The sequence below is a fragment of the Oreochromis aureus genome, linkage group 10 (genome assembly GCF_013358895.1).
Source record: "Oreochromis aureus strain Israel breed Guangdong linkage group 10, ZZ_aureus, whole genome shotgun sequence".
In the NCBI taxonomy this organism is placed as follows: domain Eukaryota; kingdom Metazoa; phylum Chordata; class Actinopteri; order Cichliformes; family Cichlidae; genus Oreochromis; species Oreochromis aureus.
Window position 1 is genome coordinate 14463750 of NC_052951.1, and position 108700 is coordinate 14572449.

Sequence of the window (108700 nt, forward strand, 5' to 3'; positions counted from 1 at the left end):
AAACTTTCATTAAAAGTGGTTGTTTTGGGGGTTTTTTTAATCTTTGCAAACAATGACTAATGGACAGCATTCTTGGCTTGAATATCTGGTGGCTACATCAGAACCCCGAAAAATTGGCTGTTGCTCTCAGAGGCTAAGTCAGCAGATTAGCTGAAGGATTGCCAGACAGAATAAACAGAGACAGAGTGAGAGGGTTTTTTTAAGAGGGTAAACAAAACACACACACACACACACACACACACACACACACACACACACACACACACACACTCAAACTTTAAAAGACTCAGGTGTACAAGTTATGCAGTTTTATTGTTTCATTGACTGTACCACACAACCTTGACATCAAAAAAAGAGGAAAAAAAAAAAGATGTCCCTCATTTTATAAGTGAACATTGCAGTAATGTTAAATACCCCGTTACAAAATCTCACTCCTCATATAGGAAAATTTAAAAAACAAAACAAAAAAACAATAAGCAAAAAGTACAGCCACACAGCTCAAAAACATGAAAAGCTGGATTATTTGGCAGCAACTGTCTAACTTGCCAGGATTTGATCCACTGGGAGTGACAGATGAGTGCATTTGGCACTGTCATTGGTCCACAACAGGTCGCAGTGAGCCTCCTGCCAGGTGGCAGAGGGAGACATACATTGCATTATGACAAATAAACAACTCTACACTATTCCCAGGGAGGAGACAGCAAGATAAAGGAGGCCCCTACTGTGCCTTCTTTCACACCCTTATGCCCCCCCATGCCCATTCTTTTGTTCAAGAAGACAGAAATAAGGAGGAAAAACAGAACCAGGCATGTGTGCACACCAGCGAATGTAAACTGTCTTATAAGCAATCAAAAGAAAAGGCAACTTGTCAGTAAATATCGTGTGCGCGGGCTTTGTGAATTAGGGTAAAAACTTTTAGAAAAATAGCACATTTTTTCATGCTTGTACGAAGTGAAAAGCATCAGTAACAAGTAAATTCATGTGAAAATATGTGCGCCATCATTTTCCTGGCAAAATGTTTAAAAACTTTCAAATGCAATCCACTTCTTTGGAATTCTTTTGACTTAAAGAGTGTTTACAGTACTGCAGCATCAAAAAAAATAATAACAATAAAAGAAAACCATTACATTCAAGCATTTCCATCACTGTGCATTCAGAGTGACAGCAACAATGCAAACATTACCACTTCTAAACCACCTTTGGAGTCCATCCCATTAAGCCTCTGAATGAGGCATCACAGTAGGTAATCTGAATCACAGGGATGCATGAAGCTTGGGCGGGTGCCTTTTCACCAGTGTACGGATTACCTGACAGTAGGTGTGCTCGTTTGACGCAAGTGGCTAGGTTTTGAGGGAAGGGGTGGCTTAATCCCACGGGAAGGGGTCTGCGCGGGGTTTATAGCGCTATCGACGCTGAAGGTTTTCATCAGCTGAGCCACACGGCCACGCCCTGCGCAGATTGGTGCACTCCCTGACGTCCTAGGCTCCTCTGAGCTAGCCTTTTGAAGCTTTTCTGATTCGCCGATATCTGGAAGAAAAAACAAAAAACAAAACAACACACAACAGTTTACGTTTTGCCTTTAAAACCACAGCAACATGATCTCTTTAGTTCCCTAATGCTTACAAAGCTTTGTTAAAGGAGAGGTGATGCAACACGGTGGTAAACATGCCACATGTTCCAGGTATCAAGTTTAGGATGAAAAAATATATTATATAGAGAGGGATGTTTGTGTGTCTCTGCACAGTTTTCAGTTAGATAGAGGGCTTAAATGCTTTGCAAATCACTTATTTATGATTTTATGTTCAGTAGCCGTTGGCCAAGCAGGAATCAACCACTACCCTTCCCGCAATGCCATGTTAGCTCGCTCTTCACCCTTTTCTGCCTTTTTTTTCTCCTTTTCATTCGCTTTCCTTTATCCCGCTACGGCTGAGCAGAGGTCATCCTCAGTGGAAGTGTAGTAGGGACACAGCTGGGTGTAGTTTGTGCTTTTGTGTGCGTGCGTGTGTTGCCGAGGTACTGTGTTTGGAAGAGGGTGTAATTGAGGGAGGAATGGAGGGAACAGGAGTAACGAACGAAGGGGAGGGAGGGCCGCAGGGACGGCAACGGAGAGCAGACAGACGCTGCTCAGACACCAGAAGGCTTGAGGAGCCACATATTTTTAGCGTCATCCCCGGGGGACAGAGATATGTGAGAGCACCCGTGTGCGTGACTACAGACACACACAAACGTGCGCACACGCAGAAAATAGAGTGAAAACACACACAGGCGTGCACAGAGTTTCTAACAGCTGAATTTCAAAAGACACGCACATTCTCACGTTACGTTCAGGTCCGTGCATGCTCTCGCACACATAAACACGAATGCAGACCGCAGACCCCCACCCCACCCACTGCACATGGATTCAGTCACGCATGCGGCCATCGCTGACTAACGCCACGGCATAGTGCACACACACACACACACACACACACACACACACACACACACACACACACACACACACACACACACACACACACACACACACACACACACACACACACACACACACACACACACACACACAGAGGTGAGGTACAGCCAAAACCACATGGGCACTCCTGAGGCCAGGAAACCTTTAAAGCTCTTGATGTCTTGCAGGCATGAAAGGGAGAGACCTAAAGTAGCCTTTAAGGTTGTGTTATTGTTTATTGCTGTTTACTCTCCTTTCGCTCCTCTTTCTCATTCTCTCGTGCACCTCTCCCCGTGGCTCCAACACCTCCCCTCTACCTTCCTTTTGCCCTGCCTTCCTCTGCCCCCTGACCCATAGTTCCTGTGTTAATGTCCTCTCGCTGCGTTTCGTGGGCTTGCCTCTGATTGTCTCGTTGTGTTGTGTGGTCACCACGGAAACCTTGGATAGGCTCCAGCAATTGAGGCTGACACACATTCAGGCACGCACCGAACACACACAGATGCACAGAAACACAGACGCGGGTACGCACACACACTCATGGCCAGAGAGTTTTTTGAGCTCAGAGCCTTCCTGCAGGTCTGGAGTGGAATGCTTAATAGAGACGGAGAGATAGAAAGAGCAGGAGAGGGAGGATTGGTGTATGGGCAGGGACTAAATGAAACTCTCCTCAGCAGCTGCACCCCGAGCTCTGTCCGTCCGCCGAAACAAGTCATTAAAGCTACCTGCGAAAACACCTATTTAAATTAAAGAGAACCTCTGCATCGAATTGTTGAGATTGATTAATCTCCCAATCGAGCATTCAAGATGCCACCCATCACGTCCCGGGGCAGCTCGTAAATGTACAGAGAGGACAAAGAAGAAGGGCGGGAAGGAGTGTCAATGATAAGGCTAGCACAAAAATTAAAGACTAATCTATCTCTTTAAAGATGTCCACATGTCTCGCAGAGAAAGAGGAGGGGTGTGTGGGTGGAGGACTTGGGTGGGAGGTGGGGGGCAGAAGTGGGGCAGAGGGCAGAATTCCCCAGCAGCACGTCTGTGGACTGAAGGGTGGGGAGGAGGAGAGGTGTGGGTGCGCGTGTGTGTGTGTGTGTGTGTGTGTGTGTGTGTGTGTGTGTGTGTGTGTGTGTGTGTGTGTGTGTGTGTGTGTGTGTGTGTGTGTGTGTGTGTGTAAGCGTTGGGGCAAGCTCCTGCATGGGGGCTGGGGCCCCTGTCACTTATCAGCTCTGGCTGAGCGTCGCCCAGGGCTAGAGTCGGAAAGCAGCGCTGGAATGCGTGTCCTTCCCTCTGAAGGTGAAGCCAGAGGAGAGCGGACGGAGACACAGGGAAGAGTTATAAACACAAAAACACGCGTGCATGTATTAGCTGCAGAAGACTTTGATGTTCTTGAAACTATCCTCAAATCAAATGGGCCATCTCAACATATATAGATTTATTTCTTGCACCAGGTCTGCCATCCTACCTTCATTATCTGAAGTATTAACAGTTTTTATAACTTTAACTAAGAAATAAAAATCTCAAGATTCAGGATTTATTTTGGCTGCCAAAATGGGCCCAGCACTTAAGAGGAGAAAACCCACGCGATCACAGGGTGAAGCTCCACACAGAAGGACAGGTCCAAACCCAGGAACCTCTTTCTGTGAGGCAACAGTGCTATCCACTGAGCTCCCACAGGTTTCACGTTTTGTGCAGAGTCCCAGTTAACAGTAAGGCTCATTTTCAAATTTACAGGCTTTCAGTGATCATGTTTTCAAGCATGAGAACTGATTTTTTTTTTTCTCCACGCAGATGTTACACCTGTTTGTTTCCAAAAAAGTCTGTTTCCTGCCAAAAGAAACTGAAGAGAAAACTGGTGAGAAATATGGATTTTTCTCACCACCATTAATTACCAGATTATTTGTTATAAATACATCAACACTGTGAAAAATACCAGGGTTTAATTGCCATTTTATTTGTTCACTCGCAATTTCTGCCAAGAAGGTTTTGTGGTTGGTTTGGTTTCATTGTTTCTCTGTTTATTAGCAGGATTACTCAAACATTTTAGCAGAGGTGGGACTTGGTCCAAAATTTAATGCCATATCTTCACAGATACCATCCAGCCACGACTTCTGAGAGACAAGCTGGAGCTATCGGGAGTGGACCACCACTTCTGCTTGCTTTCTTCTTTCTTTCTCAACATGTGATCCAGGTGATCGATATATGTATTTTTTGTCTGCTTATTCTGTTGGTTTTTGGTTTTTTGCCCTTTTTCCCCGTCCCTCTTCCCCGCTGTTTTTCTTTCCCTCTTTCTTTCTCCCCTTTCTTTCCCCCAGTCAAGTCTGTCCCGTATTCAGCAAGTGAAAATAAAATAAACAATAAAAGGTGAATCAAATGGACCATTACGGCAAGGCTGGGATGGTCCATTTGGTAAAGTAAATCCGTTGGGCATCTTTCTTTGCCTTTAGACAATAATTCTGATGGCAAAAGAACCAAACGGGACAGGTAAAAAAAAATAAAATAAAATAAAAAAAATAAAAATAAAAAAAAGGGAGTGGACCACCACATGTCCCAGTGGATACTGGACTACCTCACAGAGGTAGGGGGAGGGTTAATGTCTTACGTTTGTTTTCAAGAAAATATCACAAACTGATCTGGATTCATATCCTCCTGGATCCAGGAACTCAATCCATGTATAGCAAGGCTTTCCTTTGCTTTTGTCGAGATATACGGACTTGGAGACTCTTGTTCTTTCCCAACCTCTTACCTGACTAATGTAAACCCTTTAATCTTTTTAAACCATTTAAAATTTATCAAACATGGGATAACAGCATCCTGTCAATATCCAGACTTTTAAATTGGATTTCGTCTTATCCTCCTGGGTTAGCCTAAACCATACTGGCTTGTCATGACATCCAATCTACCTGTGTATAACATTTACAGCATGAATGCTCCAGTGTTAGATTTCAGAGTTTTATGTTCCTCGTTGTAGCTGTAAATCCAAATTTATACTGTCACTAATGCAGAGTTAGTTATTCTTCGGGAAAGTGAGGCGTGAGCCACGTTAACTGCTCAGGATGCATGAACCCTCGTCATTACCCACATTCAAATGAAAACAGCTGAGGCATGAGCCTCATCTTTGTTGGCCGCCTCCTCCTGTTGGAACAAGCTTCCTGCCATTGTCAAGGACAGACACTGTGTCAGTATTTTTGCTCCGGAGTCAAACACATTTATTCAGTACTGTGTTCAACCCACCTCAACTCCCACCACACCAGCTGTTCTTTTGGGTTTCCTTTCCCTTTCTTCCCTCCACATTTTGCTCTTATTCAATGTCGTGCTAGCGCCCAGTGAGCATAGACGTAGCCACTAATCTAACCACTAAAGTGGGTGAAGACGCACATGCCGCCATACTTTTAAAATACATCTTTGCATCCAGATCCACATTTAACTAAAAAACAAACAAGAAAAAAAACAAACACACTTTGTCTTTTTGCGACATTCTCATGAGTGTGTCAGCCCATGTGTATGGGTTTGACTGCCAAAAACCTGTAATGAACTTCAATGTTTACAATAATCAGAAAAAGGGGGCGGGGTGCTGGGGCAAGAAATATTTTCAGGATTGTCCCCCCTCCCCATTTTTTATGAAATGCTAAAAACATGTGGGTAAACCAATAGACAGTCACGCAGCTATGAGTCAGTTCCTGTTAAGGTGCTGGGAACTTGCTTTTGTTGTATAGCTTTCTGAAGTAAACTGACACTGTCGACATCTGCCTGGTATAAACTTAAGCTGCCCCAATAAAACTGCTGCAATCACCGTTGAAAGGAAAAATGTGATTTTATTTAGGTTTCTTTGTTTCTTCCAAATTTAAAAAATGGTTCTGGAGGAAGCCAGCCTCCAAGTTCATTTTGCAGTGAGCATGTGGTGTAGGGAGAGCATGTTTCCAGCAGAGGGACCTTTATGGAGATGAGATTTTCTGCTCAACTGGACTTTTCTTTCCCTACAGTATCACTGATTTCCACTGGATGGTGCTAACTTCACCCTTACAATGACCATTTTTATACTTAACTGGGTCACTGTGTGGTAGATGAGCTTCCAACAGGTATATTAGATATTACAACGATAACTCGAGCAAGATTGAAACAAGAAATTGGTTCATCTCTACAACATAAAAAACCTATTTAACACTGCCACAAAAGGAAAGTTGCATGAGAGGAACAGAGCCCATAAAAGACTAAAAGAGAAACAAAATCACTGATACATTACCCTGACAGGAAGACCTCATCTCAGCCCAGATTGAAACAAAATTAATATAATATACAATACTGTGCAAAAGTCTCGTTTCACACCTTATTTCGTTCCATGTTGGTTTCAACAAGCCAGACTTCTCCATGCTTTCTGAAGGTCTTTCAAAGCTTTTATTTGAATGCTGAATTTGAATAATTCGCTGAACCCATTTCCCCTTTTCCTAGGAAAATATAAAGAAATAACGAGTGATTCAAGACTTTTACACAGTATTGCAGCTTTGAAGAACAACCTTTGCCAAGATTGACACAGAAGGATAGATAAGGCATCATTTACAAAACCCTTTGTTTTAATTTTTTGACTGGTATCCTTTGTTTTCTTTATTACTAAATTACCACTTAACAAAGGCATATTTTTACACTTTTACCCACATTTATGTTGCCTCCATGAAACAACACAGAAGAACACATGGAGTGAAGTTGAGTTTGGAGTAGTCATCTAGGGAATTAATATTTTAGTTTTACTGCTGGCAGATAATTCGCCTTCACATTTTTCCTTGACCTCATGATATTTTCCATCAAGGTCAAAAAAAAAAATTTTTTTTCTTCTTTTTTTGTATTTGCTCACAAACTTAGCAAGAAGCTCTGAAGAAAAGACTGGAGAATAAAGGATCTGGAGAGGAAGGGCTAGGGAGAGGATGGAATGAGAGGCAAAAAAAATGAGAGGAGAGAAGAGCAGAGCAAACACCCCTGCTGGCCACCAATTTCCATCAGGAAATTGGTTTTCACATTTAGATTTTTTTTTGGGGGGGAAGGGGGGATTGGACCCTCAAATCCAGCAGATTTGGTCCCACCAAATGTCGACTGCATTGCCACGGCTGTTGACTAATTAATTGTTGACAGAAACTGATCACAATAGAGAAGCTATCAAAAGAGCAGGTGTGCACGAGCAACATGGTACAAGGGGACAAATCCCAGTCGCATACGTTTTTTTTTTTTTTTCCTTTTTTCCCCCTCTAGGCAGGCCTCTTTTACTCTGCCAGTCCATAAAGATTCCAGGGGGCTGAGGCACTATTTGGCGAGCACATTGGGTTTCAGGAAATAAATCCTTCTTCCTTGCTGCAGCACAGAGAAATTTATCTAGTATGAACTTTGTTCAGACTGGTTCTGCTCAGCTCTCCAAAGCTATTATTACTCTTAGAGAAAAAGCCGCGGCTGGCTCAGAGAGCGGTGGTGATTGTCACGTAAGGCAGTAACCATGTTGTGAACTCAATTTTAAACCCATGTGTTTAAACCTGGGTCCAGGCTTTCCGCAACATATGAAACTTAGCCAGAAATAAGAATCATGCACTTCTCACAAATCTTGATTAGTTTTGTTTATCCACGGTGACACTGATCATAATCAATATGGCTGCTTTTGCTTATTGGATTACAGGAAAACAGAAAAAAAAAAAAAAAAAAAAAAAAAACACACACACAAAAAAAGGTAGAAGGGGTCTAAAGCCTCTCCCACCTGATACTGGGAAAGATGGATGGTACACCATACAGTTTTCCCAGTACATCACAGAGGTTAAAACAATACCATGTCATCAATTCACTCCAACCTTAGATCTGACATGGACTTTTATCTCAGAGTTAAATTCACTCACCTTTACCACCCGGTGACTCCTGCGACTTCTGGGGTTCTTTTGAGTGCAGGCTCCCTTTGGTTGATGACGTCATGCCAGAGTCTATTTTGACAGCGCTGCCGGGAGAAGAGTATGGCACGGTGGTAGCCAGCCTCGGATTTGTGGGGCCAGGTCTCGTGTTGACATAGTCTGGTGCCGCATTTGCAGAAGCCAGTCTCGTCTTGACAGCGTTAGCTCTCATGGGAGGCCTGGAGCAGATGGAGGGCTGGGGAACTGACTTCTCCTCGGATGCATTGGCTGACTTCAACTCGAGCTGCAGAGTGAGGAGTGACAAAAGAGAAGCGGGGAGTGCGATCGGTGTTGACAGCTAATTCACATACAGTGGAATTACTGTCATGTTTGATTAAATCATTGGATAAATGATTCACTAAATTAGAATCCTCCAGTGACAACATGGTGCCGTAATGAAACATGCAGAACTATGACCACTGATTAAGAGTTTAAGGATGTTTGGAGAGAAAATTATAAGGTGACTAGAAAATCAAGCAGCCTTGCTAATCTTGCCTCCTGATCTTACGCCTTCTTAATCAACAATCTCACTCTCTCCTCCTCCCTCACGACGACTCCTTCGCTCTCTAAATCAACTGGAGAAAAGCTGCAGCGGCGTTAGCAACAGCCACTGCTACATCACCAAAGCGCCCCCGTTTCCTTTCTCCTCCAGGAACAAATCATTCAATCTATAAACAAGGCATTCAACCAAATTATGAATCCTATAAAGAAAGGCTTATGCTGTGAATTCTTGGCTGTCACACTTGCCAAACCTCCTAAGGTGTGAATGCTTTCTTGCCACGTGCACATGGGGTGGGCCAAAGATGTGCTGGGGCCTGTAATGGAGAGAGGCTGGTATGGATATAAGATGTGAGGGAGAGAAATTTCTGTCTGTGGCGAAGAGGAGGGGAAAAAAGAAGAAGAAGAAGAAAAAAAAAAAAAAAAAAACGGAACAGAGGAGAGCTCACGCGCCCAAACCTCAGGAGACTATCCCACAATCCCATCCATCTGCGACTGACGCATTCTCTATCTCTGGCGTTTTAATTCCCTGATCAAGTTCATCAACCATCTGTTCTAGGGCAGTCCAGAAATCCTGCCTTGCCTCTGTGATTCAGCTGTTCTTGCAAAGCGTGTCACCTGCGCACACACACACACACACACGCACCCACGCACACACACACTTGTATGCACATAAACACAGAAGAAGAAAGCAAGGGGATATAGCAAGCCTACTCCCCAAACGACACAAGGCTGGAGCGGCGATGGAGCTAGTGGGAGGACAGGACAGTTCAGCTGTTCCCCGGAGAGAGAACTGTGAGGGGCGCGGCAGCTTAGACAAGCGGGAGCACAGAGAAGGAGAATGCCGGGAGAAAGATGATCTGCAGAGAGGCTGGGAGCGAGGGGACAGCTGGCCCCAACCACCATTTCCTGTGACTCAGAGGGTGGGACTGCCACAAAAAGTCATATAGGCACTCTGTGGTGGCGGTGCTTCAAAGAGCTAAAGATTTTACTGCACATCGTATAAAGCACCTTGCTGAAACAAGTCTTTTAAAAAGTGTTTTTCTGCGCAGTTATGCAAACACTTCTTTACTTCAAAATATTTCAAAAAGCTAGAATGAGATCAAAACATCTACAATGACTTTAATTCACAGATACCTTTGCAGTTGCTGTAGGCGGTGAATGCTCGCTCACTGACACCTGTGGGTTTAACAAAGACATTACATGAGTGATCCGGGCAATGATGCAGTGTGAGAGCACACAGCTCTGTTAGTTCAGGCAGTTACGCCAACTCACCGGCAGAGGGAGTAAAGTGCTCGTCTCCTCACATTTCCCCTGCTGTTAGAGAAAGAGACATGGTAGTTAGTACTGATGGCGACACGTCATCTTCCTCAACTTTTAGAGTTCACTGCTTGGAATGAGCTCTTAAGTCTATAATTAAAGGAGTTTAAGAAATAGAGATGAGATAAAATACTTAATCATGTGAATATATTTCAGATTAAAAGTTGCTTTAAAAAAAACCCCAAACATATCTGTGCAGTGGTTTTGTTTCTGTAGGAAAAACAATGATGGGCTCTTATTTCCACTGAATGAGCAGCAAGCAGCTTTAGAGAAACATCATGGTCAGGCCAGATGAGACCATGTACGCTGGCTCGCTGTGGCTCAGTGTGTGCATGGTTGCCATGACAACACAGCAAATCTCTTTTTGAGATAGCAAAAAAAAAAAAAAAAAAAAAAGGAGGCACCCAGCAGCACCCCTAAGACACGCTCGTAGGCACACACACCAAAACTAATACACTGCTGCGCGCGCACACACACACACACACACACACACACACACACACACACACACACACACACACACACACACACACACACACACACACACACACACACACACACACACACACACACACACACACACACACACACACACACACACACACACACACACACACACACACACACACACACACACACACACACACACACACACACACACCTAAAATATCACCAGGCCAGAAATCATCAGCACATTATTTTGACACAGAAACAGGGCAGCGATTGATTTTCACCAGCTATGCTCAAGAACCTAATGGAAAGTTTCCACAAACTGCTCTGTGGGTATGAGAAGAGAAAATGACTCCACCACAGTGTTGAGATTGAGATGGACATAACGAGTTGAATGGATAAGAGATAAAGAGCACCGTGAAACTTTATTTTATGTCGATCTGAAAGGCCACTCCATCTCAGTCATTTTTTATTATATATGATGTTTTAATCAACTTTAACATATTTATTAGGTGTATGTTTTTATCTAAATCAAGAGGCGATAGCAGTGTTTGATATAAAAAAAAATTATGACTTTTTTTCTCTCCAACCAAAATGATTTGATTTCTAAGGATCACAGACAGCTACACACACCTTTAGATTCAGGGAGACGCCGGGTTGCGTTTTAGAAAGGAGGTTCTCTCTCTCAGTCTTGACAGGTTCCGTGTTTTTTCTGTCCTTCAGTATAGTTTGATGGCTGGAAAACAAACAGAATGTGTCACGTATAAAACCCAACCAAATCTCCTTAAATGACAATCTGTTAGCAACAAATGCACACAAAAAAAAGAAAAACAAAACTGAAACACAGATTCTTCTATGTTACGCGTTGTTCTCTGCCTTTAATCTTTATTTTAAAAAAAAAACCCATCACTGTCTGTTTTGTATTACAAATGTGTGTTACCTCGTGTTGTTCTGCAGGCTCGGAGTCTTCTTCTCTCCAAATCCCGAGCAGATGAATTTGGAGCTCAGCTCATCCACCTCCCCAATCACAACAACCGCCACGTCCCCATCCCGGCCGAGCTGCCAGCTGACACTCTTATTGTTGGCTGTTAAAAACACAAACACACTTAAACATTACAAGTCAACTAGCTACTGAAACAAAACTGAAAGTGCTTTTGAATTTCCCTCAGTGACCCTGTCAAAAAAAAAAAATTATGGTTTAAAAAAAACAAACAAAAGCATATAAATGTGAAGGTGGGATATGCCTACAAATCTTATAAGGCTATATCAAAATAACACAACAGAATACATGATAAAATATTGAATAGACTATTTAGAAGGACTATTTTGAAAGCCCACCCCTGATTTTTAAAACGATTACTCTGAAATATTTTATTAACATTGATAACTAGTGATCGACATAAGCATACTTTCACCCTCACATAACAACTTGTAGTGCTGGTTAAAGACATTCTTAATCACAGTCCCGTCTTGGTGAGAATAATTTATAAATGATGACTTATTCATTTATTTATTGATTTATTATATTCACTCTGCTGTTTTGCTTTCTAGATGGGGTCAGCGGCTTCCAACCAAATATAATATACGCCTGAAAAAAAAAAGTCTAAATAAAGGTGATCGTGTTGTATGGTAACGCGGCTCACTTAAAAGATCACTAGTGAAAGTTACTTGTTATTATCTTGCGGCTTCTGACCTATCGCTTTGTCTTTCCTTTTACTCACTGATTTTACTGCAGCTTTCTGTTATTGCAGTGATCACAACATTTAACAAACCTGTAGCGTTTCCTTGGGATGGAGATACATATTTGTGTGTGTGTGTGTGTGTGTGTGTGTGTGTGTGTGTGTGTGTGTGTGTGTGTGTGTGTGTGTGTGTGTGTGTGTGTGTAAATGACAAGTCTTTCTCACACGATAAAAGGTTATTAAGCTGCAAATGCTTACTTTTGTTTTAGAACTGATGCTTTTCATCCTATACACGAGCTCTTTAGGCAACATTATAAAATTCAGGTTGCCTTCTTAAAGACCTCATAGTTCATAGAGCCTGGTTCTGCTGGAGGTCTCTTCCTGTTAAGAGGGTTCTTCTTCCCCACCATCGGCAAGCGCGTGCTCATAGTGGATAGTCTCATTTTAGGCCCTCTCTTTCTCTCTAATATTGTCTAAATTACAGTACAGTACAAGACTTGTCGGTGAACTGGTGTTATATAACTAAAGCTGGACTGAAACGCACATTATTCTCATACTCATCAACCCACTCAGTAATCCTTTATGCCCTGGGGCTGTCTTGTTATCCTGGGGTCGAGACTGCTATCAGAATATAAATGATATTCGTCACAGGCTAAATGTGATCACTCAAAACAACTTTGTATTGATTTGCAGTCACCCATCTGTGTAAGGGGAAAACATGGACCCACAGTGAGCCAACAAAGACACTGGATTTAATCACAGTAGATGTCAAGAGTTGGGTTTTTCCTTTAATTTGTCATCTGTCCATATGTCACTTCCTTGTAACTATGTTTGGAGCACTGAGAAGTTACTTTCATGGTGAACTGGTTTTGCCAGCCAACCCTGTGGATCACATTCCAGCGAGGCATACCAGCATGACGCAGCCGTCAGAACATACCTCTAAATACGTTTCCAACAAAAACTGACAGCAAAAGCCACAAAACAATCGTCAGACGCACATGACACGAAGCCTGTCATCTGAGCACAAGGATGCTACATTTTATGTGATGACAGAATGAACAGGAGGCATTTCCACTGTCGTCAGCAACAATGTGTTGCACTTTCTCATAAGCAGAATATATCTGTCTTCGAAATAACAATCTGTTGCTGAAGAACAAGATCAGGGATTCTAATCACAGTTTTTCCCGCCTCGTGTAAATGTCACCAGTCTAAGTACAACATAAACAAAGGGCAACAACAACGTAAAGAAATAGGGCAGCATACAGTCAAAGTCAGCACATAAACACTCATTACCATGAGGACAACCTCGTGGTAACCACAAAAGCACTTCCAGAAACAAAATTGTACTTAGAAAAGTAAAAAAAAATAGCAATGTCTTTAGTTTTAGTCTCTCTCAGTCTGATGTCAGAACAAACAGCCCGATAAGGCACTGCTGTGTGTGTATTATTTTGGACTAGGATTTAAATGTGACTGTGAGTCATGTGTTTGTATTGTTGTATTGTGTTAATGTACTTCTGTGAGGTTCTTTAATCCTCCAGTTTGACAAGTGCGCTCCTTGTCATAATAAGACATTTCAAAAGTGCCACCAAACCTAATTAGACCTACGACAACAACAAAATCAAAACGAGCACAGCCTGCACTGGAAACTAACCAAAACTAACCTGAATCGACAGGCAAAACCGGAAAACTAAAGAAAAACAAAAACTAATGGAAAACACAAAGTACAGGAGCAACTGCTGAGCAGGATAGGAGCTTCATTTTGTTGCTAAAAAACCCATTTGGCATTTCAGCTCTCCCACAAGGCCATCCAGAGAAAAATCAAAGTCTCCCTTTGTTTTTCAAACACATACATTTCCTGCTAACTTCCCCTTTCAGACTTTGCTAATTGTTTAAAGGCCTTAGTCTTGACTCATGTCCTATTTTTACACAGAAATATCAACTATCCACCATTTCCTCTACACGCAAGAAGAAAATAAAAAGCTGTGTTTGTGGAGAAGAGTTGTAACCATGTGTTCTCAACCTACAGCCTCCTAGAGATGGCTGCACTGGTCATTAAGACACAGTGCATTGTTCTCTCGCTCTGTACTACAGTTGATAGAAAGTGCTTTGATTAACCAAGACCAGACAGAACACATCACTGTGTCAATCATCAACCGGCTTTAAGTCATGCTGTGATATCACTGTGGTTTAAGTAACTGCTGCACTCATCCAAATAAATTAACTTTGCCCCTGTTGTTTGGATTAAGGTGATAGAGCAATTTGTTATGTTCATATTGTTACGCAACGCCCTTCTTCCAGAAGTCCTTAATACAAAAGACGTACAAGAGAAAATGCAGACACGCAAGATTTTGTCAAACCAGTTTCACGACAGGCTTGCAGCTTCCTGAGTTTCTGCTTGTTTTGTTTTTCCCATGCATACTCTCACCACCTAGGTTGAGCAAAAGAATTTACCAAATATGGGGAAAAAGACAGTATTTGTTATCATATCTCATGTCAGCACCTGATAAACACATGTACTCTTCGTTTAACTTCGTAAATTTCCCTACAGGGGCGTTATTGTGCCATCTCCTCCTGTCCTGTGGATGTTTTCTTCTGACATTTATTTGTCATCAAACACAGAATTCCAGATATGAGCAACATCTGGGACCTCACATTGCAATGTTTCAATTGGAAATAAAATGATCTAATTTAGAGTTTCTGTCTGTGTGAATGAGGCTCAGAAGACAAGGAAATTAGACCATACGGTCAAACTCTTTTCACCTTGTGGAGGGTGAAGCATTTAATAAAAAGTGCAATTATAACAGATATTTAAATAAAGATCTGCAATAGTTTAGGACGAGCTGTAGAAAAACAAAACAAAACAACCCCCAAAAAAACAAAACAAAACTTATTTTGATGCTCACTTCATGTTTTGACAAACAGCTGTTCAGGTAATTGGGAGCATGCAAACTCCAGCAGCTTATGATATCTGTCACAGCCAACGTACACATGCTTCAGTGGTTCCCTTATCAAGCTTTGTAACGCTCTATCGGATAATTCTCAGCACACTACTCATATATCTCGACTCCAAGGACTCCAAAAGCGCTTGCTCAGAAGAAAACAGATGGCTTCCTGTGGAACCTTTGTGAAAACGTGACAGTCGGAGTGCCTGAAAAACCTGAAGCTGCACCCTGCAGCTTCAGATTTGAGATAAACAGGAAGAGGGAAGGTTAAAAAAGGTGAGGTGGCGGCTGTGGTGGTGATGGATCAGTGTGGTTACCTTTTCTTGGCTTTGCTCTCTTGGACTCTGCGTCGCCCCCCTCTCTCTCCAGTTTCTCCTCCCGCTCTTTCCAGCGCCGCACCTGCTCTTGGCGCATTTTCAGGAACAGTGTCTTTTTCTGCTCTTCGTTAAGGGCTTCCAGCACCTCAGGGTCAATGTACATGTCCTTTAAGATCTGCTGCAGCATGTTGGCAGCCGAAGGGTTGGTGCGTTAACCTGGTACCACTTGGCAAGCAGTTGAAGCTTGCTTCTCGTAGTGTACAGTGTGTAAGGATGATTTATGGTCTCATGTCAGCAGAGGACTTTTGTAGCTTCTTCTTTGTCCCTATAGTCACTCTTGAACTCATGAATTAAGGCTCTTGCTCTTTCTACACATGCTTTTGTACAAGCTGTACTATCTCACACATACAAACTCTGTCTGTCTGTCTGTCTGTCTTTCTCTCTCGCTCTCACACACACACACACACTCACAAATCCTGCTTCCTTTCTATATTGTGCTCAGTTTCCCCATCAAGATGTCAGATTTCTTTGGAGGTCATCTTTGGCACAATCTATGAGAAAAACAAAACAAAACACACAGTAAAGATCATCTTGCATGATTTTCAAAGCTGCAGCGTCTTACATATTTTCTTAAGAAACTTCTTTTCTTATTTCCTAGAAATATCTGTTTAAGGCAGTTGTCTTGTCCTTCCCTGCATGAATACGGAAGAGCCCAAAGCCAATTTCAACACTTTACAGAAAGTCTGCTACCCAGAATGGGAGGAGATTCCAAAGGAATGGGACTGCTTCTGACATCAGTGTCCCACCCTGCTCCTTCCTCTCCCCAAAACCATGTTCGTTTCTCTCTAAAACTCTCACAAGATAGCGGCCCCCCGCCTTTTTTTTTTTTTTTTTTTTTAAACATGGCCAGTGTCTGGTAATGAGGGATAAAAATCTGGGTCATAGCACTGGACAGCGAGAGCCAGGTTGTCTAACAAGAGGATTGAAATGGACTCCTCCAGTCACAGTGGGTAGTTAAACAATGGCTACCACATAGGCAGCACTTGGAGGGAAAGAAAGCTCGTCTCAGACTGAAAACTATCACACTGGTGGAATACAGATTGGTGTCTGCTAAACACACCGCAGGGTGCAGAGAAGGAAACCAAAGAAAACAGGGGGGAGGGGGTGAAGTGGAGAAAATGAGTGCTACAAAACAAAAAGGGAGTTGCAAGAGAAGGTTAGAATTTGCTGAAGTACTCACAGTGGGATGTAGACAGCCGCTCCACAGCAGAGTATGCTAACTGAGCTGAGGGAGTCACAGCGCCTGTGGGTCCTCCTCGTCTTTGTGTGTATGACTGAGCTGATGACATCACAGCATTCCATAATCTCTTTACCTCCCTCTCCCTTCCTCTCTCTCCCTCTCTGACAGCCTCTCTCTCTCTCTCTCACACACACACACACACACACACTAAGGCTACATTTAAGGCCACATTTCAACTTCCTGAGTTGCTCTCAGGAAGTTGAACTCTCACTTTAAATATGCTAGAAAGAAAGGCATGCGTTCATGTTCATAACACACGTATTTTACATATCTTCAAAACATTTTCGCTTACACATATAATTCTACACAAACAATATTAAAAAAATGCAACAAAGAAAAAATAGCTCCCTTCCTCCTGTATTTTCTTCCCTTTTAACGACGCCTTTTAATTAAGAAATGCTATTTGCTAACGTTTGCGTTTAGCATTACCCAAAACTTTAGCACAGCTTCTAGCATTATGTGAAACAACCGATGTGCCTTCTAGCATTTATGCAAGTAACTGTTTGCTGTTCAATTTACCATGTCTGTTGATAGTTTGCACATTCAAGCCAAAGGAAATTTTCTCAGCTAAGCCTGTCCTCCTCTGCTTATGAGCCACTCATTTTTAGGTAAAGAGCGGCCTCTAGTGGTTAAAGCAATTACTGTGATTTTAAAAAAAGAAAAGGAGCCTGCCATGGATTACGTCACCACCCAAGCCAGTGCTCAACTACCTCAGACTACAGCACTAAATGAAAGCTGGATAAAAACTGGTGCTTGTGCACACTGACCGCATGGCTCCATAAATTTCAACTGCAAAACAGCGTAAATATACAATGCATGCAGACACCTGCACCTAAAAGGTAACGACGGGCAGGATGCTTTTGTAGCAAGCCATTTGTTATAGTCAGCGGTGACAAAGTGCTCATGTGATAATGGTCATGTTTCAAAATTAATAAAATGTAATTTCTTTCATAGATTCAAAGTGTGGCACCTTGGATCAGACTAAACACCATCAGAACACTTTACAATGTGTTTTATGTTTAATAAGGGAATTTTTGTTTGATTAAATGGGGTTTATCCTTGTTTGGATGCTTTAGTCATGCTGTGACAACAGAGACCAGTTCTCTGTGTAGATTCTGGGATGAGGAGCAAAGTCGGAGTGTAAGCTGGCATCTGGGCTGGAGTCCATCTCGGTATAGCACATCCACTTCAGTTCTTTCACCCTCCATCCCATCCGGCAGGCTGGGACTATCAACTAACAACAAAGCACAAACATACATATGTCCTGGAGAAATACCATTTGGACATGTCTAGAGAATGGACCTCCCAGCTCGTTATGCTGCATTTACTCTTATGTGGGTTCTGCTGATAGGAGGAGACTGGTTGAAGCAATACAAATGTACTCCATGTGGATGGCCCAGAAATAAATCTGCCTCTATGCTCCATGATTTAGGACCTAGAAGCAACCCAAAGGGTGCTGCTGATATTACTTGGCCAATTTTCAGAATTTACATAATGATAATTAACATTTTCTATGTCATTTCATTTTATTAACAGAATTAAACCAAGACTTCAACTTGTTACAGGGAATCAGTTTTACTTATAAATAGCTATAAACTCAAGAATACTGAGACGCATCCTAAAAACATTTGGAAGCAACTTTAAGCTTTTCTTTAACTTTGATTTTTAGCTTAAATCCGACACCAAACGTATTAAAAAAGAAAAAAAAAATAAGAAAGAAAAACAATCATTACAAAAATTTAACTTAAAACATGTGCAGGTTCTGTTGGGTCACGATCAATAAAGTCTTATTTTTTTTAGTTTTTAGATTAACAGAAAAACTCACAGAAGAGCAATTGTTGCATACAGATGATCACAAATTGCATAGTCGGGATAGTCAGAGAACAAAGTAACGCTTTATTTTACAGCCTGGTTTTACACATACAGTACTATTGTAGAAATCTCTAAGAAGACATGAGTCATCAGGTACTCGCCATTGCAAAATTTGCATTTTATAGGCTGTAAAATTAAGCTTTAGCAATTAGTATCATTGCAAATGTATAATCAGACATTGTAGACAACACTACATAAAAATTAAACAGACTTTTCAGTGATTTCCCCCACCCCCATCCCACAACAAGAAATGAAACATGAAAAACACATACATTTTGAATGTAGATTTTTTCCCCCTCATGGGTAAATTAAATTTATTCTTTTTTTATAATTTGTCAAATGTACATAAATTATATTGAATGCATCAAAAACCAAATGAGCAAATCAAATAACCTCATTTTTTAAATAAAAAGAGGTAACAGAAAAGAGAACAACATTCTTTGTTGAGATCATTTTTAAACAAGTATTGGTCAGGCATTTCATTAACCTGGGAAAGCAAAGTGCTACACACAACAACCACTGAAGACAGTTCACCATACACCTTAATGAGGATTGGACTGAAGCACCTTTTCTTAGCTTAAAGCTAAAATGGAGATTCCAGGGATTTTTTTTCTTCTTTTTAAATTTTCCTTTTCACAAAAAAAAAAAAAGAAAGAAAAAAACAAAACAAAGAAACAAAAAAAAACTCCATTGTATGTTTACAGTCTACCTTGAACAAACCATTAACCAAGTTTACCCTTTTCCTTGAGAGGGGCATACTTGCAGGGACAATGTTCGATTTCAAGTTAAAGTACGTACGTGAACTGCTTGACTCAACAGGCTGCTAAGACCTTGGTTTACTATATTTTCCTCCAGGATGGAGCTTTGTGTGCAAATAAAGGCGTACAATTCCTTCATGAGAAATAAACATGGAATTCAGCCATATGCTTTCAAATAGTAATCATATATTTAATTGATATACATATATTGCCACCATTGGCACATATGATATTGCACACAGTGATGAAATGTTGCACAGAAAGAAAAAAAAGATATTTTTGTGGGCAAAAACATTCCAAAATTACAAATAATGTGGAATAATGCTGAAAAGGTAAAACTACATAAAAACAAAAAAAACAAACAAACAAAAGAAAAAAAAACACAAAACAAAACAAGACATGCTTGCTACTCCCCATTAATTGAGCAACTTACAACTTACACATAACTAACCCAAGCCATAAAACGAGCATTTTAAGGGGTGGGGTGGGGCTTTCCCGTAACAATTGATACCATTTCAGGCCACTACTGATGTTCCCAATCAGCCCCTGCTCTCCCTGCTAATGCACATGGCTGGTGAAGAGCCATCTCTTCTGCATCATCTTGCATCTAGGTGACCACCCCCTTCCATGTTTACATGTAGGCCGATACCTGGATGGCTAGGGAATGGGGATGGCAATAAAGTCGAGGGGAGGGAAGCTGAAAGGTAGCAGAAAAAAGTTAAGAATTCTGCTCCTATTTTTCTAAAGAGTTTGTAACAAACCCTTTTAGCACCACGAGTCGTGCGCTAGCACACAAGGGGGCTGAGACACAAGAAATAGAAGAAAGAGGAGATTTGAAAAAAGAAATAGAAGAAGAAGAAGAAGAAGAAAACAAAAAGAAGCCATAACTGCGATCCAAAGCACCAGGCCAGCGTGTAAGCATGCGGAGTGTGTAAGGCACCAGGTTGTTTATATGCTGAAGAGGATGCTCCCAATCAGGTATCATTTAGGCTATACCAAAGGCTCCAAAAATAGGTGGTCAAGGACAGTCTAGTTTGCTGGTTTCCAGTCAATCTAAACATGGGAGCAATCATTTAATTCAATGCTGAGGTAAATCTGACATTATCTGATTGTTGCCAGTTTCTCTGGAGTTTACTGACAGAGTTTATAAAACTGCTATCACACATCTATGAGATGCGACTGAACTGGATTAGAACCAGTTGTTTTCCGTGTGGCAGCCCAAATATTTACAATTAGACCAGAACAGAATCTCATCACCCCAGGTGGGTATTTGGGCTTACAAATCTAAAGCAGAGCTATGAGAATGTATCCAAAGTAGCCCCACACTGAACTTCACACCCTCAGATCTTAAAACGCAAGAAAGGAATGTGCACATCCAATGACATAACAGACATTCACCAACAGGTGAACCAGGCCGTCTTCACCTCGGCTAAGCCAGGCAAGCGCCTCAGTGGCCCTCCTCATAGTGTGATGGTGACATTTCGATTACTGTTCACAAGGTCGCTGCTTTTACAATCATGCTTTGAAACAACTTCCACTAGAACTACACCGAGCCTTTTGGATGGTAATCCCCCCCCCCAGTCCTCGAACTTGAGATTCATACAACATAGGCAGATAAAGATACGTATGGAAGGGTCTTTGAGCCAATATTTTGGGAGACCAACGAAATCGTAGTGCAGATAAACATGCAGCAACAGCACTCCTTGGCACCATTTAGACTTTTATGACTAAACAAGATCACAAAAAGTTTGTTTCATATGTACTAACCGATTGCGCTCTTCTGGTTTTTACCATGCCAATCAACACAGTATATTCAGGGTCTTTTGCCTTGTTAAATAATCTGCAGTTCAGGCCATTTGCTACATGTTGTCTCTGCATTTCCTCTATCAAATACACATTTAGTACCTTTAAACTGAACACATTGCATTAACAACGAGACACAAAGGTAGTCTATTATATATCCATCTGCATGGCAACAATTTCAACTGAAACAAAAGTTACAATATTAATATATCTTTGAATGCCTCTGGCAAATGTCAAGATCCAATGACCAGTTCCTTATATGCAATGCATATTGCACAATAAATAGAGCACTTATTTCATTTCATGAAAATGCCTACACGTTCCTTTGTTTTGTTTTTTTTAATATATATATATATACTGCATGAAATCTTATCAGTTTCCGAAGCAGGCCTAGCCCTCATATGATTTATGTGTAAACACCTCTCTACTCACAGGTAAAGGTAAATAGGATGGCAAGTACATGTGACAACCTTTTACAAAGTTTTGGAATTTTGGTTTAAAAATTAAAACATCTGATTTGTGCTGAAGTCATTTAACTCACATGAGAAGGAAACTTTTTTTTGTCTCTCCTTTGAACTCGGCAATAATTCAATTTGAACATTGCAAACACTTTTTTTTCCTCTCCTCTTTACAATAGCTTTGACTGGTACAAAAGTTTTCTGTTAATAAGGGAAATAAACAGTTCAATATCGTTTGTCAAGTAGGAAACAATGTTCAAATATAATGTTATTACTTTGTTTAGCAGCCTGTTACTGTATTAATGGTGGTTAAGTGGGGTAACATCCAGCGATGAGTGACAACATGTCATAACTGTCAGGTCGTGGAGGTTTCTTATATTGTGGGTGATGCTCCCTTGGTTAAACCAATACAGTTAAATCTTTAGATTTCTTTCATTATACAGTAGAGTGTTTTCTTTTTAATTATAATTCTCTTGTTATTTTCATTACTCTGGCATGTTTTTTTCCTCGCTCTTTTTTTCTTTTTTTGTTTGCTGTCTATATCAATCCTCGTCTCCATCGTCCTGCTGCATCTCCTCTTGTTGCTGCAGCTCGCATGCCCTTTTCTCCCGCTGTTTCTCCTGGATCTTCTTCATCTCCTCGGCATATTTACAGAAAGTATTCCCAAATTTGGACCACACTTTGTAGGGCACTGTAATTGAGTTGCGGTACGTTGGCTTCACCTCGCTTACCCTCATAAACACACCGTACTTATTGGATCCGACGTCGAAGAAAAACCGTTTGTTGTCCACAGTCAACGATGACCCTTCGGGCAACTCTGCAGGTTCGTCCTCTACACCATAATCGTCAATAAGTTTAGCCAAAGCGTCACGAAACTCAATAAGTCCCTGGGCAGGCAGAGCAATCGTCTGGCCTTGCGTGAATCCCAAACCGGGCCCCCGGTTAACGGTCTGTCGAATCCTCAGAAACCGTCCCCGCTGGTTCTCTTTCAGATCCATATAGTATTTCCGATTTTCTCGGACCAAGAACTCGCTTTTGAGGGCTCGCCTGGGCTCGTCTTGTACCATCCCCGGGTTGCTCGGACCCAGCTGGGCATAATGTTCGATGAAGTCCCCCAAGTAGTCACGGAACTCAACCGCCACGGACATGGAGAGAGTGAGGCGGCTCTTGTTTCCACCGGCCCCGACTTCTGCTATCTTTAAGAAGCGGCCTTTCGCGTTCTGCTTAACGTCCAAATAGAAACGTTTGTTTTGGATGTCAACCCTCTTCGACGCCAGCTCTTGGGTCTCATGCTGGAGCCCGGAGGCCGAGCCCGCCCCTCCTGTCGCTAGGTGCACGGAACCGAAGCCTGGGCCCGTAGCTGCTCCTCCCTGCTCACTTCCACTGTCTCTGTCCGCCATGATGCTGCCTGCCTGCCTGCCTTCTCCCTCTGTCTGCTGCACAGCCACAGCGAGCCGGAGCTCTCGCGAGATCTACACAAAAGTATAAAAAATAAAACGAGAAGGGCGCTTAACGCAGAGCGATTGCCATGTGTTTTAATGTTCTTTATGCCACACCGCACGACTAATGTCATAAGCTGTCAATAACATTGAAAGCGAAACCTACGGTTGTTGGAGGAAATGCGTCTACCAGCCCACTTAAGTTTCGTTTCGTCTGTACAGCTCCCGAAAAGCCAGGTGCTTTTCCAACCTGGAAAGACCCAAGCTTGCCCTCAAGTTTTTATCGAAGAAAATAGCCTTCTAAAGCATCACCGACTTCACATCACAAGTGTATCTGTTTACGTGTGATGTGCTAACGAGTTTACAGATCACCGTTTGTGGTCAAAGAGTTGAAGAATAAAAAATAAATAAATCTTGATTTACAAGTCACAAGAAAATCGGTCTTTACATATTATTTAACAGGACCGCATTAGCAGCAATACAAATAATAGCGGGTCTGATAAAACGAATAGCCTGTAAACAATAATTAGTTTTCACTCTAGGCGCCAGTCAATTCCACATAATTTATAATACATTTTACCTTTTATACATTGTATTGGACTTTATCATCTCTAGGCTACTAAACACTGATATCAGCATCAGAATTAGAAATTATTTTAAAAGAAGTTTAGTTTAAAATATATGCTATGCATAGCTAATAATACAAATAAAAAATATATATATATTAATTTGTCGTTTCCGATTCCCGTTTTATTTTATGAATGAGCGGGTTTGTTCTATAACACCAAATCATGTCAGAAAGGGAGAGAGAGCCGCCATGTTAACTGTGTCGGAATAATATGAGCAGAGGTAGGTCTCAAAACATTGTTTCAGCAACTCAGCTAAGTTTCCCCACCGTGGAGGCTACTTACCTCTGCTTAGATAAAAGACTGAACAACTAGGCTAGTTTTAATACCACCAGTCGTTCCTCAGTTTGAAATCTGTCAAGGTGCAAAATTTTTTACAAAGGTTACATTTTTTTTAATGTAGCAAAACATCCAATGAGCGTGCTCGGTATGCCTATGGGACATGCAAAACAGCTGCCAACATCAAGGCTAACACACACAGAAGGCGTGAAAGTGCAGCAACCCCTCCTGCGGCTTACGTTCATGAAAGAAAGGTGCTGTTTCTAAACTCTGACTTTGTGGCGACTATTTCTAAGGTAATCTTACCCACTGGTTCACGCCTTAAGATAAAATTGTGTCACCCAGGTGTCCAAGCAAGGTCTGAACGCGGTCTCAGCGCAGCGCCCTGCAGCTCGCAGGCCTGCCTCATTAGTACTCGGGCCTCCTTCTCTTCAGCTGTTCAGCGGCGGCATTGTCTGCGCCGGGTCAAAGCTCTTTCTTTCATTTGATTTTTTCTTAGTTGCGCAAATATGAAATATGATGGGCAGACCTGGGCTAAGATAGTCCAGCCCATCTGGGCCTACACAGATTATTACTGACTAGACCATATAGATGACGATCTACTGAGGTTCGAGTAGAGCATAAAAATAAGCAGTAATAAATCCCCAAATAAATAAATAGTAAAACTATCTTAACTTAAATTCTGCACAAAAAATAAAATACAATAATCAATGCTAAAGATACTTTTTTTTTTACGAAGGATCTTTTTTTTTAGTCTTACTTCCGATTTACCTGGAAAACGATTTTTTTTTTAAAAGAGTGCCAAGACCTTTCACTCGAGGCATCTATAGGCCTGTATAGGGTATCTATATTTTTAATTTGGCATAAATCTTCAGCCTTTCTTCCGCCTTTTCTAATTCCAGCATAAAATATCTGACGCTTTTTCATATTTACCTCAAACTACTTTAGATTGCCTCCAAATCATTTTTACGACCAAAGATAAACAGCGCAAATAGTTTTTATATTAAAAATCGCTTAAATGGTGATTCCAGAGTTTTATTCAAGTGCACTACAAAGAGTTAGGATAATTACAAGAAAATAAAATTTAGTATTCAGTCAGGCACAGTGAGACAGCTGTCCTAGGCCTCGTCTATGTGATTACACTGCAGAAAGCACAGAATTTAAAACATAATTTTTTCCCCCCGCCGCTCATTCTTGCAGACTCGTTTATGTGTCGCCGCCGAGTCCAAATAAGGGAAAATGGTAAGAGGTTTAACTGTGGGTATCCTTTAGGCACTATTCGTTCTTCACTTCACAAACAAGACGGAGCAGTGAACCTCAAACTTTTATTTAGAATAGAAAATATCAACTGCATCGATGGAAAGGTTGAGATTGTATATGTGACTAATTTACCTCTCAAAGTTGACATTTCTTCTGTACCTTTCCACAAGACTGTTAGAAGGCCTGACTGAAGCCAGTCATACAAACAAACTCAACGTAGAAACTTAAAAATAAAGTAAAATAAAATAAAAATAAACATGTATGCATCTTGACTTACAGATACTACTTGATTTATCGGGCGTTAAATATTAAAGCAGTAATTTGAAATGTTTTACATTTAAAATGCTGTATGCATTCTGTATGTTTATAGTAATCATTTCAAATGCTTATTGTTTAAAAAAAAAATTCCGTGCTGTGAAAAAAATATTGGGTAATTGAAAAAGTTACAAATATAATTTATTTAAACAAATAATGAATAATAAAATGTGAAGCGGGAGGACGTTGAAATATCCTGAAGATGCTAAGAGAGAAGTCGCATTGAAGAAAATTATTCCCCCTAAAATTCCCTGAAAAACAATTTAGGTCGCTCTTCTACTCTGTCCATCACTAGTGTAAATCAGAGCTGCAGGTGAGGAGACAGAAGCATGTGGGCCTTAAGAGGAAACAATACTCTTGACTAATTTTCTCCTTCTTTTAAACGTTCTCTTAATCTTTATCCACCTTTTATATTTTTTATACACATAAACATTCAAATATGACCTATTCTGCGTCTCAAAGGGTGATTCGCTCCCCAGTAATTCCCACTTTGATTAAAAAATAAATGAATAAATTGTGATTAAAAACCTACCAACTGCGCGAGGCTTAAACCAATGAAAATTTTAAAGTCTAAACGTGTAACGTGTATCACTGTGATGTTCAGCGTGAAGTTGGCCTGTTGGTTTTCTATGCAAAAAAAATCAAGTAAGTTTGTCCGCACCTGCTCACAGTGAACCTCTCTCATTATTTCATTACCACTCCCCAAGAAACTCTGAGTACAAGCTTGTATTCTTTACATTAATTATTTCTGCTGAAGAGAAGTCAACTCTATGCTGTCTTTTTAAAAGAAAAATGATGTGCCCTTTCTTTTTATTATTTTTTCTAAATAGATGAGTGCAATAAACACCGCTGTGGATGCACGCGAAATGGGTAAGTCATTCCTATTGCACTGAATGAATGAACAGCACTGCAAACTTACAGGCCTCGTTTGTGTATAATGTGTCGGATTTAAAATGGCCTTACCTCTCTGGGCCTCAGATTGCAATGGAACCACTCATTTAGAATTTCATCAGACTTTCTAATCAAAGCGTTTACTGTGACAAGCTCATCTTTGTCTGAACAAAGTTACACATAAACACTATACACGCATCTATATACGCAGATTTATGAAGACCCACTAGAATGATGAATAACTTATCAGTTAAGCCATAAATTCATCATCAGTAGGTACTTGGCCAATTTTCTTTCTGACCATTTTAAATTATGGACGTGGATCATACATGCAGGTCTTTTTCGGATCCCGAGACCGCATCCAACGCAGTTTTCAGCCTCAGAAGGTGTTGTCGCAGTTGGTAAAAGACAGCCGCTGTGATCACCTCCCAAAGTTTCTCCCTACATCCCAGCATAGGAAAGCGGTGGCATCGCTCCAAATGCAGCTCCATTTTTTTTTAAATTTTTTGTTTTTTGTATCAGATCAGACAGATCGGTCGTACAGTGAAGTATTCATGCTTCTGTAAACTCTCCTAAGCAATGTCATATGCTTGGCTGCACGTCAGGACACTTACAGCACAGCAACAATCCGAATGACTTGTAAATAAAGCGTCATTCCACCGAGCGAGACTCCATAACCTACCTTTACCCCGCTCAGTCTGCAGGCGCAGCGCCTTAAAACCTCGACGGCCTGCCGCAGATGGCGAGACGAGGCAAAAGACACATGTGAATGCGCTCGGACTCCTGCGTGACAGCGACACGGACTGCTCCTGCTTGCTTCACAAGATGGACAAGAAACGGCGAGTCGTGGCACGAAGAGCGACACACGCACAATTCAACGCCGCTGCACGTTGCATGATGTCAACACGCAAATGTTGGAAACTCGGTTCAAGGGCGCCACTTCTCGGCGACACTGGGGAATTACAGTATTGTCTTTTTGACCGTAACAGGTATAGGGCAGCATTTCTGGGAACTGTAATGCAGGGTAGCGTCTAAAGAAGTGAAATCCGTACATAGTTTTTGCGTTAATGTTGTGAACTTGTGTGTCCCACTTTGCCAGTGGCAAAATGAATGAATGAATGAATGATCTCCAAAAGTTGATTCTGTTCATCTGGACGTAGCGTTTTCATTGGGAGAAACGTTTAATCACTCTAATTATTGGTTTTCCTATCAAAAATATATTCAAAAACATATGACCCCTGTATCAAAGTCCTATATCCTGGCTCTTTGAGCTGCCACTGAAAAACTAAAGTAACTATTTATAGTAATTCCCAGCCAAGAATTGATAAAGTAACTCTGATCTTAAAGGGGAAATCACTACTATTACCTATTATGTGATTGCTCCTTAAATGCTTGTTCCACCAATTCCTACATCATCGCATTCTGTATCGTGCTGTTTAAAAAGCGCATTCTCACTTATTGGTGCTGACAGGAGGACTTTAGTCCACACAGCAACGTCTTGTCTATTGTGAGCGTGTTTGACATTAACACTCTATAGGCCTAATTCAAATTTCAGCACCACGGAGAGCAGCCAGGTCTGTTTCAAGCTGGCAGGTGGTGCACTTAAATGAAAACACAAATAACTCCATTGTGTTGTTTTAAGTTACAGTATCGTTTTGAGAGTCTTTGGCTTCCTGGTTTTAGATTGATTTATTATAGAATTTATACCCTGACCTTTTTACCTTTTAAAGGATATTTCACTTAATCTTGTGCACCTTTCATTTTGAGCCAAATTCAAATCTAGCACCCTGCTTTGTCGCTTGTTTGATGAACATCAGCAGTTATGTAAAGTATGTTACTGACTCCCAACTACTCTCTGGTCAGCAGATGTCGCTCTTTGTGATGCGGTTACTTTAACATCATGTATCCGCATTCAGGCTAAAACCAAACCATTATAAATTTGAACTTTAGTTATATTAGGTATGACGATAATCAGTATTCCTATGTTAATTTGTGTAGTTATGTAACGTGACGTTTGTCAAAGTGCTCTGTCAGAACTACCTTAAATGAACACGTTTAACTATGTATTTTTTTTTTTTTTTTAAAACACTTTAACAATTTTCCTCCTTGTAGAGTAAAATAGTTCTTCTGTGGTTTGGAGCCCGGTGTTGCAGCTCTATAGATTTAATGCGGTCCTCATTCAACAGCGTTTTCTTCTTCTTCTTCTCCTTCTTTTTCTTTCTTCTTCGTCTTTTTTTTTTCTTTAGAGGCAGAGCAGTGAATGTGACCTGAATGCAGGGCATGACTTAATGGGATGAGACGCAAAACTCATTCAAAACAGTCTCTTGAAGACTCCGAAATGCTTTCGCAGCCTTAGTCATCGCAGCCATATGATTTCTCTGGCCTCAGCGGTTTCCGTGTGAACCTGTTTCGGTTTTTGGAGCGATGCCTTGGCTACAGTGAGATGCGATTTTGAGGAGGGACAGTCATGGATTTTGGATTTCGTTTGTTTCGTTATAACGTGAGGTCGCCACCGATAAAAGACCATGGAGTGATCGGCATACAGTAGCGAGGTTTGGGGAGTGAGGAGAACGACCCTTCGGTGCGTCGGTTGCCCGTGTCAGAGCTCCAGTTCTGCGTTTTTTTCTGTTGACGGAGCCTCTTGGCAATCGGCATTATTTTCTGTCCGTCTGTGGCTCGTAGGGGAGGCGGAGAGAGAGCCGCGGTGGAAGGCGGCGTATTAGCGCTATAGCTGCCGAGCAGAAATAATTGTTTTATTGTAATTTTTAATTTTTTTAATTTTTCTTTTCTTTTCTTTTCTTTCCTTTTTTTTTTTTTTTTTTTGAAGGGGTGGGGGGAATGAAACGTGGCTTTTGTTTTGCGAGCGGACTACCAAACTTGTGGTTCACTGCAGCATTTTGCGTCTTTTCTCTCCGCTGCAGATGATACAGAAAACCATCATAGCGGTACCCCACCACTGCAATTTTTGGGCAAAGATAAGAGTGGCGTCGTCTTGCAGTTAAGGCTACTATGGCAGCATAGGAAGCATCTTCTGGAGAGAGTGAAACCGCCGATTCCTTGCTTAGCATGTCTACGATGCCTTATTATTAGTAGAAAGCAGTGACTGGATTTGAAACCCAGCGTCATCCCGCGGTTCCAGAGCTACTGTTTACCCACTGAAAATCACCCGAAAAAGCAGCGGATCCCGATGGCATGGACACTTATGCAAGGTCTGCCGCGCTGTCGTGCTACTGGAGCCTACTTGCTGTCTCTTCATTCAACCCAGCTCCATCGCCATCGCCCCGCAGCCGAGAGAGCCCTGCCGCAACGCGACCAGCGACCACCGAGCCAAAGCAGGCGGCATGAGGCTTGATTCAGTACATTTATCCATGCTGGTCATCGGGGTCTCATTCGCCTGCTACTCCCCGAGTTTGAATTCCCTGCAGGACCAGGCTTACAAATCCGCCGTGGTGATCGAAGGCAAGGTGCAGTCTACGCCTGTGAACGTCTCTGCGGAGCCGTACCGTGTGAATGTCAAAGTGCTGGATGTTTGGCCCCTAAACAGCGGGGGTCTGGAGCGAGAACAGCTCGTCACCGTGGGGGAATTTGGATCTGAGGCTCCGTGCACCAAAGTGAAGAAAAACCATAAGTACATTTTTTTCATGGACCCCACTGACGAGCCCTTGGTTTTTAAGGCATCGTTCGCGCCTCTTGACACCAGTGGAAAGAACCTAAAAAAGGATGTTGGAAGGATCTTGTGTGAGGACTGCGGTAAGTCAATGTAGCCCTATTGTGGAATACCGGTGAAGTCCAACCCGGAAGAATCAACGTTGTGTTAACAGCCCCGGGCTTGGGGCTTTTGGTAACAGGCACTCTGGTGAATTGTGGTTATTATGGCCACAGCATGGCTTGGAGTCACTGGGTACCAGATAGGTGCCTAAGGGGCGTCTATGCAGCAATTTTCGACAACTCTCGCAGGCTCCCATAGCCCACATGATCAATCAAACTCTCTTTCTCTCTCCCATTCTCCCTGAACTGCAATAGACAAGCGCCTCGCACTGTTGCTAGTGAGGAATTGCAGTTTATGTGTACTTTACTATCTGCAGCCAGGAAAGCTGCTTTATTCTTTGACATTTCAGACACATTGTAATGCACGTTTTACTTGTCGTTAGTCATACAATCATTGCAGTTTTCCAAATATCCTCGTGGCTTCTTTTATGAAACGTCAAACGCTTACATTTAAAGGAGCGAGCACAATTTCAGGACCAGGGACAGCGGCCTGTATCACCGGTATCACGTGTTGAAAATCACGCTGCCCTAGGCAAATTGGCTCCTAGGCTATATTTAGGCTACCGCCCTGCTTTAATGCTTTAATACCACACTTTGGCGTAGCAGCAACAGAGCTGTCTGCAGAAAGACATGCTCACATGCTAAGGGCTAGCAGTGTGCTGTAGCTGAATCCTGAAACGTGATGCTGTGATTGAAAATGTCGAATTAACAACTTTCCCACGTCACACTAAAGCATTTTCCTTTTCTTGTTGGTAGTTTAAGAAATAACTTTGGTCTGTAGATGTTGTCCTTAGAGAGTAACTTTAAAACAATATCCAGTATATGTTTGCAGTGAGGCATCATGACCCTGTTAATCACCATTGAGAAAATCAGGTTTATTGACAGCAGATATTTCAAAGGAAATAGCTTTGCTCTTTTCTTCTTTTGTTAGATTATTTTCTTGAGGATGTGGAAATTACGGAGTACAAAAAATAAAGGAAACTGTGGTGCAACAGGCTGCGCTCAAATCCTGAATTATTGTACATATGTAGATGGACACAGATTTTTGCTTTTTCACTTGATTTGCATAAGCAATGCTGTTTTCAGTGCCATTTACTAGGCTAAAATGAGCCCCTACTACTTTAATTATAAAGTAGTGCAAGTGTCTGTAAAGTGAAATTAAAGGCAACATAGTTCCTTCATTGTGTCTAGGCTATGGTGTTTGCTACTCAGCTGTAAAATCTTACTTGCCTGTCTTCCACACTTCTTCCACAATGTTTAGGACACACATTTGCACTTCCATTGAAGCACTGTGGCCTAAAATATGATGTGTGTCCTGTACTGCTGCTGTCTTAAATCCACTTAGTCTGTACTCATGAGACACAAATTCTCCCCTCTCCTCTTGATTGTGCCACTCTCACTGTGGCTTTTAAACTCATCATCTTGTTAGAGAGGTAACAGAAAATGGACCCTATTCCCTTTTGGATTCCCCGAACAGCCCAAACAGCCCTTGTCAACTTTTCTGGCACTTATCAAAGCTTGTCAGTGATGTGATCAAACTGGCACGGCCACCTATTGTGTCACTTTGAGTTACCACACCCAGTTCCCGGGCCTTTTATTTACTTCAAAGAACCCATCAAAGTATGTGATTATACAAGGATATTGAAGATGATGGACTTCCTATTAACAGATCTCCTCAGAGTTTCTTTTCTGACCCCCCTCTCTCCTCCCCATCTATTGCTTGTCATGCAAACAGTAACAATATCCTCGTGACACTTTCAGTTCCTTCCTTTGTTCAGCACTAACCAAAGATCAGCAACTTTATGGTGACTTTTTTTTTGTCATTTAACTATCTCTTAATATATGTTCATGTTTTTTTGGCTTAAAAAATCTTGTCTAGGCCCAGAGACTGATTCCAGGTCTTCTTAGCACACCCCCAAAACTTGCCTTTAATCCTTCTTTTGGCACCGTACAGATGCTGTCTAGTGTGTTAAACATATATACTGTGCAACTCTCAAAATTATGCGGTTGTGTGACTTCCACTTCCTATGAGCTGCCTTAAACTCAGGCTACCTACAGCAGTTAACACAGGGGTTAAAGTGGGCTGGAGCAAACCCGGAACTGCACCTTTAGTAAAAGAGTAAATCTGATAGGCAGAATAATTACCATTGAGTACGTTTATTTTTTTCTACCTGTACTTGCTTACTTATAGCCAAAAGGATGGAGTAATAAGAAAATAATGGCATGATATCCCACAAGCTCATTGTGGGATTTCGTGTCACATCCCCTTGTCCGTCTCACCCTACTGAGTGTTAATGGTGCAGATGTAAATGAAGCTGCTGTGGTGGAAATTTTGCATCTAGCTCACTCCTCTTCAAAAGAGGAGTGAGCATAAATGTTGTTTATACTTTTGCTCATAAATAGTTTTTAGTGGGCAGTAATTTTAAATGTATAGAATCTTGTTTCTGCCACTAAAAAAAATGCTTCTTTCAATTCATCCATTCTCTTCTGCTTATCCAATTTTAGGGTTGCCAATGACAGCTGTTGTAGGGCGAGAGGCAGGGTACACGCTGGACAGATCGCCAGTCTATCACAGGGCCAACACATTGACACAGACAACCATTCACACTCACATTCAGACCTATGGGCAATTTAGAAATGCCAATTAACGTAACCCTACTAACATGTCTTTGGACTGTGGGAGGAAGCCAGAGGAATGGGAGAGTACCCACGCAAACATAAGGAGAACATGGAAACTCCATGCAGAGTTGTTACCTCTTGTTGTGAGGTAACAACGCTAACCACTATACCACCAAATAAAAATAACAACACTAAAATAAAAACAAACCAAAAAAAGCAAATTTCTTTGCCATCAATAAATCAGAACTTTAGGTTTTTATCTTAAAATGTAAAGTTATTATATCTCAAGAAACCCCAAATTTGGAGATATTTAACTTGAAGTTTTGGATTAATGGATGGATGGATGTCATTTTTTTTCAGTGGCAAAACAGGCTTCTGTACATTTTGAAATTATTTCCCACTTAAAAATAAGTGGAAACAAGCTTCATAAATTCAACAAATATGATCACACACAAACTGTTTATATGCAGTTTGTATTGCAGTGTGTCATGCTAGCTAAATATACAGTTGCTGCATATTTACAATAGAGAAATGTGTTAGGCAAAGGAGGGAGATGAAAAATAATTTTAGTTAAAGTTAACCGGTTATTTGCTGAGCAGACATTTGATAAACTGGAACTTTAAAGTTTACTTGTAATGCCTTAACTTTGGAGGTTTTAATCAGACATGCATGACATGCTATAGTTGTGTTTTTTCATATTGTGAAACATCTTGCAAAGGAAATGAAAGCATCATAATTTTGTGGTACTGTATTCAAAGTTTGCAATGAAATACTAGGTACTTCAGTACAGTTAGATACAGGCTGGTTAGCTGGCAGTACTGTGGTGAAGTTTACAGTCATGTGCTATGTTGGACAGGTGCAGAGCAGATTGTGGTATTTATGGTCAATGTAAGTTTACTTCAAGGGTAGCAGATCTTAATGCAAAAGTAAGCTGATGATGCCGATAACTTCACTCAGTGGAATTTACCTTTTATCTTAACTTTATATCATCTAGTGGTTTCAGATCAGGGATGATAGCTCATATTACATCTGTGTCTATCTTGTTGAAAGTTAAGTGGCAAAAATCCACAAAGAGCAGGGACTCTCGCAGCAGCAACAGACCACAGCCTATACACAAAGGAAAATTTTACTGGATCTCACAATGCAAAATATAATTGCTTATTTCAAAGTGGTTCTTATGCCCACGCTGCACTGCTACACCCGTTTCCTCACCTGCAAAATCCCACTTTAACTCCCTGTTAACACCTGCACTATGGCTGCAGGGCTCAGTCAGCTGGGTGCTCTGGGTTTCTGTCAGAGCAGAGATGAAATCAACAACAATTACACTTCTTATGCTACAGGTTACAGAAAGCATGCACAAACACAGGTTCATGTTAGCTATGAAAATGCTGCCCTCGCACTGGTTGTCCATGTCTCAGCTAGATTATAGTTTATCTGGCTGAATCAGTAGCATTATCTGTGACATTACTGTATATAAAAAATGTATACAGTCATCTAGCAGACATAAACATCTCACTCAAGTATACATTTCAGTATCATTGCATGACAGCCAGTATTCCCTTGGAGTTTAGTGCTGCTCTGCAACAGGTCACTGTTGATGCTATCACTTTTAAAAAGGAAGTTCGCTTAATATACAAAGCAGGCACAAGCATGTCAGATATACTCGTATTCCAGAATAAGGAAATCTACACAGTGGACCATAGTCACTATTAGTGCATCATAAGGCCCAGTGACCAATTCCTCAGTACACAATTTGTGTTTATCTCTCTTTAAGCTTGTTGAACACATGTCAGTTGGCTTGGCGGGCAAGTACTGAAGCAGGAGGCAGACTGCTCTACACAAACACACACACATATTGTCATCCATTTGTCTATTCAGAACCTTTTTCAGAGATCACATCTCAGGATTGTTTCATTATTGTATGTATTTATTTATTTATTTTAGCCCAAATCAAAAGCATGCAGACTGAAAAAAATGTGGTAGGTGCCCCCCCTTTGCGTGTGCATGTGTGTGGGTGTATTCAGGCTGGTGGGAGCACTGTATGAGTAAAATGCAGTACAAATCAGTGCAATGCCTATGACAAAAAGCTCCCACTTTAAAAGCTGTACATTGTACTGCAAAATGCATCAAACATGCAAATCACTGTCACTTGTGTGTATTTATGTAGTGCTCATTCTGGCCATTTAGTTTTTTTGAGCTAGATCAATGTAAACCTGTTGCAGTGAATGCACACCCTGTTACTAATCTGTCACTGCAAAGTCCAACTGTATGCAGGTCACAGCTGCTGCATTGAGGTGGTAGACAGGCAGAATTTTGCCTGCAAGCTATATCTTTCTGTGAATTGGAAGAGGTCCTTAGAAGAGCCAGACATAGAACAAGAATGACAGCTGCTGATGGCTACTGGGCTCTGCTTCTACCCCACAATTTAGTCTTGTGGCAGCATTAATCAGCATGCATCTACAGGTTGGTCATTACACCCCAATGACACTCTCAGGGGCCATTTAGCAAACAGTTGTGACAAAGGTGCTCATTTACTGTATTTCACCAGCAAAAATTATTGCCATGCAAAGGATGTGTGCTTGTTTAGGTCACAAATGACTGAAGCGTTTTCGATGGTCAGTGTTGTGGCCTTCCAACTGAACGTGACTGAGATTACACTTTATATTATGCGATTGTGTGAGGATTGTTTTCTATGTTCACATGATGGTCATTTATGAAGAATTTCTGCCCCATTCAATCTCATCTTGGCTACTTTACAGTGACAAGATTGCTTGATGTATAGTCACAAGATCTGTGGGAAAAAAAGGCATGACCATTTTCAGTAATTGGGTGCCCATTTTCTTGTCCATTAGGTACTTTCTCACAATCACTCAGACTTGTGCTCCACGTTTCTAGAGACAGATTTTTAAAAGCTATTATTGTGACAGGGTAAGCATTTAGGATATCTATCTTTTGTGTCTCCATAAGTCACACTGCCCCAGTAACAGAGCAGCTGTCATGGCAGAGTTGAAGTTTTCTGATTTGGGTCATGGTTGTACCTGTTTGTACAGCAGAGCTATTGCAAGTGAGCAAGCGGTGTGCTTCGAGCCTTTCCTCTATACTCCTAAAATTTCAAATCAGATTCTTCTCAGGTGGCGTTTTGTAATTGTTGCTCTTCTGCGTTACATAATGAGCTCTACAGAGCCATGATATGAAAAAAAGAAAGAACAGTCATAACAGAAATAAGAGTTATGACTGTTCCATGATTTAGAACCTCAATACGCTTACTGTACAATACTGTGCAGAAGTCTTGAGCCACTTATCATTTCTTTATATTTTGCTGGGAAAATGGGAAATGTGTGCCGCGACTTTCTGAAATATGTGGAAACGCGTATGGAAATACAGTACATAAGGCAAAAACAGAGTGTACATTTATAAGGCGCTTGAAAGTCAGTATTTGGTATGGCCACCTTTATTCTTCAACACAGCATGAACTCTCTTAGACAAACTTCCTTGTATTCTCTTTAAGGATTATTCAGGAGTAGTTCTCCAGACTTCTTTAAGGATATTCAGAGTTTTTCTTTGGATGCTGGTTGCTTCTTGTTCTGCTCTCTCAAGATAATCCCACACTTATTCAATAATGTTTAGCTTCTGGTTCGAAGGAGGCCATTCAATGACTGATGGTGTTCTTCTGTGTGGTTTTCTATGCAGATATGCTTTTAATGCACTGACAGTGTGTTGGGGGTGTTTGTCATGCTAAAATTGAAGCTATTGCCAATTAGATGCTTTCTGTATTGCATATTTCCATATTGCATGGTGGATCTGATGATACTTTTCTGTTTTTTGGCAAGCTCTCCTCTCTGTACCTCTCTCCAGTCTGCCTCTGTACACGTTGATGGATTTTCGGTCCAGTTCTTGTGTAATTTGGCATACCTTAGTATTTTCTCCTTGTTTTCCCATCCTTAAGAATAGCTTCTTGACACGCCCCTTCCACTGAGACCAATGATGAGGCTCCAGTGAAGAGTATAGAAATATGCTGAAAGGTTAGTTTGTAGACCTGCCACTTTTTATTGTCCTCTCCTTGTCCAGGTTCCTCAAATTTGTTTAAGGACACACTGCATACCATACCAAGTTTTCAACTAATAGATCTTTGAAAATCACCTTGTTAGTGGAAAAATACTAGCTTGTGTCTGTAAAGATATACCAACTGGAGCATTTTTCACAGATTGACGTAAAGAAATGAAAATGTGTTTTTGCAACAGGATGGTAGTAACAAAGTGCAATGCAAAGGTGCAATTGGTTCTTTGCTAAGCCGTCCGTTATGTGCAGACACAACACTGGTTGAGTTAGGTGTATCCTTGAATGAGTCACATGTCAGTGTTAAGTGGCTTAACAAACAATAAACATTCCACTGAAAATGGTCAGGTACAAGGACTGGACTGAAAATGAGTGAAAAAGCAGCCAATGTCCAAAGAAAAACTATTGTTCAAGGCCACATAAAAGTGGTGGCTTAAGATTCTTGCACACTAATATTTGTATATATATATTCGGTATATGAAAGATAAATTATCTATCAGCTGCAAACACAATATTTGATTTACAAATTATATTAATATCAGTAATTTAGAACGGGCACCGATTGGTAGCAGGTACTTGAGAAATAAGATTCAGGTTTTCAGCTTGCTTAATGGTTCTTGCTGGTTAGACAACAAATGCTAGAGAATGTCATGTACCTAACGGATTTCAAACCGTATTAAGGTTATTAAGGTTAAGCACCGTTTGTGATGCAAGAAAAGCTCTGGACAAAGCACAAAATGGAGTTATCACTTCCTAATTCTTCCCAAACCACAAAATGCTGACAGTTTACTGATGTGCAGTTTAACATATCCAGTGTCAGAGATACTTGCTATAGTTTAAATGTCTGTTAACATAAGCTTTTGATTTCACACACACACCAAAGCAATGCTCTGGACGATTATAAATTTCCATGTAATACAGAATTATGTCTGGGCTCATGGAGAATAATGGGCTTACTCTAAGTTCAGCTGGATAAGAACTATGAAAACAAGTCTGCAATGCCATGCAGTTTAAAGCTTTCAATTTTATATCTGGTTTATTATTTGCTTCCATAAGTCCAAACTGCTTAAGTGAGAGTTTAAAAGTGTTTCGTAAGATCACGAGACTGGGGAAATAACAGCCTGCACAATGCCATATTGGTAGATATGATAGTAGACAAACATGATAGACTGCCTGCTTGTTCAGTTTCTCGCTTAAACATGATTAAGGAAAATATGAATGTGATATCATTGGCAAAAATGTGGATTTAAAAAAAAAATTGCAGTAATTTAATAGCTATGTCTGCTTTTATTTGTATTCACGTATTTGTAATTTTATGGAAAAGGGTTTTTTGTAATTAGATCAATACTTATGCTTTTTAGCGTGCATGCACCTTCTGCTGCAGGTAAACTGCACCTTTCCACCAGCTTTTATCAAACATTGCATTGCAAGTCTCTGATAAACAGGTCAATATTTTCTGTGTATAATTAGAGAAACAGTCATGTTTTATCCAGAGCAGTTACCTTAACTGTAAAACCACAGATCTTTGTGTCATGGCTGTTATACTGCAACAGCTTGCAAACAGCTGGCTGAAATCTACCATCAGACAGAGAAGCAGATTTGGATTGGTTAGTGGTGTGAATGCAGATTAGTCTTACAGTCGGAACCTAATCTCGCAAACAATAATCTCCATTAATCTCCGGCCTGCTTGAATTCACAAACTGCGATGAAGGCTGCGTTTGAAATGGCAAAACTATTTAGAGCAGGACACGAGGATAGTCTGTCTGATACTTTCTGCAACAGGTGGAAACCCTGTCACAGAAAGGGTTTCCACCTGTGTTTTATATACTTAACAGTCAGAAATATCCAGTGTCAGTTCTGTTACAGTTTTATTATATTTTAAAACTGTGCTAATGAATTGGTACAAAAAAGTTTACTGGTCCTTCTAAAGCAACAGGGACAAAAAAGAGGATATGGTTAGAAGTTGCAGCAAAATGTGGACCAGCACATGAAATCAGCTCTCACTCAACATATCTCTATCACACAAGAATGTTGCATAACCCCAAACCCTATTGCCCCAATTTTGCCCGCTGGCTGCTGCCAGGAAGCTCTGAAGGAAGACAAAAAGATAAAAATAATATTTAAAAAAAATAATAATAAAAACGCTATCAGAATATAAAAGGAGAAAAAAAAGTCACCCTTGCCTCCACACAACCCAGATTTGTGTTCTGATAAAATGATCCAGGTTCAGTCTAAATACTTAATTTATTCTTCAACTTTATTAGATCTCATGACATACCTCAGAGGAAAACATCCACGTCCATGTTATCAGCTATTCAGTTAAACAGCTCATTCAGCCTGGAAGACACTATTGTTTTTTATAAACCTCCCTGTAAAACACTAGCACTGGATTTAATGTACAGTGTCAGTGCCAAAGGACATTTTAAAGGATGGTTGAACCTTTAATTCTAGTTTATCAGTGAGGCATTGTAACATGGCATGGAAGCCTCCTGCACCTGATGCATTGCCTTTCGATACGAAGAACCTTCCACTAATATGCCCCATTTCCTTCTCTTTACCTGTTTTACAGTACAGCGGGATCTCATGGGCCTTGACGTCTCAGACACTACAGTGTAGTGCTGGACTGTGACTATGTAGTGGACCGAGCTGGGCTTTTAGATTAGCTTGCAGCCCCACCAACCACTGCCAAGATTTATAGAAGTCAAATCTATTTATTCTTTAACACATTTAAAAATGACAAGGGATAACCAAAGTGCTGTACAACTAAAAGCAGTATAACCGAGCTGGGAAGACAAACAATAACTCAGTCACATTTAGGTGTTTTATTCTGCTTCTCGAAACTACCGGAAGCATCTGATCAGCTGACTTTAAAGACATATCAGGAATATAGTTAAAAGTTCAAAAACGTAAAAGGATTCTAATCCGTTTAAATCCATTTATTTAAAAAAAACAACCAATAAAATCTTAAAATCAATTCTGTAACCGGGCATCAGTGTAAAGAAGCCAAAAACAGGGGAAATATGGTCTCATTTACGTGTGCCTGTCAGCAGTCGAGCTGCTGCATTCTGAACAAGTTGTAGACAACAAAGCAGAGCCTGGCTGATTACAAAATAAAGGCTGTTGCAATAATCAAGCCTGGATGAAATGAAGGCAGGAATTACTTTCTCGAAGTCAGCAGATGAGAGAACGTTCTTAATCTTCGCGAGGGCTCTCATCTGGAAGAAATTGGTTTTAACAATTTATTTCTTTATTAAATGACGCTGCCATCAAAGATCACCTCCATTTTTTTTGTTTTGTTTTGTTTTGCTTTGTTTTTATTTTTGCAAAGGCTGTTTTGGAATTTTCCAAAGGGCCAAGGTCACCTTTAAATGAGGAATGTGAGTCACCCAGCCCCCCCACCCCGCCCCCTTTTTTTGGGGTTCATTCAGGTTCAAAAAGTAAGCACGTCATCTTGACCTCACTATTGTAAATCTTTTGGTAAAGCTTCCCATTTCCATTTAATCACCTTAAGCGATGGCGTCATTAACAGATTAAATATTATTGTCTGTGGCATTTATGGAGACTCCTTCCACCCAAACAGGGAAACAAACAATCCTCAATCCATCCATCTTTACAACCGCTTATCCGATTCAGGGTCAGTTCAAGGCACCCTAACGCAGGGCTAATATATGATTCCTATTATATTTTTGTATGGTAGTCTTTGCTGTGTTTTTCTGTGATTTTCAGTCACTACTTTCTTCTTTCCTATTGTACAATACAGCTGAAGCTTCAGGGCCCCAAAGTCACAAGTACTGTAGTACTGCAGTGGTAGTGGAGATCACAATATTTGACTATGTCCACTAAATAGTCACAGTGTTCAGTGCACTATTTATTAGACTAAAAGCTGGGCCCACAGCCTAGTCCCCCCCAAAAAAAGCAGCAACAGGGCAAAAAAATTTAGCAAAGGTTAAGCAGTGTATCTCAACCTCACTGTTCTCTCACTAAATCTTTTGTTAAAGCTTCCCATTTCTGTTTAATCACCTTAAGTGATGGCGTCATAAACAGATTAATTATTACTGTCTTTGGCATTTATTGAGAAATGGAATAAAAGCCATGGATCTCTTCAGTACCAGACACTGAGCAGTTTCTTAGCTGAAAATAATGCAGTGTGGACTAATCATCCAACCTTGTAAAAGAATTGTGCTAATAATGCACATAGCACGATTTGAACAGCATTCTTTGAGCATCCAGACAGCCAGCTATTCTCCTAACTGCTTATTCTTTTCAGGGTCAGTTCGGGACAGTATATCACAGGACTAATATATTATTTCTATTGTATATTTGTGTGACGGTGATTTGCAGTCCTTACTTTCATTTACAGTTTCTCTTCATGTGTTCTGTTTCACTTTATGTGTCTTTCCTCTGTGTGTGTGTTTTGGAACTGGGAAGATGTGCTTAGTTTCTTTAAACGACGACAACACAATGAAAATCTGCTCGAAAAGTTTTTTTTATATTGTTGGGATGTGTCAGTTCATTCATAAACAGATGTCCTAAACCTCTTAGAGCCACATCAAAGGATCTGCATTTAAAAAAATATATATCTACTGACTACATCGTCAGTAATAAACCTGACGAGTTAAAAGTTTGTAGGTTGGTATTTGTTTGTGATTCCTTTGTGGCATCTTTTAAGTGTAAATTAAGAATATGCATTAGAAAAAATTAAGTAGGTCAATATTTATAAAACGGCCAGTGGCTTATTCTTTGGACTACCTTGAGAGATGGTATAAGAGGGGAACTTTGATAAGCATAGGGAAACTGTAAACAGCTTTAGGTGTTATCATATTTTTATAAATAAGTTTTATAAATTTTTAGTTTTTATAAATTCAGTTATTTTTGCTGAATACCTAAAATTGCTGGCCAGCAGTTTAGTAACAAAATGTGTATATAACACTTGCTGGGAAAATTTTAGATAAAAAAAGAAGAAATCAAAGAACATCTGGCACTAAAGAGAACATTAGTCTAACACAAATGTTGGAAATACTGTAGTTCTTCGACTTTGGCCTCTTTAACTACAGTTTACACCCTGCAAGTGGATTTTTTAGCAGTTAAACAGAGTTTTTCAACCCACTGAAGAATGTTGCCTTCACCACAATGAGGCAGTATATGATCAGGATCAGGACGAGGAAGCGGGAGAAACACCAAAAAGTTGAAAGGGATGAGTCCGTTGGGAATGTCCCAGCAGTTGTTAGGCTCCTTGCCTCTACAGCTGGAGCAGTGTCAGCAGCACTCAAATGGCCACAATCGCTGTACAGTCCGGAAGATATCAACAGCACAACAACTGTGAAACTCACAGCCATTTGGATTTTACTTTGATGACAAAGGCAATCTGTTTTTCCTGTCGTTGGAACTATGCTGTTACTTCTGCAGTCAGCTATAGGCGGATGTTTTTCTGTGACTAAACTAACTGCAATGGAGTCCCTCAGGGAGAGACAATCATGTGCAGTGTTAGGCTGGACAAAAAGATGCCCTCTTGTAATTCTGCGCAGACAGTTGTGTAGAAAAACATACCCCTGAATGCCCTGGGGTGGATATTCCTAAAATACAAAGAATCGACTCTTTCAAATACTACAGTATTACTACAGGAATACTTCAGAGCTAGCACTGAATAACATAAGACTTGTACTGAAATTTAAAAAGAAAAAAACTTACTGTAGATGAATTACTAAGAAACAAACACAAAATTGCCAATGAAATGGAAAAACACACACACAAAAAGGACACATACCTGGTTTGCAGTGCACGTTTCCACACCTTATACCCCTATTTAGTGTGTTTACGTTGGCCTGATCTTTATGACTTGTATCCTCCTGCTTTGTGAAGGCAGTTTAAGTTTACTCAGCCTTTTGAATTATTCAGTAATTTGCAGCTATCTTGGGCTGCAATACGCTTCCTTCACAGGCTGCAGCTAGTGCATGTATTTAAATATTTAAAACTTTTTTTTCTTTATATTGTGCACGCCATGAAAGGCTATTGCCAAAAATAACCTCTTAAACTCATTTGGTATTATCATTAAATAAGAAATCAGTAAATAAAAAGAGACAAGATCATATCTTTAAACGTGAAGTGCTGTGGGTTACCACCCCTTGTTTCTCTCAAAAAATGTGAAATAGGTGCAGAATTTATTGAAACATATGCAAGCGCACACAGAAATGCAGCATATAAGGCAAAACAGAATTTGCACAATTCTAACAAGGCTGAATATGAGTATTTGACATGACCACATTTATTCTTCAACACAGCCTGAACCCCTTAGGGAAGCTTCCTTGTAGTTCCTTTAAGTAGTCTTCAGGAGTAGTTCTCCAGGCTTCTTGAAGGACATGCAAAGCTCTTCTTTGGATGTTATCTGTTTTGGAGTTTCTTTCTGTTCACTTTCAAGACAATCCTACACTGCTTCAAAAATATTGAAATCCTGGATCTAGGGGGGCCAATCCATGACTGATACGAGTTTTTACTGAACTGGCAGTGTGTTTTGGCTCCAAACCATGATGGAGCCTCTACCATGGTTTATAGATGGCTGTAGATACTCACTGTTTTAGCTCCCTCCTGACCGCCTCAGTACATATTGATGATTGGAAACACAAATTTCAAATATGGATTAATACCTCTTGCCAGATTTTTGGTCCAGTTGTGTAATTTGGCATACCTCAGCCATTTCTCCTTGAGACTGTTTTTTCGACAGCTACCCTTCCACTGAGACCATTTCTAACGAGACATCATTGAACAGTAGATGGATCAGCTGAAGGGACCGATGCATCTCTCGGGTCCTATGTCACCTTCTTTCCTAAGCACGTTACATTCAGACACTCGTCATCTGTTGTGTATCATTTTTTAGGCCTCCCACTTCTTCTTTTGTTCTCTACTTTGCTCAAATCTTGTAAGGACACGCACGTTTTCAGCTAATAGCTCTTTGGGAATCACTTTGTTAGTGCAAAAATCCAGTTTTATGCCTGTCAAACTGTGTTATTTTTGGAATGTTTCATAGATTAAAGTAAAGAAATGAGAACAAATGATGTGTTTTTCAGACAGGCTGTTAGTAACAAAGTGCCTAACTTGTCTGTTACGTGTCAACGCAACACTGGTTCATCCCTTGAGTTATGTGCCTTTTGCATGCTTGAATGAGTCACAGGTCAGTGTTAAGTGGCTTAACAAACAATAAACATTCCTCTGAAAATGGTCAGGTACAAGGACTGGGCTGAAAATGAGTGAAAAAGCAGCCAATGTCCAAAGAAAAACTTTGAAAGACCTTCAGAAAGTCTGGAGAACTATTGCTCAAGACCACTTTTAAAGACAAATAAGAAAGTCTGGCTCCTTGGAAGTTAAATATAGAGAAATGAGGAATGAGTAAAGACTTTTGCACATGCATAAATGTAAAACAAACATGATTTTTTTTTAACTTATGCTGTATTTCAGTATGAAAAAGATTAGATTGCAGACTAGTCTTTTTGTCTGGAGCAAAGAACAACAGAACATTAGAAGTTAATTATTCATTGACACTAAAAAAAACAATGTGGCCCATCTGCATTAATGGCATTGTGTATGGCATGTTATAAAATGAGTGTAAATCAATGTTGGAAATCTGCACTGCATACAGTTTAGCCATCATTCCAACTAAACTGGGGGAAATAATTCTGGGCTATTAACTTTGTTATATACAGATTTTGCGTTCTTTACATCGATCAACAGGTTAATCATATCACATACTAATTAATCTCACTTTGGATTAATACATGTGAACGGCATAACTCACAAACTACTCAGGTAACCTCTTTTTTTTTTTTTTTTTGATCGGAAGCCTTGTGAAGCTTCTTGGGTTGCCCCAATACTAAACTGGTTACTCTTTTCCCTGCGTCTGATACTTGTTGTTTCTGCAGCCTGACAGAACACTAGATTCACTTTTGGTTGATAACTCTTATGAGCAGAATAATTGCTTAAAGCTGGAGGCCTGTGGTTATGATTGTGCTCACACAAATTACTCTTGAGATCAACACTGTTTTGGCATGTTGCAGAAGTAGTCTACTATTGCTCAGTCCAAGGAGGAAGGGCATAGCTGGCAGGCACACATTTCGCTTGTCGATCTTCGTAGCTGCGGGCGTATCATGGAAGAAAACACATTCCATAAACATTCCATAAACTGGTTTATAGACGAGAATAGAGCTCCTCAATCACAAGGTATAAAAGGTTTGTGTAAACAGCTTAACGTCTTCAGCGGCATCTTTAGCTTTGGCTCTAGCTTCGGTTACTGTAGAGCGCCACACAAGTTTTTAAGTATAAATACATGTGCACTGTGTTTGTAATGTCAATGACACTGTGGTGGAAAACAGGAGTTAATACAGTCTTACTTAATCCCTAAAATAAAACACAAACACTATAATCAAAACACAAATGCAACACTCGCTGTTCCGTTGGAAATTATGACTCGATGTACCCATAGCTGTGTAGCTTGTTTTGGCTGGAGAAGGAGAGGAACAGTATCAACTGACGGTGTAAAATGTCAAGAAAGTGCCAAGTCTTTGGAAGAATTATAGCACAGCTTATTATTGCTTCTTATTATTGGGCAACAGTAAGAAGCAGGTTGCATTAAGCAGTGGCAAACATGACTTCATTTGTGATTTGTGTATTTTAGTATTCACAGCCTTAATTTGATTTATTGCAGCAGCATTTTTTTTTAAACCGACTCGTCAGTTAACCATTTGTAGCTCTGGGCGATTCTTCGTTACAGTGTCACCTCAACAAATTGTCCGGTAGATTCACAGGAAACAACGTGGCAGTAAAGAACAGTACGGATGATAACCTTTCACTGAGGCTCTCTCTCTCTCTCTCTCTCTCTTTGGCCTTCAATTACTATAGGCCCCGGGCTACTGCTTCACTCTCATCAAGCATCAGTTTCTTGTAGTCTGCTGGTTTTATCAGTAGATTCGGGCAGGTTTTATTTAGTCACTACTTCATGACAGACGTACCTTCTTTTTAGGTCATGTCACGGTAGTAAAATTTGTTCAGTCACTGAGAACAGAGTGTTGCTTAGAACGTGGAGCACATTACTCTCAGAGTAGTTTATTTGTTTTGTTAATTTGGATATCTCACATTTCAGTCCACCTTCTTAAAAGGTACATACAGAAATAGTTCATCCTTTCCTCATCTGAATCTGAACACTTACTGTTTTTTTTTGTTGTTTTTTTTATGGGGAATGCATGCAGATTGAGGAAAAAAGACATTCCCAGCTCGATGTTGTTGCTTGCCAGTGCTTGTGCGTGTTATCCTTTTGGATAATTGGCTGAATTTCTCTAAATACATTTGCTATAATTCTGAGTCTGCAAGCATATGCACGCTTTCCTACGTCAGCTGGTTGTAGGATGGCTAGTTTCAAAACTTGCCTGCATTTGCACCGTGATTCAAGCATGAACACTGACATGCAGCCTCTGTAAAATTTAATAGACTGAAATAAACATTTGTCCGAAAACTGTGTAATATGACAGCCAATTGTGCATTTTAGCATAGAAAGCTGATCGTGTCCATGACAGGAACTTCAACCAAAAACAAACAAACAACAAAAAAAAAATGATAGGGAACAAAAGGACCATGGGAAGGGCAACGGTGTTTGTGTGCAGCGTGCCGAAGTGTTGAAAAGAGGGGCTGCTGGCACTCCTGCTGGGCGCCTCCCGGTGTGTTTAAGGGACGTGTCCGGCCATGTTCACCCCACACACACAGTACATATCCTGAGAGAAGGTTTGTTTCCTCAGGTATGTTGTAGGTGTGGATTGATGTGTGTCTTAACATGAAACAACTTTACACAGAATGGAATGGCTTGTTAGCGGTGTTTGGAAGTGGACCAAGATAAAATCCTGTCTCCCTCGACAGGGGTCTCCAACCTTAGGACAGAGGTTTACTTTACCACAGAACTAACAAAAATATGCATCATTTGCAGATTGGAGATAAATTGCCTAATTCTGTGGTCTATGACTGAATGTAATACCGAGGAGGAGCTGATAGAAGATTATGACGCTGTTGACTCACCCAGGAATAACGTGTCAACAACTCAACCGTTGTATTCCTCGGTATTTACAGTATATATACGGATATTTCATTCTTAATCATCAAACCATAAGATGACTAGATACTTGACGCCCACGCTCAAAGCAATCCTTGTGTGCCGTCCGAGAACTGGTCTACAAACTGTGACGCCATCAAGTTGTAAACTGTGGACATTTTCCAGTGGAATGATTTGGGAAGTATGACGTAGGATAGTAATCCCCCCCCAACCCCGAAGGTGTTTCAGAAAATTTAGGCAATCATTAAAAATTTCTGAAATTCTAAAAAGGTAAAAAGCAAGAACGTCTGTGTGTGATTACTCCTGCGTGTGTGATGCATGCCAGGGTGTGTGTTTTCGTAGTTGGCTGTTCCTCTGTCCTTTAGCCTTGCTTGCTTCTGACCTTCCACCAGTGCTCCTGCTCATTATTATGTTGCTCTAATCTGGAGGGGACAGGACTGGGTGCAGAAGTGTATTTATCTTCCTGCACAAATAGGACCTCTTTCCGTCTGGTCGTTGCTCAGCTTGTTGTTGAAAGATAGCGAGCAGTGTAGAGCAAGCTTCAGTGTGTGTGTGTGTGTGTGTGCAGAGGGAAACTGAGATGTGTCCCAGCTGGCCCACAGACCAGCACACTACCATCACCTCGCTGCAGCAAATGCAGACAAAAGAGGAAATATCTCCCTTGTGATACTGATACCCCTTAACTCTGGGGGTGTTTTACCCTAAATGAGAACGCAGCATTCCTCACAGAGGTCTGTTGTACTTGTAAAAGCCAGTAAGATCAGTGTTACAGAAAGTCCCTGCAGTGTGAGTCCCGTAGCCTTGTTTCCGCTTTTTCCCCATCACATCTGTTGGGATGTGTACTTTTACTACACATTGTCTAGGCATGTTTCTTTTCATTCCCTTGTTGTCTTCATGACATTAGGCTTAGAAGCGAGGAGTTATCATACTGCAAATGGCCATGGGCCAGGAAACCACTGTAGGAAAGCCAGCAATGCAAAACAACACAAAACGTACCTTGAAAAATATCACGGTAGATGACTTCTCTGTGTGCCCTGTTAAAACTGTGAAAGATCATTCTGGTTAAAATACTGGGTAATTATTTGACCTTAGTTTTGCACTGCAGTCAGTGAAACTCTGACCCTGTCTCCAGTGTCTTAGCACTTCATTTTTATCCATCTAAACCATAGCATGATATTATTATTATTACTTGGCTTTTTGAGCAATAATAAATACTCTTGGCTGAAATTCAACTATTAGAATTTAAGCTAAAGCTTTGGTACCGCACCTCCATCACTAAGCTGGTGGTGGCTTGCCTTGAGCTTGAGCTTTAGCTAGCTTTGACCTCCTTCTTAGTGCCGGGGTTGTCAGTCGCTGCTGTGCTCGGCATTGGATTTAACTGCTTGTAGAGAGTTAGAGAGAGAGGGGGGTTTTTTTCTGTGTGTGTGTGTGTGTGTGTGTGTGTGCCTTTGCAGTCGTCTTGTCGCTTTGAGATGACCCAACCACAGCCTTGGCTTCCTGTCAGCTACATCTGGCTTGCCAGAGCTCAGTGTGAGGCCATACTGGCACCATCAGCTGGGCCAGCTCTCTTGCCCACTTATCAAATTCACTCAATTTGAGACCACCTTGGTCTGGGCTTACAGTATGCCGCCAAAGCATGATCTAAGCTTACACATGCGTAGTGGCCTGTTTTCCAGGAAAAGCCTAGATTGGTGAAAAACAAACAAAGAGATAAGACAGAGTTTCGATAAGCCCAAGCTCAGCCACGAGGCAAAAAACAGAATTGCAAATGACTTGACCAAGGAGCTCTATTCAGTGTGTGTGAAACACTTCACAGTGTCCTCATTGTGACATGTTTGTGCTTCTCTAAAAGCACATTCTGGAGATAAAGAAAAGTGCAGAGCACAAAAGGAATTTGATTTGATGTGAAGAATGCAAAGCAGAGAACGGATGAGCGTATGTTTTTGAAGGGGGGGGGCGGTTGCTGATAAGAAAACAACCTTCCCGTGTTTTCCCATGTGCACATTTACATTTGGGTCTTAAACCATGTATGAAAACGTCATTGGTGGATTCACTTAAAAAAAAATTTCAGATATGTTTACATATCCGCAGTGTAAGTGTAAGTCAGTCATGGAAATTTGGGGGTATTGGTGTTATTATTGTGTTGTTATAGAACAGATTGGTATACTATTAATAGCTCTATATGCATTTCATAACTCCAGGTAAGATGGGGAAATTTTTTTTTGTCAGTTTAAGAGCGAAAATGTGCGCAATGGAAAAACCCCACTATCTTGTGATTCAGATGTGGCAAATTAAAGGTCCGTTTTAGTAAACTACATGCAAGTGGTTTGTATTTACTACACTACGAGTGGAAAAAGGTCAATTTGAAATGCATCAGTGACCCACGTGCATCTTTTATTTACATGCGGATGCACCTGTGTGTTTGCATGCGTATGCGTACGAGCGTGTTTGAGGGGGTCTGTTTGTATTTGAGTGTGACAGTGTATACTTTGTCAGCCTGAGGACACTTAGATTGAGTGTGTGTTGTTCTCTCTGGCGAGAGCGCACATATGTGTTTGCGTGAAGACCTCGTTCTATGTGGGTGTGTGTTTGATAAACTGTGAGAGCATGTGGGAGACTGTTTGTCTATTCATCTGGGTGAGAGCAGGAGAGATAGAGCAGAATGAGGAGGTGGAAGAGCAGATCTGCTTCCAGCCTCTATCTTCAAGTCAATCTGCTCCGTCACACAAACCTCTTTATGTCTCCTTTGGCAGAAGGGAGGGAGACGGGCAGAGAGAGAGAGAGAGCGAGACAGACAAAGAGACTCAGAAAATAAATATGTTTAAATGGTGGATGAATACAAGAGAGGGAGAGAGATTCAATCAGGCAACCTTAAGAAGATAGAGCGGATTTTTTTGTTTAAGAGGATCAAAGTCAGCTACTCAGACGGCATCTGTCATTTAAAATATTTGTTCTATTTTAATCTTAGCAATGAGAAATTCTTATCCAACTGAAAGGATGTGGATAGCGAACGTGAAATTCGACGACTTTGATATTTATTTTCATCATCAGGCAGCAGAAAATTGTTTTACAGAGTTTGCCAGTTTAGCCCCACTGGAAGTCGAGAGGCAATTGACATCCTCTACAGCTTTCTGTACAGTTTCCTGCACACACATGCAACACATTCAGTGCACACACAATTTTTGTCTCTCTCTTGCTCTCAAGCACACATAACCCCACACTTCATCACATTACCATGAGCAAGGCCAAAAAACAAACCCAAAAAAAAAAAAAGGAATCAGTTTTCAGTTGTGAAACAAAGGAAAAGCACACACAACAGTACTTCTGTGCGAGTAGGTGTTTGTCTGCCTGCAGTACAGGCATTGAGAGCAAAACGTAACATAAATCAAAATCTGCTTAATGGTAGGTCTGACACTAATGTATGGCTGCCATTCTCTCTCCTCTTCCGTTCTGGCGGCCGTCCAGATTAGGAAGACAGTCGGTTAGAGTTGGGAGGCACAGAGATCAAATCTGGTGGCAGGGTTGGACTGTTATTGCAGTATCATGCCCCACCGGCTGATGAGCTGCTGTGCTCGTCTCTTGTTCCTCTCAGCCGCAATCAAACCTGTCACAGTGTGAGTCAGTGTGGCCGTAAGTGGGGAAGATGCCTCTTGCCATTAAATCAATCAGTTATCAGACACATCAGTCACATTTTGTCCACTGTGGAGCCACATCTAAAGCTGTGAGAGGCGTTGGTGATGTCACGTGTCTGTCAGAGCGAGCTAGTGACGGATGGAGACTGGTACAGAGCGGGAGAACTGAACAAACTGGGAGGCTAAGGAGCTGAAATCTCATTTTCTCAGTGGCCTTGAGAGTGGAGCATGCTCAGTGCTGATGTTTGTCATCTCTCCCTCTCTGAGATGCTACTGCAGTGCTTCCCAGCAGGCTTGGCACAGGCTTACTCGTGGACATCTCTCTTATGGAGCGATACAGTGGCCAGGCTGCAGCTGCTCGGAAGATGCTTCCCTCTGCGTTTCTTTGTTTCGCGGTGTTGCTCCGTCCCCCCACGCCCTCTTATCTTACCTGTCTTTCAATTCAGCCTCCCTCACTCTTCCTCCCATTGTATTTCTCGCACATTATCTCCTACTTTCTCACTAGCATCCTCTCTGCTTTTGCTCTCTCCTGGTCTCTCATCCTCTCTCCGCCCCTCCACATCCCTCTCTCACATACTCTAGTTGCTACCTTTAAGACTGCGGTTGCCATGGTGACAGCTATGTGCTGCAGAAACGTCAAAGAGCTGAATCCACACAGGATCACTTCCTTGTTTTAACACTTATGTTCTTTGCTGTTGTTTCCCTCTGGTTTCTGGCAGCTCCCCTTAAATACCACACGGACATGCTTGATTTGAATGCATCCAACCATTTTGCCATGCTGTAAATGAGGCAGCAGAAGCAACTTGTGGCCTCTTTTCTGTGATCCGGATCCCAGCTGTTGCTGAGCACACTCATTAGTAACACTCAGATTTGGAATCTCCGTTGACCTTGGCGCAGCTGACCTTGAGAAAACAGCCCCTTTCTTGGAACTCCAGATGTCACCGACATTGATTTGTGTCACGTCTCCACTCCACTCAGCACCTCGCAAGGTGACATTATTCGACGGCGTGTCGACCCTCCTCGGCTTTTGCTGGCCATACGTTGTCCGCTTGTGCAGGCATTTATAGCACATGTACATGAGCAAACAGCGGCTGTCAAATTTATGCAGACAAATCTGGGTTTGCTGCAAACTCTTTGGTTACTACCACACAGCATGTCTTTATTTCAGGCACAATGTGTTTTTTATTCCAGCAGCACAGCTCAGCGTGTGGTCAGCTGAGGAACAGATGCCTTGTTAAAAAGGTGAATGCAGCAGGTGGGGCTGTTTTCTGTCATCTGTTGAAAGGCACGTTAGTTTCACTAACAAATTCCCTCTTTCATGGTTTTTTTTTTTTTTTAACCCCGTCTTTCCCTTCTCTTCCTCCATTACTGCTGTTTTTTTTCCATGCTTTCTATTTATTCTAGCTCTTTTTTACTTCTGCTTCTAGTAGAAGGTTTTGTCCTCTTTCTTCTCCCCCGTGCCCTTGCCTCACCTCTGTCAATCAAAAATATAGATGTTTGTTAAAAGCAGGCACTTTGCCTTGCTTTAAGTCCTGAGTATACACTTTCCCCCCCCAAGAAAAAAAAAAAAAAAGATAATGGCTGTTTAAAGCCATTATGTCTAAAGAGATAAACTCTTGTGCCTTTGAAAGGGCTTTTTTAAGGAGTATCAGCGTGATGATGTGCAGGTATGCTGCTGTTAGGAGGTTGGAGCTCAGCTCCATCATGCAGGGAAGCTATCTCCCCTTTTCTGGGAGAAGCAAAGAAGGGGTTAGGAGACAACCAGAGATGGGATCTATGAAGCATTTATGGGTAGGACATATATCTATGGAGGATCTATGTATGAACTTATAGGGGTTGGCTCCTTTTTTCTTTTTTTTTCTTAAAGTTTTGCCACTCCCACACTGGTCCATTGTGCCTCTCCACCTACAGACCCTGATCCAATGACGGCCCACGGCCGCTGAAAAACAGCAGATGCTTTAGAGTAGTGTAGAGAAAAAGAAAAGAAAAAGAAGAGATCTACATGTTCATGACCGTATTTGAGTTTGGGTGTGTAAAATGTGAGCTTATTTCAGACTTACTCCACAAGGTCATATACAAAACGCTAGACCTTGTTCAGGGCTTAGGTTTTGGACTTAAAAACATCATTTTCTCACAGTGTGTTGTCTACTGTTGTCTACCTCCCCTCACTTTCATGTGTATGCTCATGCAGTTCTTGCATATTTTATGTAACCGTCCCAATGGGAGGCACTTGTGGCAAGCAGGCGATTGTAAAACTCATTCGTTTGCATCCACGCTCTACGCTGCAGATTTTAGCACGCGTTAAAAGAAATGTTTACAGAACATAAAGGTACATGTTGCTGTTCAAGATCAACATCATACAAATGCCCCTATAGCTAAATACAGTACACCATCATAGGTGATGTCATCCTGTGTCATTTACATCTCGTGGTTCCATTTGAAGAGATTTGGAGAGATTTGGAGATCTTAGAAGAGCATGATGAGCGATGCCCTGAGAGACTAATCTTCTCCCACATCTGCATCACGTCATCCTAAAAGGCATACTTTTTTTTTGTTTCGACGTCACAAATACTTGCGTACATGACAGATGCATAAATCGCAATCCCACCCACACTTAAGCAGTTCTTTGAGCAAGTCTCATCTTGTAGAATAGAGGCGGAGGAAGTGCGTTTTGAGATTGGGGGCGGGGGGATAAAGGTGGTAAAGGGGCAGTTTTCTGTGATACTGCATCCCCTTAACAGTCCACAGCTTCAGCTGCTGATTTGTTATATCACTGAGAACAAGAGAGGGAAAGCAGAAAGAGCCATTTGTTTTTGATCTAGAAAAATCTCCACCTTGAACCTTACTGGCATGTCAAACACTGGCCTTGACTCGACCTCTCCAGGTTCCTTGCCCACAGCTTATGTGAGTGAGCTGACCTGTTAAGACATGACCCTTCGGCTGCCCCTTTCAATCCCTGCTGCCGCCGCCTACTCCCAAGCAGCGTCAAGAATCCTCTGAGAACTTGACTGAGACAAACCCCGGGATGGCCTCACATGTGACTCATCTACAGATTTTTTTTTAAAAACATGAGTTTCATTGTGTCATTGTGCTCTTGTTTCGATGGCACATTCCTTTTTTTTTTTTTACATAGTCACAGCTTGAGCTATGTCAACTAAAGATAACAGATTAACTGATGTTGTAGTTATGTTTGCATTAAATGCTTTTTCACACAAATACAAAGAGAAAAATATCCTTTTTATATTAGAGTCAGGCAGGGTAGTGATTGTCTATTTAATATTTAGGTTTCTGCCACTTTTGGAGCCACACATGTACCTCTACTGACTTTCAACCAGTGTTGGGACTAACGCGTTATTAAGTAACGCGTTACAGTAACTACGTTATTATTGTGGTAACGAGCACGGTAACTAGTTATTATGCCAAAACCAGGAGCGCGTTACTCGTTACTGGGATTTAGATAGGCTCGTTATTCGTTACTTCGTGTGGTGGATATCGCGGAGCTTCCACAGATTCAGTAACATTAGCAAGTGGTGGAAGCCAGCAGGTGGATGAAGGAAAAGGGAGGCAAGAGGAGAGACCCAAAGCGGCCGCCGGTCCGCGTGTCAGGTGAACTGAACTTCAGGTAAGAAGTTATGACCTGCAGTCTATCTGAGTCAGATATAAACCAAGTTTAGGTGGAGTTTATTTTCGGTATGATGACATTTTCGTACTGCGTGCTAGCTAGCATGACGGAGTTTCTATACAGCTGGGTGGGTGCTATGTTACTGATGTTGAACTTTATTTTGTTCATACGGTTAATTATTAGAGTTGCCAACCGTCCTGTAAAAAACATAATCGTCTGGTATTCAGAGAAAATATTTCGCGTTTCGTACTGAGGTGAAAAGGAACAGTTTGTCCCGGACTTCAGCTACAATGAAAAAGACACAAAGCTGGAGCTGCACAGCTGCCTCTCCTTCTCTCATTCTCTCCCGTTTCTACTTCAATCACGAAACTGATCAATGATCAGCTGATCGGCTTTTCTCTCTTGTTTATTTATCGCCCACTTTGCGCCAGAAAGAGGAAACCAGCGGAGGTCGCGCTAAACAACAGCAGCACGTTTAAGCTTGATCAGCTGTTGTTAGAATTTATTTAATATTAATTTCTAGTATCAGCTGATGTTTGCTGGAGCCACAGCTGTAAAGCTGCTGGTCATGATATCAGTTTAGTTATCTGGTGAGAGGGAAACATGCAGATGAAACCAAGAGATGTCCTTACTGAATCATCAGAGCTGAACAGCTGATGGAGAAACAGGTTTACCTTTTAGGTGACATGAATGAGTTGAAGGGAAGTTATGAGCTGTTTCTGAGAGACAAATAACACCAGGATCCTTTTCTATGTAGCTGACAGCTGGTAACTGTGCAGGGGCGGGTCTAGCAAAGTTTTGCCAGGGGGCCAGGTAGGGCATTAACAGGGAAAGGGGGGGACAAGGAAATACTTTTCTTTATTATTCTCATTTAAAATGTCTCGCTTTTAAAAAAATAATTATCTGAGTCTTACAACAAACAATTGATAGATTGATACATATGTACCATCAGAACAGTGTACATTTTTGTGTTGGATGTAAAAAGCAGGCTAGAATCATGGCGGCGGTCAACGACGGTCCAGGCGTGGGATTTCTCTCGTGGAAATGTGCACATTATTTTTTCCTTTCTATTGGTAGGTGGCACAGTGCACTTGTGGCAAGTAAGCAAGCTAGAAGACTGGCACTCTTGCTGGGTATCCAGTTACGGAAGCAACACATTAACAAGAGAATTCTGAGTAAAACCAAAGTTACTTTCCCTAGTAACTAGTTACTCTGAAAGTAACGAGTAGGGATGGGTACCGGTGTCGGTTCTGACATAAACGGTAGTAACCAGACCGAAAAGCAGCGCACATTTTGGTGCTTTATTTCGGTGCTTTTTTTTTCCTGAGCCAATTCTAGCCAATCATTTTACGTTTCCGAGGATAGTAGGCGGGGCCAGGTACGTACGTTCTTTTAGAGCAGAGCTACAGATTAAAAATGCCCAAGGCGAAGCGATCAAAAGTCTGGCTGTACTTCACAGCAAAAGATGCAAACTCAGCAGCCTGCAACAAGTGCTTTAAGCTAATACTGTGATACTGTCAAATGAGGTAACACCTCAAATCTGATGAAACACCTGGCGACGCATAGCGGTTTTTTTAAAGCCGAGAAATGCGCCGTGTTTGTTAGCTTGCTGCGAGACCTCACACCGTGCACATCTACTGCGGGTGTGGTGCCTGTTATTGGACCCAGAGTTAGCAACATCCCCCAAAAACCCAAAGAGTAGAGTCCTGGCCCCTAGCCCTGCAGGTGTAGCAGAAATGATGACGGATGATGACGGCAGCAGCAGCCGTTCTTCTCTGCGTGAGTAGCTTAATGTTGTTTGTGTGTAATTTACGTTGAGCAGGCTAACCACATTATTACATTAATGCATGTAAGGTGAACAAACACCGTCGTAGTTACATGCGGCTGTCTTCTTGTTTGATGGCAGATGCTCCCTTCACCCTGGCCAAAAAGGCTAAAATGACCAAAGAAAAAGTGGAAAACAGTTAAACATGAGAGGTTTTTGGACAAAGTTTGTGTTTTTTCCATTGTTTAAGCACTGCTTCCAGCCAAGAGTGATACCATATATGCCCTATAGCTGCAGAAAAGGCTAACATTGTTATCTTTTACAAAAAACCAGCTGAACATGAGAGGTTTTGGACCAATTTTGTGTTCTCCATTCTTTAAGCACCGGTTTGAGCACCGTTTAAGCACCGGCACCGTTTCAAAAGTACCGGTTTGGCACCGGTATCGGATAAAACCTAAACGATACCCATCCCTAGTAACGAGTAACTTGAAGTAACTGAGTTACTTTTTTAGAGAAGTAACTAGTAATGTAACTAAGTTACTAATTTAAAGTAACTTACCCAACACTGCTTTCAACTTTCTCCATTTTCCTAAATTCCTCTAAATTATGAATCCCCAAATTCCTAAATTCTTTGAATACACAGAATGCACCAGAGGCATGAAAAACTGAAATGCACATTCGACTTTCAGAGATAAGGAAATATCAGACATTTTATTTTGACGTTCTAGCATTTTTGTGGTGACGCACTTTGTGATATTTATCTTGAAAGGCGCTGTGCGAATAAAATTTTACTTTTACTGTAAAAGCCGGCATTCTAAATACTTATTGCTGCGTGGACATTGATGACACCTGGCTAACAGCGGCAGTGAAAGGCAGAAAGACACCCAGAGACAAGCTCAAACTTGCCTGTAATACTTAGAGGTGCTAACAGACAGAGAGAGGAAGGGGAGCAGACCGGCAGAGCCGATTTTTGTGTAGTTCTGCAAGAAGCAATCTGTCCCTGATTGGAATCTGACATTTTGGCACCTCGTGCACAAACCGCTCTCCTACACGCATCCACTGAATCTGTTTTCAACAAATGTTAAACAGATGTGAAGTGTTTTGGGACCCCAAACATCAACCTGGTAAGGGGCAAGTCTCTGCCTGAATTATGTGGCTGAGGTCAGCAGTGCAAAGTGGACAGCTTAACTTGTCTCACTTCACTTTCTGCACGCTTCGTTACAAAGGAGAGGATGCTGCTGGGACACGAGAAACAGAGCCATGGAGCTTGAATGGGCTGACTTCAGATTTTCACGTGTACTCCCTGAATCTCTCACTTTGTCCTCAGCTTTGGCTTCTGGGCCTGGAAGACGCTGTACTTATCTGATAGATCCAGTAAGACAACAGTTGATTGCCTTAAAGCAATGGGAAATGCTTTCTTTGCCTCCCCCACCTACTTTTTTCCCTCCTCCTACAGTTATTTCCCCTCCTGCTCCTCTCTCTCCCTCCTCTTATTGGAGCCAGTTTATATAGCAGGAGAGACGCTCTAACAGGCTCAGTCTGGTGGTGCCCACTTGCCACACATTCCCAAAAAGGACTACCTGTTTTTTTTCTTAAGGATTTACTAACCTCTGACAGCATGACAGAGAACGGAAAGAGGAAAGATAAAAAAGGGAGAAAGAGGGGGGGTAAGAAAGGACAAAAGGAGACAGAAGCCGATCTCACTAAAGGTAAAATTAAATGACAGATTTCTGTGTAACGTGTGTTCTGCTTTGTGTGTGTGTATGTGTGTGTGTGTGTGTGTGTGTGAAAGAGAGAGAGAGAGAGAGAGCGTGACAAAGAGAAAGATTTGGAGAACGGGAACAAGTGAGATTAAGTTTGCGTTCTGCAGCTTTATTACGAAAGTGTGGGAAAGTAAGTATTCCCTTGGCTTGTCAAAGCTTGCCGCTAGGTTGTCACATGGAAAAGACTTCTCAGGTGGTCAGCTTGAAAGAGAAACATCTGGTTTTGGCAGCACTTTGGGATTGTATGGAAGTCAAATGAAAGGACTTGTGTATAGAATAAACTTTCAATTAATCCCTGCGCCTCAAACGGCCAAAGTGTCATTTTATTAGAAGGTCTCTGAAAACTAGTGACTGGCTACAACACGCTTTAAAGGTTTGTGTTAGTTCACAGTTCTGTTCCCATATCACAGTGCTTTATACTTTTAAAAGCAGTGTGTGTAGCTGTAAATCATGTTTCATTACACAGTCTTTAACGGGGTTAATAATTTAAGGGTTTAGCCGTGTTTTCAGTGCTCATCAGAATTTTAGCTCGTGGTGAGTCATCCAGTGTGAAAGTGTCTCCGTATTTTTGCTAGAAGCCACTTATGAAATTTGAATAAAATGGAAGCTGTTTGTCTTTCAGAGTCACTAAGGTGTCGACGTGCTTGCTCAGTAGAGGATCCTACAAGCTGCAGCATGTCACTGTAGGTTGACCTCAGGTCATGGGCGAGCACAATCCCTGTTTTAGTGCCACCTAAAAACAGTACTTTGTTTATTACTGTAGCTACCATGTGTCATCTTCCGTTTGATCAGATAATCTATTTTAGGCTCGGTCTCTTCATCTTTATAGTCATTTTGATGCCACTGATCTCAGTTCTGTCAGCTTCCAAGATAGATAACCATCAAGACTAGTCATATGATTTCCAAAATAAACCCCAAAACAGTGTATTTACACCACTTAATTCTTTAAATTGCACTCCTTTCATCCTAAATATGCTATCGTAGCTATTTTTGTCCTATTTACTTTATATAATCGTTCTATTACACATGCAGATCTGATCATATAAATAATTACCAGTCGTCATTCCAAGTGTGATTATGAGCTATAAACATGTCAGGTAAACAACTCCCCAAATGAAAGTGGACTCGGAGTACTTGCAGATTATTTTTTTGTGTGTGTGAGAGAATTTGCCGCACAGCTGCTGTGCACACAGAAAACAGCTGCACGTAATGTGTATCTTCTAGTTTATTTTCTCTGCTTGTCACAAAATGAATGGAAACAAACTGTGTTTGTGCAAAATACCACAATAGGCAAAGCATTTAATGTTACTGTAAATGTCTTTTTGCAGCTGTTGCGTGTTGACACATGTCTTATGTCAGTTTTATATGAATCCCCCAGAGCACAATCATTTGATTTTTGAATTTTCTTGGTAAAAATTGGATTCATTCATCACAGAGACGGGTAAATGGGTAACCTGTGCGAGGCAACGTGTTCACCTGTTTTAAAACTGAGCTTTCAAAGTAGATCAAAATGAAAACATTCTCATGGGTGACGATTACTGTATACGTACTAAAGGTACTAGCACAACATCAGACGTGTTTTATGAGCCGTGGCTCCAAAATGAAAAACGCACTCCTTTCTGTTGTACTTGAGAGAATCAGCTTCTATAAATTTCCTCAGTCTGATCTGATTCCTTATGAAATTTTGCCAGCGTTTAATAACAATAACAACAGACCTATATGTTCTCATCTGTTCTACTTGTCTTTGTTTAGTTCAAAACAGAATACAGTATGCAGATATTCCAGCTTGCTAACTTACAGCGCACTTGCAGCATACTTGTAATGTAATGCTAAGACTGACTTGTAGATTACCTATCTGCTGCCTATACACTCACTGGAATATGGTCACGTATTGCTGGATAACGGCTGGTCTTGGTGTAACTGTCCACCATCAATCACAGACATCACTGGGTTAAAAAAATAAGACAGAATTCTCCTGGGCTCCTCAGCTTCCCTGAAAATGAAATTTTGTATTTTATTTTAAGCATATCATCTCACAGCAGGTACTTGTCAGCTATAATTACTTTTTTCAGCAATTGGACCAGAAAATATTTCAGTGTTGATTTTAGGGAATACTCCCGCTACAGTGTTACATGATGACTTCCTTTCACATCTCTGCCTTTGAGGGCTATGTATATTGTGTCTGTAAGTTGACACTCTTTGGAGAAAATTGCACAAGTTTTCTAATGAGGCAGGTCTAGGGTGGGAAAGGCAGAACTTCTACAGGTCCCAACAAAGACATTTCTGCTAAAGCGTTGGTCCTCGCTGGCAAGTAAGACACCAGAGCAAGGGGAAAACTGGAAAAATATTTTATTTTTCAGACTTCCTCCTACTTCTAATACCAAGACAGAACAAGGCATGCTCTTTTTCTTTTTCTTTTTTTTTTGGCTTGCGTGCGTAGTGAGGGTGGTAATAATTAGTTATGGAAGTGAAGAGCTTATTCCTTCATTTTGTGCCAAATGTTTTTTTACCATCTGCTAACACCAACCACACCTTTAAATTGAAGAATTCCAGAGTTTACGTCAAGTAATCTAATTTATGGGAACCAATAGTCAGAGGAGTTAATGGTGAAAGATCAGACAGCCTCAGCTTCTGATTCAGGTGTGATCTTGCTTCTTACAGCTCTTACAGAATATATTTGTTTTAATGTGCTATTACAAGCTCCTGCTGGACACAGGAAAAAGGATTGAGAAAATAAGTAAGACGATATCGATTCTAGATGATAGAATACAATAAATTCTCAATAACTGTGCCTGTGTTTATGTTAGGTTTGCTGCCATTCTGCAAACGTCTTATGGAAAAGTTGTCTGAAAGAAAATGCCTTAAAAATAACTTAAGATAAAGTTTAAGTTTGTGGGATATCAGAATTGTCTTCCCATAAAAGTAGACCTCTGCATCCCATCTTTGTATCCCTCTCTGTCTTTACAATGTTTGTTCACCAATCTCAGTAGCTGGGGTTAGGAGACCAGCAGCTGTAGTAATGGCTGTAGTCAAATCCCTACAGTCATTTGAAAGTGTATTACACATCTAGCAGAAACAGAGTATCACGGGCATCCTGCTGGAATCTCTTTCCAGCTGCTGCCCTTGTTTGATCTACCAACACACGAGAAGCTTTTCTTTCTTCCGTCTTGCTTTCTTTTTATTGCTGTTTGGCTCTCATCAGTTACCCCCCAGACCTTTTCCCCCCTTTTAAAAAAAAAAAAAAAAAAAATTCCTCACGCTTTCAGGCAAAGCTATAGATAGAGACTCAAGAACCAAAAATACCCAGGCATAGTTTAAAGCGACGAATGGAGGGCCGGAAGTAGTCAAAAGCTTCGTGAGGCCATGTAGGGAGGTGTTGAGGCAAGCATCCCTTTCGCATTCATTCCCATATCGATGTAAAAATACTTCTTGGTAGAATAAACAAATGTCTTATTTAAATGTGTTATGCCATGTCATATTTAAATTACACAGAAGGCGGAAGCTTCTGGGAATCAAATAGCAAGGAATTCTGATTTGTGTAAAGCCATTTGCATGGTGCTTATCGTAGCACAGTTGGGGCATTGAACATAACAGTAACGACTATGGTTAAATATAATGGAAACTTCCTGAACATAAATGTCACTTACAGCTAAATAAGCACAGGGTAAGGCCCTAACATGGAATTATAATTTAGTTTATTTATTTTTTCAAATTTATATGCTAATAGTGTAGTGGTTTACACATGACAAACGGAAGATTCCCAGGATCCCAGGAGGAAACACTATTGCCTTTGGGACTCTGTCAGGAAGGGCACCTGGGGTAAAAATTTTGCCAAGTCACACTGCGTCACTACCCACTGTAGCTTTTATGATGTTAGCTTACAAAAGAATGGTTTTTGTGATTAATAAATAAAATAAATAAATTACTTTACTACTCTTTAATTATCAGTAACTGAAATGTATAAAACCTCAGCAGTACAAAACAACTAAACAACAATTCATGCAATAATCAATAAAACATTAATGCAAAATTGTATGGTGGAGGTCAGTGATTCCCAGAGTGTGGGAAGCTTGTGTCCCAGTGGGTCACACATTGGCTTTAACGTTTTGCACATGACTAGGTAGCATTAGCAATTTACGGCCAACAGCCTCTTTGGTTTGTTTTTTTGAATAAAAATTTTAACGACATACATCAGGTTTTTTTTATTAGATTAGGGGTGCCCAGTGGCATTTCCTGGCTTTTAAGGTGGGCTGCAGCACTCTTGACCATTCAAGACCTGAGCCATAATGAAGCAATGATTCTGGACTGTGCTATAGACATGATAGAAGTTGTTTTAATTTTTTATATACACACATATATTTTAATGTTGCAAACACAATTCTACAGTACTTGGACTCTGAAAAAAACATGGTTTTGCAAGCACTGCACTGGCACGCATGGAGGAAACATTGTGAAACATGGACTGGTAAAAGTTTGCCTTTTGTGTGTTCAACAAACTGTAAATAGAAGCCAGCTCTGCTGCTTGTAAGCAAATCTAAATGGAAGAACCTCTTTTGGTCCTAAGTGAACCAGTGCGATAATCCAAAATACAGATGGGGTGAGATAAGACCTTTTGAATTCACAATTGCATCTTCAATGTTTAGTCTATTTTTGTGCCCTGCTTTGGAGTCTTGATGACTACTGACTGACTACTATATTTAACTCACGTGCCAGCATTGAATTCATAGGAAAATTACCAGAAAAGAGAAGCGATTAAACCCAGGATTTATTTACTCAAAAGAGTTTTGAATTGCAGTCATTATCACTTCTGTCAAACGTTCATTATTCAGAACAGTAGTCACAATTAAAATCTGACATGCAGTGTTGGTAAGAGAGAGGTCACATATAAACAATGTCCCAGATAATTATTTGGTGAAAGTGCACTAGATGTGCTGGGAGGCTGTTGAAATGATCTCTTTGAACAGATGTTGAGTTACAGTGACTAGTGTGAGGTGCTTGAAGACCATTCCCACATGCAAAACCCATTTCTCTGGCTGTCTCACCATGTAATTTGTCTTTTGACAACGTGCAGTGAAGTGACATAACACCAGAGTAATCAGGGATACTTTGTCTAGAAAGGAAAACACAAAGGCATGCCTCAGATTCCTTGTCTAAGCTCCTGGAAGTAAAACAGAATCGTTCACTCAATAAGAGCACTGTGTTGTTAATTCATCAAGTAACTTTGTTTCTGAACAACTCTCTGGGCTGAGGTTTCCAACTGTTACCCAAGACATGAGCTGTTGACACACCGGATAGGCTTCTATTCTCAAATTGGGTTTTTATAGTCCATATCTGCAGCTGCCCCTGTGCTTCAAATAGAGAAAATCAGGCTGTTGTTGAGGCGAGGGTTTATCATTACTCCCTGAAACTTTTTCCACTGCTGTAATGGAAAATGAGACAACCGCTTGTCCCCAAGAAATTATTTTATTTTCAAGGATAGCGAGTCTTTATTATCTAGTTGGAAAACATTAATTGCACTTGGTAAAATGAACCTGCTCTCTAAAAAAAAAAAGTATTTTGGGCTTTATTTTGTTGCACAGCCAGCACAATAATGTCCATCAAACTGTTGATTGAATAGTGTTTTTTTTTTTTCCATGTGTCGTTCCAGAACTCAGCTACTACATCACAAAGAACATGGATTTTATATCCTTCTTTGTGCTAATGTATACATGGTTTAATGTTACAATTAAACATATATCAAAGATTCCTTGCGTCTTCATTAGCACCGTATACTGGAGTACTCCCTCTCACACATCTGGCTTATTGTTTGATGAAAAGTGCAGCTCTGTTTTCCTGGAAGTTTTCCAGTCAAGGACAAAACTTGTTTAATTTGCTTGGCAAGGACAGACCTGTGTCCAGACAAAGCACTAAACATTCTTCTATACGTTTCAGCCTCATTCCCGCTCCTCACTATGACTGACAAGGCTGTCCCCAGGCAAAGTGCTGGGTCTGGCAGAGTTGAGTGTGTATGGAAATCATGCGCAGTATTTTCATTTATGTAGAATTGGAACCCATGTAAATTCTGTAAGCTTTGCAAGTCACTGGATAGAAAAGTAGAGAATAATAGCCTAATTAAATTGAACTAAAAGTCCTTGAAAGTGTCTGAGTGAGCTGCTTATTAAACATGACACATGTGTACTGTATTTTACTGTATTCATCAATACAGACAGCACAGCTGATTCAGTTTTGGTAATTTTCCATTAGCTCCGCAATGTGAAGAGTACCAGGAGGCTACATTGTGAAGTCTTATCGCCATTGAGTTTCCAGTCCTGTGTAATGTATTAGATTTAATAAATAAATGCTTAATGAAGTACATCTGGAGCATCAGGAGTCTTGCACTCACTATATGGTCTTGCTGCAGGCTGTCGATAAACCAGCCCCACTTGCAGAGTTGATTTGAAATGGTAATATACAAAATGTGAAGCCTATATAACGTTATGACTCTCTGCAAAGCCACATTTATGTCTTGCTGCATAAATGAGGTTTTATTGTCCCAAACCACTGTCGCGCCAAGTGCTTTCTCAAAGGGGATCTTTGGGTTTTCTCTATAATACTATAAGGTCTTTGCTTTACAGTGTTAAGTGCCCTGAGATGACTGCGGTTGTGAGATGGAGTTATGTGAATATAACTGAACTGAACTGGATGAAATTGAACTGAACTGAACCGAATGTGTCAAGCAGTTGCAGCGCACAAATCCACATTGAGTCCGTAAGCTCATTAAAGTTAGTACGTGCCACCTTACAGTGGCACATCTGCGACTTTCCACTGTGTAGGAGTCTTTTCCAGCAGGATGTTGTTCACAGATAAAAGTTCCTTGTTTTTCTCCAGTAATTTTAGTATCAAATGGCAGCTATTGAACTAAAAATACCAGCTTTTCCATTGATCTCTGTTGGTTGGGATCTATTTTAAATCTGACATTTTTCTCTCTTTGATCCCAGAAAAAAGCAGTGTGTGCAACACAAGCACAACTTTCTAATTATAGTATTCACTATTGTAGAATAATCATGGTTTTTACATTCTTTTGTGTTTAAAACTGGTTTCTGAGGCCTAACTCAAGCTATCTAGCAATTACCTTCAGCAATTAAGATTACTTCACTAAATATCAGTAATGTTTTTGGCAAAACGTGAGTAACAACTGTTACTCAAAAAAGTAATTTATTATACATTGCTTGTTACTTTTCTTAATAGCAGTTAAATTCAGTAAGTTACTTAATTACTCACCAAAGAAAGTAATTTGTCAAACTACTTCTTAGATTACTTTCACATTACTCTGTTAAATGAGTTGAAAGGCATAGTCTCATGATCACCAGGTAACATATAAACCTGAGGATATAGTCCCACAGATCAACACAAATCCCTATACTAATGAGGACCAACACAGGATCTTTCATTTTAGCATTTACATATGAACATGAAGTAAAGATATGGCTAGCCAAAAGAGAGCTTAAAGCGGTTGCCACAGTGACTCTACTGTAGGGACATTTACAGATAGAAAGGGAGGCTACAATGCTCAAAACATGAGCAACAAGTTCAGGGTCTGGCTGCTGGGCTGGAGTCGGCATATACTCACTTTGTCATCGCTTTTATTTATTTATTTTTGCTAGCTTTGCATTAGCATGCTATCTGTGCAGATGCTTGCAAGTTGTGTTATGTAAGTATAATGCAGCTATTTCTGTCCTGGGGGCGGTTTTCAGTATTTCAGCGTTCTTGTCCTTTCGTGCAAGAAAAATAAAAAATGTCCGTATCTCTACTCCTTAAAAGTTGTACACCTCCTGCAGGCAAACTGAATTCAGCTGATTGTATCAGGAGTGCAGGGGAAGAAAAAGGCACGTTTGTATTTGTTGTTGTTGTTGGGGTTTTTTTTAACCGCCAGGTGAACAGATAACTGAAAAACCTTTTGAAGTGCAAGTATAATAATTAATTATAAAGTAATAACTGTATAATAATGATTATTATAGTAATAATTATATAATTACATTATAATTATTATTTATAATTATAATAATCAATGGGTTTAGTGCAGTAAAGCATTACATTACTTCCTTACCGAAAAATGTCATTACAGTAAGACGTTACTTTGGAACCCTGAACATTGCTGTTAAATGATCTGAGGTGAAGGATGTATCCTTTAGCCTAATGTTAGCTGGAATTTTGCAAATTGAGCCCAGTGTGTTCTTAGCAAAATTCTATTTACAAGAATGAATAGTTTGTCTACATCATACTTTTACTTCAGCTGAGGAATCATTTCATGTCCGGTACTGAGAGATCCATGACTGGGACCATGAGCACTGACCTCCGGCTCCTGTCAGGAGAATTAGCGCCAAGTGGCCCGGGAGATCGAGCACAGGTCTGTGTCATGATTTAGAGTGGAGGACACACTGTCAGTTGTAGGACACACTGACAAGCTTGGCTGCAACAGAGTTCCTAAATGTCACATCTGCTTGGCTTACATGGCACCGGAAAGTGCTTGCATTTCTGTTCTTGTGAATAATAGAGTATATTGAGGTAGGATCAGTAATAAGCAACAGTGACCTCTGCAGAACTGACAAGGAACAATACCTTCAAAAGTAGCGCACAAACTTGTGATGGTTATTGTTTAACAACTCTTAAGGTATACGTTTGTGATGCCACATTTTAAAATGTGAAAATGCTGTTATGTAGATATAATCAATCTACAGATATGCCTGTAGCTGCACCAAAACCCACCACTGTCACCCGCTGCACACTTAAACGCACACAGAACATAAAAACTGCAGCATCATTAGAGTTTTTCTCTCTGTGCAGACATGTCGCTTAACCAGGTCAGTGAAGTGGGACAGTCTCTCTAAAAAAAGAGGACAACAAGGGATAATTTCGGTGCGCTGCTATTTCAGTGTTTAATTGAAGTCATTACCTGTGTGTACTTCATTTTGCTTGTCATGCTTTGTCTTCATTCAGCTGTCATCCTTTGATGCACCACAAATAACTGCAATTTGTAGGACCACTCAACTCAGCAAATGCATGAAATTTTAAATGTTACACATGGAGCAGGAAATTGTGTGTGTGTGTGTGTGTGTGTGTGTGTGCATTAGGGTTTGGAGGGGGCTTTTGGCCAGCCCCTGACCCTTCTTCACCTCTTTCCTCTCGCTCCGCCCTGGATGAGTTTTCTCCTAAACATGTGTGCAGCTGTCAGCTGGCAAGTGTTTGTGTGAATGAGTGAGTGTGTCTGTGTTGTGTGTTTTGTGTGTGCTTTGGATGCAGATCATTTTCATATTTCAATTAAAATCTTTTTTCTCTTCTGGGGACAAAAGAAAGGGGAAAGGAAAGTTTGAAGAATTTACAGAGTGTACTACCGAGGCACTGATCATTGATATGAGCATACAGAGAAAGAAATGAACACACAAGAAATTCACTCAAAGTTTAACATTTCTGGGCAAAACAATGGTTTTGTGCTCTTGCAAAGTACAATACTGTAACAAACAAAATCCTTTTTTTGTTTTTGTTGTTCCCATCATGACAGCAGACTAGTTGTTATGGAGTAATAATGTTATTGGCTTTTCTTGCGTACAGATTGGCTTTAAAGTTTGTGGTTGCAGATTTTCTAGATCAGCCAATGGATGTTTGCTAAATATTGCTTCAGGTGTTTTTATAAAAGCGATGCCAGATTGAAAATCAGCCTGTTTATTAGTTTGAGGTAAAGCTGATCATGTCTCTGGTGACAACATCTGGAGGTTACATGAGAGAGCCGTTGGCTCAGTCCGTAGAGACAATCACCGACTCTGTTGCAGTCTCTTTGTCTCCTCCTAAAACACACAATTACACACAAACCAAACCATAATCAAGTCCTTGTCTATATATTAACACTGACTTGTTTTTTTTTTTTTGTCTTTCTCTATTTTTAGCTGCGGCTCCAAAGTTAAAACCGATGAGGAATCCAATGATAGTGGACGAGGGAAGCAAGCTCACGGTTAGGTGCGAGGCCACAGGAAGCCCTGCCCCTACCTACAGATGGTTCAAAGATGGCAACGAGCTGAAGGAAAGCAAAAAAGTCAGAATAAAGAACGGCAAGTGAGTACAAATCAAAAACCGAGTCCTGTAAACCCAACATAGGCGGTATGGTAAAAGGTTCTCCGTGGGTGACGTTACTGTCAGCAGGCAGGGCTGATGCAGTTTTCCTCCTCTTTTCGTTTTTTTAATAGTATTTGGGATTATAAAGGATAATTCCTTCATTGAAGTGCACTGTAATGACTCAGTGATCCAGTTAGTGTTTGATCCCTCCTTTTATTTAACTTTCTCATTCAAATAAAAAGTTGCATTTCAAAGCAATAGATCATATATGTAAGCACTCAATGTGGCAGAAGTGCAAGTTAGCACTAGTCAAGTTGGCTTGGAGGAGTGCAACCGGGGGCTAATGTTTTATGTAAAGCTGAAACATACAGGGTGATGTCGCTGACTTGTTCTCAGCTAAACCAGCTAAACCTGATAAAACTGAGGGCGAGCTACGTCTGCAGTAGCTGTTTTCTGTTTCGGCCCTCTTCAAAGAATATATTATTATTAGCAATACAAGACTATGAGATAGTGCCCCTCATACATATATATATATATATATATATATATATATATGTATATATATTCTTTTTAAAAACCATTCAAATTATATTTTTTTTCTTTCTGATTTTCTTTTGCACACTGTGCGGCCACAGCTTTGTTACTGCCAGCCTTTAGACTATTTTTGGAGATCACACATAAATTAGCTTTTGAACAGATCAAAGGTGTGGAACACACAGAGTTAAACTAGCTCTGTGGTTCAGGTCGCCCTGTGGAAAGCTTTACAAATGCCTCTTTCATAACAGCAGTGTGGGGGGTGGGGGAGGATGCTTTATTACCTTGTTGTAAATTAACATCAAAAATACCTGATGGTCTGGGGTTTTTTTGTAATTATGTTTTTTTATTGATTTAAAACATCATTAGAAAATAAGAAATACCCAAGGGAAGAAAGGAAATATGACAGTTTTCTGTGTCCTTGTCCTGTAATTACTCACCGTGGCTACTGTTGAGCAAAGGTTAAAACTTAAGGAGGCCGCGATATAACAATATCGACGTGAAACAGAGCTACAAAACAACACAGCAGCTAGTTCTAACATATTGTTCCACGGTTTCTTATTAAAAACAGTCATCCCACTCTCCAGAGCAAGTAATCATGAATCCTTATTACAGAAGAGCTGGTGCCATGCCCTGTCATGCACCGGCACCCCTCCCTCAGTGTTTCCACTTGTTGCCTTCACTTGCTATTTCCTCCCTGCCCTGATTCCCCTGACTCAGCTATGTGAGTGTTGTCACCCACAGGAAAAACTCCAGAGTCCAGATCAGCAGAGCAAAACTGGAGGATTCTGGGAATTACACATGTGTGGTGGAGAACCCGCTGGGAAAGGACAACTCCACTGGCACTGTTAACGTCCAAAGCAGTGAGTACTGACTCCTAAGCAACAGGCAAAGCGGCACAGATGTACTGGCATTGTTGTTGTTGTTATAACTGTTCTCCTGCCAATTGAGAGATCCAAAGGAGCCATTACAAACAGGCATGCAAGAAGAGTAACACGCATGAAGAACAACTGTCCACACATGTGGTTTTGGCCTATTAATCAGTGGAAAACAGAATTGCACTTTGGGGTGAATGGAATTTAAATGCAATGTATGGTGTGTTATCTCCTTTCATTCACCATTCTTCGCTTGCAATGCAAAACCCCACAAAACTGTACTGCACAGTGTCTTTGACCGTCACTGACACGCAGCAAAAGCAGCAGACTACAGATTTAGATCTGAAACATAGCTTGACAGAATATGAGAGTTGTAAAAAGTATCTTCAGTGTGTGTGATAGAATCTAACAGGCTTGTTTAGTAGTGGTAGTGGTGTGTGTGCATTGCAGATTTTTGCAAAGTATTGTATCAGATGAAAGAGTTTTGATAACAGCTGCTTCCATTCAGTGGGTTAGTGAGCTTGTGTTTGTTCCTCACAGTACGGGGAGCGAATTTTTTGGCTGCTGTGGGGAGCTTGTTTTTTGAGTAGACGAAGCAAATACATTTATATATCAAAATATAAGAAAGAAAGAGTTTCAAAGACCTTAAAGAGCTAATACATTTATGTTGCTCTGCATCCTTTCAAGAAAGGACTTGATGTTATCTGGTGCTGGACTGTCAGAGATCTATATGGTTGTCTGGCATGAAAGAGTCAGAAACTGCTGGATGTGCTTGAGGAAATCCAACTTCCTCCACTGAGATCACCCGGCTTTTCTGTTTGTAGACCGCTGAGTAATGGCGCAAGACTTTGATACTGTGCAGGCATGAGCATGCGACGTTAGTGAATCAAGTCAGCGCAGATAGTGATTGTTTAATCACACCTATCGTGCGTGACGGCATATTTTTATTCACGCTATTCCGAGTGAGAGATTTCCTAGTTGACAACATCCACATATTCACTATTTTTGAAGAATGAGTGACTTTAAAAGAAAGGTTCCTCGTGCCGGACCAGTGGAGATGTTCTCGTTATTGCTGACCTTACAGCTGGGTGATTGCTGTACTCATCCCACGCTGATGGAGGTGTAAATGGTTGGGAAAAGGAGGGGGATTGGAGTTTATCCATCACACCCTGTCCTTGGGCGCACTCAGGGCACAATAATCACCTCCACCTTCTTGTTTTGCATTTGTCAAGGCCACCTTTCAGAGCTATTGTTTACAGTTAACAGACTTAAGCTGAGCTTCATTATTAGAGCCTTTTCAGATAAAGAAAGGACCCATTGTGTTTGGAAACACGGAGATTCTCAGGGGTTTCAGCATGCAAGTTTGATTTCCAGCAAACAATTGCGCCGAAAAGAAGTCCTCCATATTGTGTTTAAATGGGGCTTAATATCGTTTTTAAAAGTTTCCTGACATTTAAAAGGCTTCATTTGAGATTCACAGCCAGATTGTGTGACTCTCACTATATTGCTTGTCATGAGATTTGGCTCTTCTCCAGTGCAGTGATATATTTCTTTTCACTTATGTGCATTTAATATTTAAAGGGTCAGTGATGCAATACATACTGCGCTAACATTTATGAAAAATTAATTTGATAAACAGTAGTCGGTGAGTTTCATCATGTTTAATTGCAAGTAAATAAGAAAGGTCAGATCGTGCTCGAGACCCTAGGGAACCCCTGGTGGTAGCACCTGTTTGAGCGAGCTTGCGAACATGTGACTGGCGGCACATGAAAATGTATATGATGATCTTAGCAGACGAAAAGAGCTGGTAATGCAGCAATATCAAAGGTAACATAATATCACAAAGCAATGAACAAGTGGGCTGAGATGTACAGTAGCCACAATGGATAAAACATGACTGAACACCCGACAGTTCCAACTTTAAGCCGAGCACGATAGTATCTGCATGTGGTGCCGGCACATGTGTCAAAGCTGAGGTTAAAGCATACTTCTTCATTGAATCTCAAGTCATCCTTTTCACAGCTTTGTCCCTCTTTTGTCTTTGTGTAAAAGCATCTTTATGTTCTCTTTGTGTTGTTATCTGTCGACGCTTTGTCATTTCCTTAAATCACTCCTGGATATTCCAACAATGGCATCACTGTATGTCCTTTCATGTGCCACGATCACTAGATGTCTGTCTCTGTGTGTTTTGTTTTTGTGTGTGATTGTGAGTGTGTGTGTGAATGTGTTTGTTCGTGGTTCAATAAAAAAAAAAAAAGTCCCATTGTGTTACAACAGCACGTCTCGTTCTGTCATGCTTCAGGGGAGAAGGCAAGACAGGGCGAATCAGGGGTGATATGTCCATAGGCAGTGGGAGTGCTTAACTGAAAATACATATGGTATTAAAAGGAATTGGAAGCAAGCAGGGCATGTTGCTTTGATTAACATGCTAGTCTGAAGGCTGAAATTAGCAGATGCAGAAAAAAAAATGATGCATTGCATGTTGCAGGGAGTCTCTGTGAAATGTATTTCCCTCCCCCCCAAAAATGTACTGTGTGATTTTGATTCAGATGCAGAGAACATGCAATCTGTTTAGACCGAGAGCTGTTTTCATTGTGAGGTCATAAGAGAAATGGCCATTGTGTTAAAGGGCTGCAGTGGAGTATGCTCGCCTGCTGCAGTATGTTGCCGAAGCAGCATGTAGCCGCAGTATTATCTGTGTATGTGTGCCTTCCAGGGAGGGAGAGCGAGGGGAGGGGGTGCAGATGTAGATGGACAGAGCGAGCTAAAGAAGAAGATAGCGTGGATAAAGGAAGGAGGGCGGGTTGTGGGGAGGGGGAGCAAAATGAGGGAATGCATGACAGAAAGCAGACAAAGACATTAGGGTAGAGGGCAAGAGGGAGATACAGCCAGTGGAAAAGAGAGGCAGACAGTGAGGGAGAGAAAAGTATGAAGAGGAAGACATGAGTCCGCTCTGTTGCAGAGGAGGGTTTCACACCCATTTTAGAATGCAGTTACTGCTCTCCAGCTTTTGTCCTAAGCACCTCCGTACAGTACCTGACATCTAGATTCAGGGTGTCTTTCCTCCTTGCCTGTGGTGTATCTCTAACAGTATCTGGCATGCAAACAAGCCAACACTGCTTGAACTTATTAAGGAGAAGACAGAAAGTGAAATCCGTAGAGCATAGATAATAAAGTCAAATAGCAGCTCAGCACGAGAGCATCATTCGAGCCCTCGCACTTGGATACAGTGTGGCGCCGGGCTTTGCCTGCCTGCTTGTCTGTTCTGGTGAACAGAGACTTTGGGAAACCAGCACTCAGCTCCACCACATGGTGAACACAGGCCACCACAACCCATCTTTATCTCAGCGGCTCACAGTAACTCTTGCACGTTATTCTTTGCCAGTTGTGTGTTATACATTAATATGTTTTAAAGTAAATGAAAGGACCTTTTCAAACGTTTTCAAAAAGCTTTTGTGGAGGTTTTAATCGGACAAAGGTTTTAATCGGAAGACGCTACGGTACCACACTTAACAAAACATTTTTTTCAACCCGTCTTTATTGGTACGGTGTTTGACTTGATATGCAAAGTAGCAGTTACAGAAGGAGTGCCAGGATGTGACACATAGCCCTGAGGTGTTGCCAAAGTTAAAAGTTATTGTTCTTTTCAGTTAAAATTATTCTTAGGAGAACCGCTTCCACTTGCCATAGAAGGAAGGAGTCTTTATATATTCCTGTATTCCTATAGTACACAGAACAGCTGGTCATGACTCATCACAAACCATATCAATATAAGACAAATGTAAGACCCGTGTAATCTCGAGTCGAGATGTGGACCATGGCGTAGAAACTGCTGTGAGCAGAACCTTCCCTCAAACTGAACCCCTTTATGCATTCGGAGGCATGCAGCACATTGTGGCTTCACGCCAGCCTTGCAGTTTGCCAATAATATTGATTGATTGGACTTGTGTGGGGATTTTAGTCATGTCTTTTTGTTAGGGCAGCAGAAGAGAAACACACACCGATTAAGTGCCAGTTACTGTACAGTTATTCAGCACAGATGGTTGGAGGTTCTGCTGAGTTGAGTGTTTAAGTTGCTCGTTATCAATGTTTCGGTCTTAAGACCCATTTAATACTCTCTCCTTCTCTTTGGCTCCATTTGAGCTTCCTGGGAATTTTGAAACATTAGTTTAATCTGCGGACCAGTTTTTACATACTTTTGTGAGGCCACATGTTTTATTATTTGTGTTTGCGCCAACTTTGGCTTTCTGACAAAATGCACAACAGTGTGCAGCGTATGAGCAACTGTGCACTTCCTGGTGGTTTGGAATATCATGTATCCTTTAAACAGTCTCTGTGACAATTGCTGTCTTTTTGAGCATGATGCTTTCCGCCTTATGCCCAACCCCCAGTGCCAGGGACCATTTGTTGTCCATGTGGTCTGACCTCTACCCTGTAATCAGTTTGGCATGGTGAAACCTACTGGCATACTGCCGAACAGTGTTGCATATCATCCGCTGTTTTCCATAGGGCCAGCATGAAGGAGCAACACTAGTCAAAGTTTGCTCAGCTCCACGTGGCTTCAGATTAAGGCCTCCCATTATCCTACAGGCTGCTGTGTTGTGATAAGCGCTTGTGAGACAGCCATTTGTGTCTGCAGGCTGCAGGTCACATCCTTGGGGGGTGCTGTGCGCAGCTCCGCTGAGAGAGTGTGTGAGCGTCCAGGAATGTGTTGATGGAAATCACAGCTGAACGTACGATTCCTCCAACCTCAACAGTCCTGCTGAGGCCCACCAGCAACAATTTCGCGCATGCATGCACTCACGCATGCACAATGCCCCTCAGCCCCTACCCCTCCCTCAACCCCACACACATAAACGTGCGTAAATGTTTTGCGTATTTTCGCTCCTCATTTTGAAATCAAATACTTGCAGTCCTGCTGTTAAAAAGAGGGGAAAAAAAGCCGTTTGGCAATCTCAAAAACTCTTAATAACTTAAACAATTGAGCAGGCAAACGAGAACTGGAGCATCTCTGCAGCCCCGCGTTAAGCTTAATTTACAATTTGTTGCATTGTTAAAGGCTCAAGAACTCAAACAATTACACCCCAGTCATCCTGCATCTGACCTCAAGTCAGTGCAGAAGGCTAAATTTACTCTGTCACATTTGCTGTTGCACATAATTCACCTGCAGAAAATGTGCTAATATATAAATTATATATATGCTGTGATTATATGAGAAAGCTCCTGATTGGTTGTTATTTGAACTTAGCTAAAACGGACAACAAGACCAAATACGGAAAATAAACCGATAGCCCTTATTCACATTCAGTGTTAAAGCTTGGTGATGATACAAAACATTGATCAAAGTCTATCAAAGACAAAGGTTTACGATATGTTTAGTGAGCCCTTCCTTGGAACCGAAGGCCAAAATTTTCCCGAGTTGTAAAACAACTTTATATGTTACAGAAGACATGATTAACACAAAGCAATAAACACGAAACCAAAAAAAACAACTTTTTCTGTTTTCTTCCAGTAAGTTAATATGTGTTCTACGTAAGTGAATCATTACCGTAAGTACCTCTTTGCACTGGATAAACAACAACTTCCTTCACTCCTTCCACGTCTTTCGATGGTCAGTTGAGTAAAAGCAAAACTTACTCAATCCTACTACGCAAGTGAAAAGATAAACTCATCTCCAGTGACGCTAAAGGATGTTAGTTGTGGCCTCGGATGAATGTGGAGTATCTGTAAGCCGGTCAATTGTATTGATTGCTGTGGGTAAAGCTACAGCCATGTCTGCAGGAAACGGGCCTTCACATCTGCCAAGCTCTCTGTATTTACAGGCCACTGGAGAACAGCTTGTCGGGTTCTGTGGATCAAGCTGCTCAGCTATTAGTCATACCCACTTTTTTAAAACTATCCAGGAGTCCGGGGGTCTGGACAGGCGTGTCTCTGAGGTGGCCATCTGATTGTGCCAGAATCTCCACAAAATCAAGATCAGGTCCAGGGCTCTGTACAGCAAAGAGAATGTTGTAATCTAACATATAGCGGCAAACACAACTGAACACAAACTGAAGGAAACGATCCTGATCTTGACCAATTTGGAAGTAAAACAACAAACTTTCTGAAGTCATGTTTGCCATTGTCTATAGTTTTGCGTGCAGCAGCCTGCAGGCAAATTTACAAAAGCCGTTAATCCAGACATATAAAAAGAATCGGGATCTGTATTTCCTCTCTTTCACGTGTTAAGAAACCTGTTTTATCAAATGAAACCAGATTGTTTGTTTTGCTGTCTGACATTACGACTTGACTTATGACAGCTCGAGTGAATCACTTGTTTTCTTATTGCACTCACAGAATCATCATTTCATCTACGCTGCGGTTTGTTTTTGTTTATTGTTAAAGACTTTTTGTATTAGTGGACAGCATCCGGTGTGGTGAGAAGTTCCAGACTAAGCGGAAGCGTTTACGACTCGAGCGGATGAACACCCGCTGCATCACCTAGTAATCAGAAGACAGCTCATGTTATGAATGGATGAGTGCATACGTACAGCAGTGCTTCCAGTAACATCCGAAGGAAGCAGAAATCAAAGGGAAAGAATAATTTATCATGAATATCAAGAAAATTCTTGGAAACGATGCCATCATACTTTTGCTGGTCTTTTGGCACCTTCTGCACAACATGCATACCTGAGCCCAACCACAGCAACCACTGTGAGGCACATCTGTAAATACTGCCTCAGATCTTAGAGTATATCGATTTTAACCAATGTTTAGGGGCTTTTCCTTCAGCTCTAACAACCTGAAGTTAATCTGACAGAAGACAAGTTACGTTTCGCTCCTAAAACATAAATCAGCTCCCTAATCTGTCAGTAATTCATCGCTTTTTGACAGGGACTGTGAGTTATTGGCTTTCATATGTACTGCGTGCTAATGTCATGGAGAAGAGGCAGCTGTTGGATCCTATCATCAGAATCTGTGAAAAATGAGTAAAATATGTTAAAGAAAACACTTTCTAAAAGTCCCTCAATGGATTATTATATTTTGCTTGATCTGTCACTTCACTTTAATCCCCTCCGATCCAGGACGATAAGTGGACGTCCTCACTCAGATCTTTGAAAAAACAACTAAGTTATTAAAAATCAAAACACATCAGACTTCTGAGACCGTCCGGTAATCTCACTGTGTTATGCGGGACAGTTAAGCCGTTAGTGTGAATGAGTGAGGATATTGCTATGTGTGAGGAAGGAAGCAGCTGTTACACTTGAAAAGCTGAGTGATGTGAGCAGGTGACACAAGGTTTTCGCTGTGTGCAGGGCTTTGTTAACTCTTCCAGTACCCTGGGACCAAACCTATCTGAGCCTTAATTTGATAGCATAATAAAAGAATCTCTTTCAGCCCTCCTCAGCTGTGCTGGTGGTCTTTTTTCCCCCTGATGGCGACCCCAACTGTGCAGGGTGACTGGGCGCCGTCTTCTCCTGTCTTGACAAATCACTAAGAAGCACCTCGGAGGAGAAGCGATTGTCTAAAAATGATGAATTTCATCATGAGGTCCTGGATGTGCCGACAGAGTAATGACTTTAAGTTGCCTTAAGAGTCCGTTGCGCAGATGTGTTCATTCGCATTAAAACAAAGTCCCTGCTCCTATTCTTACCTGGCATTTTTCAGAATGGGGTCAGACTAATTCAGGGGTGTCTTCTGTTCTTTTTAAAGTTCTCTTTGAGTACAAGAGGAACATATATTTACCATTCCATTGCGTAAAGCTCAGAGTAACAGTACTATAGTTTAGTTGCCACAGCTGTCTTTCATCTTAAACCTCCCATTACTCCAACATGCTGCTTCCTTTTGTTGGACACTTGGCAACTGTATTCATCGTGTGTGTGTCGGGGTGAGTAAGTTCTTTTCCCGGGGACTCTGTATGAGTAGTGGGTACGGCAATAGTGTCATCAGCGTTGAAGCCATTCCCTCCTAAGTGTGTAGGTGTAAATGGAAAATGCCTCTCTTTGGTCAATGACACACTCACAGTGAACTCATCTTTTAGTATACAGAGGGCAGCCTAAAACAAAACACACTTGCTCCGTTCCCTGTTTTCAGGACATACAGCAGGTGTGGGTGGTGTGTGTGTGTGTGTGTGTGTGCATGTGTGTTTATGACCGAAGGAGGGCTGCTGTGTGCTTTCAGGCTTTCGGAGAATAACCGAGGGAAAACCTTTAGTCCTAACAGCTGGCCACTACTGTAGCTGTGAGTACAAGACCCAAATATGGAGCTGTGGTATATGTCTTCTATATCTGGTACAAGGTCGCAAAGACAGGCCTACCTTGGAAATGAGGGCCAGCTGTTGAAGGTGAAGGCAAAGGAGCATATGGCTACCTCACACTGTGTCCTTTTAAAGCTTTGAAAATATATCTAAATTATTACCTAATGTATTTCTTATAGTTGACATCAAATTGATCATCTGAAATTGTGGCCACTCCCAGCATTTATGACTCATAATAAATAATAGATAGAATTTCCGTTTGTGGAACACGTTTAAGTATATCGATTTGATCGGTGATTATTTTTCAGTCCGCTACTTAAAACTTTATAAACACTTCACAGCGAAGTCAGTCTCGCTTCATTACAAATCATTTCATTTGTTTTGTTCTCGCATGTTACCTTCGAGTTGTAAATCTGCTTTTTTTTTCCGGAGTTGCTGCCTGTCGGGTCTAAATAAAAGATGTCACCAGATTGAGTGACTCTAAAGTGGATATACAGTGTGCCCTAAAGCCCTGTGGTGTTTTCTTGTTTGTTTGTTTGTTTGTTGTTGTTTTTTCCCGAATTGAATCTTTGTCCACCCAGTCCTCGCTGCAGTAAATTCACAGTGACACTGAAAGCTTTCTGAAGAGTTAGCCCGTTGCTCTTCCTCACCTTTTGATGCTCATTTGTGACCACTGTAGCCATGGCTACAGGCTGGAAAACTCAAGGATGTGGTAAACAACAGCTTCTCAGGTCAGAGTGGAAAAAGTGAAAGCCACTGGCATCCCCGCACTTGGATTGTGAAAGTGCCTCGAACGCCACCCTGACTCTGATCTGAGCCGCCCATGAGAGAATACCCCTGTCCTTAACCGCGGTGCGGAAAACCCCTCGTGCTGCCCTGTTGCCAGCTGCACACATACTGGTGCCCGCCAGTGACCATAACAGCGCCCGTTTGTACACGCGCGCCATACCCCGTCTTTCCTAAGAGCTCTTCGCTCCCTCGCAGTGCGTGAGCAGCTGTTGTGCAATCACATACTAGGTTGCGCTTTGATTTGACTTCAACGCTGGGATGATTGAGGCAGGCAAGACCAGGCAAATCAGCTATGTGACTGAAAAATGGTAATAGGAGACAAGAATATAAAAGAAGACACACTGGTTGTGGCAGTGGCAGTCTTGCTGAGAGTGGGTGGTAGATTAATGTTCCTGGCAGGCTCCATTTTGTTCATTTCTAAACATTCCCGTTTCGTACTGAAGGAGTTTGAATTGTGGATAAATTTCCTTTGAAAAAAAGCTTTAAGTGCATCGCCATTCATAATGGGCTCTTTCGTGCATCTTACCTACAGTAAATAGTAATTTAATTCCTCTTTGGACCTTTGACATGAAATCTCTTGCTTATGTTATACTTTGTGCAAAATGCTGGAAGGCACAGATGCTTGATATTGCCACTGACTGGGTGTGGCCATATTGTATGTGTGGAAGTAGCATGCTTGGTTTTTGTTGGTTTTGGCAAGCTGAAATATTTTCCACCTAATGATCCTGTCAACAAGCCCTCTTTTCTCGCTCTCTGCTCTCATCTTCCCTGCACTACTTCAGTATCCATCGCTCTTTGTCCTTCTCATGTGTCTCTTGTTTTCTTTCATTGCTCCTACATTTGTCTGGGCTTGAGCTCCTGTCAAAATATGTTGTGGCTCCAAAGCTGAGCGTGAAAACACGTATTGTATGCATTTTTTTTATTTTTTATTATTTCAATAGACAATTTTTTATTTTTAATTGCTATCTTTTATAAATATCTGTTCAAGCAGCAGATCTTTATTGTAGCATTTGTGAGGTCCAGACATTTATCTTACTTTCTAGGCTCATTTGTCTGCAGCCGCACCTTCTTTAAAAGTGTAATGCTGCTATTCAGTACAGCCCACAATATAAATAGCTAAACTCTGCAAATAATCTTTTTTTCTTCTCCTCATTCATTTTGTTAAACCTCACTGGACATTCTCTGTTGCCACATCAGACACAGCTGTCAACAGCTTTATATTGAACCAAAGCCACACTTCCCAGTTTGCTCCTTTGTACCTCTCCTTATCTGTTTATCTTATTTATCCCTTCTCTTTGGATGGGATCGTCTTTGCAGAATAGCAGAAAGGAACAAAATGCAGTGCACACATGTGTAGCAAGAATGCTCACAAAATGAACAGGTCTTGAGTATTAAGATAAAAGATCTCGGTTCCAGCTGTAACAGGAGACACGTCAGGCATTCCCTGCCAAGAGTTGGGAGGTGAGGGAAGTTGGGGGCACTCAGTACTTTTTTGTTTCTGGTACATAAAACTGAGTTGTGGAAAAGCCTGTCTGGGTGGCAGAGCTATTGCAGAAACCACCCTCTTTACGTCTCTGCTGAAGGGTCTGTACATTTACATTTATCACTCTCTCTTCTGATTTTTGTGGTCTGGCTCGAAGGTTTCCTCCCTCTTTAGATTGGATAAAGATTCACATTATTTGGATTTATATTTAGGTTGTCACGTTTGCAATGATAACACGCTCGTCCATTGTAATGGTTGTTAAGCTGTAGAACATTAGTGGTTTTTGCACCTTCACACTCCTTTATCTGAGTTGCTTTGCTGCAGAAATGTCAGAGATGAATGTCCGCACCTGTTCTTGCTCAATGACATATTTCCAAATAGGCTACATAATTTATACTGTTTATCTTGATAACACTGTTTTTAAGAGTCAAAACAAGAAATTCATAACCAAGTCCAGATGGATCTGGTCCACCGATGGTTGAATAACTGCCTTGTCTTTTTCCCAACCCTGAATCTGATTCTGTCTCACATTTTTAGAGGCCTTACTGTTCATCTACAATGCTGAGGTGAAAAAGATTAGGCTAAGCTGAAGTAAATTATCAGAATTCGTCATAAATTGCGGGGACGTGTGTGTAACTTCACCGCGGGCCTATTGAAAATGTATTTCATTACACAATTCAGTGTTTTGGGGCCGGGCTGTGAGGTGCAGCGCAGGGCTAGGATTCAGTATGAGCGCATTTCTGCTTGCTGCATATGCACAGGGTGCCTCGAGAGGACAAAACTGTGCAAAAGGGACCTCTCTTTTCATTTTTACGATTTTCCTAGAATCCTTTGGAGAGCGTGGAAAGACAGGCATGTTTATGAAGGTTTCCAGATGGTCCGCCTTGCACCCCCAGCTTTTCTTTTCAGTTCTTGAGCCATGAAGGATTAATCAAAGTCAGTGGCAAGGGCTGATGGCTAAACACTGTGGCTCTCACTAACCCAGAGGAAACCTCTGTTCAACTTACTTCAAGTCAAATTCAGCCCCTGGGCTACAGTACTGAGGAAAGTTGAAACCCAAGGTTAAAAACCAAGCATGCTTAACGAAACCTTGGCTACACGAGTGCAGATAAACAAACTCTGCCCCCAATTCTGTTTAGCGGAGCAGCTGATGTCCTCCTCAGGTTAAAGGAATTTGTAGTTGCGTCCAGCAAGGAGTCAGCCTTAATGAATACACCTGAACTCTGGTCCCCTTTGAGAGGCGGGGAGGGGGATTATGTAGCGTGACTGGAGACAGACAACACCATATGGCACGAAAGGCAAGAAAATGCAGCAGAACAAACTGATGAACTTTGAGTCATTTGGACTTTGGTATTTCTGGATTCTCTGTAGAGATTAATTATCCGAGTTCCCTTTTGTTCTGTTTTTAGTCAAATGCATTTCAGCGATTCAGTGCATTATCCTGTAACACAAGAAGACTAAAAAGGATTTCTGATTGCTGTGATCAGACGAAGTTTTTGCCTTTTTAGAAACCATTTTTAGCTTCATCACTACCGCCCCGCCTTCTCCTGACAGATGCAGATGAAAGCGCCGTCTCTGAAAAAGAGGATGACAGCTCGAAACAAGAAAAGCCAAAAAAAAAAAAAAAAAATCACAAAATCTGAGTTATAACAAAGCTGTTCATTTCTGAATAAGACAACTCTATTTTTGTTAATAGTGCTACCCGCTGTTGTGCTTCTGTTAATTATCACTTCAGACACTGGAGAAAACAACCCTTCAGTTGACAGGAATAACTGGAGCTTGTGGAACAGAGGGGCTTTTTATTTATTTATTATTTTTGTTAGTAGTTAATGAAACAGATTGCTCCCTTTCTATAAAAAAAAAATACAAAAATATATTACTGATGTCAATTTTCTTTAATAAGCACATGCAAAAGCACTAGCACTCTAACCCAGCTGAACAGCTGCGCTGCATGGCAGTGATGAACACATACAGCCTTCGTGACACATGTTATTATTCCAACTGTCAACAAAAATTGCTGTGGTTTGTTCACCGCAGCCGCGCTCGATGATTAGAGGTGAGTCCACCTCAGATCATCCTTTGTCGTTCAGTGCTGTTCGCACACCATAAAACTGTAACCTGAACCCATGTAATTATTTTATCACTGAATATGTGCAATATTGTGAGGATCATTTTTAGTCTACGCAAACAGAACGCTCTTCAGAGGTCAGACAGATGAATGATGCAAAACTGATGTGATTTATTGCAACTAAACAATGAAACCCTCAGAAAAAAAACAGGAGAAGAAAAAAAGCCAGCGAGGATTATGAAGCATTTCAGTCCTTTTAGACGCATACTGAGATAAGACTGTACTCCATACGTCTTATCTCAGGATGACTGTACTGCAACAGTAATTCCGTCTGTTATGAGTCCATAAATGTAAAGATCAAGCATTGAATTCTTACTTTATAGTTGGTGGTCTGACCAGTTATCCAGTCCATTCATCTTTTCTGCTTATCCAGTTCTGGGTCACGGTGGGTTTGGAGCCTATCCCAGCTGTCACAGGGTGAGAGGTGGGCTACACCCTGGACGGGTTGCCAATCTGTTGCAGAGCTGTCGTATAGAGACAGCAATTCACATTCAGATTCACACCAGCAGCCATTTTGCAATCCCCAATTAACATTTTGATGCATGCTCGATTGGAATCACAAATCAACCTAACTGCGTGCATGTCTTTGGACTGTTTGAGCAAGCCAGAGTATGCGGAGAGAAACCGTGCGAGCACAGGGAGAACATGGAAACTCGGATTCAAACCAGCACCACTGCTCCACTGTGCTGGCCCCAACTGACTCAGGAAAAAACAAGGCTTTTCTGTGTGATATTGTTAAGTAGTAAAAGAAAAAGATTATCTTCTCATATCAAAGGAAACCATTTGGAGCGTTTGCAGTTGTATTGCAGTTCTTTGAAGAATAACTCAGTCTGTTACCATACCAGTCATCTCCTCTCATTTACAGACAAAGTGTATTCCTGAAAAGTCAAAAACTTTGTACTTATACTAACTATATTTCAGTAGTACAGCGATTTCAAACACTTTTTTTTCTTTAATCTGCATCACACACCCTTAAATGAGATGTTCTCTGTTGTTTAAATGTGTATCTCTAACCAAGTCAATAAATTGTTAGGTCTTGTCATGAGTTTTAATCTCATGTAAACATGTGGTGCAGCCTGAGTAAACACTCTATTGGCTGAAGTAGATCTTAGAAAGAAAACATTGCTCTTGTTTCATCTCTGGAACTGAGGCTGCATGTACCATTTCCTTGTATGGGTTTCCCATTAAGTCAGATAACCATCACCTGCAATATTTTTGTGGTAGTCCTTTCCTTTTTTCCCCCCTCATTTTATTTTCCCTGCTGCACTTGATGTACGTCCTTCCTGAAATCGTGGCGTTGGCGTGACGTGACCCGAGCCTTTTCTTGTAAACATATCGAGGTGGAGCAGACACCGAGACTGCTTCAAAGGCGTGTGTGTGACTGGATGGTCGTTTACTGTATTAATGCAATGTTTCTTCATAGTAGAGTGCAGAAAATGTTATTTGTTATAGGAACATTTAAATCATGTGTTCCTAAGTGTGGGAGGAAGGTCAAAAACATTTCGACTACAGCACATTTAAGTCTTCACCTTTCATTTGTACCATACCTTAAGTGTTCTGAATATTAATATAGATATTGCAGGAAATATAAATATATATACAATTTTATATATGTTATATAAACTAAGGAGCTTGGAAAGAAAAGATCACTGGGCTTCTTTAAGTTTATTGAAGACGTTTCACCTCTCATCTGAGAGGCTTCTTCAGTTCTAAGACTATATATTGGAGAGTCCCAAGTATTTAAGCCCTACTGGGAGTTGTCCTTTAAGAGGGTCGTTATCCACTATTGTTCATGTTCCTCATCACATAAGCTAAGGTGTGAAAAAGGGAGTGAGTAATTATCATCAGAGGTTTCGGGTGAAACCCTGACCTACTGAGATCAACTGACACAAGATGTCAGCGGGTGTTAAAAACTGGATTGTGAGCAGCAGACGGTGTTGTAAACCTCCCCCTCTGTTCAAAGATGGCAGTTCACAGTGGCCATAGATGGCTTCTTTCACTTCTCTTTCAAACTGTCTGTCTTCTCTGTCCAAAATGTAAACATTGATATCCTCGAAAGAGTGACCTTTATCCTTTAGATGCAGGTGTACAGCTGAGTCTTGTCCCATCAGGGTGGCTCTTCTATGTTGTGCCATGCATTTATGACGTGGCTGCTTGGTCTCTCCAATGTAGAGGTCTGAGCATTTCTCTCTGTTGTTTCTCTGATAAACCTGCTACATAAGGGATGACAAGTTGGTGTCTGACCTTCTTTACTGTGCATCTCTGCTAATTTGATGAAAGCCCAGTTGGGATAACTGCATGTTTTAAGAGCTTTCTTTACATATGTGTGTTCCTTTTCTTGATTACTCCAAGTTTTTGTTCCAGAGGGTGATTGGAGTCAAAGAGTAGGTACTGGTCCATGTGTGTGGGCTTCTGGTAAACTTCAGTGTTGAGGTTTCCATTTTCCTCAATGCACACAGCACAGTCCAGACATGGCTGTTATCCTTTGTATCTCCTCTGGTGAACTTTGTGTTTCTATCCACTGATTTGATGTGAAGAATTAAGGATTCTACTTCGTGGGTTTCGATTTTGACCCAGGTGTCATCCACGCATCTGTACCAGTGGCTAGGTGCTGTCCCTTTGAAAAAGCTAAGAGCTTTACTTTCCACTTCCTCCATGTAAAGGCTGGCTACAATTGGTGACACTGGGGAGCCCATAGCACATTCATGTTTTTGTCTGTAGAAACCCTCTTTGTATTTAAAATATGTGGTGGTAAGGCAGAGATCTCTATCTTCTAAGTGAAGAGAGAGACCACATCAAAGGACACAATGGTTTCATCTGGATCCAGTGTACTTTTCTGAACCTTGTTGGTGAAGTAGGGGGAGTTTTTGATGTGATGGGGGGTGTTCCCCACAAGGGGAGACAGGATGGTGGCGAGGTTCTTGGAAATGTTGTAGGTGGCTGGGTGGGACTCCAGAGTATAACAGGGTATAGCACCCCAGGGTACAGACAGTGGTATGTAGAGTGGTCAATGGCTCTATCCTTTTTTTTCAAGTTGTTTTGGCAACTGATGACTTTTTGTAGTTACCTGTGGGGTCTCATCTTAAGGCTTCATTGGTGTTGTTGTCACACCTTGGCTCATGTGATGAGACACATGATCAATAGTGGGTCAACAACCCTCCTAAGGGACAACACCCACTAGGACTTTTAAATACCTGTGACTCTCCACCATTTGGTCTTAAAACTGAAGAAGCTTCTCAGATGAGAGTGAAGCATCTTCAAGAAACTTAAAGAAGTTCAGTAGCTTTTTTTCCAAGCTCCTTAGATTACCATGGCCTGGATGACTGAGAACCTACACAGACATATATTATATAAAATGTTTTACTCCAGGTGCATTCAGTTTCTCTTAAAAATATACTATCTATTCTATTGACAGAAGGCATGATGATGGGAATAAAAGTAAAATTTATCTAATGATAGAAATGCGGGAAAACCAAACAGTTTGGTTTTGCAAAAAAAAAAAAAAAATTGTGATATTTATGACGAGATCTGTGTCGAGCCCAGCATTATAGCTTGCTGGGCGCACATGGAGATGTAAAGCAGTAACAGGCCCCTGTAAAGGAAGTCTTCAGCATTTCAGGGTTTTTAGATATTTTACTGCTGCTCAGCAGGGTTTTTACACATGCTTTTCTCAAGTTTACTAGTTTATCATAAACCCTAAAGTGCATGAACCTATGATTTATAGATGCATCAGTTCAGGTCCTGTGCGTTTCCCTTTAACTGCAGTAAACTTTTAAATCTGACACAATTTAAAAACTGAGCCTCCTATTGGTTTTTTCAAGTTTTTAGTCTGCCTCTGAAATTAATTGTATGTTTCCTATTTAGGCCATCCTGCTCACAAGCTTAAGCCATAACTGTTATGAAAATAATACGGGTAGTGAGTGTTTTTTTTTTTTCATTTTACAGATTATCGTTTTACTTTCTACGTGCCTCGAATGCCGTAAGCATCAACAACTGTTTTATCATACGCTTCTGCTGACGGTGTATATGTGTATGCTTTTTTAGTAAGAAAGCTTTCTGTACACAGTGTGCAAAAACTCGAACTTTTTCTTCACTTTTCCTACCGCAGAGGGTCTGCTATGTGGGAGTAACTGGAAGACACAAAGGAAAGAAGGGAGGACAGCAGGGAAAAGGAGTAGGGGAGGATAAAACTGGGACACTATGCTACATCATAGATTAGATGTTGATGACTGAAAACCAATAGTAATGTTAGGATAACTGCAATCTTTGAAGCCAACTGAAAGCAGTGCTTGAATCCTGCTAAAAATATGTAAAGTGACCTTTTCCTTAAGAAATCATCAATTCCTCCATGCCAGTAGGAGTATGTTTATATAGATCATTTATTAAAGTTATGCAAGTAATACTTTTATATGATTCATTTAAATTCATTTTAAACATTTGGCAGAGAATAGATTCAGTAAAATAGAAGTGGATAGTTTTCTGAAAGTGGGATCAACTCCAGGAGTTAATTTTTTGCCAAATTGTTAAGTCATCATTAAACACTTTCATTGTTTTGATATATTTAATGAATCGTTGCAGCGATATTAGCGTGTAATTTCCTTCAGTCAGTTGGATTTGCTGTTCTTCTCACTGTATGGAGTGTAAATCGTGGTGTGCAGGAATTTTTCTGCTCCTCTAGGAAACCCCTGAATATTGCAGGTGGTGTTTGTTGTTTAGGTAAATGAACCTTGTCGGCTGAGGAGAGATGTGTGGTCTCCACCTGCAAGCATTCAGCTGTATGGCAATAAAAATATAAGCCCCATGCTACAGCTGTCCAGATTTAAAGCCTCTTCACAAACTGTAGCTATTTATCAAGTTTAATCCAAAACAGGGATTTTGGATGAAAAGTATATTGTTTATATGCCCTCATTCCAGTTAGCTTACACTGGGCTGATCTTCACTTTGAACATTTTTATAACATGGAGTACAGCTGAGAAAATAGCGCCCTTACCCTTACCGATGTATCTTATTTTGGTTTATTTGGGTTTTTTTTAAGTAATTTATTTCTGTATAAAAATAATGTGATCTTAACAAATATAGGTTTCAGTCAGTTAAAATGTATCTAGCAGCCCTATTAGACAAAAAATATGTGTAATTTTGAGATTTTGCATCTAACTCTTTTTATGTGAAACGGTTAGCTCAACTAAGTGCAGGAAGAAACACTTAGTTGTTTTTTCACTTTTCACTTTTTCATTGAAAATGATGACAAAGAGGGAAAAAAAAGGTGACTACTGTGAAACTAATTTGGTATGACCAGTAGCAAAATAAACATTGACAGCAGAACTTGTCCACGGTTCAGATATACTCCTTGATCTTTCCTATGTGACGTTTACATGTTCTCCACCTCCCCGTGTGGGTCATCTGTTTTCCACCCGCAGTCCACCCACATGCACGCCAGGTGGACCGTAGATTATGTGTGAGTACGAGTATCGTGGCGTCCACCCGTCCTGTGGAGACTGATGATCTGTCTACGACGCTCCTCTGATTTCCACTGGTGCATTCTGGGAAAGGTTGCAGCCCTGTGCAGCTTGTTTGTCCACATGTTCCTGCACAGGTTTTGCACTTGAATCCTGCACTAAGTTTCCATTTTGAGCGTGGGAGGGTTTTTTTTGTTGTTGTTGTTTTTTTTAAACAGGGTTTGCCCGACAGCTTTGTCTGATTTTTTTTTTTTCTTTTTTTAATGAAGTGTTTTACACACCAGTCCTCCAAGTGAGACATCAGGTGATGAAGTGGTTCTGATCAATGGATAAACCTGGAAATATTTTAGGAATATTTGGACCTATGATAATGAATAGGTGTGGTGTTGTCTTGGGAGCATTACTTTTTTTAAGGAATTTTGGCAGAACAGCATGACATCGTAAATGTACCGTGATAAAATTTGACCTATAAAATGAAATGCTAGGTATAAATAACAGCTTTTATCGACTCATCTCAATGCAATGTAACCAAGTGGATTTATGTCTTGGTTTGTTCATCGAATGGATGGATGTTATAGTAAACCTGTGTCTCCATCAAAACTTTCCAGACTTTATTAACAAAGTAATTTTTGCCAAGCAATGACACACTGTTTGATATATTTTGGTATACTGCATTTGTAAAGAACAAAACATTTTTTGGTTATAGAGTGTTCTAATTTATTCGTGCTCTTCATTCATACTGGCAATGACGCACAGACTGATATCATCTGTTTGCTATCCTAATAAGCATGGGAATTAACCTCTATTGTAGTAGCCAAACCAGAGGTGAGCTTCTGAAGTAAGCAACACATTTCTCCAGCCGGAGGGTATAGTATGTCTGTAAAAGAGCCACCCTGGTATGTGAAGAAGAACGTTTTCATGGGACTCTATGTACTATGTACGCCCTATTGCTTTGTTCAGCATTAAGAGGATATATAGCAGCCAGGTGCTGCTAGTCAATTGAACATGATTAATTGATGTTTAGTTAATGTGTGAGCACCTGCATAAAAGCAGATGTTTTGGCAGTTTGCTAGTTGCTAATGTTAACGGTAAGCCATAATCTTCCTAGAAGTAAATGTCAAATTCTTCACAAGATCAGACTGTGCAATGTTTAGAGAGATTGCAAAAATCCAAAGCTAGATCTCAGACTCCACAAGCCTGAGTTGGCATGTTAACTGTTAAAGGTCATGGCAGTACAATACACACACACACACACACCTCATACTCACTGTCACTGGTGGACCATGACCACCTCTATGTATCGGTGTTCTAGACTAAATGTGAAGCCATCTGTCTGACAGCTAAAGCTTGGCAGAAAGTGGGTTTTGCAACAAGACAATAATCCCAACCACAGCAATTCTGCAACAGAACGGCTAAAAAAGGACAAGAATCAAGATGTTACAGTGACTCCAGAATGATGTGAAGGAGTGATAGAGTCTGGGATGAAAAGTATAAAAGTATAGGATACAATTAATTCAAGGTATTGCTGCTAAAGATGTTTCTACAAGCTTCTGAATCAGGGAGTGTGCTTAGTTTTCACAGGACTGGCATTACTTACAGTAATGCTGTAATGCTTGATAAAATGAGTGTCAGGCTGCTGAAGCCAATATATTGTCAGTGTAAAACGAAGATTTCTCTATGCCTAAAAGCCACATTCTCCCAAGGTGCTAACATCGTCTGACAGCAGGTACACAATTTCAATCACGTGTCAGTATCTGACATGTGAGGCGCACTCCACCCTTCTCAAGCCCAATCCTGCCACAGTGCACCTTTCTCAGCACTCTCATTCCTCTAAACATCCCTACTTTGATTCTGATGAGCAGACTTCATCCCAAACAGATATCTGTTCAATGGGGGGGGATTAAGTGCAGATACATGACATTTCAGGCCATTCCAAGGACCTGAGTCGAGGCATAAACACCTCCTACGCTATGTCAGGGAAATATTTATCTTTGCTCATAGAACTTGTTGAGATAATGTCAACACTCCTTTTGAGAAACAATTACATTTGTAGATGAAAGACTAAGAGTCCTTGTGGAATTACAAGTGTGGCATTTAAGTAACTCTTTAAAAAAAAAACTAGAGATACACACATAAAAGTCATATTAGTCTTGCAGAGATACAAGAAAAACTAACAAGTTTTTATTAAATGAAAATCCTGTTCATGTTCATTTATCATGACGTTTCCTTGTTTTGACTGCAAATTATTGTTTATTCATCTGGCTGTGGCTATAAAGGAAATAAAGCTGATGTTATAAAGGATCCACTGGGTCAGCTGTAGGTAATTTGTCATTTTCTTCTCTGTGTTTTTTCTCAGTGACCACTACACCATCTCCAGGCTCAGGCCATGCCAGAAAATGCAACGACACAGAGAGAGCCTACTGTGTGAATGGCGGCGACTGTTACTTCTTCCATGGTATAAATCAGCTTTCCTGCAAGTGAGTAATCTCCTCTATTCTTTTCTTTTCAAGTATTTTTCTTCTTGACCGTTGTTGTTTGACAGATGTTTTGTCCCACAGTCCAAATTAGAGCCTCTTTTACGGCACCTTGACTTTGATAATCATCTTCAGCTATCTAACTACAAGTTTTTACCTTGCTGTTTGTTTTTGTGGTATAGCTCGATTCCCCTTCCTTCTTTCAGCAGCAGCAGCAGCGACACATCACAGGAATATGCTGCCAGTTTGTCTAACTACCCACCTGTTGTGTATTTTAACACTAATAATGGAGTGAGGCGGTGGTGTGCTCATCCTTTTAAGTCATGTTTAGTGTACAGGAGGGCCGCACATTAAAAGGCTTTTCAAAATGTCATGAGTCACTGGTTTAGTCGTGAGCAAATATTTATGCTTGTTAGAGGCCCCCAATGAGGTAAATAGAATCATTGCTTACATTTGGCAAAGGGGATCAAGACCTGTGTGTAAAGTGCGTTGGAGGAACCATGCATCTTAGCTTTTCAGGAGGAAAACAGGTTGACATTATCACAGAAACAACCTTTTTTTTCTTTGACATTTACATGTGAGTTTGTGTTATCCTCGAACTCAAATAACATTATTTGGGACCATGTGCACGAGAGGTTAAGATAAACAACCGGTTTTCTTTGTAGAGGACTAACAGTTTTTGTTTTTTTAAAAATTTATTTTAAAAGATGAAACAGACACTTTCTCGATTAGTCATTTAGTAATCAGAAAAACACCCTGCAACTACTTGCATCAACTATTACTCATTTTTAGTCATAAAAGCCAAATGTTCACTGGTTTTAGATTTGGGAATGACTATTGGCTGGTTATCTGCTGCTGTTTTAAAAAAAATCCTTGAGTTTGGGCTGTAGATTAGACAAAACAAGCAATTTCAAAACCGTTCCTTTGGAAGCTGTGACAGTTATTTAGATTTTCTAACATTTATTGGGCCCAAATACAGTTGTATTCAGAATTTTATTTACACTCAATATGGGCATGAACGTCATGGTATTTTTGGCTTTTAATGATTTACTTGAAGAGTTCTTTTTCCAGGGTGGAATGATTGTACAACATACATCTTTCATGACTTTAAAAACAAATATTGGGTGCACAAGTTTAAATTTATGTAGGATTTTCACTGCTTTTCCTACGTACATGTAAATGTACATCAGAAAGTTACACCTCAATCAGACACTTTTGGTAGCAGTTAACAACCTGGATTAATTCTATCTGGATATTTGACCACTCTTCTTGGCAGAATTGGTAGAGTTTGTTTAAAGTGGTTGGTTTCCTGGCACAAGCCCCACTTTTAACTTAACTTTTTGATGTGTCTGTGAGATCATTTTCTTGTTGGAACACGCAACTGTCTACACGTTCCAACTGTCTAGCTGTTGATCTGAGGTGAAGTTGGAGAATTTGCAGGTAGTCCTACTTCTATATTATCGCATTCACTTTGTGAATGTACCACTGCCACTGGCAGTTAAACAGCCCCAAAGCATGATACTAACACCTCCATTCTTGACCTTTGGTAGTGTTCTCAGCTTTCAAAGCCTCACCTCTACTCCTGTGTACATACCTCTTATCATTGGGGCAAAAAACTTTTGGCTGGTCCACGTGGCAAGCTGCAAATTTTACTTGAGCTTGAAGGTGTTGATTTGAGAGCAGAAGGTTCTTTCTTCTTCCCCCTTTAGTCCAAAGTGATGTAAAACTGGCTTCATTGTGGACAGTGATGCTGGTGTTCCAGCAGTTTTCAGTTCATGGGAGGCTTGAGCCTAAAACTTGTGCATCCACTTCATGCCCATGATGAGTGCATGTAAACCTTTGACCACAGCTGTATGTATTAGTTAATCAAAAGGAAAAAAATAGGTTGCCTTAGTTGTAACAATCAGTTAAACCTTATTGTGTAGTTACAATACAAACGACATCTGCTTGCATGGTTGTCAGATATTCTGATGTGTTTTCTCTTCAACCATATGCTAACATAATCCTTTGGCTGATTTGATATAGAGCTGAAACACTGGCAAGGCTTTCTGTGCCCAGTTGGCCACAGGAAGAATGCTCGACAAGCAAGTAGGACATGGCTGCAACAGCCGTTCAATACGCTGTGTACAAATTGGAGGCAGCAATAACTCAATTGCTGCAGCTAATTCACTCACGGCTGGGGCATGGGTCCAGAAAAGTTGGATAACGCAGTGAAGGCCTGCAGGGATTTGTTGCCCCACAGCCATCTCATTCAATATAGGCCAGGCTTCAGTGGGTATTACTCTCTGGCTAAACAAGTCCTGCAGACAGCTAGTCCTACTTTTATTCCCAGCTCCTTCACTTTCAGATATAAACTTTTAGGTGGAGGTAAGGTGATGTGATAAGGTGAAATGATGTAAAGAGTATTGAAAGTTGAAACCTGCTGTTATTTTCATGCAAAGCATACATAATGTGCAGAAAAAAAGAACTGTAATTGTTAATTGTGTACATTGAGTCAGGACCAATGCAGCCAAAAAGGGAGAATAATTATTTCCATCTGCAGGACTCTGGTGTGCAGAAGATTATTAGTATGGCTCTAATCTGGGACTTTTCTACACTTTTAGTTGCAAGGAAAGTAAAAGCTACTTAAATAGGTACCTAATATGAAATTTGATGATTGAACATGTAAGAATATCAGCTTAGGCATCAGGTGAAAAAGGCTGGCAGTGAGATCATGTGATGTGCTTGGATTGCAAGCCAATCTTGACATTGTGGCTTCCCTCAAATAATTATGTGCTTGTTATATTTTTGAATGAGCTGAAACTGCTCGAACAAAGGTGCTCAAAATTTGACTGAGATGGTTTTACGGGCTTATATTCCACAGATCTCACAGATCTCCTGGGTAATGCTCATTACAGATACCTGATTTTTTTTTTTCTGTCTTTCAATTTGCTTCATATTGTCTGACCAGCAGTCCAAATCCAACAAAATTAATTTTATAATGATTCAAAATGAGGAAAAGCAGCAAACCACCAGAGACACAGTGATTAGAAGTTTTACTATTATGTAATAAATTGACTGTTTCAGTTCTATACATGATGATACAAGTACAATGAAAGTTGTTGAACAGAAATGTCTTCTTAAAAGAACGATAGTTATCACTTCTTTTTGGAACTTATTAGAAGGGTAATGAGTTCAGTGTATCTACAGTTTGTAGAACATTTTCATAAACATTGCAAAGTGTTTGTTTTCCTCCTGAAAGTTACATGTTTATTTTCTGCACCTCTGTGGTCATTTGCACCCCGTGACAGTTTATTTCTTTCATCTTTCAGCCAAGTTTCTTCGACCTAGGTGGCGCAATCCCCCCCGAGTTAAACACCATCACTCAGGATGAGTAACTTATTGCCAGATATTTATGGCGCTCCCAGGAGGCACTGTGTGAACCCAGTAAATCACATTTGTTGGATCGGTGGTCTAGTTGTGGCTACGGGTGGAATGTTGGTGGCCCTGAAAAGACCAACTTCTCATCCAAATTGAGATTATAATGAGGAAATATGGTTTAACCCAACGTAGCCACACATTCGAAACTTTGGTCTTGACTCTGACTTCAAAGCACAGCTGAACACAGTTTCGCATATTTACCGAGAAACATTTACATATTCATTTTTTTCCTTTTGTTTTTCTTTCCAAGCTAGAAATTAAAATTTGGGATTTTATTTCCTTATTTCCTGATCTGACTGCTTTAACACCCTGTGCTCTGGTATCAGTTATAAAACAGTCACGTTTGCAGGTTATGGATACATCCGCAAGGATTCCAACAGGCTCCAAGAGAAAGAGAAACATTTCCCAGCTTTCAGCTCTGTTTCACTGCCTTCCAAGGAATGATTTATTGATTACCTATAAAACATTGCCTAGTTTATCCCGAGCTACATTCTTATTCTCCATACACTCATGAAAATTGCTCTTCTCTCATCCCATAGACCGAGTTCAGAAAGCCATGGGACTGTCAGTATCCTGAATCACATTTATCTCTTTTTATAAAAGCCCATATTATTGTTATTATATGTCATTATCTATGGGGTTTTTTGTTCCTTCTCTTTTCTTCTTTTTTTATTCCTCTGCCAAGATGAGAGCCTAGGCTGAAGTATATTTTCACCCTTTTTTGTTTGTCAGTCTGTCTGTAAGGGGAGGGGGGAGCTACTAGCCTATCAGAGAGATGCAGCATCTGCTAAGCATTACCTTTTTGTGCAGATTGAGATCAATTTAAAACTGCGAAATAGGGCAAGTTCATCAGCAGAGGATGCCCTCCTTGCTTTGTTTGCACTTTACTGTGCGTTTGGTAGCAGTTTTTTTTGTTGTTGCTGTTATTTGTTTTGTTGTGTGTTTAAACATGCCGTGACATTTTGCAGAAATGTGTGCGAAGGGATTCAAGCCCCTGAAATCAACGTCACTCTCTGTGTGTGGTTTTTTTTCCTTTTCCATAACACTTGTCTGCTCCTTCCCAGATGTCCGGATGGATACTTCGGCCCTCGATGCTTACAGACTGAGCCACTGCGGGTGTACATGCCCAATCCTTTCAAAAGTATGTTCAAATGATATGAGCAGCTGACAACAGAGACACAGTTGTCACTGGATTACCTCTGTGGACTCTTGCTGCCCTCACTCCCCACCCCCCCCCTCCCACCAGATCTCTTCCTCTTTCTCCTCCTCTTCCTCCTTCTCAGGTCAACACGCATTGAGCTGTGCACTACACCATGCACACGATGGTGTCATCCAAAGGGAACACTCTGCTTCTGCTGTCTGTAGATGTTCTGTTGTTCTAATTCTGTGTCTCTCTGCCTCTCTCCCTCTCTCTCTCCCCCCTCTTCTCCCCCCCTCCTTCCCTTCTTTCTAACTTTTTCTTACTCATACTGTCCTTTTCACTCCAACCTCTCTCCCTCTATTTTCTTCCTTTCTCTCACTCTTTCACCACCCTCCTCCTCTTCCTCCTTCTGTCTTTCTTCGGCTTTGTTTCTTTCCATCAGGTGTCCAAATGACTTTACTGGTGATCGCTGTCAAACCTACGTTATGGCCAGTTTCTACCGTATGTCAATTTCCTCTTCTGTCACTGTCAGTCTGTCCTCGTGTCACGCGTGCATGCTGGGTGTAGAGACCGCATTAATTTCCTGTTATTACCTAATAGTTTTGTCTGTGTCTGCTCTGGTGACTCATTCACAAGCTGGCATAGATTAGTGGAGTCTGTTACTGTGTTTGGTCTGCATGTAATATTGTGTGCCCTTTAACTCAGTGCAGTGCGTTGCATGCGCATTCTCAGAATAAGAGTTCGTAGCGAGGCCGACAGCGGCGAGTCAGGGTGTGAGTTTGCTTTGTGCAAGTTGATTTGCACATCGCAAGTTGCATGTAACGACACAGTCTAATGGCAAAATAATTACAAAAGGACTTTGTTTAGCCCACTTACTAATGATGCCTGTTCTCGCAATCAGCTTGAAACATGCAAGCACGTTTGACCCTAAGTAGAGCTTGTATGGAAAGCCAGGCCCAAACAATTAGTCGCAACTAACAAGCATGACGAATGACTGACTCTATCAGGTTGAGCACTAACTGATAACAGCAAGCTTGTAAAGAGCCCTTATTTGAGTGGCTGCAACCAGCTGAAGCTGAAATGATGGTGCATTTCTTTCTACTATAGGATTTAATAGATATTGATAAACTGGTGTGAAACCGTAACCATTATCATCAATATCAAGATAAAATATGAAAATGAAAAAACAAAATCACACTGATTTGATTTAAAGAAAAGGCCCACTTACCGCAAAACTTTACACCACCTGCCTCGCATTAGTTCAAAATCAGCCAAGATGGTAAATGTGAAGCACTATTTGTTTAACTTTGAGACCAGTTGATAACTTGCGGAGGACCTAAATCACAGCCAGCCTGTAGAAAACACTAAGCTTTGTTAGGTCCACACAAGAACATTTAGCAAATTACATCTGCTGCTATAACACGTTGCTTCAGAAGAAACAAAATGGTGTTCTCACGGCAAATAGAGTCCAAACACTGTACTGGAGTGCCATGTCAAACAGCTTTAGTAGCCTGGGGTTAGGGAACCAAACCCTGCACCATCCCACAAGGCAACATCTGCAAACACATCTATTAACTGCGTTGTTATACTAAGATTAGAGGACGTTTTGTGGATGACTATGGCCTGATTGATATTGCCCTTAAGGGTTTTAGCTTTAAAAACGAACCACATGGTGGGGATTCTTGTTAATGTAGTCTTGTGCAGTGTTTAAACGTCAGTATTACTTGATTGGTGATTACTTGTACAGCGAGAGACCTGACATTAATGAAACGTAACAACTGAAATTTCAAAAAGTCTGGACTTGATTCTTTAGGGAAAGCACTGCATGCACAGGGTTCAAGTATAAAAATGATATAGAATTAAATCCAAAGCCTATCATTTATGCTGGATAATGGCAGCATCATGCCTTTGCAAGCCCATATGGTTGCAATTTAATGTAACATTGCATTCAGAAAATAACAAACTGCATCTGCGTTTGGAGTTTCCTAATGCTCATCCCTGTAGTCTGACTTTTCAAGCATTCTGTTTGTTGTATATTGGCACAGAGTACAGTACCCCCCAAAAAACCCCTTCTTAAGTACAAGTAATTTCATCTCACATTAAGTCGTAATGCACTGTGCTGAAATTGCTTGTTTTTCTGGCAGAGCAGACAGTGTTGTGTGGGAGCTTTTTTTTTCTCCCCCCTACACTCACACACTTTTCTGCATTCCGTTTAACTTCAGCGCAGCTGTGCATCAAGGACAGCGTTTATTTCCTGTTCTCATCCAGCTACACAAGCACAGACCAGCCTTGTATTATTTGCTTTGCATGGTTATACAACCAAGTAATCATAAAAAAAAAGGCTTAAAAAACAGACAGAAGATGATAAAAACAAATAGTAAAAGCAATGAGAGAAAAAAAAAACGTGCACCCTCTTTCCGTTACAACACTATCATGGGAACAGCTTGGCTTTTAGTCTTTACAATCAAGTAGAACAGCTAAAATTTTAGTTTAAAGAGCAGACCCTTGTGCTCACGCACATCCGTTTCATAGTTAAAAACCCGCCTCCCGAAAGGGGCGCCTCCCATCCCCAGGAGATAAAAAAGAGAAGGAGGATGGCTTTTTTCTCCTCAGCCATAAGTGCTTGGATTAAATAAAAGCATGTTGTCATAAGAACAGCTGGGAATTGCTTTAGCCCAAGTAAAGCAAGTGAGGAGCCAGAAATATGGACTTGCTAGCTGGTACGACGTCCCTATGGCCTCTATCTGCCATACAATATAAAGTCAAGCCATAATTCTTCTTATTCTTCATGATTATTCCAACACAGTGCACATACACTCCTTTTAACTTGCCTGTTCATGTGATGGGTGTGTCCTCGAACTGACAGTGTTGCATTTTTAGAAAGCAGAAAACTGAAAGCACAGGTAATCTCGGTAGATGACGCATATTTTCCCAAACAGTTGCTATGCACCTAATATCCCATTCCCTTTTAGGAGATTTTGTTTGGTTATGCAATGAAATGGCGCTTCATAAAACATAAACCTCAAGACTTACTTGTAAAACATAAAACTGTGGCGCAAGATAAACACAGTCACAGTCCCTCAGAAGTGGCTGCATGCTCGGGCAAAATTCTGCATCATTGCATTTGGAAAGAAAAGAAGACTGGTTAATTCAGCTCCCTCACGTGCCGCCGGAGACGCTACGTGTGATTATAAATGGAGACTAAGGATGACAAAGCTGACGGCGGTAGTGACTCCAGGCAATCTTTGGTTGTTAAGATTACGAGTACGTCCTGTTTGTTTTTAGAGAACCGCAACTATTGGTAACAGATCCGCCACGAAAGCAGAACAGGCTTAAATAACCCTACACCTACCACAGTGGGTGCATCTATAGGATGTGCTCACCACTAGCACCTGGTTGCTGTCAGGGATCAGCCTTTTATAGGAGTAATAAACACTAAGTGACTCACACACGGCCACATCATCTCTCCTTTGATCATATCTGGAAACTTTCCCTTTACTTGGCACTGCATTATTACTGAATTGGACCAACACAGCAACTGGTATTATGTATCAAAAAAAAGAGCGAAAACTTATTACTTACTGTAAACTTACTGTGAGTCAGCTTTTCCAGCTAATGCAAAAAAATTATTAAAAAGGAAATGATCTCGTTGAGGCCCCGTATGCTGAGATATAGAGTAGATATCATTTTCAAGCAAGAGCAGAATATTGTAGTTTTATTAAGAGTATATTAGTAAAAAGAAATCAAAAATCCCTTTATTAGAATTAGTAGTAGTGATATAGTGATACTGATATGTAGTGTGGTTTGAAGTGTGTGTTGCATGCTTGTGTCTCGTCTTAGATGGTACTGAACATGTCGTTGTGACAATAACCGACAAGTGTTGTGTAATGCCAATTTGTACTTGCTCCACTTCTATATTAGAAGGTGCCGCTCTTAATCTGGTCTTTTGTTTCTTGTCCCCCCTCCCCCACCCACCTTCCAACTCTCTGCAATGGCAGAGCATCTTGGGATTGAATTTATGGGTATGGAACAATCCGTTTTGATTCTCAGTGCTAGCACAGCTACTAAGATGTCGTTCGTTTTGACATTGCTCGTGTTCCGTCTGTGGTGTGACCTGTAAAACCATATCGTCCCCCCGATTAACAAGTCGATTTCTCAAACAATCATGCCATGACTTATTACAATGACGAACCCTCAGTCAATGCAACTGATCTTTCATCAAACATCATTAACATGGATGTAATCGCCTTCACCTCTCATTCGTGTGCAATGGAAAAATACCATTAACTCAAGTTTCCGTCTCACTTACAAAAGCATATTTTCCCCTTGGCCTTTAGTTCCTCATTCCATCTGTAACAAGCATGATCTGTCATGTTTGGAGCTATACCCAAGGATTTGCTCAATATTAGGATCTATCTTTCCAACTTTCTTGGTCTCATGTCTAGCGTCTCTTCTTTTTTTCTTTGATATGCCACCTCAGTCTTTCTTTTTATGTGTGATCCTGACCATGCCTCTTACGTCATTTCGTCATTAGCGTAGCTGAAATGTAATGTCGGAGTATAAAACATGATGCGTTTCTGGTTTGAATCATCCTTCAGGGATGCTGTAAAATGCTGTGATGTGAGCATGCCATGCTATATTTAGAACCTACACTTTCTCCTCTATCAGCCACTCTTTCTGTCCTCTTTCATCGTCAGCCTTTGTTTCCTGCTACCTTTTCCAGAAAAGTCCTCTTGTGGTTGGGAGTATAAAATTAATAGTAGATCTGGCTGCTTCAACTACACAAGTACATTCTTGTAGTAGACCATAAGTGTTATTAAACTAACACAAGTATCGTTTCCTCTGTTTCAAATTCAATATCAGTGGCTAAAGGCAATATTGGTGAAATATCACCGAGTTTGCAGCTAAAAATAAACTGACTTCAGTGATTTATTTATGGCGTCAGAAGCTTGACACAAATTGGTATGCTGATGTAAAATGGCTGCTGGTGAATGAAAGGAGGAAACCTCAGATGGAAGGAGTTGCACAGATTCAATTCATTCGTATTACATTATTTATTGGGGACTACACTGCCTCCATTATTTTCCCCCAGGGGAAACAAAGAATCTACCTCAACCTTTTACAAGCTCTTCTCTGGAAAAGCAAAAGCATCAGTCAAATTTCATCTTCATTTCATTTCAAATTTCTCTTGTTTTACAAATTTCTTTGCAAAATTGTTGTGATCTCATCGTTGTGTTTCACTGAATGCCTGAGCAGATGAACGCTTCTGTAAGTGAGTGAGATAGTAGACCACCAAAGACACCAAGACTAAGACTTATTGAATCTTCATTTTATCCTGCATGGTGCAATTTAAAATAGCTGTTTTTTAGAGTTGTTTAATCAAACAGTCTAACTCTCCAACAGTCCAATGCCCTTCCCCCACCTACGCCGCCTTACTGCAGCGCAGGGAGCAGCAGCAGCATCTGCTGCATTTGTGATTATGTGAAAGAAGAGGTTTAAATGTGAAGGGAAGGGAGGATGATGCTTCATACTGCTCAGGATTTAGTAAAAAAATAGATGTGTAGATGTACAGTGACACCATAACCACCTTGAAGAAGCTAATTTTTTTCCCCTGTCATTTCTGTGTGTGTGTGTGTGTGTGTGTGTGTGTGTGTGTGTGTGTGTGTGTGTGTGTGTGTGTGTGTGTGTGTGTGTGTGTGTGTGTGTGTGTGTGTGTGTGTGTGTGTGTGTGTGTGTGTGTGTGTGTGTGTGTGTTTATGGGTGTGATGTTGACAGAGGCAGAGGAACTCTACCAGAAAAGAGTCCTGACAATCACGGGTATTTGTGTGGCTCTGTTGGTCGTGGGCATCGTGTGTGTGGTTGCCTACTGTAAAACCAAGTAAGTCTGGATGATGAATGATTTCTGAAAATGTACTCATGCTCTTTAATTTAATAAATATACAAAAACATAAATATTAGTGTACTGCCCAGTCCTTGTGACATGCAGCAGGTGGAAATGATAGATTATGTCTTAAAATATATTATTATTAGGCATGTTTAAATAGTTACTGTAGGTGTTACAATAAATCAAAAAGTCTTAATAAAAGGTGATTATACAAGAAAAGGGAGTGACCAAGATGTTCTCAACAGGAAACAAAGAAACAGGATGCACAATCATCTGCGACAAAACATGTGTCCAGAACATCCCAATCGTAACTTAGCTAATGGACCCAATCACCCAGGACCCGGCCCGGAGGATATCCCTATGGTAGATGTATGTTTCCGAGGATTCCTTACATTATTACAGTACACACAGACTAATGTACACTAAATGGATTTTGTTCTTTACAATCTTTTTTATTTTTCACTCACCAAACAACAGTACATATCAAAGAATGTCCCTGCGACTGAACGTGTTATACGGCCTGCTACAGAGGGCTCATTTCCTGCCAGTCATGCCTCTTCCAGATCTCACAACTCTTCCACACGAGCTCATTCATCAACTCACAGGTGAGCATCCAGCACATGCGTCATCATAACTGCCTCTTGCAAATAGAGAATCAATCACAAAGTGATAGAAGAGTTTGATTCATCGAGACAAGTTCCTTTATTTAAAGGGCACACTCGGTTTTAGTTGGTCATTACAATCAGATGTAAGTAAATTGTTAACAGCGCAGAGTATCTGAATAGAATCGTTAAAAAACACACACCAGAAGTCTCGCTGCTGTAGCTGAACCAGTTGCTGGTGAGGTAAGACAGTCTGTCTGATTTCTGCTGAAAAAGGCAAGCTTTGTTATCTGTAACAGACACGATTTTAATTTTGTAAGTGATCTAAGATGGGGAGAAAGTAGTGCTGACAGAGGAGTCACAGCTGAAAGTATTACCGGGATTTCTCACATGGGAATTTGCAAAGAGACAGAGGCCAACGAGTGCTGAATGTATTAGTCTGCACTACTGAAGATTTGGTTTTCTTCTGTTGTTTCTGTTGGAAAGCTCTTGTGGACTTCTCTTCAGAAGCAACTTAATCAAAGGGTTTATGACTGACCTGTTGCTGTGAGGGACTAAGTTTTCATATGCAGGTTAGAGAGGAACAGGATCAAAAGAGATAAGAACTGAATATCTGGGTACTTTTGCTAACGGATCATGGAATTGCAGTTGAATTGTGGAAATGTTCTTCCTCCAGAGACAGCCGCAGATTTGTTATCAAGCGCTCTTTTAAAAAAAAATGACAAAAAAGTGAAATTTGGACATATTGTGGGGTGTGTGCATGTTAACACCTATTTTTTTTATTGTCAGACATGAGGAACGGACATGGAGCCTGGAACATTCTGACAGTATCCTCTCTGACTCGCCGGGAATGATGTCATCATCCGTGGGGACCAGTAAATGCAGCAGCCCTGCGTGCATGGAGGCTCGAGCACGGCGCGCTGCACACTGTGGTTACTCTGACCCCCATCGGCCGAGGCTGCAGTACGGGGACTCCTTCGACTCGCTGGGAGACTCTCCGCACAGCGACAGGTGGGGACCAGACCTGTGTGGCTGATATGGCACTGGGTTTGTCATGAATATTTTGAGAAGTTTCCTCTCTCTGCTGGTTCTCTCTCAGCCTCGAGAGGCCAGTCAGGGCACTCTGAGAGACTCAGTGGAAACTGACACACAGCAGGCATGATGATGAAATACGCTAAGGTAGGCAAGAGTGAGAAACAGTGCTCATTTCAATGGGAAGAGTATTCACTGGCCAGTATGCAATTCTAATGGGCTAGTGTTCCCTTTTAATGTTATTTTATTTTATTTAAGGGATGGTGTGACATTTTGTTAAATACACTTGTCTGCCATTTTGCACAGTCAGATTTAAACTCGCCTACGTCAGAAATAGGACAGGTTTAGTGAAAGTTAGCACAAAGAGGAGATTCAGAAACAGTCTGGCAGATGCGAAGAAATACTCATCACCTCATTTTTATTTCCTGTACTTCATGTAAATATGTCTGTACCAGAGGCACAGAGAAATTAAAGTTCTCACATGACAAAGCAGATCATACCTAAACTTAGATCTAAATAGTGTGCATCTAGGTCTTTCTCTTTATGTGAGTATTGTAACTCAATAGTAGTCAGCATTACATTGTTCTGTTGCTTGACTGTGGTATCCAAAATCCCCAAATGCCCTCCTCGGTCTCTGCTGATGTCTTGAATTCCAGCACTGTTCACAGCTGACAATCCATCGCTCAGCAAGCCTAGATTAGCAGTGAGCTGAGAGGAAATTTGGGAATTTGGGAGCATGGTTGGTTTCTACTGCTTCAACACAACTCCTACAAAGATTTTAAAAAACACTTAGGGTTAAGGTTTCTCTCTTCTTCTTTTTTTTAAACAAATTATTTCTTAGTATGAAGACCTGCTTTAAAAGGGTGCTCTGTGTGAGAATGTTGCTTAAACACTTATTTAACGTCACACTCTCAAACATTTTTTATTCAAACGAAAGTCATTAACAGTGTGGTAACATAATGGTGAGCCTATGGTCTGCTGTAAAGGCATTGCAATATTTATGCAGTGTTACGCACAGGGTAGCCGCATTATTCCCAGAAACAAAAATGCTGTATTAACTGAACGTGTTCTACCCATTACTACTACATTGCAGCTTCACATTACTGTAAAAACTGACTTTTACTATAATGTAGATTGTATCAGTGAGCTTTTATACTCCTAAACATTGTTGTTCAACAAAGCAGCTCTACAGTAAGCCGTTAGGAGTTTTAGAGATCATTTCTTCAGCGGCGATTATTGTCTGTCTGTTTTATTAAAACAGCAACAGATTGTTTTGCTGCCGCAGATCATTTGTGACCTGTCAATATGAATTGCATTTTCTGTGACCTACGGCAGCTGTGAGTGCTGCCAAGCTGAAACTGAACTATTCAGGCAGATTTAGTCTTCAGGATCTACATCAGTTCTAGTATCTTGCTTCATGCATGCTTGATAACGCTTATCATCGACTAATCCATTTCAGATGGAAAACAGTACTATGTAGTGATAGCTCAAACTGACAAGCTGATCCTAAAAGAGACATAAGATTCCAATGGACAAGCTGCTGTTTAACTATGTTTAACTGTTATTTTTTTAAGACTACTTCTCAGAAGTCACTTTGTCTAATATATGCACTTAACCCCTAAGTGAAATGCTTCACACAAAGTGGTACAGTCTAGAAGCATCCAGCAGAACAGTCTGCTCGGTGGGACGAATTGGATTTACCTTAGCATGGTTTTCTTACCTTTCCAAACTTATAATGCATAACAGTCAGACCAAATTCTAATCACATTTTGATTAATATATTAATCGGTACTAACATTCTGTGCTGTACCTTTGGCTTTAACGCTGAGCCAAAATGGAAGTATGAAATGGATGTATCAAGGAGGCTGGAGCTCTTATACAGAATCCAAGCCAACTATCAGTACCTAAGAAAACCTAACCAAGCAAGACATGTGCTGCCTTTTATCTGCTTGAGTTCTTAACTTAACTCACAATACCCGCATGTAGCGTCTGTGCATGACCGCTAGGTTGTGATGCAGCGACAGATTACATGTCCTCAGAGTCATTCCAGGTTGCACGTACGTCTTTGACCATGGTGGCAGTTTCTGCCTCAGCTGAATGAGTGGTGTTGTGGGGATATCTGAGGCTTGTGTCTCATATAGCAGGTTTCCTAGTTTCCTAAAGGAAATAAAAATACATAAATAAAACACTCTGTACACACAGGTCCAAAGTGAGTCACCGTCAGCCATCCATAAATTCTAACCTGTCTTTCAGGAATGTTTTGAATTGAACTGTTGTTGCCTTTTTTTTTATTGTAATATTACAAATGATGGGAAAACTGCATCTGTAGCGTATGCGCTTCTGATGTCTAAATATAGATTCTCAACATTAACTTCAGCAATTAGGCACGGTGTTAGTACGCTCATTGAACGGCTAAACGCGAGTTTGTTTTGAAGAGTTTTGTAAAGTATAGCCACAGATTTGACTCGTTGATCTTGTTGGGCAGGTTGATCCAGAGCCTACAGTTATTAAAGAAGAGAGTTAAGTCCTCGTCCTTCTTCCTCGTCAGGACTGCAACCTGGCTGCTCATAGTAGATCATCAAAGAACTGATGTAAATGTTAGCTATTCAAGCTCTGCTGGGGAAAAACATTGAATGTCTGTGTACTAAATCCTGAGCCATGGTGTTATGAAAGATTTCTGTACCAACATTAATAGACATAGTAATGATGGTTTTACTTTTGTCAGTCTTGAACATTAAGCAGTATTGTGCCTGTGTTGGGTTATGCAATCCAGAGCAGATCACAGAGGAGACTCCATGGTGCTTTTACAAGTGGAGATATTATATATTATATTTCTCATTAGAGATGTTTAAGTTCTGCACACAAAAGCAAAAGCAGTCTGAGCAGTAATCGAGTAGGAAACATAACAGCAATAAAGTTATCCAGACTGCAGAGGATTGCCGGAAGTAAACTACACTTTGGGGCAACCTGTAGCCAACGCCCAGTGTTCCACCTACAGCAGGGAGCGGTGCTGCTCAGGTGAAACTCTAAGCTTTGACTGAATATTTGAGTGTGCGTGCAGCTTCAGGGTATAATGTTCATTAGTTTAGAGAATACCTTTGAAACATTCACACTTGGTTACTGTATGTGCAGCTGTCTTTGTCAGCACTATTCTTTGTTCTTCTCCAATTAACTATGACCTCCTCCTCTCTGTATTTACCACAGATACGTATCAGCCCTGACAACACCAGCCCGCCTATCCCCAGTGGATTTCCATTACTCATTGCCCCCGCAGGTGCCTACCTTCCAGATCACATCCCCCAATGCCAGCCACGCCATGTCGCTCCCTCCTGCTGTTCACAATCCCTACCCCCTGGAGGATGACCAGCCTCTGCTGCGCCGCTACCAGGTGCCCCTACACGATGCTCATTGCCAGGAGCCTTACCGGCAGCAGCGTCGAACCTATCTAAATGACAGCAGGGGAAGCCTTCCCTCCAGCCCCTACCGGCTGGCTGAGGATGAAGACTATGAGACCACCCAGGAGTATCTGTCCTCTCGGGAGCAACCAAAGAGAAGTGGGTCCAGTGGAACTGGAAGCCGGCGCTGGCGGAGATCCAGACTGAATGGCCACGTGGCCCCACGAGGATACGAGGCATCTCGGGACTATGGGTCTCGAAGCTGTCTAACAGATAGTGAGTCAGAGGAGGACGGCGAGAGCACGCCCTTCCTCAGTATGCAGAACATGAACGCCGAGCCTTCCACCATCTACAGGCCGGCGGACAGTCGGACTTCTAACTCGTCAGGGCGACACAGTGGGCATGGGAACACGCATACGAGACTCACACAGTCACGCTCCAAACCGGACAATACACCGCATTAAAGAGTGATAATGAACCGACAAAAATCAATATAGTATAGACCTGCATCTATAAGAAATATTTTTATTTTATATAACTGACAGATATTCTAAACAAATGAAATATTTATTTTCATTTTAGCAAAAGTTGTCTACTAGTTAACAGCAAAGACTTTTTTATAGGGAAAACTCTATTTATATGTACATTTTGATTTACAGCATAAAAAGATGTGCCAGTTTTTTCACAATGTTAAAAAAATAGAGTAATATTGTGGTGCCTTTTGCTGTATGCCGATGCCAGAGGGCCAGTGGAGGTTTTTGTAGCCTTTCTTATATGGACGCCTCATTTTTTTATACACATTTATGTTTTTGTTTTTCCTCTCTGGTTTCCTGTTTACTTTCTTTCCAAATTGCATTCTTCGAGAAGTCTAACCCCTTCCATATCACGCGATATAAACCACTTCAACATAAAGTGTATGTTTACATATGATAATATGATTCGCCTGTAGGGTTTTCTTTTATGATTTGGGATTTATTAGAACGCCTCATAAATGCGATGTAGATTCTTTTCTTTTTTCTTTTTTTTTTTTTTGCCCGCTAACTAATGTCTACCAAGAGAAAGAGAGTCACAGAGAGTGAGAAATTGTGTTGCGTGTGCATAAATGTCTGCGAGTGTGTGTGTGTGTGTGTGTGTGTGTGTGCGTGTGCGTGTTGCTTGCATGCGTTTGTGACTGTTAGATGAACTTCACTGTTTGTTGTGGTAACATCAAATGTGTGGGTCTACTGGCGTCTCAGGAGAGTGAGAGTAAAGAGTCTCGGAGGTTCACAGAAAAGTGGTTAATCAGAACAGTGACCCCAGTGTAGGTGAGCAGGCAAGGCTGCTGTAGGGTTGTATGTTATGCAGGTCATTGCTTGATGTGTTTACAGCTATTCTGCCCCTCCCCAGCCTGCCCCATTTACGTCCTTTTTTTTTTTTGAAAATGATTATTTCCCAGCAGGTTTTCCTTGCTTTAGCCTGGTATGTGGCCAACAAACACTGAGCCGCTTGGCACAGGGTGACCCCTGCTGTCAGAGGCAGTGGCAAAACAAAAAGATTGCGTCTGTTTTCACTCGAACCCCAAGTCCCACGCCTAATCATCCTTCTGTGTCCATTCTGTTTTCGTGGCTCGCGTTTAAGGCCACCAGCGTCTCAGGAGTTCCACATGCATCCCCCCCGCCTCCCCTTCACCTCAAGTCCTGCTCAACCTCTTCCTCAAGTTTAGGCCTACCTAAGATTCAAGTTCTCAGATGCTGAGGACCTATATGTTAACACGCAGTTACTAGTTCCCCGATCATTCCCATGCAGAGAAAAGTAGAGTCAGGTGGAAGCAGCTCAGTGGATCACAGTACAGAGCATACTAGACAATATTAATGAAATAGCTGTGAAACTTTGGAGGATCATATGATGCAAAAATATGCAAACTTTCTATTTTGCTGTTTGATTACATCATTTTCTAAGAGGTGACTGTAGTGTGTTGTGTGGAAAAAATGTGATGCCTATAGTGTAGAATGAAATAACATGATACAAATGCATATTTACCTGAGTTATTTTTTTTAAAGCCATTATGCAGCCGTCTATCATGTTTTCAGCCTTTCTTGTTCACTTAACGTCACGTCCATTGAATGACTGTGTCTGTGAATTATTTTATCACTCGGCTTAGATCCCTCCATCTTACGTGCATACGTCCCAGTAATAGCCGATAGAATCCAAATAGTTTCTCCTCTGATAGTAATGTGTACTGCTTTGTCTTGTTGACAGATGGAGTCATTTAAAATTTAGCCTGTAAATGATGATTTTGAAAGTGAATAAATTCATTTTAAGCCCTTTGTCCTCCACTGAGGGAGAAGTAAATATTTGAAAGATATCTCAAAGTCACAGCCGTCAGCGTGGCTCGCCGAGAAAGGACAGCTGATGTTTCATCTCTGTCGGTACATTTCTGCTCCTCCTTATTAAAAATAATGGAATGCTGCGATTAGGGGGGAAAAAATGCCTTTTAAACACTGATCTGCAATTCTGACTGGTATATGGTAAATGCACAGTGGCACTGCAATAGAGGATGTTCTGTGGTCACACATCGGTCACAACATGCAGATGTTTTCATTGAGTTTCTCTCCTCTGGGTCTAATTTTGTATGTCAGAAAAGTGCAAAAGAAGACTTCACCTCCAGTATAAATGTGACAGCCCCTTCACCCCGCCAGTCCTCTCACCCACTTGAGATGCTACCGGGCACGTCCAATCAGCCTCTTCTGTTGAAATTTATGACCCCCCCCACCCTCGCTTGAAATGTTTGAACACCTCTCCTCTGCATGTCCTTGTGGTCAAGGTTAGATGGGTGCATGGTTTAAAAAAAAAAAGAGATTTAAAAAAAAAAATCACACAAAAAAAGCAGCAGACAATTCTTTTCCAGTCAGTGAAAGTGTATTTCATTTAACATTCAGCAATAAAAAAGAACCTTTCCCCCATGTCATTCCTGAAATATGCTAGAAAAAAGAAAAAACTTGCGAGATTGTCATAGATTGTAAAATACAATGAAAAATGAATCCACCTGTTCATATGAGAAAATAAATCTTTATTCATATCATTTTACGTTGTAGTCATTTCTGTAGACCGCCTTGCTCTGTATTTTGATTCATCTCTCTCCCTCTCTCTCTTTCTCTCTCTTTTTTTTCTTGGCTTGGGGTCGGACTCGTCTGGCGTGCGCAAGGTACACACTGTGTCTCAGGAGAAAGCGCATAAAACCTGACAGTGAAATAAAATCTATTTAATACGGTGATCGAGGGTTTATATGTTGTAACCAAAAGGTTT

The 108700-nt window shown here is 40.9% G+C and overlaps 3 protein-coding genes across 6 annotated transcripts; 1 reads left to right on the forward strand and 2 right to left on the reverse strand.

Annotated features, from left to right (window-relative positions):
• Positions 1-293: 293 nt before the first annotated feature.
• zgc:100829 (uncharacterized protein LOC445149 homolog) lies at positions 294-17055 on the reverse strand. Its single transcript, XM_031760029.2, has 8 exons — positions 16811-17055; positions 15571-16121; positions 11573-11717; positions 11266-11368; positions 10138-10179; positions 10000-10041; positions 8317-8608; positions 294-1527 (listed from the first exon to the last, which is right to left on the reverse strand). The coding sequence occupies exons 2-8, from the start codon at positions 15755-15757 to the stop codon at positions 1304-1306; spliced, it is 1035 nt and encodes a 344-aa protein (XP_031615889.1). The 5' UTR covers positions 15758-16121; positions 16811-17055; the 3' UTR covers positions 294-1303.
• Positions 17056-18743: 1688 nt separating this feature from the next.
• On the reverse strand, positions 18744-23249 carry puraa (purine-rich element binding protein Aa). Its single transcript, XM_031760031.2, has one exon. It carries the CDS (start codon positions 23159-23161, stop codon positions 22304-22306), a length of 858 nt encoding a protein of 285 aa, XP_031615891.1. The 5' UTR covers positions 23162-23249; the 3' UTR covers positions 18744-22303.
• A 1091-nt stretch (positions 23250-24340) lies between these two features.
• Positions 24341-108476, forward strand: LOC116336205 (pro-neuregulin-2, membrane-bound isoform-like). 4 transcript variants are annotated; one of them, XM_039618941.1, is made up of 12 exons: positions 24341-24401; positions 26511-26550; positions 67801-67966; positions 69245-69363; positions 89824-89944; positions 94945-95003; positions 98501-98524; positions 100278-100380; positions 100632-100755; positions 100864-100991; positions 101778-101999; positions 105225-108476. In XM_039618941.1, the coding sequence occupies exons 2-12, from the start codon at positions 26511-26513 to the stop codon at positions 105877-105879; spliced, it is 1761 nt and encodes a 586-aa protein (XP_039474875.1). In that variant the 5' UTR covers positions 24341-24401; the 3' UTR covers positions 105880-108476. The 4 variants fall into 4 exon arrangements, with proteins under 4 accessions (XP_039474875.1, XP_031615873.1, XP_039474874.1 ...); XM_031760013.2 differs by lacking the exons at positions 24341-24401; positions 26511-26550 and adding an exon at positions 57634-57826; XM_039618940.1 differs by lacking the exons at positions 24341-24401; positions 26511-26550; positions 98501-98524 and adding an exon at positions 57634-57826.
• Positions 108477-108700: the final 224 nt, after the last annotated feature.

What these genes read in the sequence shown, in the direction of transcription:
- LOC116336205 (XM_031760013.2), top strand. Translation starts at nt 57,736, where the DNA reads ATGACAGAGAACGGAAAGAGGAAAGATAAAAAAGGGAGAAAGAGGGGG. An exon ending in AGGATATCCCTATGGTAGAT is followed by an intron (nt 100,756 to 100,863) that starts GTATGTTTCCGA and finishes ACCAAACAACAG; the next exon opens with TACATATCAAAGAATGTCCC. An exon ending in GACTCTCCGCACAGCGACAG is followed by an intron (nt 102,000 to 105,224) that starts GTGGGGACCAGA and finishes TATTTACCACAG; the next exon opens with ATACGTATCAGCCCTGACAA.
- zgc:100829 (XM_031760029.2), bottom strand. Translation starts at nt 15,757, where the DNA reads ATGCTGCAGCAGATCTTAAAGGACATGTACATTGACCCTGAGGTGCTG. An exon ending in AGCCTGCAGAACAACACGAG is followed by an intron (nt 11,369 to 11,572) that starts GTAACACACATT and finishes TTTGTTTTCCAG; the next exon opens with CCATCAAACTATACTGAAGG. An exon ending in GCGTCTCCCTGAATCTAAAG is followed by an intron (nt 10,180 to 11,265) that starts GTGTGTGTAGCT and finishes TTTCTCTAACAG; the next exon opens with CAGGGGAAATGTGAGGAGAC.
- puraa (XM_031760031.2), bottom strand. Translation starts at nt 23,161, where the DNA reads ATGGCGGACAGAGACAGTGGAAGTGAGCAGGGAGGAGCAGCTACGGGC.